The sequence below is a fragment of the Lepus europaeus genome, chromosome 11 (genome assembly GCF_033115175.1).
Source record: "Lepus europaeus isolate LE1 chromosome 11, mLepTim1.pri, whole genome shotgun sequence".
Lineage (NCBI taxonomy): Eukaryota > Metazoa > Chordata > Mammalia > Lagomorpha > Leporidae > Lepus > Lepus europaeus.
Window position 1 is genome coordinate 21214448 of NC_084837.1, and position 144179 is coordinate 21358626.

The window sequence follows — 144179 nt, forward strand, 5'->3', positions numbered from 1 at the left end:
ATCGCTTCTTCCCGACTTTTATAGGTGTCAGTCCTGCAGGGTGGAATGACTTCCTACCCCTTGTTGCTCCCTTCCCCTTTAGCTTTCACAAATGTCTTACCTGAGATAACTCTCTCCCCTCTCTAATCTCATGTTGGCAGCTGCTTCTGGAAGACTCCAACTGAAACACGAAGACTAATAGTGTATTGTAGTAAATCAGAGATCGTGTAAGAATATAGAGTTTTCAAGGTTTAAGTTGGGTGTGTGAAGTACATACATACAATGTTTCCAGAACAGAACACAAAGCTTTGGACCTACATATGAAGTTTAATTATGAGGAAATGAAAATTTACTTGAACCGACTTATGTGAACTCATATCCAAGAAGAAACATTCAACTTCAGAATTAGAACTAACACTGGAAATTGTCTACTTCTGGGTTTGGGGTGGGTAAAGCGTGACTGAAAAGCTATAACTTTGTGAAGTGACTACTTATACTCTGTATACTCAAGTATATGTCATTCATACTTGGCTTATACAGAATTGATACAATTCCAGCAAATCAGCAGAATTTGAGAAAATCTTCTTGAGTTTCACATCTTAGCTCTCAAGTCTGAAAGCTCAGATTTAATTATATCCATGGCAAAAGTGATAATCCTTATTTCCTGCAAATGTAATGAACTTTTAAGATAAAGTTATTGAAACATCAGTTTTACATAGATCCTATGAAGCGTAGGAAGAAGTATTAATTGTTCATCTGGTTGCAGAGTTTAAATCATAAATTCAAATTACTCTTCTTCTCTCATGTCAAATACGGTCCAGAAAGCCTATCACAGAGAAACAAGAATGGGATTCTGCAGGTCCACTATCAGGATTTGGCCCCCCAAACATTGGCAGACACTTAAACTCCAAAGTCATTAATCCAAAGTGGATTAATGTGAATGGCTGGAATTAAGGCGGAAGTTGATCCTGTCAGGTGTTGGAAAGTGAGGCCTTTGAGGAGTGATTGGATGGGATTAGGTTGCTAGGGCAGAGTGCCATGATTGAATCATGAGGGGAGGCACACAGACAGGGAAGATGAACATGCCTCATGTCTCTCCCTGCTCCCTGGCTTGCTTGCCCTGTGATCCTCTCTCCCTCATCAGATTCTAGATTAATAGGGCTCCCTGGTCTTGGACTGTGAACCCCCAAAACTATAAGCCAAAATAAACCTTCCTTGGGAAGTAGCTGCTTTGGGGTATTTTAATTGTAGCAACAAAACACTGACTAGTCTGGTACTTAAAAGCAATTATTTTCAAGTATGCTCCAAGGGTCACCTTTTACCAATGGATAAACCTTCAGGAAGGGACAAGAATCAGGAGACTTCAAAAAGTTTGTGGGAAAATGGAATGAAGAGAAAAATAAACTTTATTTCTCAACGTCAGCTCAAGTCCAGTATATTTTTGTTAGTGGTGATACCAATCATTTTATCCCTCCATAAAAAACTGGGAAATTAATCACATCAGTGAAGGCTATTTCACATAATTGAATAAAAATGTAGGCCCTTTCAGCATTTTTTAGCATTAGGAAAGAGAAGAAGCCGAGTGAGTACTATGTGGTGGATGCCTCACGATTTTGCCTCGGAATGCTCACAAAATTGCCCTGTTTGATAAGAATAATGAGCAGGAACAGGGTGTGACAGAGAAGGACTCTCTGGATACTTTTCCAGATGTTTTCCTGCTAAAGCATTGGCTTTCTCAAAATACTCTTTTAAAAAAAAAATTATCCTGACACTCTTTTTGTTTTATTTTATTTTCTAAAAGATTTATTTATTTATTTATTTGAAAGTCAGAGTTACACAGAGAAAAGGGGAGGCAGAGAGAGAGAGAGAGAAAGAGAGAGAGGTCTTCCATCTGCTGGTTCACTCCCCAATTGGCCGCAATGGCTAGAGCTGTACCAATCCAAAGCCAGGAGCCAGGAGCTTCTTCCGGGTCTCCTGTGTGGGTGCAGGGGCCCAAATACCTGGGCCATCTTCTACCGCTTTCTCAGGCCATAGCAGAGAGCTGGATTGGAAGTGGAGCAGCCGGGACCAGAACCGCCGCCCATATGGTTTGCCTGCACTGCAGGTGGTGGCTTTACCCACTACGCCACAGCGCCGGCCCTCAAAACACTCTTACAATAAGCAAATGCTATTAGTTTTTGGCCTTCAAGAGGTTTCCCATCTGCTGGTTCACTCCCCAAATGTCCACAAGAGCTGCAGCAGGCCAGGCTGAAACCAGGAGCCAGGAACTCTCTGGGTTTCCTATACAGGTGGCAGGACCCCCACTACTTGAACTATCAATGGCTGCTCCCAGGGTTTACATCAGCAGGAAATTGGAATCAGGAGTGGAGCTGGGGACTGGAACCCAGGTATTACAACATAGGATTTGGGTGTCCTCAGAGGAATTTTAACTGCTACATCAGTTACCCCTAAAACTATAAATTCTGAATTAGAATATCTAGATTTAATATGAGATAATTTGTGAGATTTTATGCCTTTTTTTTGCCTTTGGGCAGTTTAAGAAATTGGGATTTTGAAAGATTTTTTTTTTTTAACATTTTAAATGTCCAGATATAACGTTTACATTTATTCAGGAACTCAATGGAATAATTGTGCCAAGAGACTGTGCAGGGCTTTGTGAAAATCAGGGGTATTCCCGAGAAGTGATCTTTGCTGTCCAGAAAAGAGCTGGACACACAGGGTGGAGGGCTGGGCCCTAGGGAAAGGAGATCAGTTTGAGTAAAAGCTGGGAGGGAGGCCAGAGAACCCACTGGAAGACGAGCAGTTGGGACTGACTGGAATATGGGAAGCCCAGGTGGGCATGAGGAAGTCTTAGCAGATATCTTAGTAGATAAACGTTTGAATCATTTCACTCCAGTCACTTAATGGACTTCGGTTTCTTCAAGCGTGCAGAAAGGGCCGGTAATGTGAGGGATGAAACGGGATTGTTTTGTCTTCCTTTGTATGAAGACAGACAGCACATGGTTCAAAGAGAGAACGCGGCAGTACAGCTGTCTGGATAAAACTGGAGCTCTTGTCGGGCCGGCCGGACTCTGGACAAGCCCACCTCGCCAAGCCGTGCAGGTGGAGGAAGGCCGGAGTAGCGTGCGCCTCGCAGATTTTCTCTGAGACTTACACAATAGATACACACATCCCGAGATCACTGCGCGGCACAGAGCAAACACGGCAAATGTTAGCTTTATGATCAGTATCGTAGGTGTGTAAGCCTTTATAGGTCCTCAATTCACAAACCTCTGACAATAAAAGAAACTTTCTTGGTGACAAAGTCTGACCAGAGGCTCTTTATAGTTCCTCAACACTCACTTGGAATGAATATTCACACTCAGTGCTGCACAAGTGTGGAACTGCTTCCATTGCTGGGGTGTTATCTCTGTCCATGTAACACACTGTCTTTCTAAAATATAAAGACAAAATCCACAGGCAAATTTTGGTCTAGCAGTTAAGATCCTGTATCCTGTATCAGTGGAACCTTTTCATATTCTGATAAACAAAAGTCAACTACTAAGCCAGTGACTGACAAGACTGTTCAATCAGGTAAATAAATGCTTGCTTGTGAATCTCAGAAACTGGCCTTGAGAAGCTAGCTGCAGTTGCAAAGTGATCTGGCCTTCCCGAGTCAGCATGACTGGAGGTTTCAATTTCTTGTAACAAAATGCAAAGGGGTACGCATAACTAAGGGCACAATAAGCACACATCGAGGCTCTAGGCTGATTGGGCTTCATTCTAAGGAATGAGAACACTGAAATCTCTTAGCACAATACTTTCCCTTTTCCAAATCACAGCCGAATAACATTTTGTAGCTACTCTGTTGTACAGAGTAGCTACAAACTCCTCCTCATGATAAAATCACACCGACAAGCAAGTTTCCCAGGGAACTGCACTCTGTTATCAGCTCCTCGCTCAGCAGCCCAAGCTCTGTTTTGCACGCCTTAAAAACTCCGTACTGTTCCCACTATGCAGGATGCTAGTCCTTGAGATGGCAGTCTGTCGTCACCCTCATCTGTCTGTAGATTAAACTTTCCCTCTACTTTATCCTCAAACCTTGTTTTGTTATCTGGATTCAGCACTGGGGTCAGATTGAGCTTCCTGTTAGAGTTCCAGCTTGATTCTTGAATCCGGCTCCCTGATGACGTGGATCTTGGAAGGCATCAGGCGATGGTTCCAGTGGTTGGGTCTCTGCCACCCATGTGGATTGAGTCCTGGTTCGTGACTTTGGCCTGGCCCAGCCCCAGCCTCTGTGGACTTTTGGAGAAGTGGAGGAGTGGATGGGATCTCTCTATCTCCTTCTGTCTCTTTGCCTCTCAGATGAATAAATAAAAGATAAAATCAAAATATTCCTAAATTCCAAACTATAACTGGCACCAAGGGCTTTGGTAACAAGACTGCAGATGGGTATTACCAGTTCCTTCTGGAGAGAGGAAAAGAGTATTCCAATAGATCTAACTCAAGTTTCTGGATCTATTAGTTTTGTATGTTGGGATCAATGAGGCCAGCTGCAAAAAAATATTTCCATTTTTCTTGCCCAAATAATAGTGCTGAATAGGGGCCAGCGCTGCTTGAGTCCTGGCTGCTCCACTTCCGATCCAGCTCCCTGCTGATGTGGCTGGGAAAGCAGCAGAAGATGGCCCCAGTATTTGGGCCCCTGCACCCACATGGGAGACCCAGAGGAAGCTCCTGGCTTCTGTTGTGGCCATCTGGGGAGTGAACCAGGGGATGGAAGACTCTCTCTCTCTCTGTATTTCTGACTTTCAAATAAACAAATAAAATCTTAAAAAAAAAAAAACAAAGAAAGAATAGTGCTGAATAACACACTCCTTAAGTATTTTGGAAGTGTAACCAAGAAATGTAGGATTTAGGTAAAGGAAGACATTGGAGTAGTTTACTCATTCACTTGAGCTTATTTTGAGAGGATGTTCCAGGAAAGTACTTCTTGCAACATTATACTATGGGGTGGAGGAGGGATAGTCAGACCATCACAAAGAAAGCTGCAAGAAACCAATGTGAATGAGATTTTTGAACATACAACATTTGAAGATGTACACTGCAAGCAGGAAGGACCATCCTACTCCCCACTTCTAAATCCTGGACACACGCCTAATCCTTAATACGAAAGCTTGGCTCTTTGGAGAGAGACTTTCTTTAAGGAGCTCTGCCTTACCACTGTCTCGTTTACTTGTCACAAGTAAATAAAGCTGGCCAGCGCCATGGCTCAGTAGGCTAATCCTCCGCCTGCGGCGCCGGCACATTGGGTTCTAGTCCCGGTCAGGGCGCTGGATTCTGTCCTGGTTGCCCCTCTTCCAGGCCAGCTCTCTGCTGTGGCCTGGGAGTGCGGTGGAGGATGGCCCAAGTGTTTGGGCCCTGCACCCCATGGGAGACCAGGAGAAGCACCTGGCTCCTGCCTTCGGATCAGTGCGGTGCACTGGCCGCAGCACGCCTACCGCGGCGGCCATTGGAGGGTGAACCAACGGCAAAGGAAGACCTTTCTCTCTTTCTCTCTCTCTCTCTCTCTCTCTCTCTCTCACTGTCTACTCTGCCCGTAAAAAAAAAAAAAAAAAAAAAAAAAAAAAAAACAAGTAAATAAAGCTTTCCGCTGAGCAGCTCTCCTCTGAGGCTGATTCTGTGGCAACACCCCAAGGACATAGTTCCCTTGTGTCTGCTAACAGAAGGCTGCTTTTGCTGGTAACGATGGTTCATTTTCAAAACAGGCCTTGACGATTACAATCACCAGGTATACCAGTGTGTGTATTTCTCTGGTAAGGAAACTACATTTTTTTTTTTTTGGTTGAATTTGATTTGCTTCTTATCAAAAACACTACAACTGGTTCCTCCCCCAACACCTCCTTTTTTTCTTTTTTTTTTTTATGATTTATTGATTTGAAAGGCAGAGTGACAAAAAAGGGAGGCAGAGACCATTCATGCCTGGAGTGGGCCAGGCAGAAATTAGGAGCCAGGAACTCCAGCCACACCTCCCTTGTGGGTGACGGGGACTCAAGCACTTGGGCCATTACCTGCTGCTTTACAGGTGAATTAGCAGGAAGTGAGATTGGAAGCAGAGGCAGGACTCAATCTCAGGCACTCTGATGTGTGCAGGGGTCCCAGGTGGTGCCTTAACTACTGTACTGCAACACTGGCCCCTACTGCTGGTTTTTCAAGGTGAAGTGGAAAATGGTTCATTTATTTCTAAGCCACCATGCATAATATGTGTTCCTAAACCATATTCCAGAACTCAGCACCTGCTTCATCTTGTGTTCTGTGAGCATCTCCTCCAGTAAGTAACCAGTGGAGAGTTGTCACATTGCAGATTAGAGATTCTTGTAAGAATACGCTTGGGTCTTTCCCTCTTTGCTAGACATTAATGAATGGGGGTGGGGAGTCAACACTAACTGGCCTGTGGCTGCCAGGACAAACAGCTGCCAGCCAAGGGGCTGGAGAGTGGGTCAGCCAGCTAGGGAATGGATGGGGCGGAGCTGGCCTGCTCCTGCCCCGCCCCCAGGCAGGCCTGTCTCCAGGCAATGAGAAAAGTCTGGTTCTCTGACACTTTCCTTGGGAAGATTGGAGAGAAGGCCCGCAGGGTAGAGTCACAGAAGCGACCTGGCCCAAGCACTCCAGATGACTTTAAGCATCCTGCCTGCCGGTCCCGCCACCTCAGCTGTCCCATCTCTCTCACGATGCCCTAAAGCGTCCAAGATGCCTCCCCAGGCAAGATCTGAGCCCGCAGGAAGGTCTAGAAGCGGCCAAGTCCTGCACAGCAGGCACAGCCCCGCTGACCGCTGACCACGGCCGCCAAGTAAGCAGCGCGCAGCTCCTCCCAGCGCCAGCGCAGGAAACGCACGCTCCCTCTTCCGATGCCCGCGCCCCTCGCACGGCATGAATCGCTGTTTTCTCAGAGCGGGCCACTCCAGGGACTGGGAGGAAATGCCTGTGGCCAGTGACAGGCAGGACAGCCTAGCGGAACTTGCTTTCGCCTGGAGCGCAGATTCTGTGTGCCCTGCGCTCAGCGGTCGTTACAGTCTGGCCTGGAAGCCGACTTGGGTGTGCGGGCAGTTTACAGACTGTCCAGGGCACCCAGGACGTCAAACCACATTTGAGATGAGCTAAAAAAGCCACTGCAGGAAAGGGAAGACGGCTGCAAATGGCTGAACAAACTGGCATTTTGCACAAAGGAACAGCAGTCCTCGCGGATACTTCCTATCAAAGTCCCTTCTACCTCCAAGTTCAATTCTGAATAAACATTTAGTACCTACTGTGTCAGGGTCACATGATTGACACGTGGTGCCACCCATCAAGGGACCCTCTAGCTAGTAATGTGGAAAAATATACATTATGTAACTAATTTTAAAAGTAAATATCTATTACTAAAAATATGCAGTACTTATACTTTGGTTCTTTGTGTAAGCAATTACTGAGCCAATGGGAGGACATTTCACTATGTGCTTTGGAAGGAAGACATCCCTGGGTTTGCACCACAGCACACTAAATTCTCATTCTGAAAAATGAGCAATAGAGGAACTCCCAAACCTAAGCCCAGGGAAGACATATTTTGGATAAAGCACAGATCTATGGAAAATAAAAGCACCTGTGTGGAGGACCTGCCCTGCCCTCATAGGAGGCAGTGAGACAGCAGGGCCTGCTGGTGCCATATTGAAGTTTAAGTCAACAGGAAAACTTAGTGATAATTCCAGCCTTGATTTAAGATTGTGCTACCTTGTTCATTACAGATTTTTTTTTTTGGGGGGGGCAGCAATTCTACTCTCAATATGTTGGATGAAAATATTTTCTTCTTTATTGAGTACTTGGTAAAAAAGAACATTGTGTGCAGTGACTAAGTATAACACTCTCCATACCCTTGTGCTGGCTGTCGTATAGTGAAGGAAGTGATAGCTTCCACCTTTCTGCTGCATGCAACAGGCCCATAACAACATGGAGGGGGGTTGAGGAACCAGGCCTCTCTGATTCCATGAGGACTTCTTTCCAGGCAATGCTTGCTGGTAACTTCCCATCCAGCACTTTTCCAGCACACGCTGTAGTCTGAAAACCACCTTACCCAATCCTTTTTCGCCCATTCACAGGTGTCACACCTGCAAGCTGGTATGAAGGCTTCCCTACCTTCTCATTTAGCCTTCATAGGTGTTTTACCCCGGATAAATCTCTTTTATATATATATATATAACATATATATAAAATATATATATATATTTTTTGACAGGCAGAGTGGATAATGAGAGAGAGAGACAGAGAGAGAAAGGTCTTCCTTTTGCCGTTGGTTCACCCTCCAATGGCCGCTGCGGCCGGCACATCGCGCTGATCCGAAGCCAGGAGCCAGGTGCTTCTCCTGGTCTTACCTGCAGGTGCAGGGACCAAGTACTTGGGCCATCCTCCACTGCCTTCCCGGGCCATAGCAGAGAGCTGGCCTGGAAGAGGGGCAACTGGGATAGAATCTGGCGCCCCAACCGGGACTAGAACCCGACTAAATCTCTTTCATATCTAATCCCATGTTGCAGCTGTTTCTGGAAGATCCAAACTGATATACTAAAAAGTAGCAGTGGGTTATAGTAAATTAGGAAATGTGTAAGAATATAGAGTTTTCAACTTCTGTTTTCAGATCCTAAGTTGAATGTGTAAAGAAAAGGCATTCATTTTTTTTTTTAAAGATTTGTTTATTTATTTGAAAGTCAGAGTTACACAGAGAGAGGAGAGGGAGAGAGAGAGAGAGAGGTCTTCCATCCACCGGTTCACTTCCCAATTGCCCACAATGCCCAGAGCTGCACCGATCCAAAGCCAGGAGCCAGGAGCTTCTTCTGGGTTTTCCACGCGGGTGGAGAGGCCCAAGGACTTGGGCCATCTTCCATTGCTTTCCCGGGCCATAGCAGAGAACTGGATCGGAAGTGGAGCAGCCAGGTCATGAACTAGTGCTCATGTGGGATGCCGGTGCTTCAGGCCAGGGTTTTAACCCGCTGCACCACAGCGCTGGCCCCGACATGCAATTTTTTAGAAAACAGGACACAAGGCCTTTGGATTTTACATATGCAGTTTAATTAAGAGGAAATGAACTTATCTGAACTCACACTAACAAGAAACATTCAACTTCTGAATTAGAAATAAGAGTCATCACAGTCTATTTGGCTTAGGTTGAGGGGTGGATCACACAAGCTTGACTGACAAGTCTTAGCTTTGTGAAGTTACTATTTATATTCAAGTGTATATCGTGCATTCTTGGCTTATCCAGAATTTATCCAATTTCAGCAAGTCAGCAAAATTTGAGTAAACCTCTTAGAGTTTTACAACATGGCTCTCAAGTCTCAAAACTCAGATTTTATTAAAACCACAGAAGAAGAGATGATCTTGTTTCCTGCAAATGTAATCAATTTTAAGGTAAGTCAGGCAAACACCAATTTTACAGACTTTCTGAAGGGTAGGAGGAAATGGTAACTGTTCATCTAATTGCAGTCTGTACCATACATTCAGATCGTACTGATTTGTCTCTTGTCCAATCAAGCCCAGTACGTCTGCTGCAGACTCACAGAAGTGAATGTGATTCTGCAGGGTCCACAAAAGCCGGACTTTGAAAACTTGACATCATATTCATACCTTTGAAAACTTGACATCATATTCGTACTTAACAGCTGTACAGAGGTTATTTTAAGTACGCTACAAGGGTCGTTTTCACCAAAGGACTGACCCTTCAGGAAGTCAAGTGACAAGAATCATGGGATATTAAAAAGTTGGTGGGGGAATAGAAGAATAAACAATAAAATAAATGATATAAAATTTGCTCATATTTCTCACCATAAGCTCCAGCAAGTTTAAGACACTTTTCTAAATGATGATACCGGCCATGTGGGCCATCCCTAAAGAACCAAAGTTCCCAGGAATTTAATCACGTCAATGCAGTCTTTTTCACATTATTGACTGAAGAAAAATGGATGCCCTTTAAAGATTTTTTAAGATTCGGAAACAAAAAGAAGGGAGAAGGAGCCAAATCAGTCCTGTAAGGTGGATGCTTAGCGATTTCCCATTGAAACTGGTGAGAAATTGCCTTTGAAGAGAGGAAGGAGCAGGACACCGTTGTCATGGAGAAGGACGCTGGTGGAGTTTTCTGGGCGTTTTTCTGCTAATGTTTTGGCTAACTTTCTCAACAGATTTTCATAATTAGTTAATGTTATCTTTCTATGGCCTGCATGAAAATCAACAAATAAAATGCCTTGGGGATCGCAAAAAACAGTTGCTACAACCTTGGCTCTTGATTGGACCACTTTTGCCTGATTAAACTTTCACCTCGTTAGAGCCATTGCTTTGATTGTGCTTTGTCTTCAAGGTCATGTGGGAAAAGCCATGATTGACTGTTACAACTCTTCCAAGAAATGCTTCAGGATTTTTATTCCACTTGGTTTAAAATCTCCATTGAAAGCGCTGCTCTCGTCTGCAGCTGATCTGGGCTCAACAGCTTTGGCGCCCATGGAGCAGAAAGTTGACTCAACTTTAAATTCTCAGTCAGATTGTGGAAACTGAGCCAGTTGAGATATCTATGGTATTGACAATTGTTTCTGCTGTTAATCGCCGGTCTTCTTCAACTAGAGCATGAACAAGATTAATTTTCCTCACAAATTGATGTGGATGTTGGATGTGGGCTTCATCTTCATTTTTTATTTTTTTAAAGATTTTATTTATTTGAAAGAGTTACAGAGTGATGTAGAGCCAGAGAGAGAGAGAGAGAGAGAGAGAGAGAGAGAGAGAGGTCTTCCATCCGCTGGGTCACTCCCCAAATGACTGCAATGGCCAGAGCTGAGCTGATCCAAAGCCAGGAGCCAGGAACTTCTTCCAGGTCTCCCATGAGGGTGCAGGAGCCCAAGAATTTGGGCCATCCTCCACTGCAGGAGGTGGCTTTACTCACTACGCAACAGTGCCGGCCCCACAAAATATATTATTTAGAGCAAAAATTGGAATTTAATCATCAGAAGTTTAGAAAAGTTGAGCTGCACAAATTACTAGTGACTACTGACAAGCAGTATTCCAGACGGCCATGAATCTGTGATGGAGTGATAAATAGTATGAGACTATACAGTTATGACATGTCAACATCAAACATTTTGAGTGAAACATGAGAAAAGCCAAGCTTCTTAAGAAGACATCATTTCCCCATCCGTAAGATAGTTATAATTCTTACCGACCTCACAGGTGATTAAAAGACAATATGCAAGGTGCTATGCACATGTAAGATATTTATTAAAAGAAACTAAGAGATATCAGATGTTTTCACTGATTTATTTAGTACTAGGAATGTGGAAAGGATGATAGTTGTGTTGTATCAAAACTACAAATTCTGAATTATAATATATAGTTTTCAGTAAAGGATTATTTATCAGACCATGTACTGTTTGTTACATTTGGGAAAAATCAAGAAATTGGGATTGTGAAAGTTTGAACATTGGAAATACATTTTACTTGGATTCAGAAACTTATTGGCACAACTGTACCAGGCACTGTTGGGCTTTGTGAAAATCAGTGGAGTCGCATGGCAATTCCTGAGAATTGGTCTCTGCCGTCCAGAAGAAAGAGGAAAGCGGCTGGGAGAGGCGGGTGGAGGGAGGATCAGTTTTAGGGAGAGGAGGGCAGTGTGTGAGAAGCTGGGAGGCGACAGACTCAGTGGGCAGAGTCCAGCCGGCCTTGGACCAGTGTTAGAGTCGTTTCACCTTGGTCAGTCACCTGAATGAGCTGTGGATTCTCCAAGTTCGCAGAGAGGGCCAGTATCGTTGTGTGGGGAGCAACTGGACTCTGTACACTCAAGTGTCTAAAACAGTCCCCGGAGAGCAGCAGGTGGGCAACAAATACCCAGCTGTTCCCACACATCTGAGCTGAAGCTATTTATGGCTTCTATTCATCCTGTTAGAATAATCATTCAGGGGCCGGCTGTGGCACAGTGGGTAAAGCTGCCGCCTGCAGTGCTGGCATCCCATATGGTTGCTGGTTTGAGTCCCGGCTGCTCCATTCCCAGTCCAGCTCTCTGCTATGGCCTGGGGAAGCAGTAGAAAATGGCCCAAGTCCTGCATCCGCGCGCGAGACCTGGAAGAAGCTCCTGGCTCCTGGCTTTGGAGTGGTGCAGCTCCGGGTGTTGTGGCCAATTGGGGGGTGAACCAGCAGATGGAAGACCTCCCTCTCTCTTCATCCTCTTCTCCCTGTGTGACTCTTTTAAATAAGTAAATCAAAATTAAAAAAAAAAAAAGAATATTCACATCCATGGCTGTACAAATACTCACGTGGACAGGACCACAGCCCTCCTCCCCACGCTGTTGCCTCTACGTAATGATATTTCTAAAACAGATGAAATTTAATTGAAAGATTCTGAATTCTGAAAAGCATCTGTTCCAAAAAGGCGGGCTGGGCGTTACCCACTGCTCCTGGAGGAAGGGAAAGAACATTCCCCCGCACACAGCTCAGCGCACAAGTCTCCCAGGCAAGTCAGTTTTGCACAGGGGGTTCGGAGACACCGCAGCAAGAAATTTCCATTCCCCCTGCGACCAGAACGCGACTGAACAAAGAACCCTCGAGCGACTCGGGACGGCCACCTCTGCCTGCGACGAGGGCTCGGGGGACGAGAGGCCTGTGCAGGCACCGGGCGTGCAGTGGGGGGCGGCCCGGGCCGGGAGGCGACGGAGTCGTGCCCGGCCTGGAATCCGTGTCTAGGAAAAGCACCACCAGCGCTGTGCGTGGTACAGAGGAGAAACGGTTCGGTCTGTGGAAGCCCCCACGCGTAACTCGCGCTCCACTAGTGTCCCGCACTCCGCAGAACGCAGCGATTCCCCGAGTGCGCACGAGTGCTCCGCTTCGCAGCCCAAGACAGGGCCCGACGTCACTTTCCTCCTGCGGGCGACGTGGGGACAGCCCGCGGTGCAGCAAGGTGACCGAGGAAGACGCCTAGCCCTGGCCCCCGGGAGGCCACCGAGGCACGGGCGGTGACTTGAGGCCCCCGCCAGCCCCGCCACCTCGGCTCCCCGTCCCTCTCCACCAGCCCCCCACCGGAAACAGCCTCACCTGGCCGGACACGAGCCCCCGCCGGCCCTAGCCTCGGCGATGGAGCCGAGGGACTGCGGCGACTCGGCAGCTGATCGCGGCGAGAGCGGCCACAGCCGAGGCTCCGAGGGCGCCGCCCCGAGCCGCGCTCGGGTTCTCTCCCTGGCGCCGCGTTCTGCGCCCCCTGCAGGTCCTCCGGCGGCAGTGCAGCCGCTGGCCAAGGCCAAGGGCATCTCGCGTGCCCGCCGGCTATGCGGCTTCTCCTTTGAGGGGCCTGGGGCGTTCTAGAAATTCGGAGGAAACGCCCGTGGCGGGGGACGCGCAGGTGACACGGCGGAAATGGCCTTGTTGCCCCGAATGCAAATTCCCGATTCCCTACGCTCAGCGCTCAGCCTGGATGCCGACTTAAGTGTGCAAGCGGATTGCAGCGTGACCCGCACTCAAGAGCCTCGGCCAAAAATTCGGAAGAACTAAAGGATCAACGCAGCAAGGGTTGGCGATTGCAATGGCTTGAGAAACTGGCATTTTGCATCAAGAAACGGATGTTTCTGCAGATATTCCCTGATCAATGGCATCTTTTGGGAATATTTAATACCGGTTTTGTCAGTCCCAGATGATTGACTCATGGCCCCAAGGATCATGGAACTTGCTAACTCCTAATGAAGTCATCACGATAATTATATAATGTGTAAAACTTGGCGCTGGCATCCCATATGGGTGCCAGGTTCTAGTCCCGGTTGCTCCTCTTCCAGTCCAGCTCTCTGCTGTGGCCCGGCAAGGCAGTGGAGGATGGCCCAGGTCCTTGGGCCCTGCACCTGCATGGGAGACCAGGAGGAAGCACTTGGCTCCTGGCTTAGGATCCGCGCAGCGCGCCGGCTGTAGCAGCCATTTGGGGGGTGAACCAACAGAAAAGGAAGACCTTTCTCTGTCCAAAAAAAAAAAAAAAAAAAAAAAAAGCAAAGCTCCTCTTTAACAGAGGCATTCTGATTAATCAAAGTAGATGGAAAAACAGAAAATTCTTGTTTAAAAAATACTTGCTTCTAGTCTTTCACAGGTGTCAGATCTGCAAGGTGGTAAAGACTTCCCTACCTTCTGCCACCTTCCCCTTTAACCCTCAAAGCTGCTCTCCCATATCTAACCCCATGCTGACAGTGGCTTTGGAAGACTCAAACCAATACACTAAGAACAAATAGTGTACTGTAGTAAACCAGAAACTGTGTAACTCAGAGTTTTCAACTTTCCTTTGTCAGATCCTAGGTTTAATGTGTGAGGTAAGCATAGACAATGTTTCCAAAAATGGAACACCACACCTTTGGATTTTACATAGTTTTAATTCAGAAATGAAAAGTTACTCAGATCAGCTAATTTGAACTCACATCCAATAGGAAACACTGAACTTCAGGATAAAAAATAAAACCAGGAAGAATCTACTTGTTTTGGGTAAGGGTGTAGGTCTACAAGCCTGATTGACAAGTCATAGCTTTGTAAAGTTAAGAAACTGTATATTCAAGTATGTATAAGCCATACTTGGCTTATACAGAATTTATCCAATTCTAGCAAGGTCGGCGCAATTTGAGAAAATCTACACCATGGCTCTCAAGTCTGAAAACTCAGATTTGATTATAACCACAGCAAAAGTGATTATCTTATTTCCTGCAAATGTAATCAACTTTTAAGATATCAATTTTACAGACTTTACAGTTTGTAGGAGAAAATGGCAGTTGTTCCTGCAGCTGCAGACGCTATGACATCAGTTCAAAGTGTACTGATTTCTCTATTGTCAAATCCTGCCCAGAAAGTCTATTAGAGTAACGAGAACAATTCTGCAAATTCCACTATGGGGATATGCTGAAAACGATCATCACATTAGTACTTAACGGCTGTACAGCAATTATTTTCAAGTATGCTCCAAGAGTCACTTCCCATGAAATAATTATCCTTCAGGAATTAAAATGAGAAGTAATATTATTACTTAGATTTTATGGGATATGAAAAGACATAGGACTGAATAATCTCTAAAAAATATAAAGTAAACAAGTCTTTGCTTTTTTTGAAATAGAATTCATGTGTCCTAAATGTCTTTCTATTGGGTTATATGCATCATCTATATTTTTTACTTATAAGCCAGCTCATTTTATAAAGTTACCTCCATTTTGTGTCCAATTGTAGTGTATCAGAATGATAGAGAGGCTCTTGTAGCATTCCTCATTCCTAATAGGCCACTAATAAAGAACCCTTTGTGCTTTATGTTCTTTCCTTAGAAATAAAAATTAATGTAAAACTGATCATGTGGAAACAAAAATTATAAAGAATTTTCCCAAAGCAGAAACAATTCGCCCTTGACTTAATTTTTTTTTTCATTTGGAAATTAAATTACCATACATTACCCAGGCTATTTTACATTTAAACATTGTTTTCCTTGTTGTGTCTCCAGGAACATTTTATAATTCAGTCTACTTTCCTGTGACATTCTCTGCCAAAATCAATACATAAGCCATTTATTGGATTCTGATTACAGTCAAAAGTGACTATTTTTAATGAAAACAAAGAATATAAGAATTATATCTTCTTTGTTTCACAGGAAGGAAGCTATTACATGGATCTATAAAATGATCCAAACTTCAGAGACAGGAAGTTGGTAACTTGATTTATCTTCTTAATGGCTTCAGCTCATGAATAAATGATAAGGTTTACTTTTTTTCATATAAAAAGAAATGGGAATTTGTATAATGATATGACTCCTATTTGCCACATTTGTTCTACTTTTTAAAGGGTTTCTATTATTAAGCCATTCTTTTTTATTATTTATAATAAAAATCCAAAACTTTAACTTAAAGTCATTCTTTGACCAGAGGTGGTCATGAGCTGAAATTCAGGAAAGAACACAAATTTGATCACCAAATCAATAAATCTAGCCACAGGCTGACTAAAAGCTTCCTTTAAGCGTCTTCCTATTAGGTCTTCCTTTAAATTAAACCATTCTATTTATAAATTATTTAAGTGAATGGCACGATTATAGAAAGATCACAAGTTTTCATACAAAAATCCTCAAAGAACTTAAAAAAATACCACTCACCATATTTCAGTTATTATAATATGAATCAAGATGCTGTAGGTTAAAAAAAGATGGGGTATGTCCTACAAAACTTCAGAGAAAGATAGAAAAGTTCAAGTTTATATCCTGACTAGCACAGGATGATTCCCAAAGTGCAGTTAAGTATCTGGTCCAGACTTGCTATTAGCAATTAAGTAGCTCCCTTTCACTCAAGGATTTTCCCTGAGGTAATGCTCAAATTGTTAATTTTAATATTTCATCTTTTTTCTGTTAGTTCCATTCTCTCACCAATATACTCTACACATTTCCACCACGCTGAGTGCCCCCTCAACCCTGCAATTCACACTTTTCAAATGTTCTCAAGGTTTAGTCACAAAATTTATGTTTAGATATAGTGATATCACCCCATATTGTTTCTCTGAAAATTTGTTTTTTCCATAATCCAATAAAAGTATTTAACATTTTTGATGAGTAAGTTTTTGAATAATGGATGTTCCTCCAAATGGATCTTCACAAAGACACAAAGGGATTAACCTTTCTAGATTCCAATCTTCAAATGTCTTACAAAATTATTCCTACTCTTTTCCCTTCATGGTAAACAATTCCCTTCTCAAGTCTTTATATTTCTACTTTCCAAACTTCTTTTCATTGCAGCAAGTACCAAAGAAAAATACAAACCATTTCAGAGTGAGTCTCTTCCCTGTTCTCACTTAGTAGATACTTCAAGGCTACATATATGGCAGTATTTTGAAAATGTTGTTATTAATACCTTGAAGTTGAGAAAATAAAGTCAGAGAAAATATATCACAAGCAATCAGTTTGAATTATATGAAAAGCTTAGATCTTGACTTTCATATAAACACTAATTTTTACCACTATAAAAGACAACATAATTATATCTCATTTTTCTTTATAAAACTACTGTGTAACAGAATATTCATAAGCTAGTCATTCCTTGGGTTTTCTGTTCTGATAAAAAGTTATTTTTAAAAGAATATTTAAAATAATTGTTTCACAGAAACAAAAAGTCTTTTTATCAAAGTCTGATAAAAAACTATAATCATGGGTAGAGTTTTACCACACTGTCAATTTTCTTTCACCAAAGATGGATATTGAGGAAATGTTATGTTGATTAAGATAAGCTTCTCAGTGATCTACAAAAGTGCCACAATAAAGATGAGGTAGTAGGAGACTCTCCCCCATTCTAAAAGGTGAGCATCTTTAATAGATCTTTACCTTGATCCTGGTATGATGGTATCCTGAGCCTCATCACTGCTCAGGGAAATAACATTATAGTAGCTACCCCTTATTGAGACTGAGACAATCTTGAGATCACTGAGGAAAAAAATGCTAGAAGATAATGGTAACAATTTTTCTGGTTTCGTTTTGTAATAATTGCTGAGGATTTTAAAGCTGTTACTGAGAAGTGTTATTTTTATGTTACCAGCAGAATTGCAAGGATGGGAAATGCTATTTCAACATAAAGCAACAATTAAGAAACATCTGTTCTAACTTGGAAACTTGTAAGTCAAGTTTCTTTCAATTCAGGTAGAAATAGTTTAATAATACAGCTAAACTAGCATCAATAAATCAATTATTATATTACAAATGCCAATTTGTACAAACGGGTAGACAACTCATCAGAAGAAAAACTGGGCAATCTGTATAGATTTATTAGTAACTGATCTTTTACAAAAAGAAGTTAGATAGGATATCACCCCTTTTGATTTATGAGTTACCTTGGGCTAATGATGTTTTTAAAAATGCTGCCCTGTTCTTGGGAGTCAATTTAAATATTACCCTTTTGTCCTACTTATTGTTCAGTATGACATAAGCCATGTAGCTGTCTGAAGGCTTTATTTTGAAGCCACATTAAAAACATAAATTCTAAAGACAGGAATAATTATTTGGAGCTTGAAGATGAAAAGCAGTATTATACTTCCTGAATACTGAGCTCCATGTTTACTTCTTGAACTTGTATTCAGGTTAAATTTAAAGTAACAAAACCTTTTCATGTACTCTTTGTTCACCAGTAGAAACCTGTGGCTGCTTATGAACTGTGGAATCTCCCCAAAGTTAAAAGGCTAAGAGTTTCCACAAAAGGGCTAAGTAGAAGCAACAGTTAGTAAGTTAATATACAATAACCCAACAGTAGCTTTAGTACTATGTAACTATTAGCTGCTAAAAGTGCTATGGTTGTTTTTAAAGCCTCTGTAATAAAATTTGTTTTCAAGGTGGTATAACTCTTTCAGGTTAACAAAGAGCCTATCAGGAATAACAATCCTACTACATTACTGAAGAACAGATGTACCTACGGAGTGTCATGTTCTCATGTGATTCTCACAGACCAGTTTAACCATATTTAGAAATCCTGCTTTGTGGTTAATATTTAAAATGAAAATATTACATTTGACTTTAAGTCATTTTGTTACCTTTAACATCCCTTATTAGTAAATTAAAATGTCAGGTTAGTATGAATGGTGAATTACAATACTCATCTTTACTGGAGATTTTTAAAACAACTCAAAGAAAAGGGGGATGAGGAAGCTATATTTTATGTATAATACTGATGGTATAAATTAACAAAATACTTTACATGTAGATAATATGATTATTTTTAAAGTATGAGACAGAATATTCTAACGCAGTTTGCAATGCCTACCAAATTTCAAATATGCCTGGATCATACATAAATTAAGAAAAAAATATTAAGTATATAATCTACACAGTTAAACAAAAACCAAAAATATCTGGTTAAAAATACCTATTAAATCTAGGGTATAACGTTAAACAATTAGTATATCATAGGAAAAATAAATTGATCTGGAAGGAAAATCTAGGACAAAGGATTATTTTAGATATCAACTGCCTTTGTAGAAAAGTTCAAAATGGCATAAGAAAAATAAAAATACTAACTGAAAATATGTATATAATTATTCCTACGTTCCCACCCTTTTCCTAGCATTGTTGTTCTGGTGCATCAATCCTGAGTACTCTAACTTTTGATTTATAATGATATTCCTTCAGATACAACTTCATGGGAGAAGGAACTGGGAGGGCATCAATGCCATCGTAAGTTGTACAATTACAAATAACTGTTCTGCATATATGTTGCAGGGAAAAGGGGAAAGTCCGAATTAAAGGAGTGGATAAAAGTGGTTCAAAAAACATACAGGCACTGGGATCCTTATAATGTTCTAGGAGACCAGTAATATCAGGTGAATGGAAGACACAAGGGTCATGGGCATCAAAGCTAAAGTTGTGATTCCACTGTTCAATTCTAGCATGAAGAGAACGACTATAGCGTCTAAAGCTGACAGAGAATAAATAATCTTCCTGTGCTGAGTCTCGAAGTAAAAAGGTGCCCTCTGGTTTTCCTTCCAGTAGAGCTTCAGCTGCGTATTTGTCCATAACTCCCCAGTAGCACGGATTGTTATTGATCTGAAGGAGGTCTGGAACGAGACAGTGGACATAATCAATCTGTGTGTGGTACTTAGGAGGTGTTTCCAACTGCAGGATTTCATCATCTATTTCCCATTTGGGTTTGTTTCTTTTTCTGGAACTTGTGCAAAGTGTTATAATTTCATCATCAGAATCCATATCACTATCTTCTATACTATTATTTGAAACCAGGTTCACCACTGAGTCAGTCACAGGACCACCTGTGCATGAAGCATTGTTGGTAGTGATGACACAAGGCTGAACGTCGGTGTGGGAGAAACAGTTCACATCTTCTTCCATGTTCCTTCTTTGTTTTAGGTGACCGGGATCCCGCAGTTCACTCGGAGACAAATCTGTGCTTACCCATTCATCTGATTTGGGGTTTATAGGAGTAGTGTGTCGTTTAATAAAATGCCACCTAAAGGCTAAATCCGATCGAGGTGGGAAAGGACACTTATCTAACATAAGTTCACTGATATGAATTTTTCTTTTAGACGGAAGCCCTGAAGAGTGTCGACTACTACAGTTCTTTATTGGAAAACACTGTCCCACAGCATCTTGCAGCTTCTGTTTCAGAGATCGACCTAAAAATCTATGCCCACAGGAGTGATCCAAGTCCAACTCAATGGATGAACAGCTGTGCTTCCTTTCTTGGCTTCTTAGAGGAACTTCAGTTTTCTCGACAGCATTCACTGTTTCAGCATCTGAACAATTCTCACTCTTTTTTGACCAAGATAACTTTTTTCCAGTCCACACATAACCATCCTTTCTGTCAGCACTTCTGCTCCGACTTGTTTTGGGTCTTACATCTACATTTTTATCGTTACTTTCACTACTTTCTGCCATTTTAAGAAATTATCCACAAATTCCAGTGTTATAAATAGTGCTTTTTCAGTTTTTCCAGGTGGAATTTTCTTCCAGGCACTTTCTGGATGTGTCTAAGGAGGGGGAAAAAAAAGTCATTAACCATTTGTTGTTGTCTACCTCGTATAGTTTACATTTTAAGACCCAATTAGATATGATGAAAAAAAAATCACAATTAGTGTATGAAAAAGAAGATGGAAACTGGATATGTTGCAAGATAGTCCCAAGATACTTAACACCCATGTAGATAATAAACTACTCTAACTCACACTAATACCATCATAGTGCCACACAGTTCTTAGTCTGAGTTCCCTTCCCATACTTAATTTTCAATGTGGATCAGAAAAAGCCAAGTCTCCTCCCTCAGTTACAATATATGCTCAAATGTGAATATAGTCTTAAAGAATGTCTTTCATCAATCTCACCTCACATTTTTTTTCCACAACAGACCAAAGCATTCTTTTTCTGAGACAGTCACAAATCTTTGTCCTAATGTTTGAGAACCACTATCTTATATAGTTCCTTTACTTCTGTCTCCTTGTTGCCTTTCTTTCTAAAATGTGGTGGGGGTCGGGTGTGGGCATTTAGCCTAGCAGTTAGATGCCCACATTCCAGGCTGGTTCCTGGTTCTAGTTCATGTAATTGGGCTCTGGCCACCCACATGGGAGACATGGATTGTGTTTCTGGCGCTTGGCGCTGGCCCCAGACCAGCCTTGGCTGTTGGGGACATTTAAGGAGTGAACCAGTGGAGGGCAGCTTTCTCTGTCTGCCCCCCTTCTGTATTTTAAATTAAAATAAATAAAAAACATATAAATTGATGTTATTATTTAAAAAAATTATTTATCTGAGAGGCAGAGAGAAAGAGAACACGTTCCCACCTCCCTCAACTCCCCAGTGCCCACAATGGCCAGGGCTGGACCAAGCTAAAGGCAGAAGTGGTGAACTCAATCCAGGTCTTCCACAAGAGTGGCAGGAACCTAATTACTTGAGCAGTCATTACTGTCTCAATGCTGGCCCCACCACTACCTCTTAAAGAGTCTGCATTAGGGCTTGGTGCTGTGGCGCATGTTAATCCTTTGCCGGTAGTGCCCGCATCCTATATGGCTGCTGGTTCTACTATTGGCTGCTCCTCTTCCGATCCAGCTCTCTGCTATGGCCTGGGAAAACAGTACAAGATGGCCCAAGCGCTTGGGCCTCCGTACCCGCATTGGAAACTCCAAAGAAGCTCCTGGCTTCAGATTGGCTCAGTGCCAGCTGCTGTGACCATTTGGGGACTGAATCAGCAGACGGAAAACCTTTCTCTCTATCTCTTCCTCTGTCTGTAACTCTAACTCTCAAATAAGTAAATAAATAAATAAATAAAATCTTAAACCAACAACAGAGTCAGCATTAGCAGAAAGCTGAAGTCAGATGCCTCTGTCAGGAATTGAACACTGGTATTCTGATATGGAACACAGGTGCTTACACTGCTAGGCTAAAGCCAGTCTCCGTAAGAATTTATTTATTTATTTTTTTGACAGGCAGAGTGGATAGTGAGAGAGAGAGAGACAGAGAGAAAGGTCTTCCTTTTTGCCACTGGTTCACCCTCCAATGGCCGCTGCGGCCGGCGCATCTCGCTGATCCAAAGCCAGGAGCCAGGTGCTTCTCCTGGTCTCCCACGCGGGTGCAGGGCCCAAGGACCTGGGCCATCCTCCACTGCCTTCCTGGGCCATAGCAGAGAGCTGGCCTGGAAGAGGGGCAACCAGGATAGAATCCGGCGCCCCAACTGGGACTAGAACCTGGTGTGCCAGCGCCGCAAGGCGGAGGATTAGCCTGTTAAACCACGGCGCCGGCCTCGTAAGAATTTATGAAATCATCAACAGGCAGTGGGAATGCTAAGCAAGCATTCCCAAGGTAGCCTTGTCAATTCATTTCAGTTATTGGTAAACTTCACTATCAGACTAAGCATGGATTCCAGCCCAGGGGATGCACAGGCGCGGAAGAGAGGGTGCGCCACAGTTGAGAGTCTGCTCCATACAAGGTAATGGAGAGCCAGACCCAGCGCGTCTCCGTGTTGATGCTTAAACTTGATGTGAGGGGACCCTAATGTGTGTCCTGTTGGTGCCTCTTGCACGCTGAGCAAGGCAGAGGCTGGGGAAAATTTCCTCAGGATTTGAAAACACTGATATAGTTGAGCAAGTAGTACACAGTGTTGAAAGTTGAGTGCCATTCTCAGGTGCATCCTGTTTGACTTGGGAATTTCATGAACATGAGGAAAAAATGGACAGCATTCATGTTTTTGTTAACAATCATGTGTCGGTGATGTGAGTGACTTGCCTCATCACTAATAATGAGCTTTAGTTCCTAGTGGGATGCCAAATCACATTTGTCTTACCAGTCTAGGTTGGCAGTAGATGCAAGATTTCTGCAAAAATCAATGAAAGCACTATGTGAGAATCAGTTCTGTGCATGAAATATAGGATGGTGTGTGTGTGTGTAAATATTGCTTTTTAAAAAAGGAAATCGGGCTGAAGTGATATAAAAAAATCAAAACACCTATGAAACATACCAGTAATTTTATTGATAATAAACCATAATTTTACAGTGAAGAAAATAAAGAGCATGGTATTTGAAAAAACTTGGCATTTTACACACACTGCCTTTTTGATCATTTGAAAACAAGCAGGTACATTTCTATAGGGCAATGCCTTTGGATAGACAAGTGAAAAGTCACAATGTGGACCGGCCGTTGTGACGTACTGGGTAAAGCTGCTAAATGTGACACTGATATCCTACATAGGCGTTGGTTCCTGTCCCCAATGCTCTACTTTTGAGCCAGTTCCCTGCTAATAGGTTGGGAAAAGCAGCACAGATGACCCATGTGGGAGACCTGGAGGAAGCTCCTGGCTTCTGGCTCTGGCCTAGCTCTGCCCTGGCCATTGCAGCCATCTGGGGAGTGAACCAGCAGATGCAGAACTCCCTCTTTCTGTCTCTCTCTCTGTAACTCTGAATTTCAAATAAATAAATAAATCTAAAAAAAAGTCACAATGTAAAACACAGAATCTCATGAAAACAGTAATGATGGAGTATGGATGGAATTTAAGTAATTGTGTGTGTGTGTGTGTGTGTGTTTCTTGACAAGGCAGAGTTAGACAGTGAGAGAGACAGAGAGAAAGGTCTTCTGTTGGTTCAGCCTCCAAATGGCTGCTACAGCCGGTGCGCTGCGCTGATCCGAAGCCAGGAGCTAGGTACCTCTTCCTGGTCTCCCATGCGGGTGCAGGGCCCAAGCACCTGGGCCATCCTCCACTGCCTTCCTGGGCCACAGCAGAGAGCTGGACTGGAAGAGGAGCAAATGGGACAGAATCTGGCACCTGACCGGGACTAGAACCCGGTGTGCCGGCGCCGCAAGGCAGAGGATTAGCCTAGTGAGCTGCGGCACCAGCCTTAAGTAATTCTTAAGTGGAACAAAATTTAAGCCAAAATTGGGGAGTACCGTTTCTATAATTTCAAATGTTTTTACAAATTGAATTAAAATTTCGTGACTGAGGAACTCAATCACTCAACATTCTAATTATGTTTGATTATGTTAGAGAAACATTAAAGATTCCAACAGTTGGGGTGGGAGTTTGCATAGCAGTTAAGGTGCTACTTGGGATACCCGAGCTTATGTCAGAGTGCCTGGCTTTGAGTCCAAGCTCTGCTTCCACTCTCAGCTTCTGCTAGGGCACCACCTGGGAGGCAGCAGGTGACGAGGACTCAAGTGCTTGGGTCCTGGGATTGCGTTCCCGGGTTCTGGTTTTGGCCTGGCCCAGATCTGGTTGTTGTGGCATTTGGGCAGTGAAACAGTGGATGCAAGTTCTCTATCTCTCTGCCTTCCAAGGAAAATGAAAATAAATAAATAATAAAAAAAAGAAATCCAAACAGTCAAGTAAATGTTTATCTGCAGATTCTTGAATCTGTTTTCAAAGTAGTAGGATTATAAACAAGCATCTGCATTGGCAATTATGATTGGCAAGTACATAAAAGTATGAACTAATGACACAGAATTGCCACATAAAAGAACTCCAATTCTAAATATTGAAAAGCATTTGGTGATTATACTTATTATTTTGACTTAGTGAGCTCACTGGTATGTAATCATTCAAAACTCTTAGAGAAAATGTGTCCTTTGTAATTTTGAAAGAAAAATCATTTAGCACAGCCAAAGTTATATTCAACAATATGCTTTGGCTTTCATAGACTAAACAGCACTGAACAAAAATAAACCAGTAGGAGCCAACAATGTATACTGAAGAACATGAACAGCTACTGATTAAGGCCTGAAATATTGAGTGCTTTTATTTACTAAGTAAAAATCAAACTTAGCAGTTTATTAGCTGGGTGACTAACTTTACACCGCCGGGTGTGAGCTCCCTAATCTTGCCATCTTGCTACTTTTTCACTGTGGAGCTTCTTTGTTCACCTTCTCTGTTCTTGAGGATATGCACATCTTTTACAGGGGCACTGCTTCAATCTTTCAACTTCTCATCACCCTAAAAATAACCAAGTTGTCTATAAAATCTTTCAGCAATGCTAATGCTTCCTTACTTACAACTTTTTCTTTCCATTACTAAAATTTCTTTCCCATTAGTTAAATTTCTGAATGATGGGGCCAGCACCATGGCATAGTAGGTTAATCCTCCGCCTGCGGCGCTGGCAACCCATATGTGCGCCAGTTCTAGTCCCAGCTGTTCCTTTTCCAATCCAGCTCTCTGCTGTGGCATGGGAAAGCAGTAGAAGATGGTCCAAGTCTTTGGGCCCCTGCACCTGCATGGGAGATCAGGAAAAAGCTCCTGACTTCAGATTGGCACAACTCCGGCTACTGCGGCCATTTGGGGAGGGAAGCAACAGAAGGAAGACCTTTCTCTCTGTCTCTCCCTCTGTCTGTAACTCTACCTCTCAAATGAATAAATCTGAAAAATTTCTGAATGAGTAATGTAACTTGATTTCCCTTCAGGATGAAAACAGCTCTTAGGTTTTTTCCTGATTATAAAAGAAATAGGGGGCCAGTGCCGTGGCTCACTAGGCTAATCCTCCGCCTGTGGCACTGGCACCCCGGGTTCTAGTTCCAGTTGGGGGGCCGGATTCTGTCCCAGTTGCTCCTCTTCCAGTCCAGCTCTCTGCTGTGGCCTGGGAAGGCAGTGGAGGATGGCCCAAGTGCTTGGGCCCTGCACCTGCATGGGAGATCAGGAGGAAGCACTTGGCTCCTGGCTTCAGATTGGTGCAGTGCCGGCTGTAGCGGCCATTTGGGGGGGTGAACCAACGGAAGGAAGACCTTTCTCTCTCTCTCTCTCTCTCACTGTCTAACTCTGCCTGTCAAATAAATAAATAATAAAAAAAGGAAATAATTTTATAGTTTGCAATGGCCGAATGAAAATCTTCTCTCAGAAGTCAGTCCAAAATGACAAGGGAAAATGAGAAATAAATTCACAAGACTCACCTTCAATGAAACTAGGATATATATATATATATATATATACCCTCACTCACAAAATATGAGCACACAAAACAGAGGAGCAATAATTGACTCAGTAGTGGAGAGCTGAGTGACACCAGGTGCAGAATGCATAGGAAACCAGCCAACAGAGCAGGCAAAGTTCAGGACCCACACATGCCAGGTGTTAACAGAAAGTGTGGGTAGAGAACAGGGAGGAAAACAGGGAGGTAGGTTGAAAATCAGATAAAGATTAGTTAGATTTCTCAGGCTCTTACCCACAACACTTACAGCAGATGAGACATTTGTACATTTGTTATTTGGAGAAATTGAACCAGAGAGGCTTGGGACTTTGGGGAACAAAATAGCAGAGAGGGGAGGCTTAGGACTAAAAGTGTAATGACTAGATTAAGGCTCCTTGTTCCTTACCTGTACAGCTCCCGGAACCCCAGCAGCCAGACTTACTACCTCTCTAAAAGGAGAGAAGGGAGCCAGTGCTGTGGCATAGCAGGTAAAGCCACCGCTTGCAGTGCTGGCATCCTATATGGGTGCCAGTTCAAGTCCCGGCTGGTCTACTTCCGATCCAGCTCTCTGCTGTGGCCTGGGAAAGCAGTGGAAGATGGCCCAAGTCCTTGGGCCTCTGCACCCACGTGGGAGACCCGGAAGAAACTCCTGGCTTCAGATCAGTGCAGCTCCTGCTGTTGCGGTCATCTGGGGAGTGAACCAGAGGATGGAAGACCACGCTCTCTCTCTCTCTGCCTCTCTGTAACTCTGCCTTTCAAATAAGTAAATCAATCTTGAAAAAATAAATAAATAAAAGGAGAGAAGACACTGTGGTGGAAAAATAGAATCTCCAAAGAGCAAAGACCTAGAAATGCTGACAGTTAGGAATTTTCTAATAAAAAGGCTGAAGGCCACTCAAGCACCCACTGAAGCTCACCTATCCACAGCACCGCCTACTCATACATGTCTTCCAACTTAGAGAAGATATGACAACTACAAAGATTCTATAAAATGAACTGAGGGAGGCCAGCACTGTGGCATAGTGGGTAAAGCTGCCACTTGCAGTGCTGGCATCCCATTTAGGCACTGGTTCGAATACCAGCTGTTCCACTTCTAATCCAACTCTCTGCTATAGCTTGGGAAAGCAGTGGAAAATGGCCCAAGTGCGTGGGCCCCTGCACCCGCGTGGGCGACCCAGAAAAAGCTCCTGGCTTCGGATTGGCGTGTTCTGGCCGTTTCGGCCCTCTGTGTTGAACCAGATGGAAGACCTCTCTCTCTCTCTGCCTCTATGTAACTCTGCCTTTCAAATAAATAAGTAAATCTTTTAAAAAAGGAATCAAGAGGTAGCTGTTGTGGTACAGTGGGTTAAGCCACTGCTTAGAATATCCACATCCCACACTGGAGTGCCAGTCCGAGTCCCAGCTACTTTGCTCCTGATCCAGCTTCTGCTAGTGCATCCTGGGAGACAGCAAATGATGGTCCAACTGGTTTGGCCCCTGCCACCCACATGAAACCTAGATGGAGCTGCAGACTCCTGGTTTTAGCCTGGCCTAACCCAAGTTGTTGAGGGCATTTGGAGAGTGAAATGTCAGATGGAAGACCTCTCTCCCTCTGCCTTTCAAGTAGATGAAAATAAACAGTTAAAAATGAGTCAAGGTCAGAATAAGTAAGTTTTGGAAATTAAAAATATGATTGCTGAAATATTCAACAGGAAAGTTGGAGAGGCTGGTGTTGTAGTACAGAGTGGTTTATGCCCTTGCTTATGATGCTGGAATCTCATGTTAGAGTGCTGGTGCAAGTCCTGGCTGTTCTGCTTCTAGTCCAATTTTTTGTTAATGTGCTACGGAATGCAGTTGAAGATGGCCTAAGTATTCGGGTTCCTGCTACCTATGTGGGAGACAGTTGAGTTTCTGGCTTCAAGCTTAGGGGTGGCGCAGATCTGGTTGTGTTGTTATTTGAGGAGTTAACCTGCACATGGAAGACTTCTCTCTCTGTTGCTCAACCTTTCAAATAAATGAGCAGATAGAGAAATCTTTTTTTTTAAAAAGTTTGAGGATAAGTTGAAGAAATAGGAAAAAAAAACTTGGGTAACAGAAAAATGGGTAGACAAAAAAGACAAGAAAATTAGGATTTCTTAAAAAAAGCAAAAAGTGGTGGGGAGAAATTATCAAGAAAATTGTATTAGATAATTTCTCAGAACTAAAGGATATTATCTTCAGGCTATGTGTACAACGTGTACGTGAAAGAGAAATGAGTTTCATGTTTAGACTTGGTTCCTGTCCCTACTGCATCTCACATTACGTATACATAAATATGACAAATTCAGAAAGACACAAAATCTGAAATCCGAAACATTTATTCCCAAGCATTTTGGACAAAGTACGCTCAACTAATACTAAAGTTTTCCTGAAAGGGAAAAATGTTACAACCAAAGGACTGCAAATAAAATGACATTTGCTGGGGCTGGCTTCATGGTACAGTAGATCAAGCCACTGCCTCCAATGCCAGTATCCTATATGAGCACTGGTTTACATCCTGGCCACTCCAGTTCCAATTCAGCTCTCCGCTAATGCACCTGGAGCAGCAGTGGAAGATGGCCCAAGTACCTGGGTCCCTGTACCCATGTAGAAGACCCAGATGGAGTTTTGGGCTCCTGGCTTTGGCCTGGCCCTGTGCTGGTCTTGCAGCCACCTAGGGAGTGAATCAGTGAATGGAAGATCTGTCTCTCTCTAACATAAATACATCTTAAAAAAAAAAAAAAAGAGAGTATAAGCATATTATTTAGAAATATGAAGGTAAACATTGGAAAAACATTAAAATGTTTGAAAGCAGATGCTCTTCGGATAGGATAAGTGAGGACTACAGCATTTATCTAAGCTGTCCAGCTCAATTTAATTTTTTTTTTTTTTGACAGGCAGAGTGGACAGTGAGAGAGACAGAGAGAAAGGTCTTCCTTTTTCTGTTGGTTCACCCCCCAGTGGCCGCTGCGGCCGGTGCACTGCGCTGATCCGAAGCCAGGAGCCAGGTGCTTCTCCTGGTCTCCCATGCAGGCGCAGGGCCCAAGCACTTGGGCCATCCTCCACTGCCTTCCCGGGCCACAGCAGAGAGCTGGACTGGAAGAGGAGCAACCAGGACAGAATCTGGTGCCCCGACCAGGACTAGAACCCAGGGTGCTGGCGCCGCAGCAGGAAGATTAGCCTATTGAGCCACGGTGCCGGCCTCAATTTAATTTTTTATTTGAAAGTCAGAGTTACACAGAGAGAGGAGAGGCAGAGAGAGAAAGAGAAAGAAAGAGAGAGAGAGAGAGAGAGAGAGAGAGAGGTCTTCAATCTGCTGGATCACTCCCCAATTGGCTGCAATAGCTGGAGCTGCACCGATTCAAAGCCAGGAGCTTCTTCCGGGTCTCCCACACAGGTGCAGGAGCCCAAGGGCTTGGGCCATCTTCTACTGCTTTCCCAGGCCATAGCAGAGAGCTAGATTGGAAGTGAAGCAGCTGGTACTTGAACTGGTGCCCATATGGGATGCTGGCACTGCAGGTGGTGCCTTTACCAGCTACACCACAGCACCGGCCCCTCAATTCAATTTTAACTCAGTTACATGTGTCATTTTGATGAACATAAATGTAATTCATGCTTACTGTAAAAAAGTCAAACCAGGCATAAAGTTATAAAGAAAAAAGTAACAACTATCCAAAATCCCACCACACAGCAGCAAGCATTCAACATTTTCACTTTCTACACACTACTGGTGGCAGGGATGGAGTTCCACAGCTCAGTGATATGATGGCAAAGTCCAGTTTCTGCTTTGTGTTAGCTTTATGACCTTGAAACCTTTGTTCATTCACTTGTCAAACAGAGGTACTGATGCTATTTCACTGGGCTTTTGGGGATTAAATGAAATACTGAACATCAACTTCTGAGGTCAGATTCTAAAAGGGGTAAGTACTCAAAAATGTTAACATGTACCTTCAAGTTGTTTTTTTTAAAGATTAGATATGTGGTTTTGTTAAAGGCACATACACCTGTTTTACAGTAACAGAAGCGGACTTCAAAAAGTTCCTGGAGGGACTGGCATTATGGGACAGTGGGTTAAGCTGCCCATGAGTGCTGGTTTGACTCCTGGCTGTTCCACTTCCAATCTAGCTACCTGCTAATATGCAAGGGAAAGCAATATTAGATGGCTAAAGTGCCTGGGCCCCTGCCACCACCCATGTAGGAGACCCAAATGGAGTTCCTGGCTCCTGGCCCATCTCTAGTCATTGCAGCCATTTGGGAAGTGAATCAGTGAATCGAAGAAGATCTCTCTACCTCTCCAGCTCTCTCTATAAGGCTTTCAAATAAATAAAACAGAAATCTTTAGAATAAAGCTCATGGAAAATTTGCATTATCTTTTAATTCAATTTTCCCATAAACTTTTGAAGGTCTCTTGCAGTTCATGGTAAAATCACAGAATACCTGTCTCTAGCCCAATGTTAGCCACAAAAAGATTTTATAGTGAATATAATTATGAAGATAATCAATTTTTCAAAGTGAAAAAGGATTGACGTGCCAGATACAGCTGAAACTCAACAGATCATGAAGCTATAGAAGAATTTGGTGTTTTTCTTTGGAGAACTAACTTCTAGTTTTCCTATATACAAGTTTACATGCTAATAAAACAGGCTTCCTTTAGCAAGGCTACCAACTTGTATGTAATAGGTACCAATGAATCAAGTGTCTTTGGATTTTAGGTTAATTGTCTGGATTTGTGTTAATGCTGCAGGTGCTCATAAAATAAAGTGAAATATATCACTGACTCAGAAGAGTTCTCCATACACTTACCCACACCTAAAGAGTTCATGTCTATGGCCATACCATCCTGAACACACTTGATCATGTGTAAGGAGTTAATGTACTGAACATTTTCTCATGATTAGTTATTGTTTTGAATTATACTTTTATTTGAATTATACTCTTAATTAATTTTGAGCTTCTCTTTTGCTAGAAAACTACGATTTCATGCTCAAGAAGCTTCATTTTTATAAAATGTTGTCTTGACAAATCAATACATGGTCTAGAACGTATTCTAATATCATAGTCTCCAAAGTAGGAAGAAGATTTTCATTTACATTTGCCCAAAAATTAAAATTTGGGACGGGTATTTGGCACAGAAGTTAAGATGCTGCTTGGGATCCTGCTTCCCGTCTTGCAATGCCTGGGTTTGAGTGCTGGCTCCACTTCTGATCGAAGCTTCCTGCTAATTGTGTTCCCTGGGAGGCAGCTCAAGTGGTTGGGTCCCTGCCACTGACGTGGAAGACAGAGGTTACTTTCCAGCTCCTGGCTCTGGCTATTATGGGCATTTAAGAAGTGAACCAATGAACAGGAGATCTTTCTGTGTTGGTCTGTCTGCCTTTCAAATAAATATAAAATTTCTTTTTAAGCTGCTAAAAGTATGGAAAGTACAGTTGACATGTCCTAATCACTCACCGTCAGACAGATTCCTGAGGGAATGGTAGGTGTTCTAAAAGGTTTTGTCTATTTCTTTAATGACTTTCACTGTAGTGCAGTTGCTTGTATATCACTGGAATGAATTCATGGATTGTAGCATTTTATTTTATTTGAAAATTTTATTTACTTATTTTTAAGTCAGAGTTACAAAGTGAGAGATCTTCCATCCACTGGTTCACTCCCCAGATGGCTGCAACAGCCAGGGCTGGGCCTGGCCAAAGACAGGAGCCAGGAGCTTCATTTGGGTCTCCCATGTGGGTGGCAGGGGCCCAAACACTTGCGCCATCTTCCACTGCTTTTCCCAGGCCATGACCAGGGAGCAGCCTGGACATGAATTGGTGTCCATATGGGATGCTACGCCACAATACCAGCTCCTAAATCAAGATTCTTAAAAATTAAAAAGAGGGGCCAACGCTGTGATGCAGCGAGTTAAAGCCCCACCCTGCAGCGCCAGCATCCCATATGGGTGCTGGTTCAAGTCCTGGCTGCTCTACTTCCAATCCAGCTGTCTGCTATGGCCTGGGAAAGCAGTGGAGAATGGCCCAAGTCCTTGGGACCCTGTACCCATGTGGGAGACCCAGAAGAAGCTCCTGGTTCCTGGCTTCGGATCAGCTCAGCTCTGGCCATTACGGTCATCTGGGGAGTGAATCAGCGAATGGAAGATGCTCCCCCACCCCACCCATAACTCTTTCAAATAAATAAAATAAATCTTAAAAAAAATTAAAAAGATTTCAACCACTTTGCTCTCATTAAAATTTTTTAGTGAGAGAAAAATCATTTTTATTGTACAACAATTAATGACGAGTTTTTTAAAAAGGTACTTTGGTGGTATTTTTTACCTATATCTGTAAAATCTGAAACTTATTCTTCCACAGAACTAGTGTTCTCTAGAATACAGATAGGGGAACAGTGGCAGAATCAAATATTAGGAAAGCAAGTGGAAAAAATGGGGTTATAAACCTGAACAAACTGTTCCAAATAGTCTATAATTAACTGTACAAAAGAATTAGAAGAGACAAAAAAATGATACGGTGGCTTTACTACCAACCTTATGTAGTACAGAAATCAAAGATGCTACTTTGAAAGATGCTGATGAATCAAAGGTCTTCGATGGCAGCTATGGTTTTTTTTTTTTTAAAAGAGAGATGAAAGAATTACTTGGAAGAAGGTGGCTTTGGTTCTTGATTAGCCAATTTTTTATGAATGGAGGTATGTTACACAGCCCTGAGGAGTACACAGTGACATCTTGTTGTTTTTTTTTAATCATTAAAAAAAAAGAATAGTGACAGCTTTAACAGAATGAATGCTCACTATGGTCATTTCACTAATAAAAGATTTAAAGGGTTCAACTTCATTTCTCTGGATAATTCATTTGTCTTCTGTTGTTGTTAGATAACATAACATTACTGTACACATTAATTATTCACTGAACTACTTTTGTCTACAATGCTGATGTATATCTAAGACTAGAATTCATGTAAATACTAAATTGAAATAAATTTGATCCTATAAAGAGTAATTCAGCATGCTACATAAAGAATTCACAAATAAATGATTATTCAAGTAGAGTTTTAGCTTTGGGACTTTCCCTAGCAAATCCATGATTTCAGTACCTGCCTTCATGTACTCAAGAACTCTTTAGGAGCATTCTGATGACAGTCTTTAACATTTGAGTTATGGTCTGCAGAAACATCTAGGCTCCATAAACAATCTATTAGCAGACAACAGATGAATTCACTGGTATCTTAAGGGAAAAAAATACAAAAGCAAGTTTATGAGAAAAATCTCTTAACTAAAAAAAATTATTCATTACAAAAGGCTCACTGTCAGGAAACATTTTAAAGTATCTCCTCTTTATATACTCCAGAGCCAGGATGCCCTGGGACTTAACTGGATTTTTTTTTTTTTAAAGGAATCACTGATTTTTAGTACCACTATATCCTCTTTCCCTTTTCTCCCCATTTTTTCCACTTACAAATTTAATTAGTAAATAAATAAATATAAACAAATAGTAGACAAAATTTTTAAGGCTGATTATAGATTATTCTTTTCATTGTTTTATAACAATTACATACTCTTACATTTAAGGTTTGGTAACAAGTTTCAACCACAAACTAATAAAAGGTGACTAGACTTAAATGCAACTGCTTTTATGTCCTGATATGTTTTATTAAATTCTAAGTTTTATGGCAATAGCTATGATTTGGAGAAGCAGTGTGATGGACTACCCTGGATTAGGTGACAAACCTGGGTCTGACATTTAGGTGTGTCACTTTAGACAAAGCTTTTCTGAGACTTAGTTTTTCCACCTATAAACACAGATATCGGTTATGTTGTGGTAAAAGATAAAGCATCAATTCAACACAAGAATCAAATACTGCTTGTCATTAGGGGAACTGGGTGGCTGAGAGTAGAAGACTTTTACTGTATGCATATCACCTCAAGTTTACATGTACACAAGTATTTTTTAACCCCAAAATAAATTAAATAGGCTAGGAAATTTCAGGACATATAAAAATCAGGAGATATACAAAACTTCAGATCTCTAACTTGCCTTAGATTTTTTTTTTTCAATACTTTGTGCTCCTCAGCTACTGTTACTTTTAGTCTTATCTTTCACAGTATTAACTATTTTTACATCAACAACATAATTTTACTGAAAAAGCATTTTACAAATTCCTTCCATAAGGTAATACTGATAAAGCTTCTTGGATAGATGCTGTATGATTATACATTAGTCACATAACTAATACCACTATGATAGAAAAGTAATGTATCCAATATTTGTAAGTCTAGCAGTACCCTGAGTGGTCACAGCAGGGCAAGCTAACCTACACTGCAACTAAATCTGCGACCTTGGCATCATTTTCAGTTAGTACATCCAGCCACCCACTCCTATGAGACACCACTGTTAATGATGAATAAGTCAATATGGAAAAATTTGACACCCCTATCAGTGACACAGCTATATTTATTTCTTTCTTAAAAATCTAAATTATCTTAAATAACCAATTTTGTTAGTATTTAGGGTACACATTTCATTATTGCACTATGTTGTTTGAATGCTGATTTCCTCAACAAATTCACAAAATCATCAAAGGCATTATAATTTGTAGGCATTTAACTGAAACAAATGGAACTGTGAAAACAAATTATACTAGTAAAAGCAAGAATGCATCTTTTGATATTTGAAAAATTTTATTGGATAATGATCTAAACAAACCCCACTGTAAACAAAGCCACTCACCTATAATACCTTGTTAATAACAGGAGACATTGGTAATAATTGGCTATATATACCCGTTAATATTTCCCATGTACTTTAAAAATTTGATGGGGGCATCATCTGCATTTTAGAGATGAGAATTCCACATTCAGGAAAGTAAAGCAGCTTATTCAAGGTCACACAACGTGTCAGTGTGAAAATGAAAACGTAGGGATGTTTGACTCTAAGCCTTAAGCTCTTTCTAGACACGTGAAATCTGCAAAAGAAATTTTTTTTAGCCTATGATCAAGCGGCTTGATCACAGAGAAAGGCAGAGAAAGAACAGATGTATTGACCATTGACAGTTTTCAACATATCATGGCTAAGGCATTTTATAGCTGTAATTCCTGTTAGGATTTGCAGATTCTTTTTTGGCTGGACTCTGAATACTACACTGAAATTTCATGATGATTTATTCAAATTAGAGACGGAGTGTTATCAGGGTTCATCTTTAACCCATATTCTATCCGATAACACTCAGCTATATGGACAAAAAATTATGAGTCAATCTAGCTAAAAGCAAATGCTCTCCAGCACGTTACTCCCCCACAAATCTCAAAGCCTTTTTGAACCAATCACTTGTCCTCCTCATTCATGTACAAACTCCAGCAGGCCCATTTGGAGTCCTAGTCCTAAAAACGACGACTCCCACCAAGGTTAAGAACACCACGGCTTGTCTAAAGGCGCCTGCAACTTCCACAATGGAACTGGACAGAAAACAATAGGGAAATCTCTACAATGGAAAAATAATGTCTCATTGAAGTCCTAAAATAGTCTCTGATTGAGACTGGAAGGTAGGTACACCCCCCCCCCCCCGCCCCAACGCACACATAAGAACCCAGAGAAAATTCTCAAGATAAATACTAACGAAAGAATATATTTGTGAAGGTTTTCACCAGCTGCCGGTCTACCAATATGGAGAACGTGAAAGGCACAGACGAGATGGCCAACACCTTAGCACACAGATCGCACGGACGAAGCCAAGTATTCTACAACACAGCTCGGTCCTAATACCTCTAACACGCACGGCAATGAACTTCAGATCGGATCTGAATGGGGAAAAACAAGTTACTTTCTCCTTAAGGGATTTTTCTGGATGGAGCTGGCGAGGAAGAAGCATTAACGAACACGCCATACCTGTCGGAACCGACAGCAACCACCAGACCTGAAATTCTTTCCTCCTTTATCTCTACAGAGGTGACAAGGTGACAGCACGAGGGATGCTAAGATGAAAGGCTCCAGGAGGTTTCGCTTCCCGTTCCTCTAGGACAGATGCCCAAAGATCTGTCTCTAACCAAGCCCCTGGAAAGGGCTGGATCCGTTCCGGGACCTGGAGAGGGGAGCCTGCGAAGGCAGGGACACGACCCCGGCCTCCAAGGCCAGGCAGCGGCCACCCTTCCCCCACTCACCTCCCGGAGCGCAGCTTTGCCGGGGCGGTCCGAGCAGCAGCCGCCATCACCATCGCCATCCCCCTGCGAGCTCGCCCAAGCGCTGACGGAGGCCCTGCCGCTCCGGCACCTCGCGTGGGTCCTCCCGGGCGGCCGCCTTCCAGCAAACCCGCCCTCCCCGCCCCGCCCTTGGGCGCTCGGTGCTCGTCTCCGGCGTCGCAGCCGTCGCCTCCGCCTGCTCCCCAGGCGCCGCCAGAACTTCCGCGTTCGGCTCCCTCCTTTCTTCCCTCGCTCGCCGGCACCGGCTCTTTCCCTCGCGCCCGGCGCGCCGTGACGCCACCACCCGGCGACCTCACCGGGAGCCGCGCTGGGCGGGGGCGGGGAAGGGGGGCGGTCTGCGCAGGCGCAGCGGGGCGAGCGCGCCAGAGCGCGGGAAGCGGCGGTGCGCGGGCGCTCGCTCCTCGCTTTCCCTCAGGCGCCGAGGCTCGGTCACCGCTGAGCGTGCTCGCTCCGCCGGCCCGCGGCCGCCTGGGAGAAGTGTGGCTCCTTGCTGGTGGCACTCGCGTGCGGGAAGCGGGGCTGTGGACAGCGTGCGTGAGGGGAGCCCGAGCCCTCTCCTCCCCTTTAAAGTAAGAGTGGCCTTTGTAAACCGCCCTCGGGCAGGTAGAGGAGGAGATGCCGGCCACGCAGAAACCGATGAGATACGGACATACGGAGGGACACACGGATGTCTGCTTCGATGATTCTGGGAGGTACGGTTGGTTGGGATGTTTCGGGGGTAAATCCGAAAACAGGTCTCCCCGCACTCGGGTTTGCGGTCGGCTGATAGCGACTCGGGCAGGTGGGATCGTGTCGGAGTCTGACCCGCGCGTACTTGCTTCTGATCGCCTTGCTAGTTGTAGTGCATAAGTCCAAAGTCTGGCTTCCAGGGACATGAGCGAGATGCAAGCCGCGTTTCCCCCCTTCTCGGGGCCTCAGGTCGGGGGATTTTGTCTGCTCGCTAGGCGGTGCCCGCTTGTCCTGCCGAGTCCGGAGCCGGGTGTCGAACCCTTGGCACTTCCGAATGGGGCGTGCGCCCCCAGAGCTGCCTTCTAGGCGGAATGCATTGCAAGTGAGATCTTCAGTTGATTGTTTTCTTTAGACCCTGACAGCTCCCAGTGAGAAAAAGAACTCTGTTAGCCTCTCAGGTCCCGGGCAGTCTAGGCAAATTCGACTCATTGGAGGAGTCACAGGTTCAAAATGGAAATGTCTTTTATCTCCATTCGGAGTGCCTTTCTTTAGTAACAGCGTCTTCGATATTTTTCATGACAAAATTCATAGGATTCCTTTGTTTCAACGTTTTTAAGCCTACCCCGTTTCCACCTGGTACAGCCTGTAGATGTATACAGTTAAACGGAGGCTTTCCATCCAAAGGTTCTTCCCCCAGGTCAACATATCCCAGACTGCAGTTAGGGAATTTTAAAATGAAACCATTTACCATTTCGGCTTTTTGAATACAGTTTGTCTAATTCTTGCTTGATTTGGAGGGATAAACATCACTGTCTTCCTGTCATTAGTTGCATTTCACTAAAAGCTTCAAAGACCTAAACTGAATGCTTTGATGTAAGATTCTTAATGTTTTGAATTAATCACAACTAAGGTGTAGAGGACTTGTTACTAAAAATACTAGTAATACTCTAACATTCTAAGGAGGCTCTTAGATTTTAAGGAATCTAATTGATGATGTCCAGCAAAGAGAGAAAGCATTTCCTGTAATGGTACTGTTTTTGTGTGTCTCACATTGGTTTGTTATAAATTTGAAATATAATTTTAATTCCAAGTACTTTTGTATTTCAAAACACAACGTTTAATATATTAAAGATATTTTTCCCTAAAGTGCTCTACTTTATCAAATTTCTATTTGTATTATTGTAAAAATTAAGAATCAGTGTTGGGGGACCGTTGCTGTAGTGTAGTGGGCTAAGCCTCCAAGTGTGGCATCAGCATCCCCTGTGGGCACGGGTTCTATTCCTGGCTGCTCCTCTTCCGATCCAGCTCTCTGCTGTGGCCTGGGAAAGCAGTAGAAGACGGCCCAAGTCCTTGGGCCCCTGCACCTGTGTGGGAGACCCAGAGGAAACTCCTGGCTCCTGGCTTTGGCTTGGCTCAGCCATTTGAGGAGTGAACCAGTGGATGACTGGTTCTGTCTCTCCTTCTCTTTCGCTCTCTCTCTGTCTGTAACTTTGTCTTGCAAATAAATAAATAAAATCTTAAAAAAAAAAAAAAAAAGAATTAGTGATGGAGAGTGTGTTGTTGCACAGTAGGTTAAGCCACCTTGGGATGCTCACATCCTATATTGAGGCCCAGTTACCCATCCAGCTTCCTGCTAATGTGCCCATGGCCCAAGTACTTGGGTTCCTGCCACCCACATGGGAGACCTGGGTGATGTTCCTGGCTCCTGGTTTCCACCTGGCTTAGCCCTGGCACCTAAGGGCTCTGAGTGAGTAAAGCATTTGGTGGAAGAGCTCTTTTTATGTCACTCTGCCTTTCAAATAAATAAATACATATTCAAAAGAAAAAAAGAATTTAGTGTTGACCATTTTTTTAAGACATATTGATCAGAAAGGTAGAATGACAGGAGAGATAGATCTTCGATCTGCTGGTTCACTCCCCATGTGGGTGCAGGGCCCCAAGCACTTGGGCCATCTTCCACTGCCTTCCCAGGCTTGTTAGCAGGAAGCTGGATGGGAAGTGAAGTAGTCAGTACTACTCTGTTGTGGGGTGCTGGTGTATTACAAGTTGTGGCTTAACCCACTGTGCCACAATGCTGGCCCCTGGTGTTGAACTTTTTTTTTTTCATATTTTATTTATTTATGTGAAAGGTAGATTTATAAACAGAGAGAGGGAAGACAGAGAGAATGGTCTTCCATGGTTCACTACCCAAATGGCCGCAACATCCAGAGCTGAGCTGATCCGAAGCCAGAGAGCTTCTTCTGGGTCTCCCACGCAGGTGCAGGGTCCCAGGGACTTGGGCCAACATCTGCTTTCCCAGGCCATAACAGAGAGCTGGATCAGAAGCAGAGCAGCTGGGACACGAACCGGTGCCCATATGGGGTGCTGGTACCGCAGGCGGGGGCTTAGCCCACACCACAGCGATGGCTCCTCGTGTTGAACTTTGAAGATGAATTTAGATTGAATTCCCAATAATATCAGATGTGTCAACAGAATGAACTTCCAGGAAGCTTTACTTTGTCTCTATGAAGGAAAAGCTGTACCATTATTGGAATCAATCTAATTTTTGATTTAAAACCTCTGATGACATTAACATTGATGTAAAACCAGTATCATTTAACTGTTTGAAAAGTTCTCTTGCTGTAGAGACAACATATTAATGGCTACATCACTTTTTTTTTTTTTTTTTAGATTTATTTACTTTTGAAAGGCAGACTTAGAGGCAGAAAGAGAGAGAGAATCGATTTTCCATCTGCTGGTTCACTCCCTAGATAGCTGCAACGGCTGGAGCTGAGCTGAAGCCAGGAGGTTCTTCCAGGTTTCCCATGCTGGTGCAGGGGCCCAAGGACTTGAGCCATCTTCTGCTGCTTTCCCAGGCCATAGCAGACAGCTGGATAGGAAGTGGAGCAGCCGGGACTTGAACCGATTCCCATATAGGATGCCGGCACTGCAAGCAGCAGCTTTACCCGCTATACCACGGTGCCGGCTCCTGGTCACTTCACTTTTCACACTTGCAGTAGAAAAGTTGGCATGAAATATGAGTAAAGTAAGTTTAGAAAAAGCTGGTGTTTATTTTGATGCAGGACTTTCCAGTATAGGAACTAGTTACCATATGCTGTTATTCAGAATTAGTTAAAGTGAACTAAATTTAAAATTCAGTTTTTCAGTCACACTGCCTACATTTCAGTTGCTCAGTACCAGGTATAGTCCATGTTCATCGCCTCAGTTGTTAGACAGTCCTGAACTCTTAGGCAGAGTCATGTGTGACGCGATGTGATCTCACCTTCTGCAGCTCTAGAAGCGGCCTTAAGGCATTCTTCTCAAGACAACTACTCACTTTTGAATGAGGTACTGATGCTTATTTGGGAGTATGGTTTTCCTATAGTTGATGTTATACTGCAGCCCCACAGTATATATCTAATAACATTTTGGTCAAGTTTTTTTTTTTTTTTTAAAGATTTATTTATTTGAGAGATAGAGTTACAGACACAGAGGTATTCCATCCACTGGGTCACTCCCCAAATGCTGCAACAACTGGAGCTGGGTGATCCAAAGCTAGGAGCCAGGAGATTCTCCTGGGTCTCTCATGTGGGTGCAGAGGCCCAATCACTTGGACCATCCTCCACTGCTTTCCCAGGTCATTAACAGGGAGCTGGATCAGAAGTGAAACATTTTTAAAAATAAACAAAAAAAGGGCAGGGCATCCCATATAGGTGCTGGTTCGAGTCTCGGCTGCTCCATTTCTGATCCAGCTCTCTGCTGTGGCCTGAAAAAGCAGTAGAAGATGGCATAAGTCCTTGGGTTCCTGCACCCATGTGAGAGACCCAGAAGAAGCTCCAGGTTTGTTTTGGCCATTTGGGGAGTGACCAGTGGATGGAAGACCTTCCTTTCTCCTTCTGCCTCTCTGTAACTCTGCCTTTCAAATAAATAAATCTTTTAAAGAAAAACAAAGAGGTGGAGCAGCTGGGGCTTGAACTGGTATGGGATGCCAGTGCTGCAGCACTGGCCCCTGTTCAAGTTATTTCATTATCAACTTTTCTAAGAAGCAGAACCTTAGTATTTACTTTTTTATTAAAAATTGATTTAAATTTTTTTAGCTCATTTCTACTGAAAGGGTTGTGTGTAAGTCAGTTTTTTTTCTTTTTCTTCCTTTCTGTAAGCTTCATTTGAAAGGCAGAATAACCCAAATCTTCCATCTGCAACAGCTAGGACTGGGCCAGGAAAAGCCAGTGGCCAAGAACTCCATCTTTGTCTCCTATGTGGTGGCAGAAACCTAAGCACTTGGTCTATCATCTGCTGCTTCCCAGGCTCATTAGCAGGAGGCTGGGTCAGAAGCTGAGTAGTCAAACTGGCACTCCATTATGGGATTTGGGCCTCTCAAATGGTGCTTTAACCTACTGTGACACAATGCTCACTCCAGTGTGTGAGTGTTATTGTTTTGTTTTTAAGCTTTATTTATTTATTTGAGAGGTAGAGTTAGAGAAAGAGAGACAGACAGACAGATAGACAGAGTGACAGGGAGAAAGGTCCTCCCATCTGCTGGTCTACTTTCCAAATGGCCACAATGGCCGGAGCTGGGCTGATCCAAAGCCACGAGCCAGGAGCCTCCCCCTGGATCTCTCCCCTTGGCGCAGGGGCCCAAACACCTCAGCCCTCTTCTACCACATTCCCAGGCCACAGCAGAGAGCTGGATTGGAAGAGAAGCAGCTGGGACATGAACTGGCACCCACAAGGGGTGCCTGTGCCGCAGGCAGAGACCCAGCCCACCATACCATAGCACCAGCCCCTGTTTTGTTTTTACAAAATTTGAAAAGCATAGCCAAATGATAAAATTATTACACTGTTACTCAATACAATAATGACAAGATCCATTGTAAACAGTGTTCAGACTACTCTACAAAAAGTCTGCATAGGACTGCTTAGCTCTGTTTCCTGACTCTATTTCTCATTAATTTCACTATATTGTAATTTCCCACTGGCCCCACCAGCTGGCACCTGCCACTTTGTACATCTCCCTTGACATACCTGCTTCAAGTAGTCCCTAGGAACTGGAAGAGGAAATATTTCTCCATTCAACTCTGGAGACTGAAAGAAGTAGCTATTTCTAGGGGCATATTTATTAATTCACTTTTGGTTTTCATCAGTGAATACCTCATATCTTGTCTTTGAAACGATTTGTTTGCTGGTTGCAACAAGAAGATGTTGAAAAAGGGGAGATGGATTATAACCTTTTTGCTAATTGAACTCATGCATCCATCCATTTATTCATTCAATAAACATTTGTTAAGATTTCTGTGTATCAGACTGCTCGGTGCTGGGGATACAGTGGTGAGCAAGGTAGACATGTCCTTGCTGTTGCAGATTACACACTCATCTTTCTTACATTATTACAAATAAATGTGTGCCAGAGAACTCTAGAGAGCATTAAGCTCGCCTTGGGAAGTTAGCAGTCTTTGTCATTGAAGCTTATGTGTATATAAGAAGAGAAAAAATATTGGTTAAATCTTTGGTTTTATTTCATTTAAAAATGATAAATGTAAAGGCAGCATTCCAAAAAAATTATTAGGCCTATAATTGGATAACTTTTTAATGCATATGTTTACTTCACAGTTATATTGTGACTTGTGGAAGTGATGGTGATGTGAGGATTTGGGAAGACTTGGATGATGATGATCCTAAGTCCATTAATGTTGGAGAAAAGGCATATTCGTGTGCTTTGAAGGTAATAAAAACAGTTATGTCAACTGATATGAAATGATAACTGGCATATGATATTTTTTTTGCTTGGGCGAAAATTATTTTTTTAAAAGCTTTGGGTATGTACTTTTTAAAATTTGTTTCTCTTATGAAATAATATTTTAAATGTATAATAATGCTATAGTCTACACCAGATTTTTTTCTTAGATTTTATTTATTTATTTGAGAGGTAGAATTACAGACAGAGGAAGACAGAAAGGTCTTCCATCTGCTAGTTCACTCCCCAGATATCTGCAGTGGCCAGAGTTGAGCTGAATTGAAGCCAGGAGCCAGAAGCTTCCTCTGGATCTCCCACGTGGTGCAGGGGCCTAAGCACTTGGGCCATCTTTCACTGGTTTCCTAGGCCACAAGCAGAGAGCTGGATCAGAAGAGGAGCAGCCAGGACACAAACTGGTGCCCACATGGGATGCTGGTGCCGCAGGTGGAGAATTAGCCTACCACGCCACAGTGTGGGCCCCTAAACCAAAATTTTAAAAGTAAAACCTGAGTGGTTTTTTAAAGGGAACTAATGGATATTAATGATGGACTAATTAAGTATATACAAGAAAAATATATATTCTTTGAGATCTGACCTTGTTCTTTTTTTTTTTTTTTTTGAGATTTATTTGAAAGGTAGAATTGCAGAGGCAGAGAGAAAGTGGTCTTCCATCTGTTTTTTTTTGGACAGGCAGAGTGGATAGTGAGAGAGAGAGATGCGCATCTCGCTGATCTGAAGCCAGGAGCCAGCTGCTTCTCCTGGTCTCCCATGCGGGTGCAGGGCCCAAGCTCTTGGGCCATCCTCCACTGCCTTCCCGGGCCATAGCAGAGAGCTGGCCTGGAAGAGGGGCAACCAGGACAGAATCCGGCGCCCCAACTGGGACTAGAACCTGGTGTGCCGGTGCCGCAAGGTGGAGGATTAGCCTGTTAAGCCACGGGGCCGGCCTTTTTTTTTTCCCATCTGTCTTCCATCCACTGATTGACCCGCCAAATGGCTGCAGTGGCTGGAGCTGGGCTGATCCAAAGCCAGGAGCCTGGAGCTTCCTCTAGGTTTCCCATGTGGGTGCAGGGGCCCAAGAACTTGGGCCATCTTCTGTTGCTTCCCTAGGCCATAGCAGAGAGCTGACTCAGAAGTTGAGCAGCTGGAACTTGAACCACTGCCTATATGGGATGCCGGCACTGCAGGTGGTGGCTTTACCTCCATGCCACAGCATTGGCCCCTACATTTTTTTTTTTTTTTCTGTAAGATTTATTTTATTTATTTGAAAGGCAGAGTGACAGAGAAGGAAAGACATAGAGAGAAAGATCTTCAATCCTCTTTGCTCCCCAAATGGCCACAACAGCCAGGGCTGGGCCAGGCTGAAGTCAGGAACCCAGAAGTCCATTTGGGTATTGAAAGACAGATGACAGAGAGCTCCCATCCATAGACTGATTATCCAAATGCCCACTATAGCCAAATGGCCAACGCTGGACCAGACAAAAGCTAGGTGCTGGGAACTCAATTCAGGTCTCCCATGTGGGTGGCAGGGACCCAACTACTTGGGCCCTCCCCCTGCCTTTCATGGTCTGCATCGACAGGAAGCTGGAGTCAGCAGATTGAGCCAGGAATTGCACCAAGGTACTCCATTACGGGACATGGGTGTGCTATCTGATGTGTTAAGCAGTAAGCCAAATGCCTGTGCCTAAAAAGTCCTTAATTGTGACTGGACTCAGACACAGAAATAGAAATGCTCGGAGAGGACATCTTTCATCTCTTGATGAACTGATCTGGATATTTATTTTTTATTTTTTGGCTTTCTTCATTCTCTTGGCCAGAAGTTTAGCATATTCTTCTGTCTCTTCCTTTTAATTTTGGGGAGAGGGAAGTGTTATTATCTGAAAGGCAGAGTTACAGAAAGAGAGAGAGAGATCTTCCATCTGCTGGTTCAATCCTCTAATGGCTGCAACAGTTGGAGTTAGGCCAAGCCGAAGCTAGGAGCTTGGAACTCCCCCTGGGTCTCCTATGTGGGCGCAGAGTCTCAAGTACTTGGGCCACCTTCTGCTGCTTTTTCTCTAGGTGAATTATCAAAGAACTGGATTAGAATTGGAGCAGCCAGGACTTGAAACGGTGCAGGCAGTGATATGCCACAGTGCCAGTTCCTGCCTTATTTTTCTTATTACAGTGTTTCTTCAGAGCAATGCACTGGTGTTTGTGTTGTGGAACCTATAGAGTAACAAGGTAGTAAATCTTGGGTGCTTTGGTTTTAGGTTTCTTGCCTTTATTTAAAGGCTTTATAACAACATATTGGCAGACATCATCTTTTTTTTCCTTCTTTTTTTTTAATTTAAAGATTTATTTTATTAATTTGAAAGGCAGAGTTAGAGAGAGAGAGAGGTCTTCTATCTGCTGTTTCATTCCCCAAATGACTGCAACAGCTGGGGCTGGGCCAGGCTGAAGTTAGGAGGCAGGAGCTTCTTCTGGGTCTCCCACATGGGTGCAGGGGCCCAAGGCGTTGGGCCATCATCCACTGTTTTCCCAAGTGCATTAGCAGGGAGCTGGATTGGAAGTGGAGCAGCCAGGCTTCGATCCGGCACCCATATAGGATGCTGGTGCTGTAGGTGTTGGCTTTACCCACTACGCCACAGCACTGACCCTTCCCCTGACTAATTTGGATCACACAACCCTCTCATTCTTTACCCAGAGTGTCAGCCTCAACTTCTTCTTCTTCTTCTTTTTTTTTTTCTTTTTATAGGCAGAGTGGACAGTGAGAGAGAGAGAGAGATAAAGAGAAAGGTCTTCCATTTCCGTTGGTTTACCCCCCAATGGATGCTGTGGCTGGCGTGCTTTGGCCAGCGCACCACGCTGATCCGAAGCCAGGAGCCAGGTGCTTCTCCTAGTCTCCCATGTGGGTGCAGGGCCCAAGGACCTGGGCCCTCCTCCACTGCACTCCTGGGCCATAGCAGAGAGCTGGACTGGAAGAGGAGCAACCAGGACAGAACCGGTGCCCTGACCGGGACTAGAACCCGGTGTGCTGGTGCCGCAGGCAGAAGATTAGTCTATTGAGCTGCGGCGCTGGCCCCTTTTTTTTTTTTTAAGATTTATTTATTTTGAAAGAGTTACAGAGAGGGAGAGACAGAGAGATCCTCCATCTGCTGGTTCACTCTCCCAGGTAACTCCAACGTTAGGGCTAAGCCAGGCTGAAGCCAGGAGCTTCTTCTGGGTCTCCATCTGGGTGCAGGGGCCCAAGTAATTGGGCCATCCCATATGGGATGCCAGTTTTGCAGACGGAGGCTTAACCTGCTAGGCCAGAATGCGGACCCCTCATTGCTATGATTTGAATCTGTCCTCCATAAAGCATGTTTTAGAAATTTAACCCCCTTGGTCGGCGCCGTGGCTTAACAGGCTAATCCTCCACTTTGCGGCGCCGGCACACCAGGTTCTAGTCCCGGTTGGGGCGCCAGACTCTATCCCGGTTGCCCCTCTTCCAGGCCAGCTCTCTGCTATGGCCTGGGAAGGCAGTGGAGGAGGGCCCAAGTGCTTGGGCCCTGCACCCGCATGGGAGACCAGGAGAAGCAGCTGGCTCCTGGCTTCAGATCAGCGCGATGTGCTGGCCATAGCGGCCATTGGAGGGTGAACCAATGGCAAAAAGGAAGACCTTTCTGTCTCTCTCTCTCTCACTATCCATTCTGCCTGTCCAAAAAAAAAAAAAAAAAAAAAAAATTAACCCCCTACACAATAGTATTGGAGATGGGGCCTAATGAGAGGTGATTAGGTCATGAGGGCTCTGCTCTTATGAATGAATTAGTGTGGGTATTAGGGAAGGGAACTTGTTATTTAAAAGTGAGTTCAATCCTCTCTCTCTTGCTCTCTCCCTCCTCTCTGTCTCTCTTCCTCACTCTCTTTCACCTTCTCTTTGTCTTTCAAATATGGAATGATACAGCAAGAAGGCCTTGGCCAAATGCTGGCCCCTTGATCTTAGACTTGGCCTCCAGAATCATTAGCCAGTGAGTTTCTGTTCATTATGAATTACTTAGACTGTGATATTCTGTATCAGCAGGCAAATTGCCACAAATTAGTGGTACTCACTAATTCAGATAATTTAAAGTATTACAGAAAAGAGGAATATTTTAGTATTTCAGTATATATATATATATATATATGTTATATTTCTAAGTGCTTTGTGACACAGATATGGAAATGAGATACAGTTTACCTAGAAAATAGACATGTTCTCAGAAAGATTTTGAAAATTATCTAAAAAACACTAAGCTTTTTATTTGTGATTAATTTTAATCTGAATGTATTGTATGTGGGTAGGAAAAAAACTTCCATAAAATTTGTATTTTTTTGAAATTGTGGCTCATTAAAGTATATGAGATTATTCAGATTCTTTAGATATTTTTTATTTTTAACTTTTAAAGATTTATTTATTTATTTGAAAGTCAGAGTTACACAGAGAGAGAAGGAGAGACAGAGAGAGAGAAAGAGAGGTCTTCCATCCACTGGTTCACTCTCCAGCTGGCTGCAGTGGCCGGAGCTGCGCCAATCCGCAGCAAGGAGCCAGGAGATTCTTCCGGGTCTCCCATGTGGGTGCAGGGGCCCAAGGACTTGGGCCATATTCTACTGCTTTCCCAGGCCATAGCAGAGAGCTAGATCAGAAGTGGAGCAGCTGGGACTTGAATTGGCGCCCATACGGGATGCCAAACACTGCAGGTAGTGGCTTCACCCGCTACGCCACAGCACTGGCCCCATAAAGATTTATTTATTGGGGTTGGCGTCATTGCAGAGCAATTAAAGCAGCTGCCTTTGATGCCGGAATCCTATGTAGGTGCTGGTTTGAGTCCCAGCTGCTCTACTCTTGATCCAGCTCCTTGATAATGACCTAGGAAAAGCAGCAGAGGATGGCTCAAGTGTTTGGACCCCTGCTACCCACATGGGAGACCCAGAAAAAGCTCCTGAAGACTGGTCCAGCCTTGGCCATTGTGGCCATCTGGGAAGTGAACCAGAGGATGGAAGATCTTTCTCTGTTATTCTGCCTTTCAAATAAGTGAATAAATAAATAAATTTTTCCCCAGAAAAAGATCAGTTTATATCAGTTTGCTAATGCTGCTATGGTAAATCACCTTCAGATTGGTGGCTTAAAAACCACAGAAAGTTAGCATCTCGTAAGTCAAGAGGCAAGAAATCTGAAACTCAGGGTGGCAGTGGGGTTGGCTTATCTCAAGGTCCTGAGGAAAAGTCTGTTTTATGCCTGTCTTTGCTGATAGACATATCACTTCAGTCTCTGCCATAGGTTCTTGTATTTAGATTTTTTTTTTTTTTTTTGACAGGCAGAGTGGATAGTGAGAGAGAGAGACAGAGAGAAAGGTCTTCCTTTGCCGTTGGTTCACCCTCCAATGGCCGCTATGGCCAGCACATCGCGCTGATCCGAAGCCAGGAGCCAGGTGCTTCTCCTGGTCTCCCATGCGGGTGCAGGGCCCAAGCACTTGGGCCCTCCTCCACTGCCTTCCCAGGCCATAGCAGAGAGCTGGCCTGGAAGAGGGGCAACCGGGATAGAATCCGGCGCCCCAACCGGGACTAGAACCTGGTGTGCCGGCGCCGCAAAGTGGAGGATTAGCCTGTTAAGCCACGGCGCCGGCTAGTATTTAGATTTTGACCTACTCCTAAAAGACATAAAAATGATTTTACTGTAAAAAGATAAACCAACGCTATACTGATCATTGTGGCCATGCCTTCTGATGTTCTTTCTTCACTAAGACTGTTTTCTGTGAAAAGCTCTCTTGAGTCTCAGTTTCCATGATACTTAAAATACTTTTTAAAATATTTTTTAACCAGAAGTAAAAGAGAAATCAGAGTCTAAATAATTGAGTGGTGAACGTAGAATTGAGATTTCTTTAAGCTAGCAAATTTTTCTGGTGTAAGTATATTTTAGGAAAATTGTATATTGGTTTTTCTTTTGAACTCCATTTACAGGATTTTTTTTGGTTTTTACAGGATTTTTAATTGTGGAAGATGCTTAATTGATTTGAATTTGTCAGTGTTTCTTTATTTTTCTTTTAGAATGGAAAATTGGTCACTGCAGTTTCTAACAATACTATTCAAGTCCACACATTCCCGGAAGGAGTTCCAGATGGTATATTGACTCGTTTCACTACAAATGCAAACCATGTGGTCTTTAATGGAGATGGCTCTAAAATTGCTGCTGGATCGAGGTAAGGCTTTTTGATATCAGAAAAGGAAATGATGTTTAGGACAAAAAGATTCTCCATTTATTTCAGCAATATTTTCAGGACTCTTGTCATTTCGTTTTTCTTGATCAGAAATTTACCTCAATTTTGTATTCAAGTCTTTTAAAGCTAGAAAAGGAGTTCTTTTTCTTTTTAAAATTTTAATTTACTTATTTGAAAGAGACACAGAGATGTTCCATCTACTGCTTCATTTCCCAAATGCCTGCAACAGCCAGCTCTGGGCAGTTCAAAGTCAGGACCCTGGAACTCACTTTGAGTCTCCCACATGGTTGCCAGGGACTCATCTACTTGAGCTGTCATCTGCTGCCTCCCAAGAAGTGCTTTAGCAGGAAGCTAGAATGGGGAGCAGAGCTGTGATGTAAACCCAGGGACTCTGATAAGGGTTGTAGGCAACCAAGATTTTTAGCAGTTGTCCCAAATGCCCATCCATAGTAAAAGTTTTTGAGAACAAACTTACGATTCTTTGTGAGTTGAAATGTATTATTTTGCACACTACATGTTTGGTAAATTTTGAAAAAGGCTGGAACAAAGTGATGGCTTGACATAAAATTTTTCTAAGTTATTTTGGACAGAACCTGGATTGCACAAGCAGGATTTACATAGTTTCCTTTGATGCTTGTCATAAGGGAAAAAATGTAATTGGTTGAATCAGTGAGGTGGGGTAAAAGGCATGGTATGCTAGAAAATGGCTGTGGCTGTGATTAGATTAGCAAATAATAGAAGCTTAGTACGTAACTAAAGCTATTTAGTGTATTTTAACTGATGGGAGGTCTTTACTTGTGTTTTCAGTATCTTTGTAGAGCAGAAGTATAAAATAAGTCACTAACTTCGGCTGCCAAAATTTACAGGTTGCTCTAAAGAAATTGTAGTGTTTACGATTGTAATTTTGAAATATTTGTGTCATAGCTTTTGAAGAGGCTTTTATTTTGGCATTTGTTAATGGGCAATTTTCTTATTGTTCATAGTGATTTCCTAGTTAAAATTGTGGATGTGATGGATAGCAGCCAACAGAAAACATTCCGAGGACATGAGGCTCCTGTTTTAAGTCTTTCCTTTGATCCTAAGGACATCTTTCTGGTAATTTTTGTCTTTTTCCACAGTGTATAAAATACTGAAAGAATTAGCAAGAAATTTCATTCACTTGGCAAAAGGTTGTTTAGTCAGTTGAACCAGTTTTTATAATGGTATTGTGCTGTAACAAATTGATTGTTTCTTCCTGCAGGCATCAGCCAGTTGTGATGGATCTGTTAGAGTGTGGCAAATTTCAGATCAGGTAAACTCACCAATTTAAATATAACACTTTTCTCATTTCCATCATATATTGAGTGTCTTATCAGGTCAAGTTAGTAATTTTTTTCTTTACAGTTTGTTTTTTTGAGTAGGATTAATGCTGTTTTTTGTCATCAAATTTCACAGAAATCAATAATCTAATATAGATTATTTGTTTTTGTAACCAATAACAAAGGGAATGATAGCTTTTTATTTCATTTTTAAGCTTTATAAATCAAGAAGTATAATTCAACCATGATATACCTACAAGATAACTAACTTTGTGTGGGCCTTGTGTTAGATGCTGCAGCTATAGAAATAAAGTATGGGCCACCCTTGATTTGCGGAGTCACATATGCAGCTTATTCTAACCACACTTGATAAAGGTTTTAAGGGAGGTATGAAGAAAGTGCTCCCTGGATTAGCAGAGGGAACAACTGTCTTCTGTAGGCAATCAGAGAGGGCTCAACCTTTGTGGAGATAAAGTGGTTGACAAGAAAAATATCCCCCCACAGATGTACCTTAGTAGCCACAGTTCTTTCCTCCACATTCTTGAGCTATATAGAAGGACTAACTGCCATCTTTACATTTTATAATAGACCTTCCAAATTTTTTGTATTTTTGTAGACACTTTAAGATTTTAACACATTAGAGGTTTTTGTTAGGTGTATGTACATTTATTCAATGAATATATTGTTTACTTTTTCTGTACAGGAAATCTTATTTGATTATTAAAATCTTGTACTTTTTATACCTCTGAAGGACCTAAAGCACTTTAGGTAGATCAGGTATTATAATTAAATTAAAGTGGATTAAGTTGCTTTTTTCTGAGCTACTCATCAGTTTGAAGAAACTGTGTGTTAAATGTATTCAATTCCGCATTTATTTTGGGGGAGAATTTTTATAAAACAAAATAATTTTTTTTTTTTTTTTTAACAGACGTGTGCTGTAAGTTGGCCACTGCTTCTAAAGTGCAATGATGTGATACATGCGAAATCAATCTGCAGACTTGCTTGGCAGCCAAAGAGTGGAAAGGCAAGTGACTCCTATTCCCCCTAACCCCCCCACCCCCGTGTTTTTTTTTTTAAAGAGAAGGAGTTTGACGGGAAATCCAACAGAGAGGATTTGAGAGAGAGAGAGAAATCGGGAGAGAGAGAATGTGTATGGGAAGCAGTTCCTGTTATACTCTCACAGGGGGTAGGGAAGTGGGGGTGGAGCTGACACTTGTGGTTGGGCCATTTGGTCACTTCTAGCAATGATGACAGGGCCAGAGCCTAGGATGGTGTCGGGGCATAGATTCTGCCACAGATAAGACTGTCATTTTACTAACATTCCCCCCTTTTATTTTTTATAAAGCAGATGTTGTATGGGATTACACTGGCCCCAAAAGTACAGGAGGTGTGGAGGGATGATGGTCTACTATTTTATTTTTTCAAGATTGATTTATTTATTTGAAAGTCAGAGTTGGGGCCGGGTCTGTGGCATAGCAGGTAAAGCCACAGATGCAGTGCCAGCATCCCATATGGACACCAGTTCGAGGCCCTGATGCTCTGCTTCCAATCCAGCTCTCTGCTATGGCCTGGGAAAGCAGTAGAAGGTGGTCCAAGTCCTTGGGCCCCTGCACCTGCATGGGAAGACCTGGAGGAGGCTCCTGGCTCCTGACTTCAGATTGGCTCAGCTCTAGCTGTTATGGCCAGTTGGGGAGTGAGCCAGCGGTAACTGTAACTCTGACTTTCAAATAAATAAATAAATAAATAAATCTTGAAAAAAAAAAGTTACAGAGAGAGAGAGAGGTGTTCCTTCTGCTGGTTCACTCCTCAGTTGGCTGCAATGGCTGGAGCTGTGCTGATCCAAAGCCAGGAGCAGGAGTGTCCTCTGGGTCTCCCATGTGAGTGCAGGGTTACAAGGACTTGAGGAGTAAAGAAGAGTTAGATAAAGATGTATATTTCATTCTTAGTAAGGAATTTTTGATATTATAAAAGATGTTAGTGGCTGGCACCGTGGCTCAATAGGCTAATCCTCTGCCTTGCAGCGCCGGCATACCGGGTTCTAGTCCCGGTTGGGGCTCCGGATTCTGTCCCGGTTGCCCCTCTTCCAGGCCAGCTCTCTGCTATGGCCTGGGAAGGCAGTGGAGGATGGCCCAAGTGCTTGGGCCCTGCACCCGCATGGGAGACCAGGAGAAGCACCTGGCTCCTGGCTTCGGATCAGTGCAGTGCGCTGGCTTGGCTTGGTGAACCAACGGCAAAAAAGGAAGACCTTTCTCTCTGTCTCTCTCACTGTCCACTCTGCCTATCAAAAAAAAAAAAAAAAAAAAAAAGAGATGTTCTTCCTTCAGTGAATTTGTAGTTTTGACTGTATTCAAATATGAAATATCAGTAGGATGTTTGGGAGAACCAATTACAGCGGATTCTAAAGTCCATGTAGAAAACTATCTTGACACAGAAAAGTGATGAAAAGAGCCTAATATAGTCAGATATTAAAATGTTTTTTGAAACCATGGAAATTAAAAGTTTGCTACTCATTAATAGGCATTTATTTATTAAACAGAGACATAGACCCAAATATACATAGGAATTTGGTGTGTAAAAAAGAGGGAAAAAGGAGATTTGGCAAATGTATTGGTAACAAGGATATGAATTCCAGTATATGAGAAACATTGAAGACCATCTTAGAGCCTTCCTCCCACATAGTGAATATATTTATATAGGTATTACTATTTTACTCTTTCAACTTCTTACATATGAAATTTTTCAGAAAAGAAGATTAATAAGCTTAGTACAAAATAAAGGTTTTTGGGACAAGTGTTGTACTATAGGTTGAGCTTGAAACATTTTCATTCCGTATTGGAGTACCAGTTCCAGTCCTATGCTCTTCTGCTTCTCATCCAGCTTCCTGCCAATGCACCTGGGATGCAGCAGATGACAGCCCAATTAGTTTCTAGCCACCCATGTTGGAGATGAGATGGAATTTCCGGCTCCTGAGTTCAGCATTTTCTAGCCCCTGGGCACTGGGGAGTGAACTAGTGTATGGAAGATAATCTATAAGTCCCCTGCCCCCATTACTCTGTCTTTCAAATATGTAACTTTTTAGAATAATAGACACTTTTATATGATAAAAAATAGTACAGGGCCAGGTATGTGGTACAGCAGATAAGTTGTTGCTTAGGATGCTAGCATCCCATATCTGAATGATTGGTTCAAGTTCCAGCTACTCTGCTTCTGATCCACTTTCTGCTAATGTGTACCCTAGGAGGCAGCAGATGTTGACTTGAATATTTGGACCCCTGTCACCTACATAGGAGACCTGAATTGAGTTTTGGGCTATTGGCTCTGGCAGCCTTGCCTTAACTATTGCAGGCATCTGGGGAGTGAACTAGCAGATGGGAGACCTCTCTCTGTCTCTCTGCCTTTCAATGGAATGAAAGTAAATCAATTAATTTTAAAAAAGATTTATTTTATTTGAACGAGAGAGGAGAGAAATCTTCCATCCACAGTTGTCATTCCCCAAGTGGCCACAAAAATTGAGGGTGGGCTAGGAAGCCAGGAACCAGGAACTCCCTCCTCATCTCCTGTGTGGGTTGCAAGGGCCCAAGCACTTGGGCCATCCTCCGTTGCTTTTCCCAGGCGCCTTCCCAGGCTGGATCAGAAGTGAAGCCACCAGGACTCAAATTGACACTCATGGGATGCACAGTGCTGGCCCCAAATTAATGAATCGGTTTAAAAAAATAGTACAAATTAATAGACAAATGATAAACTGAGTGTGGGGAGTAGTTTGAAACAATGTAACAAGCTAGTTTCCTTAATTTACAGAATATTCTTTTTTTTTTAAGATTTATTTTATTTTACTTGAAAGTCACAGTTACACAGAGAGAGGAGAGGCAGAGAGAGAAAGAGAGAGAGAGTGAGGTCTTCCATCTGCTGTTTCACTCCCCAGGTGGCCGCAACGGCTGGAGCTTTGCTGATCAGGAACCAGGAGCTTCTTCCAGGTCTCCCACGTGGGTGCTGCTTTCCCAGGCCATAGCAGAGAGCTGGATTGGAAGTGGAGCAGCTGGGTTTCGAACCAGCACCCATATGGGATGCTGGCACCGCAGGCAGCGGCTTTACCCCCTACGCCACAGCGCCAGCCCCAATTTACAGAATATTCTCATGAATCAATAAGAACACAATAGAAAAATAACTAAAGACATGAGCTGATAGTATACAGAAAAAGACATACCAATGACTTTTTCTTAAAGATTTATTTATTTATTTGAAAATCAAAGTTACATAGAGAGAGAGAGAGAGGTCTTCCATCTGATGGTTCACTCCCCAGTTGGCCACAATGGCCGGAGCTGTGCTGATCAGGAGCCAGGAGCTTCTTCCAGGTCTCCCACACGGGTGCAGGGGCCCAAGCACTTGGGCCATCTTCCACTGCTTTCCCAGGCCATAGCAGAGAGCTGGATCAGAAGTGGAGCAGCCAGGTCTTGAACTGGCACCCATATGGGATGTCGGCGCTTCAGGCCAGGGCATTAACCCACTGCGCCACAGCGCTGGCCCCACCGATGACTTTTAAATGTGAAATAAATACTGCCTTTTGTATTGGAAGAAATACAAGTTGAGGGGTGGGCATTTGCTGTAGTGCTTAAGACACTGTTTGAATGCCTGAATCCCGTATTGGAATCCTTGAGTTTGAGTCCCAACTCTACTCCTAGGAGAGGTGATAGCTCAAATAGTTGGGTTCTTGCCACTTTTTGGGAGACTGGAATTTTGTTCTTGGCTGCTGGTTTTAGCTTGGCCCAGTCCTGGCAGTTGTGGGCATTTGGGGAGTGAAACAGTGAGTGGGAGATCTCTGTCTCTATATCTCTGCCTTTTAAATAAATAAATAAGTAAAATTAGTTGTAAGTTGAAACTGTTGTGATAGAGTATTTTTCATTTATGGAGATGTTCAGAGATCAGTATTTGATTATGTACTGTATAGAGGAGGGATTGACAGTTTTTTAGTAGAATAAATGGCTAGTAGTACTACTTCTGTTCCATTTCTTTATATGTGTATGTATGATGAAAATTTTACACCCCTGTTTGCAAAAGTAAAAGATTAGACACAGAGTTGGATGTTTGGTTAAGAGGCCACTTGGGACACCAGGCACCCATATCTGAGTGCCTGGATTTCAGACTGGATTCCTCTCCTGTTTACAGCTTCCTACTAAATGTGTACACTGGGAGGCAGCAGTGATGGTTCATGTAGTTGGGTCCCTGCAGTCCATGTTGGAAATCTGAGTCTTTAGAGAGTGAACCAGTGGATGGAACTTGTCTCTGACTCTTCTTTCCCCCTCCAGTCTTCCCTCCCTGCAGTATCCCTCCCTGTGTCTCAAAGAAACACTTAGATGAAATTGATTAAATAAATTACGATATTCCTGAAAGTGAGATTCTATTAGAATAAAGTATATCTGTATGACTTCATAGGGACTAATCTTCACACTAACTAAAAAACACTGTTAACTAAAAAACACTGGGGCCAGCATATCAAGTTAAGCCACTGCTTGGGACACTGGCATACTGACACCTGCATCTCATATTGATGCTATGGTTTGTCCCATCCAGCTCTCTGCTAACATACTTGGGAAAGCAACAGAAGATGGCCCAAGTTGTTGAGCCCCTGCTACCTATATGGTAGGCCTGGATAGAGTTTGGGACTCCTGCTTCAGCCTGGCCTAGCCCTAGCTGTTTTGGCCATTTGGAGAGTGAAACAGAGGATGGAATATTGGTCTCTCTCTGTAACTCTGCCTTTCAAATAAGTAAAAATAAATATTTTAAAATATCAACCTATAGAGTAATAGGTGTGGGTATGTATGCCTACTTACATATATACATAAACATTCTTGTACAGTCTTTTTTTTCCATTGGATAATAGAAATAGAATTTGAGGATGGTAGACTTTGAATATGTGCTTCTTTTTTTTAAGATTTATTTATTGATTTGAAAGTCAAAGTTATACAGAGAGAGGAGAGGCAGAGAGAGGGGTCTTCCATCCGCTGGTTTACTCCCCAGTTGGCTGCAATGGTCGGAGCTGCCCAAATCTGAAGCTAGGAGCCAGGAGCTTCCTCCAGGTCTTCCTATGAGGGTGCAGGGGCCCAAGGACTTGGACCATCCTCCACTGCCTTCCCAGGCTATACCAGAGAGCTGGATCGGAAGTGGAACACCTGGGACTTGAACTGGCGCTCATATGGGATGCTGGCACTGTGGGCAGCGGCACTACTTGCTACGCCACAGCGCCGGCCCCAGAATATGTGCTTTTTATTTAAAGATTTACTTATTTATTTGAAAGTCGGAGAGAGAAGGAGAAATAGAGATCATCCATCTGCTGGTTCACTCCCCAAATTGCCACAAAGTCCAGGGCTGGGCCAGGCTGAAGCAAGGAGCTTCACCTGGGTCTCCCATGTGGGTGGCAGGGGCCCAAGCACTTGGGTCATCTTCTACTGCATTTCCCAGTCCATTAGAGGGAGCTGGATGGGAAGTAGAGCAACCGGAACGCGAACCTGGTGCCCATATGGGATACCAGTGTAACAGGAGGCAGCTTTACCTGCTTTGCTATAACATATTGTGAATTTTAAAAGTACATTTTGCATTAAAGTAACAGTTGAACTCATAAGAATCTGGTGTATATTTTTCTCTTTGCTTATAAAACATTAAAGTTGATAAGGGCAAATTTTAATCTAGCAATTAAGACACTTGCTAAGACATTTACATCTCCTGTTGGAGTGCCTGGGTTCAGTACTTCCTCCAGCTCCCGATTCTAGCTTCTTGCTAACATGGACCCTTGGAGGCAGCAGTCATGGAACCCACTATGTGGTGGACGTGGATTGGGTTGTTGGCTCCTGGCTTAAGCCTGATTCGTTCCCAGCTGTTAAGGGCATTTGGAGAGTGAACCAGCAGATGGGAGCTAGTCAAAAATAATAGTAACTACAAGTTATCCTTTTTGGTGCAAACAGTAAAGTGATTGTCACCCATTTTTTGCTTATTACAATTCTCAGTCATTTTGTGTGTTTCGTTAGTTGCCAATTAAAGTACCATTTGGCTTGTATGCTTTGTACATTTATCTGATTAAATTTTCTGCCTTTTTTCTTCTTCAAATTGAATTTGATATAAACTTTTATTTAAATTATTTATTTTTTCTAATAGTTACTGGCAGTTCCTGTGGAAAAATCCATTAAACTCTACAAAAGAGAAACTTGGAGTAATCATTTTGATCTTTCAGATAATTTCATCTCTCAGGTAGGTTTTCTAAGTGACACTTTGAGTAGGCTATAGGGAATATTCATTGCATGTTTGACTTAAGATTAGTTACAGTTAAATGTTATTGGAAGAGGAGAATAACTCCACACTGTTGTGTGTGGGTCCATCTTCTGCCCCTTCAACCTGTCTTCATTTGACTAATAGTCGTATACTAGATAGGTCTTTGCTTGGTCCTATGGGTCTCTTTTGTGAGATTTGATAAGCAAATCTTAATTTTAAGAAGCCAAATTTAACTAGCATAATGTTAGAACAAGTTATTCTCGACTTACAAGTAATTGGCCTTTATAAGTGAATTACACTGAAACTTGTGAGCCTAGACTCTTGAATTTTAGAGTTGCTGATCTGTTTTCGTTCTCTCTCAAATGCATACACATGTACATGTATACATACATGTACACATTTTGCATTAAAAGAAAAAGTTTCAATAGTTCACGGGTGGCTTTCTAAGGTTCTTTTTACTAGTTTTCTTCATCTTGATAGTGAGTGCTAAGAGGAAGCCTTATATTTCTCTCTAGGAGAGTAACATTGCTTAGAGTTTGTTTTTAAAGTTGTCTTGGTATAATTTCTTCATGATAGGCAAATAGCTGCTAATGATAGTTGAATATTATTGAAAAAATTTAAAAATAAGCAACTTCTGTCACTTGTATCTCAGATATAATTAGAAGTTAAATAGGGATTTAAAAATTTGAATTTGGTAATAAAATGAGTATTTAGTCTCAAATTGTATAAAATTATGATTTAAAAGTGCTTCTCTTTATAGACCCTCAATGTGGTCACCTGGTCTCCCTGTGGACAATATTTAGCTGCAGGCAGTATTAATGGCGCAATTGTAGTTTGGAATGTGGAAACCAAAGACTGTGTGGAAAGGTATGACTCAGTGTATCTTTTATCTCTTTACTCATTTCTATTAGTTTCTTTATATGAAATTTTCCAGGTTTTCAAGTGTTAGGATGAGAATATACAGCTATAAGGTAGTCAAAATTCATTTAACCTTTCCTTACTAAAATTTACTGCCAGCAGTAGTGTAGTGGGTAAAGCTGCTACTTGTGGTGCTGTCATCCCATGTGGTTGCTGGTTCGAGTTCAGGCTGCTCCACTTCCTATCCAGCTCCCTGCTAATGAGCCTGGGAAAGCAGCAGAAGATGGCCCAAAGGCTTAGGCCCCTGCACCCACATGGGAGACCTGTAAGACACTCCTGGCTCCTGGCTTCTGACTTCAAATCAGCCCAGCTCCAGCAGTTTTGGGGCCATTTGGGGAGTGAACCAGTGGATAGAAGATCTCTCACTTTTTCTCTATGTCTTTCCTTCTCTCTCTCTCTCTGTAACTCTGCCTTTCAAATAAATAAATAAATCTAAAAAACCTCCAGAAATGTACAGTTTATTTTTTCTTGGTGGTATTTTAAGAAACCACTTTTTAATTTTTAGGGTGAAACATGAGAAAGGTTATGCCATTTGTGGCCTGGCCTGGCATCCTACTTGTGGTCGAATATCCTATACTGATGCAGAGGGAAATCTAGGGCTCCTCGAGAACGTCTGTGACCCCAGTGGAAAGACATCAAGCAATAAGGTAAGAAGTAATGTGGTGGAACACAGAAGTGTTTCTGCAGTCATATAGGTTTGGGATGACACCACAGGCTACCTTACTTTTTTGTAAAATGACAATTCATGTTACTCTCCTAGATACTCAGTAATAAATCTCTAGTAAAGAAAACTGTTTAAATTGTTTGACCTAATGTTTCCCAAATGTGTTTTACTAAGATTTTTTTCCTTTTCATATACTGCCTTTCCTAAGGATATCCTTTGTGAAATACTCATTTAATATCTGGTGTTCTGGGGACTGTTAGGTAAATGTCTTATAGCTAAAACTTTAAGTTAATATCTGTAATAGACTTCAGTTTGGCCTGTAAGCTTTTTCTGCTCCAATTCACCATAACTTTTAGAGCTACCTATATGCTTAGTCATGCAGCTTTACTCAAAATTTTTTTTTCTTAAGATTTACTTTATTTATTTGAAAGGCAGAGTTACAGAGAGACAGAAGGAGAGAGAGCAAGAGTATGTGAGAAAGAGAGATCTTCCATCTGCTGGTTCATTCCCCAGATGGCTCTGACAATTGGGGCTGGGCCAGGCTGAATCCAAGAGCCAAGAGTTTCTTTTGGGGCCTGGGTCTCCCCTGTGGGTGACAGGGGCCTAAGCACTTCCATCTTCTGTTTTTCTGGCCACATTCGCAGGGAGCTGGATTGGAAGTGGGGCAGCTGGGACTTGAACTGGAGCCCCTATGGAATTTTAGTGTTGCTGGCTGTGGCTCCACTCATAACACCACAATGCCAGCCCCTACTACACCAAAGGAATTTTTAAAATTGTGTAAGAGTAAAGAAGATAGTGGAAGTAGTGACAGTAACTACATTTTAGAGGCTGGAAAATAGAAATATGGTAGGAAATTACCTTCTCAAAAATTTGGATCCTAAGACCTCATGAGAGAAGCTGAGATGCAACTTAATTTGTTGACTAAATTCCCAAAGATGCAGAATTTTATAGCACTAGATACTTCTTGTCTTTGGTCTCATTTTATTAAACACCAGTTTTCTATTTGAAAGAGTTGTGATATAGCCCTTTTTAATCTACTGATTTTCTTACTAGAATTTTTTTTAAAGATTTATTTATTGGCCTGTGCCGTGGCTTAACAGGCTAATTCTCCGCCTTGCGGTGCTGGCACACCGGGTTCTAGTCCCGGTTGGGGCGCCGGATTCTATCCCGGTTGCCCCTCTTCCAGGCCAGCTCTCTGCTATGGCCCGGGAAGGCAGTGGAGGATGGCCCAAGTGCTTGGGCCCTGCACCTGCATGGGAGACCAGGAGAAGCACCTGGCTCCTGGCTTCGGATCAGCGAGATGCGCCGGCCGCAGCAGCCATTGGAGAGTCAACCAACGGTAAAAAGGAAGACCTTTCTCTGTGTCTGTCTCTCTCTCACTATCCACTCTGCCTGTCAAAAAAAAAAAAAAAAAAAAGAAAAAAAAAAAAGATTTATTTATTTATTTGAAAGTCAGTTACACAGAGAAGGAGAGGCAGAGAGAGGTCTTCCATCTGCTGGTTCACTCCCCAATGGCTGCAATGGCCTGAGCTGTGCTGATTTGAAGCTAGGAGCCAGGAGCTTCTTCCAGGTCTCCCATGAGGGAGGAGGGGCCCAAGGATTTGGGCCATCTTCTACTGCTTTTCCAGGCCATAGCAGAGAGCTGGACTAGAAGTAGAGCAGCTGGGACTCAAACTGGTGCCCATATGGGATGCCGGCACCGCAGGTGGCAACTTGACCTGGTATGCCAGAGCATCGGCCCCCTTACTAGAATTTTTTCTGAAACTATAAATTTCCATTGACAACATTCTCTCAAAATAACTTGTGATCTCTGCAATATGTCTTTCACTGTTTTGCTTTTTAAAGTGTTCTAAAAACTTGTTTACTGTGACTTTGAACTTCTGCAGCAATGTCTTCTTCCTAGAAAATTATTAAGTCTGTTTAATTTTTGTCCCTCTTTTGTTTTTCTGTTGGTTCTGTCACTTCATTTATCTAAATATATATAAAAATATTAGCTTTACTGACATCAGTTTGAAGCAAGTATATCTTAAGTAGAGTCTGGTCAAAATAAGAGTAAATGATAACTTGTCTTGTAAGACTTTGTAGGAACTTCATATTGATGCTAACTAACTTTTTTGGGGAATGAATTTGAGGATAAAATCTTGCCTTATATTTTAGCCTGTACAGTATTTGTTTATATGTTTCTGTCATACCCTGCTTCATTCCTAGATGACAAACATTTAAAATAAAATAAGGACTGGGTTTTAATGTATAAATGTAAATGCAATCCTCATAAATACATTTACTCATTATTCTTATCTCTCAGGTATTTGTTTACTTAGTAAAGTTTATGGGTACATATTTTAAAAATGCCTTTTGAGTATTTGAATTTTTCAAAATAGTTCATTAATATTTTCTACTTTGTGCTCAAGGTATCTAGCCGAGTGGAAAAGGATTATAATGATCTTTTTGATGGCGATGATACAAGTAATGCTGGTGATTTCCTAAATGACAATGCAGTAGAGATACCTGCTTTTTCAAAAAGGACTATAAATGATGATGAGGATGATGATGACTTAATGCTGACTTCAGGTCATCTTAGACAGCGAAGTCACATCTTGGAAGATGATGAAAACTCAGTTGGTATGAATCAGATTTTGTGTGTCATAATCTACTCTGTTAATTAATATTTTCTTTTTTTATTAAATATATTTAAAGTTACTATATTTGCATAATATAGCTGAAGCATTACTTGGAGGGCAGTTTATATCATTAAGTGTTTAAAAAAGAAGGCTTCAAATCAGTTTTCTATGTTTCTGCTTTAGCAAGCTAGAAAAATAAACTCTGAGCAAGCAAAAGGAAGGAAATAGTAAAGAGCAGACTTCCGTGAAATTAACAGCAGAAAAAATGTAGAGAAGGTCATTGAAGCCAAAAACTGCTTTTTAAAAGATCCATGTAATTGATAAATCTCTAACCTGATTAGTAAAGAGCAGATACAACTTACTAATAAATGAGGTGAAAGATGTCATCACTATAGATCCTGTAGACCGACACTATCCTAATGTAGCCACTAACCACATGTGGCCATTGAGCACCTCAAATGTGGCTAGTTCAAATAGAGATGCACTGAAAGTATAAAATGCAACCAAATTTTGAAGATAGTATAAAGCAAGGATAAAAGATATGTTAGTACATTTTTATATTGAGTATATGTTGAAATGGTAGTATTTTAAATGCAGTGTTAATATTCATTATCCTTTTTTAAAACATGGCTACTATGTAATTTAAAATTGCATATGAAACTTGTATTTCTCTGAGAGCACTGCTATTGATACTGAAAAGATAACACGGGACTGGCATTGTGACATAGTGGGTAAAGCCGCTGCCTATGATGCAGGCATCCCACGTGGGCGCTTCTCCACATCGATCCAGCTCCTTGCTAATGCCCTGAGAAAAGCAGTGGAAGATGGCCGAAGTGCTTGAGCCTCTGCACCCATGTGGAAGATCTGAAAGAAGCCCCTGACTCCTGGCTTTGGCCTCTCCCAGCCTGGGCTGTTGTAGCCTTTTGGAGAACTGTCAGATGGAAGATCTCCCCCCTCTGTCTCTCCCGCGTCATCTCTGTAAATCTGCCTTTCAAATAAATAAGAATAATAAATCTTAAAAAAAAAAGATAACATGAGAATATTATGAACAACTTTTGCCCATAAATTTACCAACTTTGATGAAGTAGACAAATTCTTTGATTCATGTGAAGACACCAGCAGTTTTGCACACCACTGCTGTTGCGCCATCACTGTCTCAGTGAAAGAGCGTCACAGTGAAAGAGCATGTTGGTAGCTCTAAGTACAAATAGAAAAGGTTATAGATTCCTTAATGCCTTTCTTTTCCCAAGTCATTGGCATTTATGGTTCTCTTTTTATTATCCTTTGTATTGTAGATCTCACAATGCTGAAAGCTGGTCTACTCAAAGAAGAGGTGGAAGATGACCAGGCTGGCAGCATTCATAATCTACCTGTTGTAGCATCCCAAAGGCCATTTTATGATGGACCCATGCCAACTCCCCGGCAAAAGCCATTCCAGTCAGGTTCTACACCTGTGCATCTCACGCACAGATTCATGGTAAGCCTTGGATTTACACTTAACTTTTTTTTTTTTTTAATATTTATTTGAAATAGAGACAGAGACAGGCCAACATCTAGATCTCCTATCTGCTGGTTTACCATGCAAACACCCACAACAATTGGTGCTAGGACAGGCCAGCTAGGATCCCAGAACTCAATATGGTTCTCCGACATGGGTGGCAGGGACTCTAGTACTTGAGCCATCATCTGCTGCCTCCCAGGGTGTGCATTAGTAGGAAGCTGGAATTGGAAGCAGAGCCGGGACTCTAACCCAGGCCCTCTTGTATGGGATGTGGACATCCCAAGCAGTGTCTTAATTGCTGCAACAAATATCCACTCCTGCATTTAATTTTTAAATAGTTCTTTAGCATTTCTATCCACTATGGTTAATTTTATTTTTTAAAAACCTTGATTAAATGGCTTAGAGCAATTTGCTTGATAATAATTTTATGGTTGGCTTATTTTATAGTTAATTTGCAGTTTTAATCTTGTTTTAACCATATTGAAAATTGTGTTAAATAAAATTTTGCATTGTAAAATGACATTATGAACATAAGTAAAAATGACTATATCTTGCAGTAATACCACTTAGCTGTGCTTCTTTCTCATATTGTGTTTAATTTTACATAGAAAATTATACTGATTATAAAACGCTAGTTGGATATTTTATAGAAGACAATTCCTAATATCTTAGAAGATGATAGGTACCATGGAAACAAAAGTACCCCTTTTCCTCATCCCACCCTATTATAATGTTAGCTCTACAAAGATAGAGATTTTTTGTGTTTCATTTTCTGCTATATTCTTAACATTTAGAACAAGGTATGGTACAGCAAGCATTACATATATATTTTCTTGAGTGGATGAATGAATAGGCTTGCTTTAGCTTTTTGCCATAAATTTGAGAGCTTAAAAAGTTTATTTTTGTTTATTGGTTATTTGAGGTTTTCCACTATTTGGGTTTTGCCTGTTTCTTTTTTTGAAACATATAGGTCTGGCATGAATTTTTATGTAAATATCAAGGGTAATGTTTAATAAAAAAACTTTTTATTGCTATCAGTTAAGATCATTAAGTAATAGGTCTTAATTTTTTAATTGGTGTTAATTCTGTGTAACTATAAATAGAATACTGACACAAATTTTATTAGATGGCCGGCGCTGTGGCTCATTTGGTTAATCCTCCACCTACAGTGCTGGCATCCCATATGGGCGCCAGGTTCTAGTCCCGGTTGCTCCTCCTCCAGTCCAGCTCTCTGCTGTGGCCCCGGAGGGCTGTGGAGGATGGCCCAAGTACTTGGGCCCCTGCACCCGCATGGGAGACCAGGAGGAAGCACCCGGCTCCTGGCTTCAAATCGGTGTAGTTCTGGCCGTGGCGGCCATTTGGGGAGTGAACCAGTGGATAGAAGACCTCTTTCTCTCTCTCTCTCTCTCTCTCTCTCTTTCTGCCTCTCCTCTCTCTGTGTAACTCTGACTTTCAAATAAATAAAATAAATCTTAAAAAAAAAAAAATTTATTGGAAACACCCGAGCCTTGTGTGAGCCTATAATGGCTATCGTTGGAAGATAAGCTTCCTTTTCTTTCTTTCTTTTTTCTTTCTTTCTTTTTTTTTTTTGACAGGCAGAGTGGACAGTGAGAGAGAGAGGGACAGAGAGAAAGGTCTTCCTTTTTGCCGTTGGTTCACCCTCCAATGGCCGCCTTGGTCGGCGCGCTACAGCCGGTACATTGTGCTGATCAGAAGCTAGGAGCCAGATGCTTCTCCTAGTCTCCCATGTGGGTACAGGGCCCAAGCACTTGGGCCATCCTCCACTGTTCTTCCAGGCCATAGCAGAGAGCTGGCCTGGAAGAGGGGTAACTGGGACTAGAACCCGGGGTGCCAGCGCCGCAGGCGGAGGATTAGCCTGTTGAGCCACGGCGCCGGCCCGAGGATAAGCTTTCAAATGGCATCAATTTATATTACCTTTAAGTGATTTATAGTTATCCTATCATATAAACCAGTCAGTTGGAAAAGAAAAAAAATGTATTGTTTGCATCTACATTTAAACTAAAGTTTTGAAAGAAATTTTTGAGGACTTTAATGGTTTGACTATTCAAAGGCCAATTATAGAGTACATTTTAAATGACAGCCATGTAATTTATTAAATATTAAATACTCCATTTGATAATGGAATAATTATTCTTCTCCTTACAAGAAAAGAATAATTAGTAATTGTAATTCTGATATTCCTAGACAGCTATTTGAAACTATTTGGAGTTACATAAGATGTGGTAGCTTCCATAACTTAAATCTTGATATAGACTCAATTATTTGTTAATTTATACTGATTTAGCTTACTGATTCTAGAACCTTCAGTTCTTTGCAGACTTGTATTTTATCTTGTATATTTGTAGGTGTGGAATTCTATTGGAATTATTCGCTGCTATAATGATGAGCAAGACAATGCCATAGATGTGGAGTTCCATGATACCTCCATACACCATGCAACACACTTGTCAAACACTCTGAATTATACGGTAGCAGCTCTTTCTCATGAAGCTATTTTGTTGGCATGTGAAAGCACTGATGAACTAGCAAGGTAAATTAGTTTATTAGGAAGAATTTGGTGCTGTTAAACTGATAGAAATAGCTGTTGAAATTAAAGATAAAAGTTAATAAAACAAAATATCTTTTGTGGTATGAAATTTCAGAAAGATGTGTTTGATGTAAACACTAGTACACCAACAGTAGTTGAAAACATACATCTGTTTTTGCTGTAGTTGTCCCCTTATTATATTTTCCAGCTTTATTGCAAAATGACATCACATGATTTGTAATACAAAGACTTTGGAGTTTTTTTTTTTTATATTGTTAGTGTTTATTACTACTCCAAGAGTAATATACATTCATGTGATGGGGTAGGAGGGAAGGGCAATACAGAATTTTTAGAAGGTGGAAATTCTGGGCCCAGCGTTGTGGCTTAGTTGGTAAAGCTGCCACCTGCAGTGCCAGCATTCCATATGGACGCTGATTCGAGTCCCAACTGCTCCACTTCCAATCTAGCTCTTTGCTATGGCTTGGGAAAGCAGTAGAAGATGGCCCAGATCCTTGGGCCCCTGCACCCATGTGGGAGGCCCAGAAGAAGCCTCTGGCTCCTGGCTTCGGATCTGCTCAGCCCTGGCATTTGGGATCATCTGAGGAGTGAACCAGCGGATGGAAGACTCCTCTATCTCTGCCTCTGCATCTCTGTAACTTTGTATTTCAAATAAATAAATAGATCTTTAAAAAAAAAAATGGAGGTTCCACCCAAAATTCTGTTCTCAGCTATAACTACTGTTAACAATTTGTGTCTCTCTCTAGATTCTTTTCTGTAGAAAACCCCTTTGTTTAAAAGTTAGTGACCAGCGTTATTTTACAGAGGATTAAGCCTTTCTTGACACACTGTCATCCCCAGTCAGTCCCAGCTTCCTGTGAATGCACGCTGGGAGGCGTGGATGATGGCTTAATGCCACCCATGTGGGAGACCTGGATGGGGTTCTAGGCTCCTGGGTTCAGCCTGGCAGGCATGTAGGAAGTACACCAGCAGACGGAAAAACCTCTTTCTGTCTCTACAACCCCTTTATCACTTCGCCTCTCCTCCCTCCCTCTCACCTCTGCCTTTCATTTAAATGAAAATAAGTTTTAAAGATTAAACGATAAATAGAACTTACTTTTTTGAAGTATCATTTATATACAATAAAATACTTACTTTGGGTGTAGAGTTTGTGTTGACAAATACATATATACCCCTGTAACCACTATGACAATCAAAAACAGATTCTATTTTTTGATCACACCGAAGTGTTCTTTGTGCCCTTGCAGTTAATTCAGTCCCAGCTATGGATGACTATTAACCAGGCTTTTTGTCATTATAAAATTTTGATAGGAAAAGGAAAAAAAGCACACTAAAAAAATACTACTTATCAGTTTGCTTTTTCTGCTTAATATATGAAGGGTCTTCAAAAAGCTCTTGGAGGGGCTGGTGCTGTAGTAGAGGTTAAGCCTCCTCCTGTGATGCCAGCATCCCATATGGGCACTGGTTTGAGTTCTGGTTGTTCCACTTCTAATGTAGCTTCTGACTTCTGGTTTCAGATCAGTCCAGCTCTGGCTGTTGTGGCCATTTGGGGAATGAACCAGTGAGTGGAACTCTTTCTTTGACTTTCCCTCTCTCTGTTTGTAACTCTGCCTCTCGAATAAATAAATAAATAAATCTTTTTTTTTTTTTTTTTTTAAGAATGTTATACCACTGTAATTTAAAAAGAAAGCATCTTATGAAAAAACCAAATTAATTTTGAAACTTTTTACATTAGACTAAAACTTATCTTTTTTAAAATAGAGAATAGCACACAATTGCCTTTTTTAAAAGATTTATTTATTTATTTATTTATTTTATTTGAAAAGCAGAATTACGGGGGAGTGGGATGGGGAGAAATTGTCCATCTACTGGTTCACTCCCTCAGTTGCCACAATGGCCAGGGCTGTGCCACACTGGAGGCAAGAGCCCAAAGCTTCTTCTAGGTCTCCCATGTCAGTACAGAGGCTCAAACACTTGGGCCATCTTCCATTGCTTTCCCAGGTGCCTGAACAGGAAGCTAGATTGCAAGTGGAGCAACTGGGACTCAAACTGGTTCCCATATGATATGCCAGCTTTGGAGGCAGTGGCTTAACCCACTATACCACAATGCCGACTCCTAAACTTAGCTTTCCATGGCATTTTCCACAGACTTTTTGAAATACCCTCATATTTTAGACTTATTTACATATTTTGATTAGCTAGGTAGGTAAATAGATTGGTGAGTGGGTGGAAAGATTTATTTATTTATTTGAAAGTCAGAGTTATGCAGAGAGAGAGAGGTCTTCCATCTGCTGGTTCACTCCCCAGTTAGCTACAATGGCTGGAGATGTGCTGATCGGAAGCCAGGAGCCAAGAGCTTCTTCCAGGTCTCCCACGAGGGTACAGGGGCCCAAGGACTTGGGCCATCTTCCACTGCTTTCCCAGGTCATAACAGGAAGTGTAGCAGCCAGGTCTCAAACCGGCACCCATGTGGAATGCCGGCACCGCAGGTGGCAGCTTTACTCACTATGCCACAGCGCTAGCCCCCCAGCTGATTTAAAATTAGAATCCTTCTGATTGTACACATTTGCTCCTTGCTGATAAAACCATCTACAAACAGGCAGCATAGGTCTTCTGTGAGTTTGTTGAAAATGCAAGTTGGATCTTATCCCAGACCTTGTGAATTAGAATCTGCATTTTAACAAGATCCTCAGGTGATTGAGTATTTATCGAAGTCTATGGCACAGTATACTCATATTGGAGCATTTTAACATTGTATTTCACCTCCTAATTTATACATTATAAAAGTCAGCTCAGAGGCCTGCCCTATGGTGTAGAAGATTAAGCCTCCACTTGCAGTCCCAGCATTCCATGTGGGTACGGGTTCGAGTCCTTGTTGCTCTACTTCCTGTCTGGTTCCCTGTTAATGTACCTGGGAAAGAAGTGGAAGATAGCCCAAGTACTTGGGACCTTGCACCCATGTGGGAGACCTGAAGAAGCTCCTGGCTCCTGGCTTTCACCTAGCCCAGCCCAGGCTGTTGTGGCCATCTGGGGAATGAACCAGCAGATGAATTGATCTCTCTCTGTATTTTTACCTTTCACTTAAATAAATCTTTGAAAAATCTACTCAGTACTTTATTCATTATTTGAATTAAGTCAGTGTATAAATTGCTGTTGACTCAAATGTCTTTAATGCAGAATAGCTTGCATAACTAGAACATTTATTTCCACGTACAATTTTTATTGTCCATATTCTTCCCTTTGTTTTCTTTAGATTTTTATTTCACAGCCACATTTCATTTAAATGTTACCTTTACATTTTAAAATTTCACCTTGAAGTTACTGTTTAGAAAATTGCTACTGCCTGTTGATTCCAAATACTTACTGTGTCTGCATTCTGAAGCTTAGAGTTTAATAATTACATGCATATGCAAAGAAAAAAGATAGGAAACATATCAGTACTTTTAGCCATGATGACAATATGCATGATTTTTTTGTCTTTCTGTATTAACTTTTTAAAAAAGATGTATTTATTTGAAAGATGGAGTGACAGAGAGAGGGAGAGAGAGAGAGAGAGGTCTTCCATCCAGTGATTCACTCGCCAAATGGCCACAGCTGCAGGGCTGAGTTGGAAGAGGTGCAGCTGGGACTTGAACAGCACTTTGATATGGGATGCAAGTGTCACAAGTAGCTGTGCCACAACAACAGCCCCAGATCAATTTTTTTGTTGTTGCAGCTAGAATTGTTGATTAACACTTTAATACTTCTATCTTTTAAAAAAAACTTGATGGTGAATTTGTGTGCATTTATAGCATAGAATCACATTGGACAGTTTATAGCTTGCCATTTTTCATTAACATTATATTGAAAATATTCTCTTTTATCTTTATTCCTCAAAAATGTGACTTTAAATGTTTTCATACAGTTCACTTTAATAATATTTGATAATTTCTTAAAAAGCTATTTCTTTTACTAGTGGTGCATAATAGAAAAATAAGCTACTTGGTTTTGGTACTGGGTATTTTGATTAATCACATGTGTATAAAAATGTCATTTGAAAGTTTGCTTTTTCTGTCTTGTTTTAATGTTTAGCAAGCTTCACTGCCTGCACTTTAGTTCCTGGGATTCCAGCAAAGAGTGGATAGTAGACATGCCTCAGAATGAGGACATTGAAGCCATATGTCTTGGTCATGGATGGGTGGCTGCTGCTACAAGTGCCTTGCTCCTTCGGTTGTTTACCATCGGAGGTGTTCAGAAACAGATCTTCAGCCTTCCGGGGCCTGTGGTGTCAATGGCAGGACACGGAGAACAGCTTTTCATTGTTTATCACAGAGGTAGGGTTTTTTTTTTTTTTAAACCAGTCTTTTATAATCTTACCATGACCTGAGGTAAAATGGAAATAACCTCAGTGTGGGTTTTTTTTTTTTTTGGTTGTTGCTCTTTGTTTTGAATTATGTAACTCCTTTTGCATTTATGTAGTATTTGTATTAGCATAATATTTGAATGTAGAGAATTTTGTTGTATTCACTAATAGCAATGGAAATGAAAACGTTTTATTTATAGTAGAATTGTATTATAGAGAGAATTCCAAGGTGGGGTTTGGTTAATTACTTCCATGTAGAAATCTTAGCTCTTAACAAGCAAAATCAAAGAATTTTCCCTTTAAATACCTCAAAAATAATCAGACTCCTAGGGAGGGGGAACCAAAACAGCAGTGAATATGACTTTAAAAAGTTGCTGCCTACTTTTTCTTATTTCATGTTCTGTCTTCAGTCTCTAGCACAGTGCTAAGTAAGACTGGTCTTACCAGTTTCCGATGATCTCTTTATGCTGTTTTTGTTTTCTAGAATTCCATAAGAATTACTTTATTCTCTTGGCTTCTGTGATATAACTCTGCCAAATTTTCCTCTCACTGTGGCTTCTTTTTACCTTTTTTCGTTGACTTCTCTGCTGACCTTTTAGCTGGAGGATAGCCTCTTCTCCCATAATCTCTGCAGTCTTTTGGGTGCTTAGCCACAGTAAGAAATAGGTGCTTCATTGCGGTTCTGTACATATTTGCAATTGTGACTGAAGTACAAGTCTCATGGACACTATACTCTTTGATTTCATTTTTCTTTTTTCTTTTCTTTTTTTTTTTTTTTAATTTTTGACAGGCAGAGTGGACAGTGAGAGAGAGACAGAGAGAAAGGTCTTCCTTTTGCCGTTGGTTCACCCTCCAATGGCCGCCGCAGTAGCGCGCTGCGGCCGGTGCACTGCGCTGATCCGATGGCAGGAGCCAGGTGCTTCTCCTGGTCTCCCATGGGGTGCAGAGCCCAAGCACTTGGGCCATCCTCCACTGCATTCCCTGGCCACAGCAGAGAGCTGGCCTGGAAGAGGGGCAACCGGGACAGGATCAGTGTCCCGACTGCGACTAGAACCTGGTGTGCCGGCGCCGCAAGGCGGAGGATTAGCCTAGTGAGCCGCGGCGCCCGCCTGATTTCATTTTTCTTTAATCCTGGTTGCAACTCTAAATTGGTTTTTATAATTCTTATGTTAAAAAACGTCTCAGAAGCTGCTCTGGGGAATTTTTTCAGGATTCATGGCTTTAAATACGTCTCTATCTGTGACTTCCTAATGGATAGCATCAGCCCTGCTGCTCCTCATTGCTGCAGACTTACACGTACAATTGCCTTTCGTAATCTCTCTGGACAGTTTTAAAAAGCATCTCAGTCTTAACGTGGTCATAATAAAACCTTTTTTTCCCTTTGCCTCTCAAACTTGCTTCTCTTGTAGTTTCTCCATCTCAATAAATTGCAAATCTAAATGTTATCATGGCTTCTTCTCTTTCACTCACATCTTTGTCAGTTCTATGAAGTCACACATTCCAAGTCTCCTTGTTACTTCCTGCACTAATACCCGATCCAACTCAGATGTTCTCTTTTGGACAGCTGTATTCTCCTAAGTAGTCTTTCAGCCTCAGTTTTTGCCTGCAGATCTTTTCGCCACACAGCAACGTAGCTCATCTTTTAAAGGCATGAATCAGATCATGTCCCTCTGCTACTCTAATTTACCTGCCTTTGCTTCACTTTTGGAATAAAATGAAACTTAGTGTCATAAGATGGTAAGGGGATTTACTGATCCTATTTGACCTAGTCCTTGTCTGCCTTGTTCCACCTCATCTTTTACCACTTTTTCTCTTGCTACCTTATTTATGATGGCCATACGGATTTCTTTGTGTTCAAAATACCTATGGTTGGGTCTGGCGCTGTGGCCTAGTAGCCTAGGTCTTTGCCCCTGCCTGTGGCACTGGCATCCCATGTGGCTGCTGGTTCGAGTCCTGGCTCCTCCTCTTCCGATCCAGCTCTCTGCTTATGGCCTGGGAAAGCAGTTAAAGGTGGCCCAAATACTTGGGCCCCCACACCTATGTGGGAGACCCGGAAGAAGCTCCTGGCTCCTAGCATTTGAATCAGCTTGGCTCTGGTAGTTGCGGCCATTTTGGGAATGAACCAGAGGATGGAAGACCTTTCTTTCTGTGTTTCCTTCTCTCTCTCTGTAAATCTACCTCTTAAATAAATAAATAAATAGAATCTTAAGTAAATATCTGAGCTTGCTCTTCCTGTAGGGCCTTTTCATTAGCTATTCCCCTGTCTACTATAGTGTTCTTTCTCCTAATGCTTACATGACTAGCTCCAACATGTAATTCATAGCTCAACTTAAATTTCACATTCTCAGGGGAGCATATTTGACCCAGAGTTAAGAGGCCCACATCCCACTTTGGAGTGTCTGGATTTGAGTCCCAGCTCCATGCCTGATTTTAGCTTTCTGCCAGTGCAGTCTGTCGGAGCCGGTGATGGCTCAGTAGTCGGGCCCTTTCCACCCACATGGGAGACCTGGATTGATTCCCAGTTCCTGTCTCTGTCCTTGCATCTAGTCTTGGCCATTGCAGCGTTTTGGAGACTAAACCAACAGATGTGAGCTCATTCTATAGGTCTCACCAGAAAATTAATTAAAATTAAGAAATAAAATTGAAACTTTTTTTTATTTTCTGAGAGGTTATCTCTGACTATCTAATTAAAAGTTACTACTTAGTCTGCACTCTATGTCATATTATTTTACTTTAAAAAGTTTTTTTGTTGTTTACATATTTTCATCTACCTCAATGGCGGAGTGACAGAGAAAGAGAGATCTTCAGTTTGCTCGATTACTTTCCAAATGCCAGCAACAGCAAGGGCTGGGCCAGGCCAAATCCAAGAACCAGGTCCTCCATCTGGGTCTCCCATGTGGGCCAAGTCCACAAACCTCCCAGGGTGCACATCTGCAAGATCAGAAGTGAAGTACCCTGGACTGTACTGGCACCCCAGCATGGGCATCCCAGCTCGGGGCTTTACCGGTAGCCCCACAATGTCTACTCCTATTTACCTTTTTATAGCATTTTTTATTGTCTTTCTTCTCCTACCTAAACATGAATTTCATGAGAACGGTGACTTCATTTAGCCTTGTAGCCCCAGTGCCTAGACCAGTGCCTGGTGCACAGTAAGTTCTCTGTAAATATTTCCTGAGTGAATGCCTGACCATTTATAACTACCTTATATAAATAGCCCACGTAAATTATTAGTTTGCTTTTTTTTAAAGATTTATTTATTTATTTGAAAGTCAGAGTTACACAGAGAGAGAAGGGGAGGCAGAGAGAGACAGAGGTCTTCTATCCGATGGTTCACTCCCTAATTGGCTGCAACTGCGGGAGCTGTGCCAATCAGGAGCCAGGAGCTTCCCAGGCTCATTAGCAGAGAGCTGGATTGGAAGAGGAGCAACCAGGACTCAAACTGGTGCCCATACGGGATGCTGGCACTGTAGGCAATGGCTTCATCTGCTGTGCCACAGTGCCAGCCCCCCTAGTTTGCTTCTAATACCTTAATGGTCCCTCAATTAGAATGGTTTACCCATAACAGATAGTGCTAGTTATTCTCAGAATCTATCACAAAATCAATTCACAGAAAATAATGTAGACTGTACTATAACAGAATAACCTTTGATGCCTGATTTATATTTATTTTCTTACTAGGTACAGGGTTTGATGGAGATCAGTGCCTTGGAGTTCAACTGCTAGAGCTGGGGAAAAAGAAAAAACAGATTTTGCATGGTGACCCTCTTCCTCTTACAAGGAAATCCTACCTTGCATGGGTTGGGTTTTCAGCTGAAGGCAAGAAAAATCTATTTCTTTATATTAATGACATTTTCTAACAGGAAAATTGTTTCATTGTTTTATCCACAGTTAATTTCTTTAGAGATAAATTATCTGTATTTTATATTTAAATTTTAAATTTCAATAAGTGGGCAAAACTGAAAAGAAACTACTGTTGTTAGGCAAGCCATTGTTCTATGTCCAAAATCTCTTTTTATGAGAATTCTAATTAGAAAACTTATGAAGAGGGAAATATAATTTTTTGTTATATAGCAAAGAAGAGATATAGAGCAATGGTAAAGTTATATTTTCTCTAGCAGATTCTACACAAAAATCAGTAATTTTCTAAATATGTACTGTCCTCTAGAGTAACTAGTAGCCACATGTGACTTATTGACTCATTGAAATGTGACTTACCTGAATTGAGATGTGCTCTAAGTAGAAAATACTGTTAAAGATTTAGTAAGAAAAAAATGTAAAATGTCTCAAATTTTTTAATATTGATAATGTATTGAATGATAGTTTGGCTACCCTTGATCAAATCAAATTATTAAGAGTAGCTTCACTTTTTATAAAAAGATTTATTAGTGGGGCCAGCACTGTGGATTAGTGGGTAAAAGTACTGCCTGCAGTGCCGGCATCCCATATGGGTGCCGGTTCGAGTCCCGGGTGCTCCATTTCTGATCCAGCTCTCTGCTATGACCTGAGAAAGCAGTAGAAGATGGCCCAAGTCCTTGGGCCCCTGCACCCGCATGGGAGACCCAAAAGAAGCTTCTGGCTTTGGATTGGCTCAACTCTGGCCGTTGTGGCCATCTCAGCAGTGAACCAGTAGATGGAAGACCTCTTTCTCTACCTCTGCCTCTCTGTAACTCTAACTTTCAAATAAATAAATAAATCTTTCAAAAAAGAGAGATTGAAAGAGAAAGGAGAGAAAGATCTATCTGTTGGTTCACTCCACAAATGACTGCAATAGCCGGAGCTGGGTTGATTAGAAGCCAGGAGCCAAGACCTTATTCCAGGTCTCCCACATGGGTACAGGGACTCAAGAACTTTGTCCATCTTCTACTGATTTCTCAGATGCATTAGCAGGGAGCTGGATCAGAAGTGGAGCAGCTGGACTTGAACCAGTGGCCATATGTGATGCCTACAGTGCCGGCACTGGCCGCATTGTAAGCCATCTTACCTCCCCGTACTGCTGATCTCTCTCTCTTTTTTTTAATTGTGGCACCAGGAAATTAAAAATTAGATTTGTAGCTCACATTTTTATTGGACAGTGCTATTGCAGGCCCCTTTTAGCAGCTTATGACAGATGGTTTGAAGGACACTGAGCAGTATTTTATTATAAAGTCCTGTCTCATAAACTTACATATTTATGTTATTGGAGATTCATGCCTTTTATTATTTATGTCATTGGAAACTCCTGTTTGTCTTTTAGAATATCAGTCATTTCTGGAGTGGCTGTTGTGGCGCAGTGGGTTAAACCACTGTTTGGGATGACCACATGCCATGTCAGAATGCCTGAGATCAAGTCTTGATCCAGCTTCCTACTAATGTGCACTCTGAGAGGCATCAGATGATGGCTCAAGTACTTGGGTCCCTGCTACGCACATGGAAGAGCCAGGATGGAGTTTCTAGTTGCTGCCTTAGTCTGGTCCATCCCTTGCTGTTGTGGCTATGTTGGGAGTGCACCAGTGGATGGATGATGTCTTTCTCTCTCTGTTGCTCTATCCTTCAAATAATTAACTTAAAAAAATTAGTTATTTCTGGATGTATTTTCTGTTAGTATCATATTAGTAATTTAATTTTTAAAAAAGCTATCTTTTGAATGCATTATTCATAAACTGTTTTTTTGAGAGGTAGAAGACAAATACAGATAGAGAAAGTGCTCACTGATTCATTTCCCAGGTGCCTGCAATGAGGGGACCAGAGCTGAAGGTGGGAGCTGAGAATACAATCCAGGTGCTTCTCCTGGTCTCCCATGGGGTGCAGGGCCCAAGCACTTGGGCCATCCTCCACTGCACTCCCTGGCCATAGCAGAGAGCTGGCCTGGAAGAGGGGCAACCGGGACTAGAACCTGGTGTGCCGGCGTTGCAAGGCGGAGGATTAGCCTATTGAGCCACAGCGCCGACCTCTTAGTATCTCTTAACCAGTTCAGATTCATGTTTAATTTTTTTTAAGTGAAATTCACTTAAAGATTGTTCTTGTGATATTCCAGCAGGTGGCACAGTTTTCACTGAAACTCGGATTTTTCTCTTTATTTGGGAAGATCTCAGTCGTAACACGTACAGTTTTTCTTCCTTCAGTTAGGTCCTATTCTGTATGATTAGTAAAATGTTGAGAGAAATAATCTTAGGTTATTGACCTTTTGCTTTTTGCTTTTGAAATGAAGGTTGAACAAACATGTTAGCTATATCTCCAAGTGATTTCTTTTTCTGTTGGTGTATAGGTACCCCTTGTTATGTGGACTCCGAAGGCTCTGTTCGAATGCTTAACAGAGGGCTTGCTGATACATGGACTCCCATATGTAACACTAGAGAGCACTGCAAAGGAAAATCTGATCACTATTGGGTGGTTGGTATCCATGAAAATCCCCAGCAACTGAGGTGGGTGATCACCAAATGTGTAATATTGACTCTTTAAAAAGTACTTTGAAATCTTTAAATGATGCTTACTAAGTGTATTTGTTTGTCTTTCATGTTAGTTTACCTGCTTTCCATAGTCACTAAATTAAGAATTTGTATATATTCACTTTGAAGTTTTCAACCAATTGCTTCACCTGAAATTTCTGAACAGAATAGAAATAAAGTTTATTAGTATAACCTTAGCTTCGAGACAAAGAGGGGTATTCTGGTTAAACATGGCATTTTACCTTTTGTGTCATTCTAATTTTTCTGTTTTGATTTAGAATTGGGTGTATAATTCTGCTTTATTGAGAGTTTCTGCTTAGTTGTTGAATAGGGTAAAGGACCAGTAGAAATTTACTAGTTGATTACAAGTGTAGAATTCTCAATCCATTTAGTTTCAACACAGTTTTATTTTTATTTTTTATTTATTTTTAAAAAGATTTATTTATTTAGTTGAAATGCAGAGTTACAGAGAGGCAGAGGCCGAGAGAGAGAAGTCTTCAATCCAGTGGTTCATTCCCCAAATGGCCGCAACAGCCAGAGCTGGGCCAATCCGAAGCCAGGAGCTTCTTCTGGGTCTCCCACGTGGGTGCAAGGGCCCAAGGACTTGGGCCATCTTGTGCTGTTTTCCCAGGCCATAGCAGAGAGCTGGATCAGAAGTGGGGTAGCCGGGTCTCGAGCTGGCACCCATATGGGATGCTGGCACTGTGGGCAGCTGCTTTACCCACTATGCCAAAGCGCTGGCATCCAGTGTGTATCTTTTGTAAAGAAATGCCTTTTCAAATCCTTTTAATTAGGTTGTCTTTTTTTTGAATTGTAAGAGTTCTTTGTATCCTCTAATTACAAGTCACTTAACACATCTATGATTCATTTCACCTTTTAAAAAAGCTGCACAGTATTGTACCGTATAGATGTATAGAATATATTTGGAAATCCAGGTTTCCAGGCTTTCGCTAGTATTAACAATTTTGTATGTAGGATATCTTTTACGTATATTATTTCTCACATATGCTAGCAGCAGTACTTCGCAGACTCAGGGTCACATGGATCACCTGGGGTCTTGTTAAGAGTTTCTAATTTGGTGGGTCTGACATGACTTCAGAGATTTGGCATTTGTAACAAGCCCCCTGTGACATTGATGCTGGTCCGTGGATCCTATTTTAAAATAACAAGTATGAGGGGTCCTTAAAAAGTCTATGGAAAATACATATTATGGAAAAACCATGCAGAACTTTAATTCTGTGTGTTTCAAAATAAGCTTATCTTAGTTCCACTTTCCATGAACTTTTGTACCCTTGTGCTAGTCTATCTCTGGGACCCATTCTAAAATTACTGGGTCAAAGAGATACACACTTTTACTTCTGATAGCTCTTACAAACTGCTCTCCATAGGAATTGTTCCCATTATACTGTCATAAGTAATGTATGCACTTGGTTATTTCCCTAAAACCTCACCAACCAAGACTGTTATCAAACTTTCAGAATTTTCTAATCTGTCAGGTAAAAACAATTCTGGGCATCCTATATGGGCACCAGTTCAAGCCCCAGTTGCTCCATATCTGATCCAGCTCCCTGCTAATGTGGCTGGGAAGTTAGCGGAAGATGTTCCAAGTCCTTGGGGCCCTGTACCCATGTGGGAAATCCCTAAGAAGCTCCTGGCTTCGGATTGGCCCAGCTCCAGCCATTACAGCAGCCAATTGGGGAGTGAACCAGCAGATGGAAGACCTTTCTCTCTCTGCCTCTCCTCTCTGTGTAACTCTGACTTTCAAATAAAATAAATCTCTAAAAAGAAATATACATATTGGCCAATAAGCACAGGAAAAGACATTCACTATCATTAGTCATTAGGGAAATGCAAATCAAAACCACAATGAGCTACTCCTCCACACCCACTGGGACTCACTTCTTAAAAAAAAAGACAGCAATGGGCTTTTGGTCTAGCAATGAGACCGCCAGTTGATGCCCACATATTCCATATCAGAGTTCCTGGGTTTGATTCCCAGCTCCACACCTGATTCTAGCTTCCTGCTAATGTAGACTCTGGTAGACAGCAGGTAGTTGAGTTTTCACCACCACTTGAGGGATTTGGAATTGCAGGATTTGGAGAATGAACCAGGAAATGGGACACCCCCCCCCCCCGCTGTGTCTCTCAAGTAATAATAATAATAATAAAGACAATAACAGATATTGGTGTGGTTGTAGAGAAATTGGAACCCAATGACATATGGGGATGTAAAATGGTACAGTTTGGCAATTACTTGAAAGGTGAAGCGTGGTTACCATGTGGTCCAGCTGTTTCACTTCTAGATATTTAACCAAGAGAAATGAAAACATGCCCAAACAAAAATTTGCACTTGAATGCTCATACTAGATTTGTTAATAATAGCTGCTAAGTGAGAAGGGAACAAGTATCTATCAGCTGATGAAAGGATAAATACAATGTGGCATATCCATACAGTGCAACATTATTGGGCTATGAAAATGAAAGGAGTACTAACTATGCTACCACATATGTCCGTGGCATAGCAGGTTAAACCCCTGCCTGCAATGCCAGCATTTTGTATGGGTGCGGTTTGAGTCTTGGCTGCTCCACTTCCAATCTAGCTCTCTGCTAATGGCCTGGGAAAAGCAGCAGAAGGTGGCCCAAGTGTTTGGACCCATGCCACCCCTGTGGGAAACCCAGAAGAGGTTCCTGTCTCCTATCTTCAGCATGGCCCAGTCCCTGCCGTTGTGGCCTTCCCAGAGTGAACCAGAGGATGGAAAATCTGTCTCTCTCTCCCTCTCTCTCTAAATTTGACTTTGAAATAAATAAAAACAAACAAACATCATGGTAAATATAGGAAGCCAGATGCAAAAGGCCACATGCTATATAATTCCATTTATATGGAATGTTCATAATAAGCTATCTAAAAGTAGATTAGTTTTATCAGGGTTGGTGGGGCAGGGTATGTGTAGGGATTGGAGAATAGGGAGTAAGTATTAATGGGTATAACATTTCTTTTTGGGGTCATGAAAATGTTATGAATTAGACAGTGGTGATGGAGGCATACTCTGTCCATACACTAAAAGCTACTGAATTGTATATTCTGTGAAATGAAATGTCCATAATACATTTTATGTGAACTCAATGAAATGTGAATTATATCTTGGTAAAGCTGCTATTAAAAAGGATGGGGACACTATGTAATGATGTAGAAAGATCTGTAATATATGTTCAATGAAACACTATTCATGTAAAAGGGAGAAGAAAATAAGAATACACAATTATATTGGCTTATCTATGCAGAAAGAATCCCTGGAATATTAAAAAGAAAGGGAATGATAGTTACTGGTAGAGAGAAACTCAGTGGATAGTATAGGGACTTTTCTCCATATTCCTTTTTATATTTTTTGAGCATGTAATTGTATTACTGTTCAAAGATTAAATGAATTGGAATTTTAAAGAATGAAAGCAGCAATTCAGTAAACTGAATTAGGTTTGGCTAGAAGTCCAATTCAAGAAGACTTCTTAATTTGGCTACACAGTTTATTGGTGACTTATGACAGGGATTTTAGTGGCATGATACAAGGTTAAATTCCTAATTGGAGGGCAGGTATTTAGCTTAGCAGTTAAGCCTGGGTTCAATTTTGTGGCTCCAGCTCCTGATTCCAGCATCCTCCTAAGGACCTTGGGAGGCAGTGGTGATGGCTCAAGTGCTTTATAAAGCCCCTGCCATCCATGTGGGGAGACCTAACTGAGTTCTCAGCTCTCAACTTCAGCCCTGGCCTAAACCCAGGCAGAGGATGGAACCAGTGGATGGCAGCTCTGTCTTTCTGTTTCTGTCTCTCTCTCTGCCTCTCAGGAAATATATATATATAAAAAAAATAAGTTCCCAGTTGAGGTGGACATGATGGGTAAAAATAAATAAATAAAATCATGAAAGAAAAATTGTTGTTTTAGAAATAAATTTAGAAATTTGTTTAGTTTCTAATGCTTTTGATTGCACTCAGTGTTTGTGGTAAAGATAGCAGCCCACGTGCTCGTCTAGAAAGGCCGTGTGGTCTGGAATCCAGAGCTTGAGCTTTGGAGCCCCACTGTCTCCTGCAGTGTCCTGTGCAGCTTGCCAAGCTTCTTACATTATCTATTCCTTTTTTTCTTCATTTCTCAAACCAGTGTACCCATCTCTCAGAATTGCTGAGATCAAGTGAGTTATAGAATATACTTAGAACAGGGCCTGGCACTTAGGTGAGCTAAAAGGGAGTAGATTTTGTTAAAAATAATTTTTTTAAAAGTTAATTTGACTCAGTACAAAATACCTTGCTTTAATTATGAATATAAGAAGTTGCTAATCTGGGGGTGTCATCCCTAACCCCCTTTATTTGAACTTTAGTGTAGCAAAACTGCTTCTGTTATTTCCACTAAGGATTTTTAAGTGATCACTACTGGTTAACTGATTTTGCTATGACTAAACTGATTTTGCTCTGCTCTACTACAAGCAGCAACAGTACTTTTCTCTAGTTTTTAAAAACTCTTAAGAGAGTTATTTAACACACTTGAAAGCTATATAATTTTTCTGGTTGTGTTCATTTTATAAACATTTGCTAGTGGTACTTTAAAAAATTCATGGAAAATGAAAAATTAAAAAAAATGTTTTGGTGCAAAAGTTTTGAAATCCATTCATACAATGAGTCTCCAAAAAGTTTATGAAAAATATGCATTATGAAAAGAATATGCATGGATTTCAAAACTTTTTTTCATCAAAATAAACTTGCTTAAAATTCACTTTTCCACAAACTTAGTGGTACTGACTACATGTGCAAAGATGAATAAGGCAATTCTGCTATTCCTGAGTGAGCACTTTAAAAGAAGTGTGAACAAAGTCCTCTGAAAGCAGAAGGGTGCCATGTACACAGAAGATAAAGTCAAACTTGCTAACTGGGGAAGGACAGTTGGTCTGGACATTGGCCTCGGCTTTGTCCAGTTGGGTGTTTTCCAACTCTTTCTTTAATATAGTAAAAGGACAGATTTTGTTATCAGTTGTAAAGGACTGAAGTCATTTTATGTTCTTTGTAAACTATGTTTTTTTTTCTTTCCATATTTCCTCAGCCAAATGGTTTCTGGGAAGTTATTCATAGGAGGCAAACCTACCAAATTAGCAGTCAGAGTATGTTTGTTTTTTCCTGTAATTTCTCTGAGAGGGATATATAACAGAGAGAAGTTTTTGAATTATATCTGTAAAGCTAAGAAATGTGAATTGGTGCTATGCTTTGTTTTAAATGTAGATTAGAAAGTAATGATAAAATCCTAATCAATATTCTTTTTTCCTTTGTGATAATTGCTTACTGTGGCTAAATCAATAAAGTATTTGAGCTGTAACTATATTTTTAAACAAAAGAGTATTAGTTGCATTACAGCAAAAAATATTGAACTAATGCATATTACTTTTGTTAATGTGCATGTAAATGTTTGTAATGGTACTTAAACTTTGTGAATGCACATGTTCTTTTTCATTTTGCTAGACTAGTAAACAAGTGGTTTTTTTGTGAATCGGTACATGAGAGAATTGCCACAAGAGATCTTTAAAATTTGAGGTATTCTGAAATTATATATTAAAACTGGAACAGTTTTTTTTTTTTTAAAGATTTTTGTTTGTTTGGCCTCAACAGCCAGATGGCCTCAACAGCTGAGGCTGGGCCAAGCTGAGTCCAGGAGCCTGGAACTCCATCCGGAACTCCTACGTGGGTGCAGGGACCCAAGCAACATCTTCTGTTGCTTTCCCTGACCATTAGCAAGGATCTAGATCGGAAGTGGAGCAGGCGGGACTCAAACTGGCAACCATCTGGGGTGCTGGCATTGAAGGTGGTGGCTTGCTACACCATGAAACTAGCCTGTGGAATTCTTTTTTCTTTTTTTTTTTTTTTTTTTTTTTTTTTAAATATTATTGATTAGAGAGGCAGAGAGAGAGAGAGAAGTCTTCCATCCACTGGTTCATTCCCCAGATGGCTGCGCCAATCTGAAGGCAGGAGCCAGGAGCTTCTTCCAGGTTTCCCACACAGGTGCAGGGGCCCAAGGACTTGGACCATTTTCTACTGCTTTCCAAGGCCATAGCAGAAGGCTGGATCCGAAAAGGAGCAGCCAGGACTAGAACTGGTGCCCATATAGGGTGCCAGCACTGCAAGTGGCAGCTCTACCTACTATGCCACAGCGCCAGCCCTGCCCTTGGAACTCTTAAAAACATGTCTGTACTTTAATTATGTAATCCTAAAAAGAAGGAAAGGTGTTCAAGTTCAAGTTCATGAAAAAGATTCCTGATTATTGCCACTTACTTTTTTTCTAGTGGACATTTGATAATACTAGGAGATCTTTATGAAAAGGACAGTTGAACCCAAGTGCCTAATTTTTGCTTAGTGTTTGTCTTTCAAGAATGTCTCGACTTAAAGCCCTGAATGAAGGGCTGTACTCTGTTAAGGGAATGGCTATTCGTAAGCATTGAGCAAGGTACTGTTTTCAAAATGACTTAATGAAAATAGGAAAATTGTCGGTGATATTTCTAGTGCACAGTCATGGTTTTTCAGTAGTTTTGTAATGATTTGTTTTGTGACTAATGAATTCTTTTTCATGAATAAATTAAGATAGTGCTTCTCAGGTTGGGCCAAAAAGGCCTTACATATCTGAGTCTCAAAATCTTTAGACCAAGTCCTTGCCCACTGAGCTATGACCATATAAGGCAACCTTTGATTTTGCAGAGCACATGTAGATTCTAATTTTTTTTAATTTGAAAGGCTGAGTCAAAGAAAAAGAGGGAGATACAGAGACAGACAGTTCTTTCCCCAGATGCCCACAATTGCTGGAGTTGGGCCACACTGAAGCCAGGAGCTGGGAAATCCATCCAGGTCTCCCTACCTGGGTGGCAAGGACCCAGGTACTTGGACTGTCATCTGCTGCCTTCCCAGATATATAACAGGAAGCTGGTACTCTGATATGGGATGCAGGCATCCCAAGCTGTGGCTTAATCTGCTGAACCACAGATTATAATGTTTTTTGTTTTTAATTAAATGTATCTGAGAGAGAGTTGCCCATCTGCTGGTTCATACCCCAAATGCCCTCAATGGCTGAGACTGCTCCAGGCCAAAGCCAGGATCTAGGACTCAATCAGGTTACCATCGTGGGTGGCAGGAACCCAGTTACTTGAGCCTTCTCCTCCTCCTCCTAGGATCTGCATGAGTAGGAAGCTGGAGTTAGGAGCCACTCTGATGTAGGACCTGGGCATCTTAACCTCTGGGTTAAAGACCCACCTCCACCATTTTTTTTTAAATGGTATTGAATTGTATGCTCCAGTCTTACCATTTTCTAATGAAGAATGATCAGTATTGGATATTTCACAATCTTTTTCCCTTATTTGACACTTTCAACCAATGGTACCAAATAGTCCCAAATTGATAAAGAAATTAAATATGTTATATCAGCATTTTCTCTAACAGTGATTTGATTGACAACATGAACCTCATGACAAGTGCTTATAGCAGTTTACATTTTAGAAGAGGGAAGTTTACTAAGGAAAATATGAAGAGAGCTGATGTATTTTAGTGATTTTTTTTTTTAATGATTTATTTGAAAGGCAGAGTGATAGGGAGAGATATTGAGAGAAAGAGATCTTCCATCTGCTAGTTCATGGCTGTAGGGGTCAGATCTGGGCCAGGCTGCTGCCAGGAGTCTAGAACTCCGTCTGGATCTCCCATGTGGGTGACAGTGGTCCAAATAAATTGGGTCATCTGCTCCTTTACCAGGCAAATTAGCAAGGAGCTGTATTCCAAGTGGGGAGCAGCCTACATGCAAAATAGTGCTCCAATAAAGTGATGCTGGCAACGCAAGTGGCTGAACCTACTATGTCACAGCACTGGCCCCTAGTGATTGTTATTTAATAAAACTAATATGAGAAGAGACTTTTTGAAGTCTTTTTTTTTTTTTTTTTTTTTTTTTTTTTTTTTTTTTTTTTTTTTTTTTACAGGCAGAGTGGATAGTGAGAGAGACAGAGAGAAAGGTCTTCCTTTTTGCCGTTGGTTCACCCTCCAATGGCCGCTGCGGCCGGCGCATCTCACTGATCCGAAGCCAGGAGCCAGGTGCTTCTCCTGGTCTCCCATGTGGGTGCAGGGCCCAAGGACTTGGGCCATCCTCCACTGCCTGCCCGGGCCATAGCAGAGAGCTGGCCTGGAAGAGGGGCAACCAGAATAGAATCCAGCGCCCCAACCGGGACTAGAACCTGGTGTGCCGGCGCCGCAAAGTGGAGGATTAGCCTGTTAAGCCACGGCGCCGGCCTATTTTTTTTTTTTTTCTTCTTCTTCTTCTTCTTCTTTTTTTTTTTTTTAAGATTAATTTATTTTATTTGAAAGGCAGAGTTACAGAGAAAGACAGAAGAAACAGAAATCTTCCATCGGCTGTTGGTCTGCTCCCCAAATGGCCACAATAGCTAGGGCTGGGTCATGCTAAAGCCAGGAGCCAGGAGCTTCCTCCAGATCTTCCACGTGGGTGCAGGGGTCCAGGGACTTGGGCCATCTTCTACTGCTTTCCCAGGCTATAGCAGAGAGCTGGATCAGAAGTGGAGCAGCCAGGACTTGAACCAGCGCCCATAGGATGCCAGCACTACAGATAGCAGCTTAACCCACAAGGCCATAGTGCCAGCCCCTTGAAATTCTTAAAATGTATGGAGGGATAGTCTTTACATCTAAAATGGCTTTAAAAAAACATTATATAGTATTAAACCAGCTATTGGGATAATACTGTTGTTTCAAGTTAATCACTGTTTTAAAAATTTTCCATTTTAGTCATTTTCATAACAATTTAGATATTTTTATGGTGAGACTTTTTGTTTACTGACAGGTGCATTCCTTGTAAAGGTTCTCGATTTCCTCCTACTCTTCCACGCCCTGCTGTGGCTATATTACCCTTTAAGCTTCCTTACTGCCAGATTGCAACAGAGAAGGGACAAATGGAGGTGAGTGCAGTCTTACCTTGATACTTTGAGTGCTGCCTGTGGCACAGAAATTTTAAAATTATGATGACTTAAGTATTCATTACTTTGTAATTAAGTAAGTAGGATAGTAGGAAGAGGGGAGGATCCCTTATTATCACCAGGCCACCGGTTGCCATCACTGCTCCTAGAAACTTTGTGAGGTAACCAGGTAATAAAATTCCCCCCTTCAGGGTCTCTCATGTCCCTGAAAGTGGGTGCTTCTATTTTGTGCATCTAGCTTGCATAATTCTAGTTCGAACACTATTCATCAGAAGTCCTGTGAAATCTTATGATTAGTTACTGTAAATAAGAAGGAAAGAAATTTAAAAACTAGCTTGCCAGGTTCTCTGAGCATTAATCATGGTTGCTGTTCACACATACATCCCTTTTGTAAGGATAGAAGAGAGTCTAGCTGTTCTGTCATGTTGGAATTTGAAGAAAAATAAAGGAGGATTTCTGGATTTCTGAAAATATTTTACTCAAAAACTGGTATCTTAAGATGAATATTTAACACTTGCCTGGTTTTAAGGTGATAATTGCCTGTAAGCAATTTTATTCCCTTTTATAGGAACAGTTCTGGCGTTCAGTTATATTTCATAGCCACATTGATTATTTAGCTAAAAATGGTTATGAATATGAAGAGAGCACTAAAAATCAAGCAGTCAAGGAGCAACAAGAACTTTTAATGAAAATGCTTGCGGTGAGTAAAATAAACTGAAAAAAATTAAAGTTAAATGCTTTTCTAATAGGCTGAATTTTTAAAAAGTATGTACTAGCCCTGAGTTCTACAACTTGTGAATCTTAAGTTTTATCCTATAGAGTTTTTGTCTTTTAGAAGTTCTGTTTCCTAGTTGATGTGCAATTAAAATATTTAAAACATTACCTTGTAACCAAGGTCATTATACAAATAAACTTTTCTGGCTGCTTCCCCCCTTCTGCATTTGTCCATCAGTCTCTGTTTTTACCAGGCCCTCCAGGTAATTCAGACACTTAATAAGTTTGATAGTCACTGCTTTAGCTCTTACCTTTCAGAGTTCGGATGTGGACTGTTTTTAAATCTCCATGGCTGGGGTGACTATAAGAACTTTGATCAGACTTTCAGATAAGACTGCTTTTTGTCATCCTCTTTGAGTTAGGGAGCTATATGTAGTGAGACTTTGTAGCCAGTGGACAGGTATAGTTCTTTGGGTATTTACATTATATACACACACACATATATACATATATGTGTATATATACATACACACATATATATACATATAAATACATTCCCAGATTTAACTGGGAATATATTTGTTTTATATATATATATAAAAGAGTAGTTCAATCTGGGCTGCCACACAAACAGAAAATGCAGCGATTTTTCTTTCAGATTGTAGTGCGGCAGAATATCTTAAGGCTCAAGTGTTTGTGTCCTCCCTTTAGGTTGATTTATGGAGAGAGTATAATACCATTTCTTCTCCACTCATCTTGCACTAGATCTGAAATTTCTTGAGGGCAGTAAACATATCCTGTTCAATGTTATGTACCAGGTCCTGAAATGTGGCTAATAGTGGTAGACCTCATAGATGAAGAATTAAGGTCCTGAGGGAAAAGTGATATCCAAGACCACAGAACAAAGTGTAACTCCAGTTTCAAAAAGTAATGCTCATTACTGTCACCTCAAGACAGCACTGCCTTGTATTTAGGAAACTTAGCTTATTGTAGAATAAGTTTTGTTCCTTTTCTAAAGAGTCATTTGTGGGCTAGGATCCAGCAACTTTTGTATTTTTTACAACACATTTATAAAAACACGTTAGGTTTGTTTGACTTTGAGGTTTAGAGGAGCTTTTGCTTTGTACAGCATTTCTCAGCAAAGAACTAGTAGTTTAGGGGGCTGCTCTGTTCTTTTACAATTCCTGGCTTATAAGGTAAATGCCATTAGCTCAACCTAGTCTAGCTCAGCCTAGTGTCTGTGAAAACCAAACTACTCTTTTTCATTTCCAAATGCCTCTGAGGCAGAGTGCCACCCTGATTGAGAAGTCCTGCTTATAGGCATAGGGTACTAGAGATCTTGAGAGGGACTTCTCAAATTTCTCTGGTCAAGGATCAGACAAAGAATGTCTAAGTAATCCTTCCACCCTATGAATTATGAGTCCCTTAGATCTTCAAAGTAAGTTTTCCTTCCTTCCTTCCTTCCTTCCTTCCTTCCTTCCTTCCTTCCTTCAATTTATTTCTAGATTTATTTATTTATTTGAAAGGTAGAGAGGCAGAGAGAGAAAGAGGTCTTCCATCCTCTAGTTCACTCCCCAGTTGGCTGCACCGGTTGGAGCTGCACTGACCTGAAGCCAGTAGCTTTTTTCAGGTCTCCCACTTGGGTGCAGGGGCCCAAGCACTTGGGCCATCTTCCACTAGTTTCCTGGGCCATCAGCAGGGAGCTGGATCGAAAGTGGAGCAGCTGGGACTCAAACCGGTGCTCATGTGGGATAACAGCACCGCAAGCAGATACTTAACCTACTATGGTCTAAAAACCCCAAAAATAGTCTTTTAGAGTCATGTTAAGTGAATGCTCTTCATTTCACATTGTAATTATAAAGAAATAGAGCAAGTAAAAGAAAGGGTTTTTGTTAATTTGGAAGTTGTGTGACTTTCTAGTAGTTGAAGATCATGGACAATCACACTTAAAAATTAACGAATAGATTTACTGGCCCCATCAAATTCACTTAGTAGCGTTCTTGTTTTGAGCAGAGTAATAACTAACTTGTTTACCATTTACTACTATTGATTGTAAAATTCACTGTTATTTTATTCATTTAAGCCACTGAGACAGAAAAAAAATGCTGCCAATCAAACTGACCTACTGTTAATTACAACATACTTTCCAATTTCAGAAATGGTAGAATTGCATCTTAGGGTCAGATCTTAGAATCTGTAGTATCTAGAAAACTGTTTCCTCAGTTTTATTGATAGTATCAGTGAAAAGTTTTATGTAATGTAATTTGATTGTTTCTTTTTCCATTAGCTTTCTTGTAAACTGGAGCGGGAATTTCGTTGTGTGGAACTTGCTGATCTAATGACGCAAAATGCTGTGAATTTAGCCATTAAATATGCTTCTCGGTCTCGGAAATTAATATTGGCCCAAAAACTTAGTGAACTGGCTGTGGAGAAGGCTACAGAATTGGCAGCAAGTCAAGCAGAAGAGGAAGAGGAAGAAGATTTCAGAAAAAAGCTGAATAGTGGGTATGAAATAGTCGGTTGTTTGAATTTTCCTTTGCTATCCTGGATATTAAGTTGTCTTTTCATGGTTCTTTATGGAATAATATTGCCTCCTAGTTACAATAATACTGCTACAGAGTGGAACCAGCCACAGCTCAGAAACCAAGTTGAAGAAGATTCTGAGGACAATAGAGAAGCTGATGAAGTAGAACACAACCCAGACCTACATAGGCATGGTGAGATACATTTTTCAAGTCAATAAAAGATAAGAAATGTGTGTTTGGCTTTTCCCATTTTACTTGGCTGAGGGAAATTGAATACCCATACTTTTTTGAGACTTCTTTACTATCTAGTTGTTAGATATACAGGATGACTTTATGTTCCCCACTTAAGGTATATTGTTTTATCTTAATTATTCTATAGGACAGAACTTACTTTCCAAAAGTGCCAGTTTCTCTGATGTGCCAGCTGTTAAGTTAGGTAAGAAATATTTGTAAATTTGTAGTATCAAGGAAATTTTGTAATTGGCCTTTAAAGTGATACATCTATTCAGATAAACCTTACCCTGTTGTTGTTGATTTTTTATTATTGAATCTTAATTAGAGATGTTTGTGATCACTTAACAAAATTTTGTTTAAAATGCTTATTGTGTATCAGGAGTTTTGCAAAGTGGAAGATATGAAAGTCAAGAGGTGTGCATGGTTGATCCCTGCTTTAATGCTGTTTCAGCCCAGCTGGGCAGAGGGGTGTTGAGGCAGATCTGGATATCACAAAGGACATGTTGAGGATGCTGAAGAAATAGTTAAAGGAGTTGCACATCGGTTGCTTTCAGGGCACAGGACTAGGGAGTAGAGAAAGTTGGAGTAGGGACTGGTGTGTGATTTGTAGTCTTAATCATTGTTGTATCATTTGACTTCTTAAACTGTGTTCCTATATTACTTTGAGTGAAAAAATAACTGTAAAATATGTATAATGTTAAAAGAACATGTCACAGGTGGCTGTAATCTAGTCAGGTGGAGGATGGGTAGGAAATTCAAGGAAGGCTTCGTGGAGTGTTTAAAGCATACTGAAGGGTGAATCACAGTTAGCTAGGCAAAGGTGGAAGGGACAGGAGCAGAGCAAAAGCACTGGGCTTAAGGAACAGCAGGCAAAATGCTGCAAATCTGTGTAGGCCATATTAAAGACTTTGACCTTCATTCTAAGGTCACTGGGAGGCTGTTGTAGGTTGTAAACAGAGGCAAAGTGTGGCACAGTATATTAAGCAGGACTGGATAGGAGAAGACTACTGAGGCAGTCTGAATGAGATTGAATCCTGGCTTGGGCCAGGGTATTGATGGTGAGGGTAAAAAGAATGGTTGAATTGTATAGGTGTTTCTGAAGATGATGTAGACAGTGAACAAGTTCAGGGGTAAGGAATGATTCTCAGGTTCTGGCTTGAGTACCTGAGTGAATAGTGGTACCATTTACTGAACCAGGAAACACAAAGGAAAAGCAGGTTGAGATAAGTAGAAGATGCATCACTACAAATAGAGTGGTCATGTAGACAGTTGGATGTTTGGATCAAGAGCTCAAAAAAGCCATTTGTCTTAGAGCTATAAAGTGAAAATCATTGGAATAAAAGTACAGTGATTTAAACCATAGGCATGAGTGAGCCGGCATTGGGACAGAATGTAAAGCAAGAAGGCCCAAGAAATTCCCCATTTTCTTCCTTCCTTCCTTCCTTCCTTCCTTCCTTCCTTCCTTCCTTCCTTCCTTGTTAAGATTTATTTATTTATTTACTTTGAAAGTTTCAGAGAGAGGGAGGGAGAAATAGAGGGAGAGGGATCTTAAATCCACTGATTCACTCTTCCAGATGGTCTCAACAGCCAGTGCTGAGCCAGACCAAAGCCAGGAACCAGGAGCTTCTTTCAGGTCTCCAATGTGGATTCAGGGGCCCAAGCAGTTGGGCCATCTTCTGCTGCTTTCCCAGGTGCATTTGCAGGGAGCCGGATCAGAAATGGAGCAGCCAGGACATGAACCCGCACCCATATGGAATACGGTGTCACAGGTGGCAGCTTTACTTGCTACGCCACAACACTTGCCCTGGAATCCCCACCTTTTAAGCATCAGGCAAAGGAGGAGGCAGAGCCATTGAAAAAGAACGAGACCACTGGTCTCAAGAGGAAAGAAAGAAGTTAGAGAATGGAGTATCTCGGAAGTCAAGGGAGGAAAAAATATGAAGAAGAAAGGACGCTCAATGATGTGGAATGCTGTTGGGAGGTCACATAAGATGCCTGCAAAGTATCTATCAAGTCTGTGCAGAGATTATGGGGATCTTAGCAGGAGGCTCTGTAGAGTAGTAAGGGGAAGCCTAATTAGGTTGTCCAGATGGACAGATGAGCAGCGAGCAAATGGCAATAACTGTATGGACAACTGCTGAACATTTTACATAGAGGAGGTATGAAAAAGTGGTAGCTGGAAGGAATGTAGGGTACAGAGGGTATGGTTTTTTGTTTTTGTTTTGTTTTGTTTTGTTTTGTTTTTCATTATCTAAGTTGAGAAACTTGAGCCACTAAAAAGGGAAAAGACAAAGGTAAAAGTGAGAGTGTTGATAGGTCCAGGACATTGATAAAGCAGGAGGGGGGTGAGATCCAGAACTTAAGTAAATATTCTAACCTCAGCTAAAATTAAGCAGTGTTCTTTCATGGTACAGGAGGAAAGAATAGATCTATGCATATTGCATTATGTGTCGTAGTGGCAGGTCGGGCTAGATCTCACCTAGTAGCTCTCATTTTATGTTTGAAGTAGGGAAGAGGTGATCTATAGTTTTTAATAGTTTTGAGCTTGCAAAGTATATTTGTTTTCTTATAATATAAATTAAAATATTCTATCTGGTGTTATCAGAGTCAGAAGTCATCTATTTTTTTCCCACTATTAAGTGAGGGCTTTTTTCTTGTGAAAGGTGCAGTTACATCTAGCAGCCAAGGACGAGTAAACCCCTTCAAGGTAAACTCTTTCCAGTGACATTTTCTATTGTTTAAATATGTTTCCATGCATAAAATAAGCAAATTACTAGATGACCCTCCCTAGACATGGAGGCATTAAAGACTGATCGTTGTGAACATAGAGGAAAAAAATAGCACTAGTTCATTTTTACTTGTCTTCTAAGACCCTGTGGTTTTAAAAGATACTCCTGTTTTTCTTGGCTGTGGTGTTTGGGATATACATTGATCTTAACTTGGAATGTGCCACATGAATTCATTTCCAAAAATGAGATTGCAATGTAAATGTAACAGACTTAAGGGAAAAATAAAGAAATCTTTTTTCTTCATTAAACATAAAATGCCAACATTGTTTGATCTTTAGGTCTCTACTAATTCCAAAGAGCCAGCCATGTCAGTGAATTCAGCACGTTCAACTAATATTTTAGACAACATGAACAAGCCATCCAGGAAACCCACTGCACTTAATCGAGCTGCAAGTAGTTATGAAAAGTCGCCAGTTATAAAGCCTCTGATTCCAAAGCCCAAGTCTAAGCAGGTACCATTTCAGCTACCACATAGGCAGAAACTGTGATTTGCTTATCCATGGTTTAGTTCACTATTTCAAGTATAGGATAGGAAGTGCCAGTTGTTCACAATTGCCTAATTATATAGTCTTGCTACATAATCACTTTTTTTTTTTTTTTTTTTAAATATATGTACCCATCTCCAGGGACTCAGGGACCTGCCTGTATATTTTAAAAAAATATTCCAAATGGGCCAGCGCCGTGGCTTAACAGGCTAATCCTCCGCCTTGCGGCGCCGGCACACCAGGTTCTAGTCCCGGTTGGGGCTCCGGATTCTATCCCGGTTGCCCCTCTTCCAGGCCAGCTCTCTGCTATGGCCCGGGAAGGCAGAGGAGGCTGGCCCAAGTCCTTGGGCCCTGCACCCGCATGGGAGACCAGGAGAAGCACCTGGCTCCTGGCTTCGGATCAGTGAGATGCGCCGGCCGCAGCGGCCATTGGAGGGTGAACCAACGGCACAAAAGGAAGACCTTTCTCTCTGTCTCTCTCTCACTATCCACTCTGCCTGTTAAAAAAAAAAAAAAAAAAAAAAAAAAATTCCAAATGGTTCTGATGTGTATCTTTATTTAATAATGACTGTGATATAGTACATGGCCCTAATCTTAATCATGTTTTGTATTCTGATTTTTTTTCTACTCTCATAACTATTTCATCTCAGAAGTATCATCAGTAAAATAGATATACAGTTTGTCTTTTTCCATTTTATATAATATATTTAGAAAACATGGAATTTGAAGTATAGATTGTGTGTGTCTATTTTCAGCTAAGAACTCAAGACTTTAATTGTTGGTATTATTAGAGTTCTAATTGATTATAAATGTTTCTTCACTTATTTTAGAGCTTTCTTATACTATATAAAATCAGACTAGATTTTGTTGCACATTCAAATGTTTTTATAGGCGTCTGCAGCATCCTATTTCCAGAAAAGAACTTCTCAAGCTGATAAGACTGAGGAAGTGAAAGAAGAAGAAACTCCTAAAAATTCATCATCTGAAACTTCAACTGTGTGTCCTGAAAACACTGAAAACCAAAGGTAAGTACATGAGGACGTTTAACATTCTTTTTTTTTTTTTTTTTTAAAGGTTTACTATTTATTTGAAAGGCAGAGTTAACAGATAGGCAAAGGCAAAGAGAAGGTCTTCCATCCGCTGATTTTGCTCCCCAGATGGCCGCAACAGCTGGAGCTGGGCCAATTCGAAGCCAGGAGCCAGGAGCTTCTTCCAGGTCTCCCATGCGGGAGGAGCCCCAGGACTTGGGCCATCTTCTACTGCTTTCCCAGGCCATACTAGAGAGCTGGATCAGAACTGGAGCAATGGGTCTCGAACCAGTGCCCATATGGGATGCCGGCACTGCAGATGGTGGCTTTACCTCCTGCACCACCTTTTATTTATTTGCGCCTGTCCCTTTTATTTGTTTGAAAGTCAGAGTTACAGAGAGAGACAAAGAGAGAGGAACAGAGAGAGGTCTTCCATCCACTGGCTTACTCCTCAAATAGCTGCAATGGCCAGGGCTGGGTCAGGCCAAAGCCACGGGCCAGGAGCTTCTTCTGGGTCTCCACATGGGTGGCAGGGGCCCAGGGACTTGGGCTGTCCTCCACTGCTTTCCCAGATATACACACATTAGCAGTGAGCTGGATTGGAAGTAGAACAACCAAGACTTGAACTGGTGCTTATATGGGATGCTGGTGCTGCAAACAGTGGCTTAACCTTCTATGCCACAATGCTGGTCTCATCCAAGTGCTTTCCACAGCCGGTGCTGTTTTAACCACAGAGCTGGAACCAGGAGCAGGAATACAATCCAGGTCTCCTGTGTGGGTGTCAGACTCAACTACTTGAGCCATAACTGCTTCCTCCCAAGGTCTGTATTAGCAAGAAGCTGGAGCCAGGAATCAAACCCAGGCACTCTGATAGGGGACACAGGCATTTAAAAAAAAAAAAAAAAAGATTTATTTATTTTAAGGATTTATTTATTTATTTGAAAGTCAGAGTTATGCAGAGAGAGGAGAGAGGAGAGAGAGAGAGAGAGAGAGAGAGAGGTCTTCCATCTGCTGGTTCACTCCCCAGTTGGCTGCAATGGCTGGAGCTGCGCCGATCCGAAGCCAGGAGCCAGGAGCTTCTTCTGGGTCACACACATGGGTGCAGGGCCCCAAGTACTTGGGCCATCTTCTGCACGTTAGCAGGGAATTGGATGAGAAGTGGAATTGGCACCCATATGGGGTGCCAGTGCTGCAGGTAGCAGTGTTTCCTAGTGGGCCACAGCGCAAGCTCTGTGCCACAGGCATCTTAACTGCTAAGCTAAATGCCCACTCCCTCATTTTTTTTTTTAATGTTAACCAGTTTAACTTAAGGGAGCAGCTATTGGCTAGACTTTTGTGACATTGTCCCAAGTTTAATTTAAATGGGTTATGACTTCTGGAAATTGGTTTAGCATTGGCTTTTGTTTGTTTTACTCTGTCCTATTATTTTTCTGGGAATAGAATTAATGTAAGATTATTTGAAACTTGTGTATTTTCAGAAATTGGGCAAATAGTTACTTAAATTTTTTAAATAACTTATTCTTAGAAAAATTAAAAGGTTTAAACAGAAAATCAATTACTCATTTATAGAGTTAATTCTTTCTAGTCTTTTAGGTGAATATATACTTTTCTATTTAATGTAATTTTTACAATTTATAGTTTTGTTTCTGTTAATAATGTTACATTCTCTCCTGAAATTTTTGCTGTGAGTTTTAGAATTGGTATTTGCTATCTGTTTAGCTTTAGCTTAGTGAGAGGCAGTGTAGCTGGTGGGCTGAACATGAGGAGTCTAGAGTCACAGCCCCTGGTTGATGAATCCCAGGTCTGACTTCTGTTATCTCTGTAACCTAGGCTAAGTTAATTTATCTCTGAGCCTCGATTTCATCATCTCCAGGATGGAGATTATACCTGCTTTATAGTGTTACTGCCATTTAAATGAGGTAATACAGGTGAAGTGTTTAGCACCGTGCCTGGCAGAAAATAAGTGCTGATACATATTAAATGTTTTCATTAAACTTTCCCTCGTGACCTACTGTCAAAAGTAGAGTCTGGTGTAATTTTGCAAGTGTGCCCACGCTCATGTAATGGTGATATGGAGAAGGATCCAGGTGAGCTCTGAGAGCAAGGGTGAGGTGATGGGAAAGGGGCTAGAGAGGTTGTGAAAAATTTTAAAAGCTGGTCTAGGAAGTGTAGAAAGAGCCTACCAAGGGCACGTGGAGAATTTTCCCAGGCCAGAGGGACTAAGTAGGATTGGAAACCTTAAGCCTGTCAGTATTCATCATAGAAGTACAGAGTTGAATGTACAGAGTTCATGGTTACTGTGCTTGAGAAATGGAAATGTGAGTAATCCTTTTGAGAAGCTTAAAAGTATTCTCAATTCATTAATCCTGCACTCCCCAGGTGGCTTAAAGTTATATGGATATTAACCAGGAAAGTTGTGTTTCTCTTACTTCATATACGCATGCAAAGACCAGTGGTTAATAACTGACTTGAACAATCATCAGGCACCTTGAATTGTGTCTTAAGTATAATTTTTTTTTTTTTTGCATAATTGCTATTTTAGGCCAAAGACGGGGTTCCAGATGTGGCTGGAAGAAAACAGAAGTAATATTTTGTCTGACAACCCTGATTTTTCAGATGAAGCAGATATAATAAAAGAAGGAATGATTCGATTTCGAGTATTGTCAACTGAAGAAAGAAAGGTAAGAGTTCATATATATTTTAAGTTAAGGAGTACCAAGAAAAGGTGTGTTAGCTACAAATCCAAAGCAAAAAAAGATAAATATAAATGAAGTTAATTCACATCTTTGTACTACTACTTTAGGGTCCTTGCAAGCACAATTTTTTTTTAAAAAATGATTTATTTATTTATTTGAAAGCTAGAGTTACAGAGAGGCAGAGGCAGAGAGAGATCTGCCATCCGCTGGTTCACTCCAATGTCTGTAATAGCCGGAGCTGGGCCGATCAGAAGCCAGGAGCTTCTTCCCACTCTCCAACACGAGTACAAGGGTCCAAGAGCTTGGGCCATCTTCTACTGTGTTCCCAGGCCATAGCAGAGAGCTGGATCCAAAGTGGAGCATCTGGAACTTGAATCGGCACCTATATGGGATGCTTGCACTGCAGGTGGCAGCTTTACCCACCATACCACAGCACTGACTCTGCGAGCATGATTTTTAAAAATGCCATCTACTCACCATGGAGTACTAAATGAGAATACTCCTTTTAGCGGGGGGGGGGGGGGGGGGGGGGAGCTGATGTCCTGTTCCTGCCTTTCACATGGAAATTAAGTCAGGTGGCTTGCTTAGTTTTAGGTTTTAAGCATCTTCCATGTGAAGGAGGAGGTGGTAGCCTTTCTTGCAAAGGAAAGGAATGTCTGTGGTTTGTCAATTAAATCCTCAGACTTCACTTCAGGTATAGCAGTGTGTAGCATGGGCACCTAGTACCGTAGATACTTGATTTGATAAACTGGATTTTATGAATAAAGGAAGTTACATAATGAGGAAGCTAGAAACTGGTCTAACGACCTCTAGCCTCGTTTAGAACTCATTAGTAATTGTGTGTGTTTATTTTTTGTTTTTATAAAGGGATAAAGATTCTAAAGTGATAAAATGGTATCTGAATGTGCGAATGAAAAGCTTAATTATGTAATACTAAGACCTGATACTTTGTAGTAGTTGTAATTGTGCTTTGGAGTGCTTTAAAATGTAATCAATGTTCGGGGCCATCAAAGAACGAGGTACCTTTCTCTGAAGGGAGGAGAGAACTTCCACTTTGACTGTGACCCTGTCAAAATAAGATCGAAGTCGGCGAACCCAAAGGTCTTCCATAGCCTTGGCAACTCCTGACTAGAGCCTAGGGAGATTACTGACGCCATAACATAAACAAGAGTGTCAAATTGTTAAGTCAACAACAGGAGTCACTGTGTGCTTACTTCTCATGTGGGATCTGTCCTTAATGTGTTGTCCAATGTGAAGTAATGCTATAACTAGTACTGAAAAAATATTTTTACACTTTGTGTTTCTGTGTGGGTGCAAACTGATGAAATCTTTACTTAATATATACTGAATCGATCTTCTGTATATAAAGATAATTGAAAATGAATCTTGATGTGAATGGAATGGGAGGGGTGCGAGTGGGAGGGAAATTATGGGGGGGGGGGGGAGAAGCCAATGTAATCCATAAACTGTACTTTGGAAATTTATATTTACTAAATAAAAAATGTAATCAATGTTTATAGCAGAAACTCTAAACATTTACTTAAAACCGTTCTTTTGTTTTTTTTTTTAAAGATTTATTATTTATTTGAGAGGCAGAGAGAGAGGTCTTCCATCCACTGAGTACATATTAAATGTTTCACTCCCCAAATGGCCACAACAGCTAGAGCTGGGCTGCCATTGCGATACTTTGCACTTTGGTTAAATACGAGCAGAGTTCAGATTGGAATATTACAGAACTATAAACTTTTTAAATGTGCTCTGCAATTAAGTAATAAAAGATTTGTTCAAATTGAGAGCCTTTCCTTGGCTCACTTGGCTATTCCTCCACTTATGGCGCTGGTACCCCAGGTTCTAGTCCCGGTGAGGGCGCCGGATTCTGTCCTGGTTGCACCTCTTCCAGTCCAGCTCTCTGCTGTGGCCCAGGAAGGCAGTGGAGGATGGCCCAGGTCCTTGGGCCCTGCACCCGTATGGGAGACCAGGAGGAAGCACCTGGCTCCTCGCTTCGGATCCGCGCAGCGCGCCGGCCACAGTGCACTGGCTGTAGCGGCCATTTGGGGGTTGAACCAATGGAAGGAAGACCTTTCTATCTCTCTCTCACTGTGTAACTCTGCCTGTCAAAAAAAAAAAAAAAAAAAAATTGAGAGCCTTTAATGATTAATTCAGGTGCTGATTATTCTGCTTTGGATAAATATGAACGTTACCTAAAAGAGAAATCAATTCCTTTCTATTTTCTTTGATATCAGCTAAAAATCTTTTTTCTTTACCTCCAAAATTTTTCCAAAGGCATGGACCAACAAGGCCAAGGGTGCAACTGCAAGTGATGGAGCTGAAGCAAAGAAACGAAAACACATGGTTGATGAAAGTGAGGAGACAGAAAACCAGAAGGAAAAAGCAAAGGAGAATCTGAACATGCCTAAAAAGCAAAAACCTTTAGATATTTCTACAAATCAGAAACTGTCCGCTTTTGCATTTAAGCAGGAGTAAAGGAAGAGAGTGACCTATGGAAAGTAATGGATTGTTTATATATTTTTAAATTTAAAGATAGCTGTTTGTATTGTTGCAGGTAACAGAACATGTATAAAAACTATCATTTTTGCAAATGACTCTGCTCCCAAATGGAGAGCCATTCAGAAACCTTACTGATTTGAGGTCACTACCGTATCCCCCAAAGGAAGCCAGTTTGCTTTTGTTTCGTATCACCAAAGCCAAGGTCTTAATACCTTTACAAGTTGAAGTATCTTCTAGTGGTTTCCTCATTTGGTTATGTCGTGTACTAGAAGCACTGCAGTAGTCCTCTTCTCCTGTGTGTTACCATGGACTGCTCTCTGTGTTTATACGGACCTAGGAGACCATGTGTTTTAAAATGGACTTCAAACATGTAAATAATCTTGTAGATGTGACCGTTTCCTTCATGTGCTTTAGACTTTCTTCTTCTGTGACTTTCAGTCATCTGTTTTTTTAGAAAAATAAATCTTTCTCATTTTCATATTGGACTTCATATGGTTTTGACATTATCTCCATGAAATGGAACTGTTCCTAGAAACTATATAATTACAATATACAAACTTTATATTATAGTTATAATATACAAACTGTTTATTACACAGTATAATTCCCACCACTTGCATCTTGCTCCATGTTATACACAGAGTGGAGCAGAACTGGAGGCATTGCTTTGATAGTATTGCAACCCAGGGCATACTATGTTCCTGGTAGGGTACTCTAGTTATCAGCATTGACAGTACTTTTCGGTGCGTCTTTGAAACCTTGATAAGAGAATAGAGTTAGGGAAGTGTTTCCTCTTTTAATTTGAACAAGCAGGTTTAATTATTTCATATGGTTTTGGTACTTTTTTTCTTCCTATAAAGATTTATTTTTTTACTTGAAACTCAGAGTTACACAGAGAGAGAGGAGAGGCAGAGAGATAGAGAGAGGTCTTCCATCCTCTGGTTCACTCCCCAGATGGCCAGAGCTGTGCTGATCTGAAGCCAGAAACCAGGAACTTCTTCCAGGTCTCCCACATGGGTGCAGGAGCCCAAGGACTTGGACCATCTTCTACTGGTTTCCCAGACCATAGCAGAGGGCTGGATCGGAAGTGGGGCAGCCGGGACTTGAACCGGTGCCCATATGGTAATGCCGGCACTGCATTACTGGCTTTACCCACTATGCCACTGCACCAGCCCCTCTTTTTTTTTTTTTTTTTTTTTTTTTTAAGATTTATTTTGGTTTGGTATTTCTAATCAAGGACTAATATCAGTATGACCATATAAGTGCAAAGTACTGGAGGGAGAAAAAGAAATAGTTGCAAAATAAAATCAGGTGGCTCAAAATTGAGAATAGTTTACAGGTTGAAAAGAACAAAATATGTTGAAAATTTAGACATACAGGAGCCAAAGGTTATTCTTTATCCCTTGATGATTAAGGTGAGGAAAAATACTTTTCTAACTTATTAATTCCTAACTGATATCGAGAGACATTATAGCATAGTGGTTTGGACCACAGATTCCAAAACCAGATTGTAGAGGTTTGAAGATCCATGCCATTACCTTCCATCTGGGTAACATCAGGCAAATTCTAGCTTTTGTATAACCATCTGTAAAATGGATATAAATAATACCTGGTTCGTAGAGTTCTTATGAGAATTAAATAAAGGAACTTAGTTTCTGACACATAACAATATTTTATCTAAATATTAGATATTATTATTAAGCTACTTGCTGTTTCATCTTGCTTTGTCATTAGATTCTTTGTTTTGTTTTGTTTTTTTAAGGTTTATTTTATTTATTTGCAAGGCAGAGTGATAGAGAGGGAGAGACAAAGAAAAAGAGATCTTCCATACACTGATTCACTCCCCAGGTAGCCACAATAGCTGGGGCTGGGCTGGGCCAAAGCCAAGAGCCTGGAACTCCATCAGGGTCTCTCTCGTGTGTGGCAGGAACCCACATACTTGGGCCATCTTCCACTGCTTTCCCAGGCACGTTAGCAGGGAGCTGGATCGGAAGTGGAGCAGCAGGGACTCGGGCTAGTGCTCTGACATGGGACACTGGCACCGTGGCATGTTTTAACCTGTGGCACCATGACGCTGGCCCCAGTTACCTGTGATTCTGAATACTGTAGTCAAGACCCTGAAGTAAAGACTTATTTACAATACTTTGGAAAACACATTTGCAGATACATATTCTGTTTGTATTTCTTCAACTTGCTTACTTTATATAATATGTGAAGTCAGAGCTTTGAAACCTAAAGCTTGTCCTCATTCTTTTGTTATGTAAAACTAAGCCTCTTTCTTCCCCAGTTTTTTTCAGAGAATTGAGACTTAACAGGCGGAATAGAAGTTGAGATAAATTAATACACTAATTGTCATGATATCAACAGTACCACCTATTCTGAGCTTACTGTATACCATAGAAAATTGTCATATACTTAATTTTATTCTCCAAAAGCAAAACCTTGGAGAAGGTTATTTTACAGCTTATTCTCATCAAAAGGACATCATCTGATATTCTAGAGAGGTAGTAAGTGAGCACTGGGGTTGCATCTGACAGCTCTGGGGACCGTGTTAACCTGCAGCCTCTCATAACTGGGCTGTGGTGAGTCACTGTCACAAACATGGAACCCCGCAGCTGATCCCTATGGACAAGAGAGACCCACCTGTCTCAAAAGTACTTCATCCATGACTGGTTATCCTGTGAGCTGTTTTTGTTTCCCAACTGTTTTATTATAGGAGTATATTTCTTCCTCTTGGGTTTTCTTGTGAAAATTTTTTTGGTGAGAATTTGGAATTGGACGGTAAACACCCATATTGTTACAGATTTACATTATGCTGGCCGCTTTCCATGTTCATCTGCATTTTGCACGTATTTAGGTTTTAAACCAACAGTTTCTTACATTACAGATTCATCACTCCTACCTTCCCACCCCGTATCTTTCATTTGCCAGATGACACTTTCACACTTAAGTTCCCAGGATCATATTTTGAGCTATCAGCCCAGTAGAACTGTTTTATCAGCACTTGTATCTTAGTGTGCGTAATCTCATTGGGCAGTTGCCCAAATGTAAGCGTAGATTTTTTTCCCCCAAAATCATTACTCATAATGGAGACAGTCTATAGTCGAAATCAGTGAAGATCAGTTTGGAGATCTCAGCTAACTTTATTTGAATTACAGAGAACCATTCAGAGAATTTATACTTTAAACTTAAAATGACCTTAAACAATATTAATGTTGAACACCAAATCAAATGAATAAAATAAAGGACAGAACCCCGATTTAGTAATTATTTCTTTTTTATTTATTTCAGAGGTAGAGTTACAGACAGGGAGAGAGAGAGAGAGAAAGCGAGGTCTTCCATTTGCTGGTTCACTCCCCAAATGGTCGTGATGGCTGGAATTGGCCCAATCAGGAGCCAGGAGCTTCTTCCAGGTCTCCTATGAGGGTGCAGGTACACAAGGACTTGAGCCATCTTCTGCTTTCCCAGGCCCTCAGCAGGGAGCTGGATTGGACGTGGAGCAACTGGAACTCAAACTAGGGCCCATGTGGGATGCTGGTGCTGCAGGTGGATATTTAGTCTATGACACAATGCTGGCCCCAATGTAGAGCATCTTTATAAGCAGACCCATTAAAGACCATTTTTGGAGCTGAAGTTTAATACTCTTCTACTTTTACATCAGTTGTCTATACACTAGAAAGCTATAAGTGGATCCTGAGAAATATTTGTTATGTGATTTTAATGGATATCAGAAGCCTGTCATATTTTTTCTTAGCCATTGCTAAGTTTTCTTTAACTGATAACAAAAATTATACATATTTATGGGGTACTGTGCGATAATTTGACACATGTATCCTTTGTGTAATATTCAAATCAGGGCAAACATAATTTACTCAAACATTTATCATGATAAAAACAAAATCCTTTTTGTAGCTTTTAAAAAATATGTACAGTACATTTTTATCTATAGTCATCCATCTGAGCAGTAAAACACCAGAAGTTTCTCCTATTAACTTAGTACCCATTGATTAATCTTAACACATCTTTCCCTCTCCTCTCCCCAGCCTCTAGTAGCCATCATCATTCTGTCTTCTATGATATAAACTATTTTTAGATTCCACATGAGTGAGATCATGTAGTATTCTTTTGTTTTGACTTACTTCATTTAACACTGACTGCCAGTTCCACCTAAGATTCAAATTGTAATATTTCATCTTTTCCTATTGGTATGTGTACTATATGTATATATATATATATATATATATATATATACACATATATATACTTATACTCATGTATATATATCTACTTATGCTTTTAAAATATTTATTTATTTATATGAAAGGCAGATACGCAGAGAGGGAGAAAGAGAATGTGGGGGCCAGCACTGTGGCACAGTGGGTTAAAGCTGGCATCCCATATGGGTGCTGGTTCAAGTCCCAACTGCTCCTCTTCCGATCCAGCTCTCTGCTGTGGCCTGGGAAAGCAGTAGAAGATGGCCCAAGTGCTTGGGCCCCTGCACCCATGTGGGAGACCTGGAAGAGATCCTGGCCCCTGGCTTCAGATCAGCTCAGCTCTGGCCATTGCAGTCATTTGGGGAGTGAACCAGCAGAATGGAGGATCTTTCTCTCTCTGGCTCCACTTCTCTCTGTAGCTCTGCCTTTCAAATAAATAAAAATAATTCTTTAGAAAAAAAACAAAGTATGAGATCTTCCATCCACTGGTTCACTCCCCAAATGGTTACAACAGCTAGAACTGGGCCAGTTGGAAGCTAAGAGCCAGGAGCTTCTTCTGGGTCTGCCACGTGGGTGCAGGGGCCCAAAGACCTGGGCCATATTCTGCTGCTTTCCCAGACACATTAGTAGGAGCTAGATTGGAGGTGGAGCAGCTGGGACTCGAATAAGCACCCATGTGGGATGTTGGCACTGCAGGCAATGGCTTTACATGCTACACCACAACACCGGCCCCCATTTTTTTTAAAGTAATTCATTTATTGATAAACACTTGGGTTGCTTCCATTTCTTTGCTATTGTGACTAGCACTACAATAAACAAGTGAGTGCATATGTCATTTCCTTTGCATATATATCCAGTAGTGGGATTGCTGGATCATTCGGTAGTTTCTTGGTTTTTTTTTGTTGTTGTTGTTGTTTGTTTTTTAATTAGACAGATGGACACAAAGAGAGAGCTTCAAGTACCTGCAGTGACTGAGGCTGAGAGAGGCTGAACCCAGGAGCCAGGAATACCACCCAGGTCTCCCAAGTGGGTGACAGGAACCCAACCACTTGAGCCATCACATATTGTCTCCCAAGGTCTGCACAGCGGGAAGCTGGGGTCAGAAGCCGGGGCCAGAAATAGAACCCAGGTGCTCCAATATGGGAGACAAGCATCTTAACCACTAGCTAAATTCCCACTCTAGTTCTATTTTTAATTTGTTGGGGACACTCCATACTCTTTCACAACAGTTGTGCTAATTTACATGCCACCAACAGTTTAGCAAAGTTTCCTTTGCTCCACACCCTTGTCAGCATTTCTTTTGTCTTTTTGATAGTAGTCTTTACAACTGCTTTTCCCTGACTAGTGATATTGAAGGTTTTTTGTATATCTATTTACATCTTTTGCCCATTTTTAAATAGATTATTGTATTTAATAAAATAGAGCTGTATCTTCTCTTTCCTCCTCGCATACTCATATCTATCAGAATTGATGTGTCTCTTTTGTGATTGCACATACTTTATCTTGTCACCAGACGCAGGTTTTTGCGGGTTGGAGGCTTGCTGGTGGGGTGACTGGCATAGTCAATGCAGTACAAGCTTTGGGATTTAGTAGACATGGAGTTCTTTTCCTGGCTCTACAGACACTGGAGCTCGTGGCTCTGGGAAACCACTTTACCTCCCTGACTTTCCATTCCTTATGATCCTTGCAATAAAGATGACGTAATTTCCTGCTCAGACAGCCTGCACAGGCCACATCACCAGAGGGCCAGCCCACATGGCCTTTGCCTTCACTTCCCTAGGTCATAGCTGCACTAGAAGTGCACAACTGACTCCTGTGGTGTTGGGAGAGGTGTATCTCTCGCAGATATTTGGGATTTGGATCCGGGAGCCGAATCAGGTAATCCAAAAAACAAAACTGCGTGGTCTTGTGGAGACACGGCCGCAGCCACAACCAGGGAAAGCTGAAGTTGTGGGGAAATGGAGAAAACCAGTCTCGTGAGTGTGGAAAAATTAAAAACAGAAAAATTGTCGCATCAATATCATCAAAGCTATTTTTGTGGCTCTGGTAACAAAAACCTAAGAAGGATGTTCTCATTCTGGTAGAACAGTGTGGAGCAGATTAATGGCCAATAAAATGTTTGTCCCAGGGTTGGCACTGGTTGCCCAGGGTTGCTCTCTGAAGACAGATGGACTGGGATTGATACGGACGGGTTTTCTAAAGAGGGAGGAGTATTAATGTGGTCCCACGAGATAGACGCTTCATGACATCATTTCCCCTTCAAATTAAATGTTACAGTAGCTGATTAAAAATAGTAGCTGGGTCTATCTAAAATAAATGAAGAACTCGCAAACTCAGCATTTAAAAGGAATGAAAAAAAGAAGCCCATACAATCCTGTTAGAAGGTGAGCAAAAGAATTTCTCTCGAGGTTGCCCTCACACCTGAGTGTGTAGGAGTGTGTCATACCCCCTGCCTTTCAGTAAATCCTGCTCTCTGTTCACTTCTGAAAAATGAGCGAAAGACATGCACTAAGAAGATACACAGAAGACAACTAAGCACGTGCCAAGATGTTCACTACCAGCCATTCCAGAAACGCACACTCAAACTACAGTGAGGTATAACTCACATATCAGAATGGCCAAAATGAAAGTAGTGGTAACACCAAGTGCCACTGAGGGTGCAGGAAACTGGATCGCCTGGGTGTTGCTGGTAGGAATGTAAAGTTGTCCAGCCATCCTAGAAAACAGGTCAAAACCAGAGTGGATTTACCATATTCCTCAACAGTTGACCATTGATCTCTTTAGCATTTATCATGAAGAAATGAAAACTTATTTTCATACAGGAACTTTTATGTGACTGTTCATAGCAGCTTTTTTTTTTTTAAGATTTATTTATTTATTTGAAAGGCAGAGTTACAGAGAGGCAGAGAGAGAGAGAGAGAGGTTTTCCTGGTTCACTCCCCAATTGGCCGCAGTGGCAGGAGCTGGCCCAATCCGAAGCCAGGAGCTAGGAGCTTCTAGGTCTCCCATGGGGGTGTAGGGGCCCAAGGACTTGGGCCATCTTCTACTGCTTTCCCAGGCTATAGCCAGAGTTGGATTGGAAGTGGAACAGCTGGGACTTGAACCAGTGCCCATATGGGATGCTGGCACTGCAGGTGGTGACTTTACCCACTATGCCACAGCGCCGGCCCCCATAGCAGCTTTTCTTGGTATTAATCTACAACTGGGAACTACTCACATGTCCCTCAGTGGATGAATGGTTAAACTGTGATACATCCATTCCATGGTAAACTGCTTAGCAATAAAAAGGAATAAACTGCTGACATGTACAACAACTTGGATTGACCTCAAGAAAATTATGCTAAGTGAAAAATGTCAATTTCAAAAGGATACACATGACATTATTCCATACATAAAAATAACATAATTGTAAAAACATAGAACAGATAAATGATTACCAGTGTTAGAGATGAGAAGGAGGTGTGAGTGTTTGGCCCAAGTTACTGGTTGAGATGCCTGGATTCCGTATTGGATTGCCTGGGTCTGAGTCCTGGTTCCTCTTCCAGTCCAAGCTTCCTGCTAATGCACACCCTGAGAGGCAACAGGTGATGCCTACACACGGGGAGACCCGGATTGAGGTCCAGGCTCCTAACTTTTTTATTTATTTATTTATTTTTTAATTTTTTGACAGGCAGAGTGGACAGTGAGAGAGAGAGAGAGAGACAGAGAGAAAGGTCTTCCTTTGCCGTTGGTTCACCCTCTAATGGCCGCCGCGATAGCGCGCTGCGGCCGGCGCACCGCGCTGTTCCGATGGCAGGAGCCAGGTGCTTCTCCTGGTCTCCCAAGGGGTGCAGAGCCCAAACACTTGGGCCATCCTCCACTGCACTCCCTGGCCACAGCAGAGAGCTGGCCTGGAAGAGGGGCAACCGGGACAGGATCGGTGCCCCGACCGGGACTAGAACCCGGTGTGCCGGCGCCGCAAGGCGGATGATTAGCCTGTTGAGCCACGGCGCCGGCCCAAGGCTCCTAACTTTGACCTGGCTCAGCCCCAACCATTGCAGGCATGTGGAGAGTGAACCAACGGATGACAGGTTTATCTTTCTGTCTCTGTCACTGTTCTTTGTCTCTCTGCTTCTCAAATAAATAAATAAAAATCTAGAAAAGAGGAGGAGGAGAAGGCCACGGTCATAAAAAGGAGGCAAGAGGGAGTGTGATGATGGTGTAGTTGTGAATATCTTGATCGTGGTAGTGCTTTCACAAGGCCACGTATGTCAGGAAATTGCAGAGTGAAACACAAAAATAAGTCTACTAGTGAAACACTGGCATTCGTGATTCATGGGAGAGACTTCTTGTTCCTGACTCCTTGGTTTTGCCCTCCATTTCTCTGTTGTATTTAAACTCCACGTTCAGAACCACAACAGCCGACAGTGTCTCAGAGGAGAGTCCCTGAAGACAGGCCGAGAATAACTAAGGAGGAAGCTGAGAGCTTGTGTCCTTGCTGACATTACTGAGTGCCCAGGCCATGCCTGCAATGTCACCTCCAGACTTAATGGTGAAAGGAAGCAGCAAGTGGTTCTCAGCTTGGCTGCACGTGAGAACTTTTTTTTTTTTAAGATTAATTTATTTGTTTGAAAGGCAGAGTGACAGAGAGAGGGAGAGGCAGAGATCTTCCATCCGCTGGTTCACTCCCCAGAAGTCTGCAACGGCCAGGCCAAGCCAAAGACGGGAGCCAAGAGCTTCATTCAGGTTTCCCACATGGCTGGCAGGGTCCCAAGCATCTGGGCCATCTTCGGCTGCTTTTCCAGGCGCATTACCAGCGAGCTCTATTGTAAGTGAAGCAGTCAGGACTGGGGCACCCATATGGATGAAGCTGGCTTTGCAGGCAGAGGCTTCACCTGCGCCACAGCATGGGCTCCGTGGGAACCATTCTTGATGCCCAGACCACATTCCAAAGCAATGAAACCAGACCCACCTGGTGATTTCAAGGAACAGCTAACTCAGAACCCCTGGTTTAAGCCATCGTTCATCAGGTATTCAGTCGCTGGTATCGCGTCTGATGGAAAACATTTATTTTCTTTCTCTTTTTTTTTTTTTTTTTGACAGGCAGAGTGGACAGTGAGACAGAGAGAGACAGAGAGAAAGGTCTTCCTTTGCCGTTGGTTCACCCTCCAATGGCCGCCGCGATAGGCGCGCTGCGGCCGGCGCACCGCGCTGATCCGATGGCAGGAGCCAGGTGCTTCTGGTCTCCCATGGGGTGCAGGGCCCAAGCACCTGGGCCATCCTCCACTGCACTCCCTGGCCCCAGCAGAGAGCTGGCCTAGAAGAGGGGCAACTGGGACAGAATCTGGCGCCCCAACCAGGACTAGAACCCGGTGTGCCGGCGCTGCAAGGCGGAGGATTAGCCTGTTGAGCCACGGCGCCGGCCTCGGAAAACATTTTTCAATCACATAAAACTCAGGGCCCCCAAATGGTGGCAAGATCAGAACCAGTTTGTTTTCTCATCAGCTCTGGTTTATCCATCTGCGAAACATTCCTAACATTGTAGTTAATTGCCACAAATACTTGGCTGACTGGCTGGCTGGGACAAATGTACAGTAGCAGTTGTGATGCTAAAAATAAAAATCCAGGCAGAGCCACAAAGAAGCCTGGTGGTGTACCTTCTCCATGAGTCCTTCTGTTCCCTTTGTCCTTACTGTGACTTCTAATTGGCTTGTTTAACGCCGTCACTTCTGCAAGAATGGTGGCCACTGGCCTTACCGCGGCAGCATGTCTGAGTTTGCCAGGTGTGAATTAATCAACCAAAAGGCATCAGGAGACTCCCACCTGACGACTTGTTCTGTTGAGATCATAAGCACCTGTCATCCCCTCTCACAGCTGTGCTCTTGCTCAGAGGAGAGCTGCAAAGCACAAACAAGCAACCAGACAAGACAAAAATGGAGCACGGTAGAATGTTCTGATCCTCTAGTGTTTTAAGACTTTCTGGGTAGGCGTTTGGCACGGTGGTTAGTTAAGATGCCGCTTGGGTGCCCACACCCCATATGGCAATGCCTGGGTTTGAGTCTGAATCTTCATTCTGCTCCTGATTCCCGCCTCCTACTAATGTGCACCCAGGGAGGCAGCAGGCGGTGGCTCACTGTCACTCACATGGGAGAGCCAGATGCGTTCTGGGCTCCTGGCTTCCATGTGGTACAGACTCCGCCATTGGAAAGTGAAGCAGTGGATGGGAGATCTCAGTCTCTGTCCCTCTCTCTGCTTTCAAATAATGAAATAAATTTAAAAATAAAATACTGGGCCAGCACTGTGGTGTAGAAGGCTAGGCCTCCGTCTGCAGTGCCGGCATCCTATTTGGGTGCCAATTCAAGTCCTGGCTGCTCCACTTCTAATCCAGCTCCCTGCTAATGCACCTGGGAAAGCAGCAGAAGATGGTCCATGTCCTTGGGCCCCCTCCATCCGTATAGTAGACCTGGAAGAAGCTCCAGAGTCCTGGTTTCAGCATGGCCCAGCCCTAGCCGGGCCATGGGGAGTGAACAGTGGATGGAAGATGTCTCTCCCTCTCTCCCTCTTCCCCTCCCTGCCCCCTTCCCCCTTCCCCCTTTCTCTCTCTCTCTGTATCTCTACCTTTCAAATAAAATTTTTTTTAAAAAAAATTAAAATACTGAAAAATAATGCATCTGTTCTGAACATGTGTACAGGCTTTAAAAAAGAAAAAAAGTCTGTCTGAAGACTGGCAAATTACCTGTTGAATTACTGACCACAAGATTTTTTTTACTTTGCCTCTCTAGAGATCCCATGATAAAAGCAATGAAAATTAAAAGTAAGCACATCCACGGAGTCGGTGAAGGAGTGAAATGGGCGAGGGACTTCCATGCACGGGAGAATTCCGTCAATTTAGGAAGATCTTACAGAAGTCTTCCCGGTGAGGCTGCACCTCGTCGGTGGGCACAGGAACCACCTGGGGTCGCGGTTGGAGGCGCACTCTGCACAGCTGGGGCCGCAGGCTCTGCCGCCCACACTGAGCAGGTGCAAGGGAGCCCTCCTAACGAGGGACCGCGGCCAAGCAAAGGCACAGCCTGCGCCGTGGCACCTGGGAGCGGCCTCAGACAGGCAGGGGCGAGACGTGGGGCTGGCGCCACGACGCTCGCCGCATCACAGCTCTGTTTCGGCGTTGGAAACCCACTCCCCACAGGAGCCAGACAGGGAAAGGGAGGAGCTGTTGGGGCTGCAAGTTGCGCGCCGCCTACAGCCCCGGCACCGCAGTCCACAGGTACCCGGGCTCGAGAAGTCCACGATCTGTGAGCGGCACCCCAATTTTGCTTCATTCTCAACAACTAATTGAAACGGAGTGGGGGAACCGGAGCAGCCCCGCCCCCTGCATTTGAGGCGCTCCTGCCTGCTCTCGAAGCCTGCCAAGGAGAGGAGACATGGGTGCCTGGACAGCGAGTGACCAGGTAATACCGAGAGCTCAGAAAAACGGGAAGGTTTTTTATTTTCATCTTAAAAATATTTTTCTTTCATATTTGAAGGGCAGGCTTAGATAGGGCTTCCATCTGCTGGCTCACTCCCCAAATAGCTGCAAAGGCCGGGGCTGGGCCAGGAGGAAGCCAGGAGCCTGGAACTCCATCTGGGCCTCCCATGTGCGTGGATGGGGGGCCAAGCACTTGGGCCATCTTCTGATTCCTCCCCAGGTGCATCAGCAGGGATCTGGATCGGAAGTGGAGCAGCCCTGGGACTCCAACCAGTGTTCACATGGGATTCAGGCGGCAGGCGTGGAGGCGTATCCTGCTTTGCCACAATGCCGGCCCCAGATACGAAGATTTGGTGAGGGGAAGGGAGGAAGGATACAGGTGCCTCCCATTTCAGTCTCACCTGGGGAGCAGTCGCTACTGAGTGACACACGATCATTATCTTGCACCTGCGGTTGCTCTGCAGTGACCCGGGCTCAGAAAGTTGTGGAAATACCCATTCTTCCTATGGCTTTTCCAACTTGTAAGCTTTGCAAATATGATTTTTTAAAAAAAGATTTTATTTATTTGAAAAGCAGAGTTAGAGCTTCCATTTGCTGGTTCAGTCACCAAATAGCCTCAATGATGGGGCTATGCCAGGCTGGAGCCAGGAGCTAGCAGCCTGCACATGGGTGGAAGGAACCCAAGCACTTGGACCATCCTCTGCTGCTTTCCCAGGCAGTCAGCAGGGAGCTAGACCAGAAGTGGAGCAGCCAGGATTCAAACCGGCGTCCATATGGGATGCAGGCAATGCAGGTGGAAGCTTAGCCCACTGTGCCACAGCGCCAGCCCCTTTCCTGAAGTTTTTGACAACCCCTTGTATGCATGGATTTCACTTTTTTTTTTTTTTGCACCAAAAGAAATTTACATTTTAATTCTGTTTCTAGAAACTTTTTTGAAGAATCCTCTATAACAGAATGAAGCAATGTTACAAGTGCTATGGAAGCAAAGGGGTCGCCTTTAGAAGCAGGGATGAAGGTGGGGAATTAGGGGGCTATGAGGGCTCAGTTCGCGCTCCTTGGTGGCTGAAACAAAAACTGCGGATTGCAAATGCAGAAGTGAGCTGTGGAAGAACCAAGAACGTGAGATCACCATGGGGGAGAGGAGTAAATGAGCTAAGTTTTTGTCTTGCCTAGCAGCAAGTTAAAAGTGAAGTTTGTTTGCGTCAACATTGAGACATTTGAGAGCTAAAGAAGAGTGGAATATCCTGCTCTCAGCAGTTCAGAGGTTCAGGCCAGCGAGAGCTTGCCTGGAGGCACTGGCTGACCCGGCCTCGTCGTCTGTCTATGGCTCTGCTCCTGGCAAACGCAGGCTGGGCACTGCTGGAGCAGGAGGTGACATTTATGTACATGGCTTGTATTTCTTTTCCTTTGTTTTTATTTATTTGTCCAAAAATCAGAGTTACAGAGAGAGAGAGAGACAGAGATCCTCCATCTGCTGGTTCACTCCCCAAGTGGCTGTAACAGCCAGGACTGGGCCAGGCTGAAGCCAAGAGCCAGAAGCTTCCTCCAGGTCTCTCATGTGGGTGCAGGGACCCAAACACCTGGACTGTCTTCTGCTGCATCTCCCAGGACATTAGCAGGGAGCTGATTGGAAGTGCAACACCGGGTCTTGAACCAGCGCCCCACTGTGTCCCTTACCTTGGCTGAAAGTACAACCTAATTGCTCTCTGTGAGGAGAAGCCCAACTCTTCCTTTTTCATTTGTTTTGACTGGAAATGAATCTTACTTAAAACACACACCTCCGTTATCAAGAGCATTGGTGATTGCCGGGCAGGAGAGAACCACTGATTTCAGACTTTATTGAACTACTATTATCCTCATCATGCAGAAAAGGAAGACTTTAGAGAGACTAAATGACCTGCCTAAGGTCACGTGGCTTATGCTGTCTCTGTGCTTTAGATGTTCTTAAGTGCAGAAAAGGAAAAGTATGGTAAAAGCAGAGTCATTTGCTTATTTGTAGAGGTACAAATTTAAGACCCCCGAGATCCTCTTAGTGATTGCCCTTGAGTTGTGGCTCAGCAGGCAAAGTCAGTGCTTGCGAGGCAGGCATCCTATCTGGGCCCTGATTGGGGTCCTTGCTGCTCACTTCGAATCCGGCTCCCTGCTCATGGCCTAGGAAAGCAGCGGAGGATGCCCAGGTACTTGGGCCCCTGCCACCCATGTGGGAGACTCAGATGAAGCTCCTGGCTTTGGCCTGGCCCAGCCCTGGTTATTACAGCCATTTGGGGAGTGAACCCACAGATGGAAGATCTCGCTCTCTATCTCTCCCTCTGTTTATATGACTCTACCTTTCAAATAAAATGAATAAATTAATTTTTTTAGATGAATAAATCCAAAAGAAATACAGTGAAGCAGTTGTAACCTTGTGCAATTATGGGAGGTTTTAATCCTGTTAAAAAGAGTTGTCATTTTTCAAATAAACTGCATATAATTTATAGTGTGAGGCAAATAAACAAAAATTAAAAAAATAAAATTTGAGAAGCTTGCTTAAGCGATCACAAAAGCCCACCTAATGGATATCAAAATAAATATTCTGCCTGTAGAGATTCAAATAACAAATTTTTTTAATTCAAGCTTGGAAGGACAAAGGGAATTTAAAATGAAGAATGTTTACACTTAAAACATGGAAAATTCACACACTATTTGCTAAATGGTTTGGCAATAACTTGGCTATCGTTTGGATTTAAAGGTGCTTGCCAGCCTGGTCCCTGTGGGAATAAAGAGAAAATATCAAGGTAGATCCTTGCATGGGAAAATCAGATTATTTTCTGGGTTACTCTGATCATTAGTGGTGATTGTTGAATATTCATGAAAGAATTGTTCCTTTTTTTTTTTTTTGAAAGAATTGTTCCTTTTCCTTAGAATTAGAAAACCCTGGGAATATATCTGTTCTTCTGCTTGGTTTGCATGGCACAAAGATATCCAGCCAACAGCCTTCAGAGAGACAGTGGCAGCCCCAGCTGATGGCTCTTTGCTCAGTATTCTAAAATCTCAAGAGAAAGACAGTGTATAAACATAGCATTTGCTCGTTTCCCTCAAGCAGCAGGCGTAATACTAATATTTATGGAAGCTTGCAAAGAGCCACTTGATGTAAGAGCCAGGTGACCGTAAATGACAGAGGAAATTCACCTGAATTGGTTCAAGATGCGTGTTGCTGGGAAGCTATGTCCAGAGGCAAATAATCATATTGATTCCCGGGAAATGGTGACACTAAGTAAGTGGACAGACAGGTGCAGGCACACAACCACTGCTTAGCCGTTTTCTGTTCTTGTTTTTTTTCCTTCCCCTAAGGCGAAAGGCTTGTTCTTGTTTTATATTAAAGCTGGTGGAAGATTTTAAAGAGAATAAGGAGGCCTGTTTTTTAAAATCACTGCAATAATCATAACTTAGATATGTTTATGGGGGCCTTTTGCATACTTTTTTTTTAAAAAAAGATTTATTTATTTATTTGAAATGTGGAATTAGAGAAAAATAGAGATCTTCCATCCACTGGCTCACTCTCCAAATGACAGTAATGGCCAGGGCTGGACCAGGCCTAAGCCAGGCACCTGGAGCTTCATTTGGGTCTCGCACATGGCAGGGGCCCAAGTACTTGAGCCATCTTTTGCTTCTTTCCCTGGTATATTATCAGGAAGCTGGATTGGACATGGAGCAGCCGGGACTCGGCTTGGTACCCATATGGGCTGCTGGTGTGGAAGGTGGTGGCTTAAGCTACTGCACCACAACTCTGGCTCCTGCATACATTATTTCTAATATTCATTTAATTAATTAATTTATTTAGCATAGCTACAGAGAGGCAGAGGCAGAGACAGAAAAGTCTTCCATCTGCTGGTTCACTCCCAGATGGCCGCAACGGCAGGAGCTGAGCTGATCAGGAGCTTCTTCCGGGTCTCCCACGCGGGTGCAGGGGCCCAAGCACTTGGGCCATCTTCTACTGCTTTCCCAAGCCACAGCAGAGAGCTGGATTGGAAGAGTGGCAGCGGGACTAGAACTGGCACCCATATGGGATGCCAGTGCCGCAGGCGGAGGATTAACCTACTGTGCCATGGAGCCGGCCGTATTGTTTTGTTTTGTTTTTAGACTTAAAAGCAAGGTTTATTGGAGTCAGAGACCTCTAGCCAGAGTGGCATGGAGCGGCTCCAAGAAACCAAAACCTGAAGAGGCCGGTGGTACTTGGGCATTTAAGCACAATTTTTGGGAAGCAAAAAAACTTCAGCTTTGTACTATGTCTTGAAATCTGGTATTGGATGCTTCTGGTTTTGTTTGTTGTTTAAGATTGCTTTAGCTACTTGGGGTCTCTTATCTTTCCATATCAATTTTAGGATTGTTTTTCTAGATCTCAGAAGAATGTCCTTGGTATTTTGATTGAGATCACATTGAATCTGTAAATTGCTTTGGATAGTGTGGACATTTTAATTATATTGATATTAATTCCTCCAATACGTGAACATGCAAGATTTTTCCTTTTTTTCTTTGGTATCTTCTATTTCTTTCTTTCTTTTTTTAAAAGATTTATTTTATTTTATTTGAAAGGCAGAGTTACAGAGAGAGGTAGAGACAGAGAGAGAGGTCTTCATCCGATGGTTCACTCCCCAGATGGTCGCAATGGCTGGAGCTGCGCTGATTTGGAGCCAGGAGCCAGGAGCTTCCTCTGGGTCTCCCATACGGGTGCAGGGGCCCAAGGACTTGGGCCATCTTCTACTGCTTTCCCAGGCCATAGCAGAGAGCTGGATTGGAAGAGGAGCAGCCGGGACTAGAACCAGTGCCCATATGGGATGCTGGTGCTTCAAGGCCAGGGCGTTAACCCGTTGTGCCACAGCACTGGCCCCCATTGGTATCTTCTATTTCTTACCTTAATGTTTTGTAATTTTCATTGCAGAATTCTTTCACATGCTTGGTTAAGTTTATTCCAAGGTATTTACATTTTTTGTAGCTTTTGTGAATGGGACTGATCTTACATGTTCTTTCTTAGCCATGGCATTGTCTGTGTATACAAATGCATTAATTTTTGTGTGTTGATTTTACAACTTGTAACTTTTCCAGTCTCTCTTAAGCGTTCCAATAGTCTTTTTTTTTTTTTTTGACCTCAGAATAATTTTAATGGGTGTTGACAGCATTATCCTAATACAGTCATGTGTTTATTTTCTAATTTTTTTTCCAGGGGGCAATAATATTTTTTAAATTAATTTATTTTTAAAATTTTTTTATAGAAAGCTTTTATTTAATAAATATGAATTTCATAAGTACAACATTTGGATTATAGTGATTTTTCCCCCATACCTGCCCTCCCACCCCAAACCATCTCACCCCCTACTCCCTCTCCCATCCCATTCTTCATTAAGATTTATTTTTAATTATCTTTATATACAGAAGATCAACTCTATACTAAGTAAAAATTTTAACAGTTTGCACCCACACAGATACACAATGTATAAAGTACTGTTTGAAGACTAGTTTTACCATTAATTCTTATAGTACAACACATTAAGGACAGAGGTCCTACATGTGGAGTAAGTTCACAGTGACTCCTGTTGTTGATTTAACAACTGACACTCTTACTTATGATGTCAGTGATCACCAAAGGCTTTTTTTTTTTTTTTTGGACAGGCAGAGTGGACAGTGAGAGAGAGAGAGAGAGAGAGAGAAAGGTCTTATTTTGCTGTTGGTTCACCCTCAAATGGCCGCCGCAGCCGGTGCACCGCGCTGATCCGATGGCAGGAGCCAGGTGCTTCTCCTGGTCTCCCATGGGGTGCAGGGCCCAAGCACTTGGGCCATCCTCCACTGCACTCCCGGGCCACAGCAGAGAGCTTGCCTGGAAGAGGAGCAACCGGGACAGAATCCGGCGCCCCGACTGGGACTAGAACCCGGTGTGCCGGCGCCGCAAGGCGGAGGATTAGCCAATTGAGCAGCGGCGCCAGCCTCACCCAAGGCTCTTGACATGAGCTTCCAAGGCTATGGAAGCCTCTTGAGTTCACAAACTCCAGCATTATTTAGACAAGGCCATAATCAAAGTGGAATTTCTCTCCTCCCTTTAGAGAAAGGTACCGCCTTCTTTGATGGCCCCTTCTTTCCATCGGGATCTCACTCGGAGATCTTTCATGTAGGTCATTTTTTGCCACAGTGTCTTGGCTTTTCATACCTGGAGTTCCAATAGTCTTTAGTAGTCTTTTGGTTCCCCTATATATAGGATCATGTCATCTGCAAATAGGAATAATTTGAGTTCCTCCTTTCTAATTTGTATCCCTTTGATTTCTTTTTCTTGCTTAATGCCTTTGACTCAAACTTCCAGAATTATATTGAACAGTAACAGTGAGAGTGGACATTCTTGTCTGGTTCTGGATCTTAGTGGAAATGCTTCCAGCTTTTTCCCATTCTCTATGATGTTGGCTGTGGATTTGTCTTGATTGTGTTGAGATATGTTCCTTCTTATACCAAATTTGCTTAAGTTTTTTTTTTTTTATTATGAAAGGATATTGTATTTTTAAAAAGATTTTACTTATTTATTTGAGAGGTAGAGTTACAGAAAGTAAGAGGGAGAGACAGAGAGAGGTCTTCCATCCACTGGTTCATTCCCCAGATGGCTGCAACGGCTGGAACTGTGCTGATCTGAAGCCAGGAGCCAGGAACAACTTCTGGATCTCCCACATGGGTGCAGGGCCCAAGGACTTGGGTCATCGTCTACTGCTTTCCCAGGCCATAGCAGAGAGCTGGATTGGAAGAGAAACAGCTGGGTTTAGAACTGGTATCCATATGGGATGCTGACGCTGCAGGCAGAGGGTTAACCTGTGCCATAGTGCTGGCTCCTAAGATACTGTATTTTATCAAATGCTTTCCCTGCATCTATTGAGCTAATCATGTGGTTTTTAATTCATCAGCTTAATGTGATGTATTGTGTGTTTTTTTTTTTTTTTTTTTTTTTTTTTGATTTGCATGTGTTGAACCATCCCTGCATCTCTGGGATAAATCCCACTTGGTCTGGGTGGCTGATCTTTTTGATGTGCTATTAGATTGGATTAACTCATATCTTGTTGAGGATTTTTGCATCAATGTTCGCCAGGGATTTTGGTCTATAGCTCTCTTTCTTTGTTGAATCTTTTTCTGTTTTTGGGATTTCGGTGATGCTGGCCTCATAGGAGGAGTTTGGGAGGATGCCCTCCCTTTTCATTGTTTTGAATGGTTTGAGAAAAATTGGGATTAGCTTTTCTTTAAAAGTTTTGTAGAACTCAGTAGTGAAGCCATCTGTATCTGGGTTTTTCTTTGTTGGGAGGGTCTTTATTACTGATTCAATCAGCATGTTAATTCTTGGTCTATTTAGGTTTTCTAGGTTTTTGTGCCTCAATTTGTTAAATTGTATATATCTCTTCTAGATTTTCTAGTTTGTTGGCATATCATCACTGTTAATAATTCCTGATGATTATTTTTATTTCAGTGGCATTAATTGTAACATCTCCTTTTTCATCTCTAATTTTATTAATTTGAGTCTTTTTTTTTTTGGTCAGTTGGGACAATGGTGTACCAATTTTGTTTTTTTTTTCTTTAAAAAAACCAGCTCTTCATTTTACTGATTTTGAGGCAGAGGCACAGAGAGGGAGAGGGAGAGGGAGAGGTCTTCGTCTTCCATCCGCTGGTTCATTCCCCAGATGGCCTCACTGGGTGGAACTGGGCCAATCTAAAGCCAGGAGGCAGGAACCTCCTCTAGGTCTCCCATGTGGGTATAGGGGCCCAAGGACTTGGGCATTCTCCACTGCCTTCTCAGGACATAGCAGAGAGCTGCATTGGAAGTGGAGCAGCCTGGTCTCAAACCAGCACCCACTTGAGATGCTGGTGCTGCAGGCAGTGGGTTTACCCTCTATGCCACAGCACCGGCCCTGAAGCCAAAGTTTTGAAATATCTCAGTTGGAAAGGAAAAAAAAAAAGATGAAGAAAAAAATTAGGAAAACCAAAGACAGTGTTCAGGATCTATGGGATATCATCAAATGACAAAATATACATGTCTTAGGAGTTCCTGAAGGCATGGAAATGCAGAATAACATAGAAAATTTATTCAGTGAAATAATAGCAGAAAATTTCCCTAATTTGAAAAGATATGGACAGCCAATACAGGAAGCACATAGAATCCCAGATAGACAAGGTCAGAGAAGATCTTCACTGGGACACATTATATTCAAACTTTGAAAAGTAAAACATAAAGAAAAGATCCTAAAATGTCCAAGAGAGAAATGCAAGATTACCTTTAAATGTTCTACAGTTAGAACGACAGAATTCTCATCAGAAACCTACAGACTAGGACAGATGGAGAGAAATAACCCAAGTCCTTAAAGAAAAAAACTGTCAGCTGAGAATACTGTGCCCAGCAAAGCTCTCATGTATAAATGAAGGTGAAATAAAGACCTTCCAAAACAAACAAAAATTCAAAGAATTTGTCATCAAAAGCCAGCCGGTGTATGTATTAACAGGAAGCTAGAATCAGGAACCCAATTGAAAAGTGAACCCAGCACTCCAATGTGGGATGTGAGTATCCCAAGTTCTGTCTCTTATCTCTTCCCCAACTAATCACCCCTGTTTATTTAAATTTGGCCTCTGTGTTTATCTCCTCTTCCAGTTGATACAAGCTCACTTTGTCCCTAGGGGATAGGCCCTGCCCAGTTAAGCTGGTTTTCAGATCTTGTGTGAAGATACATTTTCCTCATCTGTAGCTATCTTATTTGTATTTTCACCAATAACGTTTTGGTTTAATCTTGATATGTTTGAAGGAGTCAATGTTGGAACTTGAATCAGGCAGTGAAGAGCCAGGGGTAGGGGAGTTTCTGGCTGTTTCCACCCCCTCTCATGGAATCCATCAATTACTGAAATCCAAATAGTTGCAACCTCCAGTAGATAAAAGCTACAACTACACTGATGGGAAAGCCAGGACAGTGGGAGAAAGCTGTGGGTGGGAGTGAGAACTTCATCTTAAATGTCTTCTTTTTAAAAGAAGATTTACTTTATTTATTTGAAAGAGTTACAAAGAGAGGTAGAGACAGAGAGAGATCTTCCATCCTCTGGTTCACTCCCCAAATGGCTGCAATAGCCAGAGCTGGACTGATCCAAAGCCAGGAGCCAGGAGCTTCTTCTAGGTCTCCCACATGGGTGCAGGGGCCCAAGCACCCAGGCCATCCTCCACTGCTTTCCCAGGTGCATTAGCAGGGAGCTGGATCAGAAGTGGAGCAGCCAGGACTTGAACCCGTGCCCGTATGGGATGCCAGGACTGCAGACTGGAGCTTTAACCCACTGTGCCACAGTGCTGACCCCTTAAATGTCTTCTAGGGGTTTTAAGAAATAGGGTCACTAGGCCAGGGTTTGATGAGATCAGCAGGACTTTTAGCTTTTCAGTGGGAGCGTTTGTTTATCACTTACTGGAAAATCAGCTTTAATTTTAAATGGACACACAAGACCTGAACATTGAGTGGATTCCAGACAGGAGAGAAAGATTTCGAGGTATCTCCAATAGGACATGGAACTAGGTGTGCTACCGAGCAGTGAAAATGATGGGCTCTTAGTTCAGTCTTCCACTGAACTCTGATGCTAATAACAGTGTTGCTCCAATTGCCATGTCAACTGTTAATGACCGTGTTATAGAAGCACAAACCATTGGAAGTTTTGAAATTGGACTTCGTTCTTACTGATTTCTCAATTACATGTCTTTCAACACTGTTTGACGTTTAGAATGGATAACAAACAGCTGTCATTCGCTGAGCATCTAAAATCTGGCATGCTGTTAACACCTGACGTGCATTGTTCTTCAGATTTAAAAAATATCCAAGTGTTCTTATATAGAGAAAATTGTCCGAAGCATACCTGGGAAGCCGTCGCTTGGTGCCTCCCAGGACGTGTGTTAGCAGGAAGCTGCATCAGAAGTGGAGGAGCCAGACTTGATCGAGGCACTCCAACATGGAAGCCACAAGTGGTAACTTTTGGGCCAAGTGCCTGGCCCTCTGAAAGGGAATTCTGATCAGATTGTCTTAGCAGTTGTGGGTGCATGGCACTAATACAATAGAGTTTGGGTTTAGCTTCACTTTGTATCAGTCTGTGATTGTGTTTGGCTGCTAATGAAAGGGCCCCAAAGGTATCGGCTCAGTAATTTTTCCCCTAAGTAATGGAAGTCTGGAGGGAGGTTGCCTATGGCTAGAACAGAGGCCCTGGGGGATCACCAGGGGTTTAGGCTAGTCCTGTGCTTTTGTTGAGTCATTCTGAGCATGTGCTTGGGGCCTCCTGGGCACAAGGGGGCTCATCGGGGCTAGCACTGCCGTGGCCCGGCTGTCAGAGAGCATGCGAAGGTTCGAAGGGAGCTGTCAGCTGTTCCTCTCGGGACTGCCTGGCCCCGCTTTCAGGCTTTCCTGGAAGTGCTGTTCAGCAGCCTCTGCTGGCGACTCCCTGGACAGCACTCTGCACGTGGTCACCAATACTGCCGGCGACGGAAGACGTGTTTGCTTCAAGTCCAGGTCCATTGCCTTTCTGAACTAAATTGGATGCCCTGTAGTGAAAGATGGAAAGGATCCTGAGATCAGCATCTCGTGTGATGGCCAGAAACCAGCGGTCTGTCCAGGGTAGGGCTTCCTCTCGCTGTCTGGCACCCTCCCAGGAGACCACATGACCGCCCTCTAAGATGCTACCCTGCAAAGGACTGGTTGTGGGTGAGAATATCAGATCCTTACAGTTTCACAGGTATCCTTCTAGACAATTGTCCTGGTGATAGAGACATTTTCAATTTATATAGGATTCTTTCTCTGGTTATTTAACAAGTTAGTGGGATTTAAAAATGTAGTAAAATGGCTTCAGATCCATCACTGACATGAATGATGTTAAGAAATATTTGCCAGAAGCTAAACATTTGAACAGCTTTAACCCACAGCGTCGGAAAAAACTACAATTACATTCAGGAAGGAACGGCTTGATGTGTGACATTAAAATGCAGTTCCCCAGGCAACTAATAGGAGATCCATTCAATAACAGCAGAGGTGCCCTGAGCTGCTGAAACCGTGCAGAATTCACACCACCTTTTATTTATTTTTCATTGGCAGTTAAATTACCACTTGAAAGCATCTGTTGACGAGAAAACAAATCTTGTACTCTGGATCAGCTAGACATCTCCCAAAATAGCTGCTGCCTAATTGATGCAGGAGATGTGGGAGAAGGGAAGAGCAGGTGCCATCAGATACTATCATGTTGGAGATGACTCTTGGCGGATAGATACATGTTGCCCAATGTCCAGATCATCCTTGGCCCATGTTATAGAGCACTGCTCCTGTCTTCTCATCATATGTAAGTGTGACATGTTTTCTTATTGAGTTGTGCTATGTCACAAGGCCTAGGCAGGAACTTGGCATATGGGCATTTAGTAGTAAATGCCATTCAGGGAAATGGATCTTCTAAGGTATAATTTTGCATGTGCCTCCATATCAGATGTTACACCAAGTACGCTAAAAATAACCAAACTCACAGTATTTATAGTGTAATTTTACCTTCCTTAATACAGTCTACAAGCATTACTGAAAATCTTGAAACAAATCCTATCCGACTGACTTATCATTTTAGAAATGCTTTAAATGCTTTAATTTTCAGTTAATGATAAGAAATAACACTCTCAGCTTTTCTGTCTGTACTTACACTCTTTACATCTGCACTTCAATAGTCATTTTTCCCAGGGAATGTTCTAGAATGAAAATAATCCTTTTCTATTGTAAACATTCTTGCTATTATAATGGTTAACACTTATCGTTTACCTTTTATGTATTTAATACTGTTGCTGTCTCAAACCCTCACAACAAGCCTATGAGGAAGATCCGGTTGTTATAATACTCATTGGCATTGTGGTTCTGCCGGTTAAGCAGCTGCTGTGGCACTGGCATCCTATATCAGAGCACTGGCTTGAGTCCTGGGTGCTCCACTTCCCATTCAGCTTCCTGCTAACGTGGTTGGGAAGGCAGCGAGTGACTGCCCAAGTGCTTGGGCTCCTGCCACCCACATGAGGGATCCAGATTGGAATTCTTGGCTCCTTTCCTCGACCTGGCCCAACCCTGCCTGCTGTGGCCATTTGTCACACCTTCTGTCTCTGTTGCTTGGTCTTTCAAATAAATAAATCTTTAAAACAAACAAAAAAAAAAGCTTAAAGGAGTTATGAAAATCAAGAAACTGCCCACAATCAACAAAGACACTTGATGGAGCCAGGACATGAACCTAAAAACGTGACACATCAGGTTGTTTCTTTACCAGCACGTTTTGTGGTTCTCACTTCTTTCTGTCTTTTTTTTTTTTTTTTTAAAGATTTTACTTATTTATTTGAGAGGTAGCATTACATTCAGAGAGAGAGAGAGAGAGAGAGAGAGAGAGAGAGAGAGACAGAAAGAGGTCTTCCATCCACTGGTTCACTCCCCAAATGGCAGCAACAGCTGGAGCTGGGCCAATTTGAAGCCAGGAGCTTCTTCTGGGTCTCCCATGCAGGTGCAGGGGCCCAAGGACTTGGGCCATCTTCTACTGCTTTCCCAGGCCATTGCAGAGAGCTGGATTGGAAGAGGAACAGCTGAGACACAAACCTGTGCCCATGTGGGATGCCGGCACCGCAGGTGGAGGCTTAGCTCACTACACCACAGTGCCAGCCCCCTCACTTTTTCTAGCATGTGAATTTACACAGATTTTTTCTAAGTGCAATCAAGTCTGTAGAATTTTTCCACAATCAATGGAGGGAAAAGCACACACGCCTTAGGAGTAACAAGATACAAGAACCTGCCGAATGAATGAACAGGATACTTGAGGGCAGATGTTTTTTGTTTTCTTGTGTTCACAGCTGTATCACTTGTGCTCCAACAGAACCTGGCACATAGTAGCTGCTCCCTAAATAACTGTCTCATGAATGAATGCCTCCTAATCTTGATGGCATCATTTAACCAGTCTTTCCCCATGGCTTTGAAACCCCTCTCTGAACTTTATCAACTCTGTCAGAGCATGTTACAACCTTAATTTTGTTGATTCCTAAAAACCACAAATATATATAGTACATTTTAGGTTGTTGACCAAAAAGGGTCCCCTAACCATACACTTGACACTCAGGAGTTGACTGAATTCCTTGAGCGAATTAGCTCGTAGTAAATACATTTGAGCAACTACAGGAGTCTTTCATTTCCTTTTTATGGCTTGGGTTTTCAAGGTTCACTTGTGATTTTGGATTCAATGTAGAGCTGGGGATGTTTTCTCTTGGAGGCATCTACGCATGCCTGTGAATGTGCAGGGAGATGAGTGGAACGTGAGTGAGAAGAGGCTTGTTGGATTTCACCACGGGCGTGCAAGTGGTCTTGAACCAGTGGCCAATAATGAAAGGAAGGGCGCCTAGGACCCAAGTGCCTCTCCAACCCCCATCACTGGGTGGAAAAATATCTCACACCTAGATCTCCTTGTGAATCTTTGGCACAACTTGGCATGGTGAAATCATATGTGCTATTGGATTTAATAAGAATTGGGATTTTGCCTTTTCTCACTATATTTCCTGTGCTACATTTAATATGTAGTACACCCAGAGCAGAAACATGACTAAAACAGCCTTCCAATTTACCTGCTTGCCTACTCTGGGCATTGCTTACTCTGCGGTTGTGGTTTTAACAGGAGTTAAAACCTGAGACTACCCTAGTGTAGAATGAGAACCACATACAGTTTATTGGATTGCTACCCATGCACACCATGTCGTGTTATTCTAACATGAATTTTCAGTTCCACACACTTAGCTGTTGCCAACCCTTGGCCAAATAGCATCCTACCTATCTTTAACTATTCAGACTGCTTGACAAAAAACCTTAGGCTGCATAATTTATAAATAATGGAAATTTATTGCTCATAGTTCTGGAGGTTGGGAAACCCAAGATCAAGGCGCCAGCAGAGTTGGTGTCTAGAGAGGGCTTGATCTCTACCTCTTAAATGTCACCTCCTCTCTTTGCACACAGCAGGAGGGGCAGGCAAGCTCCTTCAGGCTTCTCCTCTGAGAGGGGGTTAATTCTATTCATGAGGGCTCCTCCCTCAAGACCCGCTCACCTCCCAGAGGCTGGACCTCTCTCTATTTTTTTCAAGATTTATTTATTTTGAAGGCAGAGTTAGAGAGGAGAGACAGAATGAGATCTTCCATCTGCTGGTTCACTCCCCAAATGATTGGGGCTGGGCCAAGCCGAAGCCAGGAGCCAGGAGCTTCTTCTGGGTCTCCCACAAGGATGCAGGGGCCCAAGCACTTGGGTCTTCCTCTGCTGCTTTCCCAGGCCATAGCAGAGAGCTGGATCAGAAGTGGAGAAGCCAGGACTTGAACCAGTGCCCATATGGGATACCAGTGCTGCAGGCTGTGGCTTCAACCTGCTGCACCACAATGCCAGCCCCAATGCTCTACCACATTAAATCCACCACATTGGAGATTAGGTTTCACCATAGGAATTTTGGAACAACTATTTAAAGCATAGTGCTCCCATCAATACTATGCTAACAGAAACACTGACATTTATTTTACCTGAATTTAATAGAAGAAAAGGGATCGGAAGGAATTCAAATAAGTATTTGTTTCACAAGTAATAATTCTTTAATGATCCCTCTAAAATAAAAAAAATCATAAAAACCTTCATGAGGTTTAAGTCTTTGATTTTTTTTTAACTACATGAAATATAAATAACAACCACTAATATATTTTTTGTCTCTTTGTATTTGCTTATTCTGGACATTTCACATAATACAATACGTGACCTTTTATCTGTGGCTTTTTTTTTTTTAAAGATTCATTTATTTATTTGAAAGTCAGAGTTACACAGAGAGAGAAGGAGAGGCAGAGAGAGAGAGGTCTTCCATCCACTGGTTCATCCCCTCAATTGGCCGCAACGGCTGGAGCTGCGCAGATCTGAAGCCAGGAGCCAGCAGCTTCCTCCAGGCCTCCCACGTGGGTGCAGGGCCCAAGGACCTGGGCTATGTTCCACCACTTTCCCAGGCCATAGCAGAGAGCTGGATTGGAAATGGAGCAGCTGGGGCTAGAACCAGTGACCATATGGGATGCTGGCACTGCAGGCGGCAGCCTTACCTGCCCGCTATGCCACAGTGCCCGCCCTTGTCTATGGCTTTTAAAGCTAGTATGTTTTCAAGGTTCACCCTTGTTGTAGGATATATCAGCACTTCATTTGCTGTCATGGCAGAAGACTGTTCTGGTCATAGACCACAGTTTGGTTATGCGTTCATCAGCTGATGGACATTTGGGCAGCTGGGTTGTTCCTGCTTTTTGGCTACTGTGAGTGCTGCTGTGAGCGTTCATGTACACATGTTTGTGTGGATGCACACTTTGATTACTCTTAGCTTTACACCCAGTTGTGGAACTGCTGGGTCATATGGGAGCTCTTCGTTTAATCTTTTGAGAAACTGCCAGATTGTTTTCTAAAGCAGTTGCACTATTTTGTATTCCCACCAGCAGTGCCCAGAAATTCCAGTTTCCTCACGTATTTAGCAACTTTTATTATTATCTATCTTTATTTTAAAAATGGCCTATTTTATTTGAAAGGTAGAGGCGGGGGAAAGAGCGATCTCCCATCTGCTGATCTCCCATCTGCTGGTTCACCTCTAAATGCTGTCAACAGCTGGGGCTGGGCCGGGCCAGGCCAGGCCAAAGGCAGGAGCAAGAAATGCAGTCTCCTGCATGGGAGGCAGAGACCCAACCATTTGAGCCATCACTTGCTGCTCGCTAGGGTGCTCCCTAGCCCAAAGCTGGAATAGGAGGTAGAATGGGCACTCAGACCCAGGAACTCTGATACAGGATGTGTGTCCTAAGTGGTATCTTAGCCGGTGCACCAAAACACCCACTTCTTGCTGTGTTTTGCCATCTAGCCATCTTAGTGGGGATGAAGTAATACTTGCTGTAGTTTTGACTGACACTTCCCTCATGGCTAACGATGGTGAACATCTTTTCACGTGCTTATTTGCCATGTATGTATCTTCTTTGGAGACATTTTTATGCAAATCCGTTGTTCATTTTTAAATTGTGTTATCCTTTTTATTATTGAGTTGTAAGAGTTCTTTATATTTTCTGGATACTAGTATCCAGCACTGTAGGCAGCGGCTTTACCTGTTACACCACAGTGCCGACCCCCATAGTTTCTTCAAAGAGTTTTCAGATTTTACCTCTTCCATTTAGGTCCTATGTATGATTGGTTTTGAGTCAGTGTTTGTACATGGTGTGTGATAGAGGTCCAACTTACTTCTTTTGCATATAGCTAGTCTGTTGTCCTCGTATCATTTGTTGAAACAGTTCTTCTTCCACAGAATTGTCTTGGCACCCTTGTTGGGAACCAATGGAACCTAACTGTAAGATTTATTTCTGAGGCTGGTGCCATGGCTCAATAGGCCAATCCTCTGCCTGCGGCGCTGGCACCCTGGGTTCTAGTCCGGTTGGGGTGCCAGATTCTGTCCCAGTTGCTCCTCTTCCAGTCCAGCTCTCTGCTGTAACCCAGGAAGGCAGTGGAGGATGGCTCAAGTCCTTGGGCCCTGGAGAGACCGGAGAGAGGCACCTGGCTCCTGGTTTCGGATCAGTGCAGTGTGCCGGCCGCAGCGGCCATTGGAGGGTGAACCAATGGAAAAGGAAGACCTTTCTCTCTGTCTCTCTCACTGTCCACTCTGCCTGTCAAAAAAAAAAAAAAAAAGATTTATTTGTGGTTGGAAAATATGCTTGCTTTGTATCTTTTTTTTTTTTTTTTTTTTTGGACAGGCAGAGTTAGACAGTGAGAGAGAGAGACAGAGAGAAAGGTCTTCTTTTTCCATTGGTTCACCCCCCAAATGGCTGCTACGGCCGGTGTGCTACCAGGAGCAGGTGCTTCTCCCGATCTCCCATGCGGGTGCAGGGCCCAAAGACCTGGCCCATCCTCCACTGCACTCCCAGGCCACAGCAGAGAGCTGGACTGGAAGAGGGGCAACCGGGATAGAATCCGGCACCCCAATCGGGACTAGAACCCGGTGTGCCGGCGCTGCAAGGTGGAGGATTAGCCTAGTGAGCCGTGGCGCCGGCCTGCTTTGTATCTTTGATTGTGGTCCCTCCCATTTGCTCAGTTCTCTACATAAGGAACCCAGTTATCCTTATTTGGGACCATGTTTGCTTTCTCAAAGAGTCTTCATCTTTTGTCTTTTGTTCTGCGTTCATTCTCATGCTTTTCCTCATGTCAGTAGTCAACATTTTCTTCGTGTCTATTTTACACATGGTGGTTTTTAGTCAATTCCATAACAATAATGGTCCTGAATTTATTTCTTTAGATTAGATAGCTCCCTTTTTGGTTGACTGTTTCAATATCTTGGCTTTTGTTTTATTGAATTCATGTTTTTGTTAAGCTCTTCTGTAATAACAAGCACTTGAGGAGTTTTCCATAAGCTTTGTTTTCTTCTCAGTTGCATGTTTTTCAAAGCTTGATTTCTTTGAAAGGTAGAGTGATGCAGAGGGAGGGAGAAAGAGAGATCTTCCACCTGCTGCTTCACTCCCCTAATGACTGCAACATCCAGGGCTGGGCCAGGACAAAGCCAAGAGTCAGGAGCTCCATCCTTGTCTGCCTCATGGGTGGCAGGGACACAAGCACTTGGGTCATCCCCTGCTGCTTTCCTAGGCACAGTGTGGAAGCAGCACTCCAACTAGGAGTCCCATATGGGATGCTGGTGTCACAAGGCGTGGCTTAACCTGTTGTGCCGCAATGCTGGCCCCCTCACTTTCATTTTTAATCTTCATTTCTCTGCTATGGTTTACATATGGTTCATCCTCTCCCAAACCCTTGTTGAGATGTTAGTTCTCAAAGTAGCCGTGTTGGGAGGTGGAGTCTGGTGGGGGATGTTTGGGTCATAGGAGCAGAAGCTCCTGCTGAATGAATGTGGCCTTGTGAGAGTTGCTCTTCTGGGAGGGTATTCGTTCCCATGAGAGCAGGTGCTGTAAAGTGAGTTAGGCTTCCCCACTTGCCATGTGACACCTCTTCACAAGCACCCCTTTGCCCATCCATAATGGCAAAGTGGTGAATTCTGATGAGGAGCTATCAGTGGACAGGGAGCACTGCAGTTAGAGGGAAAACAGGTTGTAGGACCCTGCCCATGGAAAAATATCTTACAACAAATAGGAGAGTGACAAAGAGGCTTTGCGGTTGGTGTTCATTTCTCTCGATTTAGATAATTTGGTACTTAATATAGACAGGAATTCAACATCTATCTTCACAAATCCCCAGTAACATAAACATTTCTTCTGTTTTAAACTAAAGGTTGCTATGAGGCCAGCAACATCCATAGTTCTTTCCTGAATGTTTAGCACAGGGTTATGACTGGAGTAGATATCCAATAAATACCAATTATTAATTATAACGACAGAGCTATTTTGTTGGTATAGAATAATTCCAAGGGCTTCCCTACTGGTTTGTCTCATTTTAAGCCTATTAATACTTTGTATATATGTTATAAAAGCAGCATTGGAAATTCTCTGAAATAATTTGATACATATTTTAAACCTCATTTTTGCCATTATTATATCCGTCGAGAGGGAAAAATCCATTTAAAATTTTATTTACTGTGTGCATGTGTGGATAGAGAGAGAAAGAGAGAGAGAATCTTCTATTGTGCTGGTTCACTTTCCAAATGCCCCATAATGGCCAGGGCTGGGCCAGGCTGAAGCCAGGAGCCAGAAACTGTATCCCAGTCCTTCACAAGGGGAGTAGGGACCCTTGTCCATCACCTGCTACCTCCCAAGGTGAGAATTAGCAGGAAGCTGTATGGCAGAGAGCCAGGACTTGAACCAGGCACTGAGATACCAGAAAAGGCCGTCCCAGTTGAGGGCTACTCTGCTAGACCAAATGCCAGTGCCCTAAAGCTCCACTTTTTAATCCCAAAGAAAACAAAGCAGATATCACAGGTTAAGAGTCCAGCTGATCAACAGCATTTCACAATTTGTACCAACGTCTGGGGATAGGAGCTTTGTGCGTCACTTTTAATCAATCAGGCACCAACTTCCCACAATTACGTTTCCATTTTAAAAGGAAGCCTTAACTTTTCAAGCTAGCAAATCCAAGTTCTGGCCCTCACAAATGCTGTCATTCTAGACGCTAGGGACTCATCTAGGGGCCACTGGGTGCAATCACGCTCTGACGGTGGCCAGCGGGTCCTCCGGGGTGGGAGGTGCGGTGGACATACTTTCAAGTTTCAAGCCAGGAAGCATGTTCTCCTGCCTGAAGAGCACGGGGGTTTGTTATCTGATCGCCGGTGGCACTCTGCCTCTTCCACCTGTTTGCTCATCCTTCTCCGGGCGGGGGGACCTGGGCGCTTCAGGTACAGCGACCTCTCGACTCCCCACCCCAGGGTTCCAGGTCCTGGACACTTGCCTCTTTTCGCTTTCGGTTCTTCCCACGACAGCCCCAGGGGCCCAACCTGCTCGGGCCCTCCCGGGCGAGAGAGAGGAGCTCACCTGTGCTTGGGCTCCAGTCCCCGGCCCCAGCCCGGGGCAGTGAGGGGGCGGGGCGAGCGCCATGACGTCAGGTTGCCCCGACCAATGGGAAGGCCCTCGCGGCGCCGGCCGCGCTGCCGGGCCTTAAAAAGGGGGCGCTGGCGGACCGGGTAGCCGGCAGCTGTCCTGGGCTCGGAGTGCCTCGTGCGACGGCTAGTGCCTCCCTCGGGTGTCTGCACCCTCGTTGGCTGCCCGCGGCCGCCGGCGAAGTTCACCTGTAGCCCGGAGGCGCCCCCGGTCCATGGAGAAGGGCCCGGTGCGTGCGCTGGCGGAGACGCCGCGGGGCGCCCGGTGCAGCAATGGGTTCCCCGAGCGGGAGCCGCCGCGGCCCGGACCCAGCCGGCCGGCGGAGAAGCCCCCGCGGCCCGAGGCCAGAGGCGCGCCGGCTGCGGACGGCTGGAAGGGCGAGCGGCCGCGCAGCGAGGAGGATAATGAGCTGAACCTCCCCAACCTGGCGGCCGCCTACGCGTCCATCCTGCGCTCGCTGGGCGAGGACCCGCAGCGCCAGGGGCTGCTCAAGACGCCCTGGAGGGCGGCCACGGCCATGCAGTTCTTCACCAAGGGCTACCAGGAGACCATCTCGGGTCAGTGCGCGCGTCGGCTTGGGGAGGCGGCTCCGGGAACTTCCCGGAGTTGCCTCACTCCGGGGAGGGAGCGCCCGAGCGCAGTCACCTCCCGAACCCCACCCTAGCGGCGGGGACGCCCTGTCCCCGGAGCCCTCGTGGACTCTTCCGCCCGGGCTCGCCCGAGTGCGCGGGGCGCGCGCGGGACCCAGCATTCGGCTGGCAAGGATCACCTGGTGCTGGCGAGGGAGGCGTCTTCCCGGGTTTGGGACGGTCTGGGAGGGAAGCGTTGGCTTCGGGTGCTCGGGGCACCCCGGGTGATTTTTCCACGTTCGCTGATGGCCCCCCGCCCCCCCCGGGGGGGGGCGCTGGGGTCTCCAGAGTGCTGTAATTATTTTCCAGCTCAGGTTCGCTCCAGCTCAGTTCTTTTCCCAAATGGGCAGGATTCTGAGCGCAGGCTGTTCCCTGGAGTTTGAGGCGTGAGGTTTTGGGGGCTAGAGTTTGCAGCCCTGAGTCTTCGTTCCCTTTCCGTCGCTTCCATCTGCATCCAAAGCAGCAAAGCGACCCGGGCCGGACCCAGCGCTGCCTGGCCGCCACCCAGCAGGCGAGGCAGTCGGGGTGGGTGGGGTGCGGAGGCGGGTTACCGGCAGGTCAGTGTGCCTGTTGGTGCGGTGAGCACTTTTTTTTTTTTTTTTAAGACAACAAAAAATACTGTCTTCGGGTGTGACCCAAAGCTTTCCAGTCCACATCTTGCACGCGTCTTGGTGATATTTATTTATTTTATGCCTAAGAAGCCTTCTCCCTTCACCATTTCTCAAAGAAAAACAGGGCTCCTGGAAAGGCAACCTCCCTGCCCTTTCCATTTCTATCGAAGATCAAGTAACTCTGCTGAATAGACCCTGGGAAGAACAAAGTTATTTCTAACCAGCCTTCCACACCCCAAAGGAAGGGTGGGAGAGGGTGGGTCCCCAAGAGGAAATAATACGGCATCCTGGAGCCAAGAAACTGTGTTCACGCTTTTTAGCCCAGTGGCAAAGGTTTGGAGCCTCAAAAGCAGATTTTCAAAATGCAAAGAGTGAAAAATAAACTTCTGGTTTCTGTGAGATCAGCTTGTTTTAAAATTTTTACTGGGGCCGGTGCTGTGGCATAGCTGGTGAAAGCCACAGCCTGTAGCGCCGGCATCCCATATGGGCACCAGTTTGAGTCCCAGCTGCTCTGCTTCCAATCCAGCTCCCTGGTGATCCTCCTAGGAGGCTGGTGGAGGATGGCCCAGGTGCTTGGGTGGCCCTGCACCCACGTGGGAGACCCGGAAGAAGCTCCTGGCTTGAGCTTGGCCCAGCCCCTACCATTGCTGCTCTCTGGGGAGTGATTCAGTGGGTCCAAGATTCTCTCTCTCTCCTGTCTCCTCTCTGTAACTTTGCCTTTCAAATAAATAAAAATACCTTTTTTTTTTTTTTTTTTGACAGGCAGAGTTAGAGAGACAGAGAGAAAGGTCTTCCTTCCATTGGTTCACTCCCTAAATGGCTGCTGTGACTGGTGCGCTGCGCCGATCCAAAGCCAGGAGCCAGGTGCTTCCTCCTGGTCTCCCGTGCGGGTGTAGGGCCCAAGCACTTGGGCCATCCTCCACTGCCCCCCAAGGCCACAGCAGAGAGCTGGACTGGAAGAGGAGCAACTGGGACAGAACCCGGAGCCCCAACCAGGACTAGAACCCGGTGTGCCGGCGCCGCAGACGGATTAGCCTAGTGAACTGCGGCACTGGCCATAAGAATATCTTTAAAAATTGTATTTATTTATTTGAAAAACAGATTTTTTTTTTTCTGTCCACTGGTTCAATCCCCAGATGCCTGAAAAAGCTGGGGCTGGGGCAGGCAGAAGCCAGGAACCTGGAACTCAATCCTGATTTTTCCCGGTGGGAGGCAGGGGCCTGAGTACTGAGCCATTGCCTGCTGCCTTCCAGGGTGCATAGCAACAAGGCTGGAAGCAGAGTTGCGAATGGAACCCAGGCTCTCTGGTCATGCACCAAGTACCTGCCCTGCTGTGAAGCTTTTTTTTTTTTTTTTTTTTTTAATAGATTTTTTTACTTGAGAGGCAGAGTTCCAGATGAGAGAAGGCCTCCATCCACTGGTTCACTCCACAAATGGCAGCAACAGCCAGAGCCGGGCCAATCCAAAGCCAGGAGCCAGGAGCTTCCTCCGGGTCTCCCACATGGGTGCAGGGGTTCAAGCATCTGGGCCATTTTCTACTGCTTTCCCATAGCAGAGAGCTGGATCGGAAGGGGAGCAGCTGGGACTCGAATCGGCACCCATATGGGATGCCGGCACTGAAAGTGGATGCTTAACCTACCAGGCCAGAGCGCTGGCCCCACAGCTGACTTTTAAGAGGGTTGGTTCGGCGATATTCAGGGATGGAATGTTCAAGGATCTTCTTTAGGGCCTTGCTCGCTCTGCCTCCTGCAGATGTGGAGGTGGTCTCCTCAGCACGGCCAGGCTCTGGGAAGCTTGCTAAGAGAATTCACAGGGGAGTGGTCTGTAATCGAGTGTACGTCTCATTTCCTGAAGTATCAGGTGTTGCCCTGAGACAGGGCACAGAATTACCTAAAACATCTCGCAGGTGTACCTGAGAAATACTTAGCACCAGTTTGTCTCAGGAGCCAAATTCAGCCAAAGAGGGCTGAGGACTGCAGGGGCACTTCATCCAGCCTTGGAGCACGGTTCTGGTCAAGTACTAAGCCATTATTTAATAAAACCAAGGGGGGGGGCATGGAGTTGTGGCACAGTGGGTTAAGCTGCCCTTTGCAATGCTAGGATCTCTTATTGGAGTGTTTGGTTTGAGCCCCAGCTGCCCAGCTTCTGATCCAGCTTCCTGCTGAAGCACCTGGGAAGCTGCAGAAAGGTGCACCTGCTGGGGGACCAGGATGGAGTTTGGGGCATCTGACTTTGGCCCGAACCAGTCCCAGTCATTGTGGCCATTTGGGGAATGAACTAGTGGATAGAAGATTCATATTCTCTCTGTCTCTCTCTCTCTCTCTCTCTCTCTCTCTCTCTCTCTCTTTTTTTTTTTTGACAGGCAGAGTGGATAGTGAGAGAGAGACTGCTATTGGTTCACCCTCCAATGGCTGCTGCGGCCAGCGCATCTCGCTGATCCGAAGCCAGGAGCCAGGTGCTTCTCCTGGTCTCCCATGCGGGTGCAGGGCCCAAGGACTTGGGCCATCCTCCACTGCCTTCCCAGGCCATAGCAGAGAGCTGGCCTGGAAGAGGGGCAACCGGGATAGAATCTGGCGCCCCAACCGGGACTAGAACCCGGTGTGCCGGTGCCGCAAGGCAGAGGATCAGCTTGTTAAGCCACGGCGCCGGCCTCTCTTTCTCTCCCACCTCCCTCTGTGCCTGGAAAATAATAGAAAAAAAAAAACTTTTTAAAAAAGTCCCTGAACCAGGACAGAAAGCAAGTTAGTGTTTGTCAGGGACCAGCAGGAGGGGGAGCTGAGGAGTGTCTGCTTAATGAGTTGAGTCTTCCCTTGGGAGGATGAAAATACTCTGCAGTTAGAAAGTAGTTCCAGTTGCACACACTGAATGCCACTGCACTGAACACTTTTAAAATGGTTAAAACCATGCTATATATTTTTCCCCATAGTTTTTGATAAGTCCAGAGACTATTTCAGATTATTAACAGCATTCAGTGAATATATTTTGTGGGATCAATGCTTTACATGGAGGGTCTTGGTGAGCCTCAGGTTGGAGGCAAACACCGTTCTCCTCTCCCTGTGACAAGGAGACTGAGGCAGAGAGACTGACAGTTTGTAAGTAGTGAAGTCAGGTGGTCAGCCTGGCTGCTGAACTCTTACTACTTCTCTCCTTATGTTGCAACACAGAGAGATGAATCGGGGTAGCTTGTCCACCAAGCATCTCATGATGTGAGCTGGGTCATCAGCATTAAAGAATAATAAGAAAAAGGAATAAAATGGGTAGAATAGGCAAGATCACCCTGTCACATGGGGTAAGATGTAGCAAGGGGACCTGTTTTGAGGAACTTCTGTATAGGTTTTACAGGAGTGATTTTTAGCATGCTCTGGGCCCAGGTGAAAAATGCCTTTCTACTGTGGATTGGAGATAGACATTTAAAAGCCTTCATCTGGGAGTCATGCATGAACATTAAATATTGATTTTTACAGAAAGGGCTAAATAATAGGAGATGGAAGGGAGAGGACAGCAAGCATGGTGCTGAACTTAAGGGCATGGACCTGATGGAGATGGGAAGCCTGTGTCCTGGACCACCCTGGATGGGAGAGAAGGAAGGCTGTTGATGGAGGTGAAAGTCAGGAGTGACCGAAGTCTTGAAGTCTGTAGAGAATACAGAAGAGAGAAATAGAGAAAATAAGCTTGCACGATCTCCAGTTTTTATTTCTGGAGAGGGTATATAAATCAGTGGCTGCTACAGGTTATTTTTGGGTAGAAAAAAACTTTGGAACTCATTTTTCTATGTAGATACAGGATTTTGTATCAAAAGATAGATTGCTGTATTCTGTGTGTTAATTTCTGGTTAATAGGTTTGACTTGAGTGTAATGTGAAATCAGTTGATATTTTACCTTCCTCAAATCCTTTCCATTTAAAAAATTTTTCTCTTGTGTGGGTTGTTGCCAATTTCTGGTGTTCTGAGGGATGTGTGAATTTTTCCTGTACCGCAGCTCCTTGCCACAACCCTTGCCTGCTGTTCCTATCTGCTGTTTTTAGTGCGTGCCTTCTCATGGGAGCATCCGGTCACCTGTGGCAGGGCTGTGTGGGTCTCCCTGTTCCTGGCCACTACTGGTCTGTAGCTGGTGACCCAGGAGGGAGGTTGGAGGAGATGCTGTCACCTCTGCCACGTGCCAGTTGTCCTTTGAACCTAGACACGAGCTGATCCTTGGACCAGCTCAGATCAACTCCTCTTTGTCTGTTGCTGTTGCATCTGTTTAGCCATGGCCTAGTCCTCTTACAGATTCAGGGTTTTTCCTTGATAAGTTCATTGTAGGGAGTGCATCTTTCCTATATTTCCGTTCTTTTATTCCGAACCTACAACTAATTAAAACGGGGTAGAGGGTGTCTCTTACTCTCTGAGGCCACCGTGGCTGACCTTTTCCCTTCCTGGTCCTCTCCCAGCTGTAGATGGGAGCACCCATTTAGCTAGCATTGTCTGCCAAAGGTTAATCGTCCCATCCATGGCTCTTTCTATGAGTTTACAGGAATACACACATCTTTACTCTTTCGTCACATTCCTAGTTAGAATGGGTTTAGCTTGTCTTTTCCAGGCTGCCATGACAGTTTTTCTGAGTCATGTTGACAGTGTCCCAAGTTTTGGGGAGCATTCATGTAATGAAGCATCAGGAGATGGCACCGGAAGTGATGGATTCTTGATATTTGCCTTGCAGGGCTGGGGAGGCACAGACACCTGCAGTGAGTCATGTCCCGGCCCTGCCATTTTCACTGCAAGATTGTATCTATTCTCCAAAGATAATACAAGGCAATTAGATACTTTGTTTACACAAAAATGAGTCTCACCCATTTCATGTTGAAATGGCATAGCTGTCACAAAACGGTTTTCTCTGATTCACAAACCTCTCTGATTTATTAAATCAGACTACTATGGTGAACCAAGAATTGCACCAACTTGCTAAGGTGTGAAGGGACAAAAAGTCAAATTATAGTTCCTGCAAAGTGGGTGAAGGGTGAGTTGATAGCCCAAGTTTTAAAGTTTATTATAAAAAACCCTCATCTCATTGTTAAGAGGTGCACTCTGGATGCATAGTGTGCTTACATCCTGATTCACTAATACTTTATTTTACTTTTTAAAATTTATTTGAGAGGTAGATAATTCACTAATACTTTTTAAAAATTTTATTCTGTTAAAGAATACTTCTGTTTGTTGCCAGAAAAAGCAAAGAGAAAAAAGAGAAGTAATAATGTGGGCTAAGTGGATTTAAAACTGTTGAAGTTACGTTGCAAATGAAAGGGAAAAGTCAGTATTAATAGTTTTTTTTAGAAATATCTTAAACATTAATTGATATTAATCCTTTTTTTTCTGCCATGGAAGAAAAAATCACTGCACATCACTTTTTTTTTTTTTGATTTATTTATTTATCTGAAAGGCAGAGAGTTACAGAGAGGCAGAGAGAGAGAGAGAGAGAGAGAGAGAGAGAGAGAGAGAGAGGTCTTACATCTGCTGGTTTGCTTCCCAGATGGCCACAATGACTGCAGCTGGGTTGATCTGAAGTCAGGAGCTTCTGCCAGGTTTCCCATGTGGGTGCAGGGGCTCAAAGACCTGGGCCTCCTCCACTGCTTTCCCAGGCCATAGCAGAGAGCTGGATCGGAAGTGGAGCGGCCGGGCCTCGAACCAGCACTCATATGGGATACCGGCACTGCAGGTGGCAGCTCTACCTGCTGTGCCACAGAGCCAGCCCTGCACATCACTTCAAAATGCCATCCAGAGCTGTTAAATTGGTATCTGTGTCTGCTTCCTAGGGTTGCCATCACGAAAAGCCAGAGCGCGTTCTTGACACAGCAGAAGGTAATTGTCTCACAGTTCCAGAGGCTGAAAGTCTGAAATGCAGGTGTGAGCAGACCCGCAATCCCTCTGACACCTGGAGGGGCGAAATCCTTGCTGCCTCTTCCCAGGTTCCGGTGGTAGCATCAATCCTTGGTGTCCTTGGCTTGCAGCGTTCCAATCTCTGCCTCATCTGTAGTTTCTGTGTCCCTGGAGCCCCGCGTTGGCCCACTCAGACTGCAGTACTAACACTTACCAGGAGAGGGCAACTGTCGAATCCTTGGATCTTTGATGTTGATGTCTGGATTATAGGAACAATTCTTTTTTTTTTTTTTGACAGGCAGAGTGGATAGTGAGAGAGAGAGACAGAGAGAAAGGTCTTCCTTTTTGCTGTTGGTTCACCCTCCAATGGCCGCTGCGGCCAGCGCATCTCGCTGATCCGAAGCCAGGAGCCAGGTGCTTCTCCTGGTCTCCCATGCGGGTGCAGGGCCCAAGGACTTGGGCCATCCTCCACTGCCTTCCCGGGCCATAACAGAGAGGTGGCCTAGAAGAGGGGCAACCGGGATAGAATCCGGCACCCCAACCGGGACTAGAACCCAGTGTGCCGGCACTGCAAGGTGGAGGATTAGCCTATTGAGCTGTGGTGCCGGCCCAATCTGTCTTTCAAATGAATAACTCTTTAAAGTAATTCTGTTGTGGGGCAGGTGTTTGCTATAATGGTTACTTTGCTACTTGGGGGGACCTGCATCTTATATGGGAGTGCTCGGACTCAAGTCTCAGTTGCATTCCCAGTTCCAGCTTCCTGCTAATGCATACCCTGGAAGGCAGCGGGTGATGACACAGGTACAGGGGCCCTGCCACCCACATGTGAGACCCAGGATTGAGTCCCTGGCTCCTGGCTTTGGCTTACTCCAACCCTAGTTGTTGCAGGCACTGGCAGACTGAACCAGCAGGAGGGAAATCTCTGTCTCTCTCTGTCTGTCTCTCTCTGCCTTGCAGATAAATGAGCTGCAAATTTAAAAACTCTGTTGTGCCGAAGGTAATTAAGTTGGGTTAATGACAGAGGTATCTGAAGTCAGGTAAGCCTGTTTTACTCAAGGGGAGAAGACATTCACGCACTAGGATTTTGTCCTGCCCTAGCCATGGTAGCAGTTTTGTTGGCCCCTTGGGGAAGAAGGGACTGTCTATGCTCATCTGTGAATCCCGAGCAGATTGCCCAGCAAATGTGCAGGATTTGATGAATTTTTTATTTTATTTTAATTATTTTATTTAAAAGGCAGAGTTAGGGAGGGAGGGAGAAAGGGAAGGAGAGACAGATATTTTCTATCCATGGGTTCACTTCCCAAAGGGCTGCAACAGCTGGGGCTAGGCCAGTCTGAAGCCAGGAGCTTCCTCTGGGTCTCCCACGTGTGTGCAGGGACCCAAGCACTTGGGCCATCTTCTACTGCTTTCCCAGGCCATAGCAGAGAGGTGGATTGGATGGGATGCTGGCACTGCAGGTGGAGGCATTACCCACTATGCCACAGTACCAGCCCCAGAGGCTGCTTCTTAACTCTGATGTCTTCCCCCTACCCAAGTACCCTGCGTCTAAGTGCAGGATGAAAGAAAGAAAAGTGTAGGGAATTGATTTCCTGGAAGAAAGCCCCAAAAGGGGTTCCAGTTGGGTCTCCTGAACATTTGTAGGCCAGAGCTCATCCTTTAGACCCCCTCGTATCCTTTGTGAAGTCCTGCAGCTGTTTGGCGAGGCGGCTCCCTCTGCAGGTATCTCTGGTCAGCTGTGGCCATGGCACATCAGAATTCTCCTGGAAAAGAATCGCTGACCTTTGGGGGGGATTTCAGGTCTTGTGCTCTGTTGTAGAAGGGTTCAAAATATGCAAAATTGGACTGAGCTTCCATGTGCCCACCATTATCACCGTGAACCCAGGCTGTCTTGGGTCACACCCTGTGCCAGGCACAGCCTCCCCCAATGAGTTTTCTTAAATCTCAGATATGTCATTTCATTGGTGAATACTTAACAATCTCTAAAATATAAGGTCTTTTAAAAAGCTTGTAATTTATTAGCATACTTGGACAAGTCCCTGGTATCTACAGAGCTAGTGTTCACATCTCTGATTTCGTTCACGTGTCTGATTTTCTGAGGGTATCTTTCTTTCTCTATGGGGATTGGTTTGAGTCAGAACACAAGCAAGGTTCACACATCACACTGGATGTGTCTTTAAGATTCCTTTAGTTTGTTAGTTTGGTCTACCTTTTCAGTCTTTAGTAAGTTGTTGAATACACAGGGTCGCTTGTTCCATGGAATACCCCACACCCTGTGTTTTGCTGAATACCTGGTCGTGATTGAGTTTAATGTGCCCCCTCTGTCTCCCCATCACTTAGACACCTGTAGCTGGATGTAGAGAGCACTGCCCCCACCCCTGAAAACTTCCTAAGCTCAGTCAAGAACACTTCCTTGGTGGCTGTGCTGTCGGGAGGCAGCTAGCTGTGTAATTGTCCTCCGTGATGTTAAGAGCAGCCAGCCTTGGCTGGAGCTGTGGCTCACTTGGTTAATCCTCCGCCTGTGGTGCTGGCATCCCATATGGGCACCAGGTTCTAGTCCCGGTTGCTCCAGCTCTCTGCTGTGGTCCTGGAAGGCATTGGAGGATGGCCCAAGAGCTTGGGCCCTTGCACCCGCATGGGAGACCAGGAGGAAGCACTTGGCTCCTGGCTTTGGATCAGGGAGTGAACCAACGGAAGGAAGACCTTTCTCTCTCTCTCTCTCTCTCTCTCTCTCTCTCTCTCTCTCTCTCTCTCTCTCTCACTGTCTATGAGTCTACCTGTCAAAAAAAAAAAAAAAAAAAAAAAAAAAAAAGGGCAGCCAGACTTAGGGGTTGTCAGCCTGATGTGTCCATGACAAAGTTCCTCTCCGCCTTTCACTTTCTGGTTTAGTGGCCACTGATGCTTGCCAAACCCATGTTTGTTAGACATTGCAAACTAATGATGTGTGCTCCTTTAATTATTTTTTATTTTATTAGCCAGAGATCTTTTTTTAAATGTATTTATTTAATTTATTTGAAAGGCAGAGCGACAGAAAGGGAAGGAGACAGAAATCTTCCATTTGCTGGTCCACACCCAGATGGCTGCAACTAAGCCCAAGCCAGGATCCTAGAACTCCATCCAGGACTCCCATGTGGGTGGTGGGGACCCAAGCACTTGAGCCACCATCTGCTGCTTTCCCAGGCACATTTGCAGGGAGCTGAATTGTAAGCTGAGCAGCTGGGACTCCAGTCTGTGCTCCATTGTGGGATACTGGTGTTGCAGCCAGTGCCTTAACCCACTGCACCACAATGCCAGCCCAGTAGCTCTTTAGAGAATGTATAAGGGGACTCTAGGAAATCTTTAATTCTTCAATGAGTTTTTTATTTTTTAAATAAATGAAATTAACTTTGAGATGCAATGACTTTTTTTTCCTTAAAACATTTATTGGAAAGGCAGATTTGTAGAGAGGCAGAGACAGAGAGAGGGATGGGGGTCTTCCCATCCACTGCTTTGCTCCCCGGATGGCTACAACAGCTGGAGCTGTGCTGATCTGAAGCCAGGAGGTTCCTCTGGGTCTCCCACATGGATATAGGGGCCTGGGCACTTGGGCCATCTTCTACTGCTTTCCCAAAGGTTAGCAGAGAGCTGGATTGGAGGTGGAGCAGCTGGGACTCGAACTGGTGACCATATGTGATGCCGGCACTGCAGATAGTGGCTTTACCCACTATGTCTCAGTGCTGGTCCCTCTTCAATAAGTTTTAAAGTATTTGACATAAAGTTTGGAAATACATAAGGCTGTTGATTTCCTTAATAACGTCTCCTTAATTCTGTACTGGAGGGCTACCTAATTCTGACTCATTCTAGAAAGCACTAAAGGAAAGAAATGATGACTTCAGCAACATAAGAGTGAAGAAATTTCACATGTCAAACACAGGTGAAGTCAGGTAACAACCTGGGAAGAGACGTTCACAGTTCGTATCCTACAACCAGGCTGCTGCTGCTATACAACCTTAATATAAAGGGAGGTGCTAGAAATTGATGAGGGAAAAAAGGCAACACAGCTGAAAACTGGCAGGACATGGGAACAGGTGGTCCTTCGGAAAGGAGATAGAAATGGGTGTTAAACGCATGGAGCGATGATGGCCTTAAGAAGAGAAATGTACACAGACCACCCTGAGGTACATTTTTTTTTCCTTGTTAGGTTGCAAACATCCAGAAATTAGTTACTGCATTATTTTACTGAAATTATATGGAAACGAATATTACTTTTAAAAAAAGATTTATTTATTTCATAGAGCTACAGAGAGGCAGAGGCAGAGAGAAAAAGGTCTTCCATTCACTCCCTAGATGGCTGCAATGGCTGGAGCTGCGCTGATCTGAAGCCAGGAGCTTCTTCCGGGTCTTCCATGTGGGTGCAGGGGCCCAAGGACGTGGGCCATCTTCTCTGTTTTCCCAGGCCATACAGGGAACTGGATTGGAAGTGGAGCAGCTAGGACCCAAGCTGGTGCCCCTATGGGATACTGGCACTCCAGGCAGCCGCATTACCTGCTACGCCACAGTGCTGGCCCCAACATCTCTCAATTATAGATGTGTATTTGTCCTATTTGGAAATCCTGAAGATTTGTCTTACTTGTGTGAGTGTACTTGCATACGTGAAGTAACGTGCACCCAAGGTTGGCACCTGTAGGTCTAAATGGAAGCGACCCAAATGTCCAGCCTCTTAGGATAGTTAAATGACACAGAAGAATGACATTTTGTAGGAAAATGGCAGGGTGGGTGGGTGGGTTAGGGGGCCATGTGGTTTGTATTATCATTAAGAAACTGGAGGATATACCAGAGGTTATGTGTTTCTTAGGAATATGAACTAGATAGGTGGAAGCCAAGGATAAAAGCCAAATTTTTCACTGTATTGTAAAGTTTTGCTTTTTGAAATACATGCACGTATTTTCAAGTAGCTACATTAAAACTATTTGACAAAGTTTTTCAAATCCAGCAGTAAGCAATACAGCTTTCATGGCTAGCTAACAAGAAAAGTCTAGTTCCTGAGAACATTGCCCTGAAATTAGAGAAAAGTAGACACATAGTCACATGACTCCTGAGGTTTCAGTCCATGTGCTACTAAGATTAGAATGGAGCTGAGGGGCCCGGTGCTGTGGCGTAGCAGGTTAAGCCTCTGCCTGCGGCACCACAGCATCCATGTGGGTGCCAGTTCCTGTCCTGGCTGCTCCTCTTCTGATCCAGCTCTCTGCTATGGCCTGGGAAAGCAGCTTGGGCCCCTGTACCCACATGGAAGACCTGGAAGAAGCTCCTGGCTCCTGGCTTTGAGTCAGCCTAGCTCCCACCATTGCGGCCATCTGGGGAGTGAACCAGCACATGGAAGACCCCTCTCTCTCTGCCCCTGCCTCTCTGTAACTCTGCCTTTCAAATAATAAATAATAATAGAAAAAGAATGGAGCTGAGAAATTCCTGTTGCTTAGTAACCTGGTGGCCACTGAGACGTCCTAGGGCCATGCTTTCCTCGCGTGTGTGTGGTGATGCTGGTGTAAAGATAGTTGAGGCCAGCGCTGTGGCTTAACAGGCTAATCCTCCACCTTGCGGCGCTGGCACACCGGGTTCTAGTCCCAGTTGGGGCGCCGGATTCTATCCCGGTTGCCTCTCTTCCAGGCCAGCTCTCTGCTATGGCCCGGGAAGGCAGTGGAGGATGGCCCAAGTCCTTGGGCCCTGCACCCCATGGGAGACCAGGAGAAGCACCTGGCTCCTGGCTTCGGATCAGTGAGATGCGCCGGCCGCAGTGGCCATTGGAGGGTGAACCAACGGCAAAAAAGGAAGACCTTTCTCTTTGTCTCTCTCTCTCTCACTATCCACTCTGCCTGTTCCAAAAAAAAAAAAAAAAAAAAAAAAAAAAAAAAATTGAGTAAAAGTAGAATGTGGGGCCGGCGCCGTGGCTCACTTGGTTAATCTTCCACCTGCATCGCTGGCATCCCATATGGGCACTGGGTTCTAGTCCCGCTTGCTCCTCTTCCAGTCCAGCTCTCTGCTGTGGCCCAGGAGGGCAGTGGAGGATGGCCCAAGTGCTTGGGTCCCTGCACCCGCATGGGAGACCAGGAGAAGCACCTGGCTCCTGGCCTCGGATTGGCGCAGCGCCAGCCGTAGTGGCCATTTAGGGGCTGAACTGGCGAAGGGAAGACCTCTCTCTCTCTCTCTTTCTCACTATCTAACTCTGCCTGTCAATAAAAAAAATTTTTTTTTTTAAAAAAAGTAGAACGCATCCAGGTCTGTACAGCACATAGTACCTGATAATGCCTGACTATGGCATTGGCTTGTGGATTTACCATCTTAAACTTTTTATTGCTATTTTAGGATGTGCTCCTTCCACTTATATATAAAAAAAAGCTTGCCATGTTATGCCTGTGGCAGGCTCAGATGGTTTTTGTTTCTTGCTTATCTGGATTGCATAACTTTTCTTTTGCTTTAATCTCAGTGTTGGTTTGCTCACCATATATGTGTGTGTATATATATGTATAGGTTACACCAGCTAGGTGTGTGTAGTGTATTCTATGAAGGTCACACAATGACTGAATTGTTTAGCGACACATTTCTCAATGCTCATCCCGTTGCTAAGCTGTATATGACTGTGTTGTGTCTGCAAGCTGGTCTTTATTTACTGTGACCTTTGTGACATCTGCACAGAGCCTGTGTGCTTTCCTCAGTTAGCTATGCAGTTACTGTATGTTTCTAAACGTTTTGTTTTAATTTATTTTATTTATTTAAAAGGCAGAGTGACAGAGAGGGCAAGATAGAAAAACATCCTCCATCCACTGGTTCACTCCCCTAATGGCTGAAGTCAGGAGTCTGGAATTCTGTCTGGATCTCCCATGTGGGTGGTGGGGCCCAGGTATAGGGGCCATTTTCTGCTGCTTTTCCAAGTGTGTTAGCCAGGAGCTGGATGGGAAATGGAGTAGTGGGAACTCCTATGGGATGCCAGTGTCTAGGAGGCAGCTTAACCGGCTGAGCCATGACGCTGACCCCATGTATCTCTAAACTTGTCATCTTTCCTGTTTCTGTAGATGGTGGTAGTACCTGCTTTACGTGGGCTCTTATAAGAATTAAGGTGTGTAAAAAGTACCTGACGCCTATTATATGGTCTCCTTTCATGAAGGGAACCATGGGAAGTGCTGTAAGCGTGTTGGACACTTTGGAGCCTCGAGCCGCATGTAAGAAGTCCACCCTAAGGCTGCTGTTCTCTGAGGCAGCTGGCCACATGGGCAGGCCGCACAGCGGGGTTTGAGCCCTCGCTGAGGTCCCATCCAACAGCTTGCATCAAACACTAGCCTGGGAATAGTAATGACCTCGGTGATCCCAGCACCCGCTGGCTGGTTCTGCCCGGGGTCCCGTGTAGTCAGAGGCCAGCTGTGCTGTCTGACTTTTATTGCTGGAGCAAATATTTTGGCTCACAGTTCTGGAGTACAAGGTCTAAGGGCCTCATCTGGCCTTGGGCTGGCAGAGTCCCCAGGTGGCTCATAACATCACGGCAAGAAGACAGGGCGTGTGTTGTCTGTCTCTCCTTACAAGACTTATCAATCACGGAAGCCCCACCCTAAATACTATAGTTGGATTAACTTTTCACCCTTTTAATACCATTAGTGTGCAACTTTGGGGATTGAACTCCTGCATGAATTTGAGAGACAAACCGTATCT

General features: G+C 43.1%; 3 protein-coding genes across 5 annotated transcripts in view; 2 read left to right on the top strand and 1 right to left on the bottom strand.

Annotated features, from left to right (window-relative positions):
* Positions 1-14078: 14078 nt before the first annotated feature.
* Positions 14079-36297, bottom strand: SOCS4 (suppressor of cytokine signaling 4). Its single transcript, XM_062205088.1, has 2 exons — positions 36002-36297; positions 14079-20460 (listed from the first exon to the last, which is right to left on the bottom strand). The coding sequence occupies exon 2, from the start codon at positions 20366-20368 to the stop codon at positions 19040-19042; it is 1329 nt and encodes a 442-aa protein (XP_062061072.1). The 5' UTR covers positions 20369-20460; positions 36002-36297; the 3' UTR covers positions 14079-19039.
* Positions 36298-36446: 149 nt separating this feature from the next.
* On the top strand, positions 36447-98670 carry WDHD1 (WD repeat and HMG-box DNA binding protein 1). 2 transcript variants are annotated; one of them, XM_062205091.1, is made up of 25 exons: positions 36447-36732; positions 42299-42410; positions 48462-48613; positions 49615-49726; positions 49872-49922; positions 50858-50953; positions 57076-57168; positions 57950-58056; positions 58613-58754; positions 61183-61393; positions 62688-62869; positions 65260-65444; positions 69531-69772; positions 73480-73617; positions 76046-76202; positions 85080-85194; positions 85781-85912; positions 88214-88431; positions 88525-88643; positions 88831-88887; positions 91349-91392; positions 91753-91926; positions 92851-92984; positions 95530-95668; positions 97967-98669. In XM_062205091.1, exons 1-25 carry the CDS (start codon positions 36656-36658, stop codon positions 98165-98167), a joined length of 3390 nt encoding a protein of 1129 aa, XP_062061075.1. In that variant the 5' UTR covers positions 36447-36655; the 3' UTR covers positions 98168-98669. The 2 variants fall into 2 exon arrangements, with proteins under 2 accessions (XP_062061075.1, XP_062061076.1); XM_062205092.1 differs by lacking the exon at positions 88831-88887 and having other exon boundaries at positions 97967-98670.
* Positions 98671-129508: 30838 nt separating this feature from the next.
* GCH1 (GTP cyclohydrolase 1) overlaps positions 129509-144179 on the top strand; it is a 56855-nt gene continuing 42184 nt past the window's right edge. For both annotated transcript variants that reach the window (XM_062205094.1, XM_062205093.1), the window contains exon 1: positions 129509-129970. In XM_062205094.1, the coding sequence (XP_062061078.1) occupies positions 129628-129970 (343 nt within the window). In that variant the 5' untranslated portion in view covers positions 129509-129627. The remainder of the gene's footprint in view (positions 129971-144179) is intronic.

Coding starts and splice junctions, on each gene's coding strand:
- WDHD1 (XM_062205091.1), top strand. CDS start 36,656: ATGCCGGCCACGCAGAAACCGATGAGATACGGACATACGGAGGGACAC. Junction 48,614..49,614: donor AAAATTGCTGCTGGATCGAG/GTAAGGCTTTTT, acceptor TATTGTTCATAG/TGATTTCCTAGTTAAAATTG. Junction 69,773..73,479: donor TTTCATTGTTTATCACAGAG/GTAGGGTTTTTT, acceptor TTTTCTTACTAG/GTACAGGGTTTGATGGAGAT.
- SOCS4 (XM_062205088.1), bottom strand. CDS start 20,368: ATGGCAGAAAGTAGTGAAAGTAACGATAAAAATGTAGATGTAAGACCC.